At 37.2% G+C, this 105823-nt stretch overlaps 1 protein-coding gene and 1 long non-coding RNA gene across 6 annotated transcripts; one reads left to right on the forward strand and one right to left on the reverse strand.

Annotated features, from left to right (window-relative positions):
• Positions 1–26913: 26913 nt before the first annotated feature.
• LOC125924592 (uncharacterized) lies at positions 26914–47641 on the reverse strand. The gene is made up of 3 exons (XR_007458480.1): positions 47552–47641; positions 32918–33136; positions 26914–27020 (listed from the first exon to the last, which is right to left on the reverse strand). It is a non-coding gene; the product is annotated as an uncharacterized LOC125924592 (long non-coding RNA).
• An 83-nt stretch (positions 47642–47724) lies between these two features.
• On the forward strand, positions 47725–91265 carry SNX16 (sorting nexin 16). Of its 5 annotated transcripts, none has more exons than XM_049633221.1 (8): positions 47725–47912; positions 49649–50123; positions 58581–58667; positions 61868–62016; positions 76624–76693; positions 87458–87594; positions 88343–88462; positions 89164–91265. In XM_049633221.1, exons 2-8 carry the CDS (start codon positions 49749–49751, stop codon positions 89258–89260), a joined length of 1035 nt encoding a protein of 344 aa, XP_049489178.1. In that variant the 5' UTR covers positions 47725–47912; positions 49649–49748; the 3' UTR covers positions 89261–91265. The 5 variants fall into 5 exon arrangements, with proteins under 5 accessions (XP_049489178.1, XP_049489180.1, XP_049489179.1 ...); XM_049633223.1 differs by lacking the exon at positions 47725–47912 and adding an exon at positions 47947–49338; XM_049633222.1 differs by lacking the exon at positions 47725–47912 and adding an exon at positions 47947–48382.
• Positions 91266–105823: the final 14558 nt, after the last annotated feature.

The following is a 105823-nucleotide window of genomic DNA, read 5'->3' on the forward strand; positions in this document are numbered from 1 at the left end:
TTTCTCTGTATGGCTTATTTCACTTAGCATCACACTCTCCAGTTCCAACCACGTTGCTACAAAGGGCCATATTTCATTCTTTCTCCTTGCCACGTAGTACTCCATTGTGTATATAAACCACAATTTCTTTATCCATTCATCAGTTGATGGACATTTAGGCTTTTTCCACAATTTGGCTATTGTTGAGAGTGCTGCTATAAACATTGGGGTACAAGTGCCCCTATGCATCAATACTCCTGTATCCCTTGGGTGAATTCCTAGCAGTGCTACTGCTGGGTCATAGGGTAGGTCTATTTTTAATTTTTTGAGGAACCTCCACACTGTTTTCCAGAGTGGCTGCACCAGTTTGCATTCCCACCAACAGTGCAAAAGTGTTCCCCTTTCTCTGCCTCCCCACCAACACCTGTTGTTAATTGTGTTGTTAATTTTAGTCATTCTGACAGGTGTGAGGTGGTATCTTCTTATGGTTTTGATTTGTAGGAACCTGTATCTTAAGAAGTGAATAGTGAAAGATACTTTTAATATATGTCTACAAAGAAAACTAATAGGACATATGGGCTTAAGAAAGACTGAACAGGGGACTGACTGACAACAGCACTGAAAGGTCCAAATACAAAATTCAAGAGCAGCACTCCACAATACAACTTTCTGAGATGCTGGAAATGTTCAGTATCTGTCTGTTCTGCCCATGATGGTAGCCACCAGCCACAAATGGCCAATAACCATGTGAAATATGGTTAATGCAACTGAAGAATTAAATTTCTGATTTTAATTAATTTAAACCTGAATTTAAATAGCCACTTGTATTGAACAGCATAGGTCTAAAGTATCCCTGGATTTCTCCTGTGCCTCTATTAAAATGTACCCAGGGGTTAAGATGGCTATTACAAGAAAAACAATGCAATTCTTAATTTCCAGTATAGGACTTCTAGTTCCCCAGCCAGAATTTTCTTCTCTCTCAAGTTCTGACAAAATTGAACCCACTGTATGTCAAGATCTAATTTTTTTTTTTTTAATTCCAGTATAGTTAACATACGGTGTTACTTTCAGGTATACAATATAGTGACTCAGAAATCATATACATCAGCCAGTGCTCATCACAAGTGCACTCCTTAATACCCATTGCCTATTTTACCCATCCCCCCATGCACCTCCCTTCTGATAACCATGAGTTTGTCTCTATAATTAAGAGTCTATTTCTTGGTTTTTCATTCTCTCCATTTTTTTTCCTTTGCTCCTTTCTTTTTTTTTAAGTTTATGTATTTATTTTGAGAGAGAGAGAGACAGAGAGAGTGGGGGAGGGGCAGAGAGAGGGAGAGAGAATCGGAAGCAGGCCCTGAGCTGTCAGTGTGGAGCCCGATGCAGGGCTCAAACCCAGGAACCGTGAGAGCACGACCTGAGCTGAAACCGAGAGTCAGACACTTAACTGACTGAGCCACCCAGGTGCCCCATTGTTCGGTTTCTTAAATTCTACATATGAGTGAAATTATATAGTATTTGTCTTTCTCTGACTTATTTCACTTAGCATTATATTCTCTAGCTCCATCCATGTCACTGCAAATGGCAAGATTTCAATTTCTCTCTGGCTGAATAATATTCCATTGTATATATGTATAGCACATCTTCTTTAACCTTCATCAATCAATGGGCACTTGGGCTGTTTCCATAATTTAGCTATTTTAAATAATGCTGCTATAAACACAGGGGTGTCTGTATCCCTTGAATTAGTGTTTTTGTATTTTGGGGGTAAATACCAGCAATGCGATTACTGGATTGTACCAAACTCTAACACTTTTTTTATAAGCTGTAATTCTTAAATAGAGCAAATATGCCACAGACATTGACTAAAGAATTTTAGCAGCCCCTGAAAAATACAGAGAGACCCTATTATATAGAAACACTCAGAACCACTTTTCATTTTTCAAAACTTCTTGGCTGGAAGAAGTCTAACTTTCTTAAAAATAATGTAGTGATAATATTAACTTAAACAGTCATTTTCTCTGTTGTTGTTGTTGTTGTTATTTTCTACCTGTTTTTGTTAGGAGGAGCTGTTTTGGTTTTGGTTTTCTCTGTCAGACTCATTTTTAAATGTCTCCAGTTTATTTGTTTACTGTCTGTGCAACCTCCTTCTCTAGAGATTTAGGCCATATAGATTTTTCCTGATTAGGTTGCTCATCATTATTTTCTGAGCTTCCAATTAAGTATCATCTGGCAATCTGGCAATTTTGTGAAACATTAAAGCAGGCTGTATTTCAATTTTGCCGTTTAACTTTTAACTTTCATTAAAGAGAATCTATTTTGAGGCCACTGCTGAATTGAGACTTCCAAATATTTCATAAGTTTTGACATCATGCCAAACCTATAAAAATCTACAGACTTCTTAAAAGGATCTGTTAAATCAAATTCTATGACAGATCATTTACCAAATTGAGTATCTATAACTAATTTTCTGGCTTCTCTCATTCAAATCCTTAAATTCTGGCCATTTCACAACTTCCCACAAATATTTCATAATTAACACTGTTTTCTTCAGGGAAAGTATGAAGTGAAAGAAAGACCTCATAGAGAGTATTCACAAGGTATCCATCTCTAACTTCACACTGTTCTCACCTGCTTCTTTGCTGAGATGAAAAAGAAGATGCATCTTTAATGCCCAGAGTGGACTAAGCATAAAAACACCTCTGTCATATGGAGGGGCCAAACCTTTACTTTCAAATTATTACGGCTTTCAAGTAACTAGCTAGATGTTGGAAGCCATACAAAGAGAACCTGAGCAAATATTTAACTCTTCAAAACCAAAGAGCCTGAGTTGAATCTTGATTCCATTGGTGAACACTAGACAAGTATTTAATATATATATGTACCTTTATTTCTTCATCTATAAAATGTGGATGATAATACCTATTTCATCATGTTCTGCTAATTAAATAAGTTAATACTTATAAAGCACTAAGAACAGTACCTGGTATACTAGCATAAGTTCATAGAATTCCAATAAAAGATTCTTGAATGGGACTTCAGCTGTTATTCTTTTCTATGTGTATACTTAACACTTGCATGATTTTATAAACACTTTTTACACATACCTTTGGGACTTTAGTATTTAGATTCTAAAAGCAGCAATAAAATGTTAAACATTCATTTACAACTTGATATAAGCAGAATTCACAGAAAAGGGGTTTTTCATGTAATCTGGAAATTGGTAATAGTTCTTGAAAATGTGATAGTTCTGTCACTGATATAGATATGAATGTTTTACTAAAACCTAATGGAAATTATGCCTACAATTCTCATAGAGATAACAGTTACAGGAATTGCTATACCTATGGATGTATGTTATTCATTTTGAGCAGACTTATTCAACCAACCAATATTAATTAATCACCTTTATTTCACCTCTTTTTGTTATTTTATTCACCTCTATTTCTAGGTATGGGCAATAAAATTATAACAAAACACCTTTCACGACATTTATTCTAGTAAAATATAAGGACATTAAATCAAAAGAAATCATACAAATGTGAAAATTCAGCTGATGTACATGAATTTATTTGAGCATATTAACTGAAGAATTTGACCTAGTCAATGAGATCAAGGAGTTTTCCCTGAAGAAGAAAGAATTGGACAGATAGCCAAAGGGTGAGAAAAGGTTAACTAAGTGAACAGAATAAGGTAAATGAGATTCTCAACAGAACAGGAATGGTAGGTAAGGAATAGATCATACAGAGACTATAAAACCATGTTAAGGAGTTTTACTCACATCATACAGAATCCACTGAAAGATTATGACCAGGAGGTGGGGAGGAAACCAACATAATCAGGTTTGCTTTTACACATGATCAATGGGGCTACAATGAGAAGACAGATTGGGGGAGGCAATAGTTAAATAACTTAGTTCAAAGGCTATTTCAGCATATCTTGGTCTATCAGGTGAGCAGTGGAGATGGGAGGAGGCATAAATTCAAAAGATATTTAGGGATCTTGATGATTCAGTGGATATGGGAGGTGAGAAAGAGGGAGGTATCAAAGGTAACTTCTGCATTTCTACGTGTATAACCTGACGAGACTGAGGGAGAGAAGACAAGAAATTTTTAAAAAAATTTTTAATGTTTATTTGTTTTTGAGAGAGAGAGAGAGAGAGAGAGAGAGCACGCGCAAGCAGGGGAGGGGGCAGAGAAACAGAGGGAGATACAGAATCTGAAGCCAGCTCCAGGCTCTGAGCTGTCAGTACAGAGCCCGACGCGGGGCTCGAACTCACAAACCGTGAGATCATGACCTGAGTCGAAGTCGGCAAAATTGGTGCCATCCAGGCACCCCAGTTCTTGGAAAGAGAAGAATTTTTTATGGACATGTTGTATTTAAAATGTCTTTGAGGATGGCTTAGTCGGTTAAGCATCTGACTTCGGATGCTTATTTCTCAAAAATAAATAAACATTAAAAAAATTTTTTTTATTATCTTTGAGGGGCTCGTGGGTGGCTCAGTTGGCTGAGAGTCCACTCTTGATATCAGGTCAAGTCATGAACATGCAGTCATGGAATGAATCCCCACTTCAGGCTCCACACGGAGCACGAGCCTACTTGGGATTCTCTCTCTCCTTCTCCCTCTGCCCCTCTCCCATTCATGCTCTCTATCTCTCTCTCAAAATAAATAAGCCTAAAAAAAATAAAAATTAAAAATAAATAAAATGTCTTTGAAATATTCAAATGAGGATATCAAGTTCACAGTCAGAGAAGGCCTTATTTCAAATATAATAAAGTAACTGGTACTATACTACTCTTCTCATAGCAAATGACTATAAAACTGGACAAAATATATAAAACAATATTTTTGGACCTTAGTCAAAAGATAGCACTTAACTCTGATTTTTGAGAAAGGGGAAACACATAAGGTAAGCCCCATAATAGCCCTAAATTTCTGCCCAGGAAAATTTCTGGACTGCAATGTAGGGGGATAAAGTCAAGCAGAGCACAGCAGTATCACTGAGTTGACAAGGCAGAGATCAAAACCCGGAGCTGCTGAAGGGACTAAAGTTTGTGGAACTGGATACTGTAGACAAGGAAGCCGCACTGAAAAAGATCTCACAAATTTACATAAGTATCGTCTTAACACTTTGGCTAAATTATAAAGCTGTGCATGCACACAGTAAGACTCAAAAGGGAGTGGTAGTAAACTACTTCTAAGAATTTGTAAAATAAAATGGATATTTTGGTGATTGCAAGCTGCTTGAAAAATAGAAATTCTGACCAGACATAATAGACCTCACTGAACTCAGGGACTCAGCTAACACCTCGTAGGAAGGTCGTATCATAATGGATAAAGAAGATATGGTATATATACACAATGGAGTATTACTCGGCGATTAAAAAGAATGAAATGTTGCTATTTGCAACTATGTGGCTGGAACTAGAGGGTATTATGCTAAGCTAAATTAGTCAGTCAGAGAAAAACAAATATCATATGACTTCACTCATATGAGGACTTTAAGATACTAAACAGTGACCATAAGGGAAGGGAAGTAAAAATAATATTAAAAACAGGGAGGGGGACAAAACAGAAGAGACTCATAAATATGGAGAACAAACTGAGGGTTACTGGAGAGGTTGTGGGGGGGGGGTGCGCTAAATGGGTAAAGGGCACTGAGGAATCTACTCCTGAAATCATTGTTGCACTATAAGCTAACTAAATTGGATGTAAATTTTAAAAATAAATAAACATTTAGAAGGAAAGAAAGAAAGAAAGAAAGGTTGTATCATAGGAATAGAGCTACTCTAGCTAAGGTGTGTACTCTAGACCTTTGATAAAGTCAATAACACTTAAAAACAGGCTCCAAAGAATGAAGATGATCCACTAGCAAATCATCTGTCTGCCAGCTCCAAACCCAATATTTCTTACAGGCAAAGTTTTAAAAGTCAGACTTTCAAAAACATTTTAGAACATCTAGTATACCATCAATGATTAGTTGACTGATATGAAAAAAGAAGACCACGGCAGCAGAGAGTACTTCCCAATTCTATAAGAGTTTGGACTCTCTAAGATATCCCAGTGGCTTAACCTAAACCCCAACAGAAATTAAAAGTGACAAAACAACAATACAATGAAGGAAGGCAAAAATAAATACAGGTATACATATATAATCATATAAATGGCAATAAATAGAAAGAAGAAAAAGAAAACAAGGAGAACATCAACACTACTAGATCAGACAAACAGCAACCCAAAATAATAATTAAATCATCTGTGATCACACTATATTAAGAAAAATATTTCTGGACATTAAAAAAAAAAAAAAACCTCAATATTTTTAATTGAAAATTAAATAGTTTAATTGAAGTAAGGAATGGTTCTCACTGAGAACCAAATTAATGTCTTTGAAGATCCAGAGGAAGAAATATCTAAAAAGAAAGAAAAAATATGAAGACAGGGTAATCATGAGGGAAAAGAAAAATGAATGATTTAGGATACCTAATAAATAAATCATGAAATTTCAGAAGAAAAAAAGCAACAAAGGAAAAATTATATAAATTGTAAAGGAATATTTATCTCATTTTGGTAAAGATTTGAATCTACCAATTTAAGGTCCTTACTCAGATTCAAGGAGACTTTAGAAGACACAGCCAGAGGGGCGCCTGGGTGGCTCAGTCGGTTAAGCAGCCGACTTTGGCTCAGGTCATGATCTCGCGGTCCGTGAGTTCGAGCCCCGCGTTGGGCTCTGTGCTGACAGCTCAGAGCCTGCAGCCTATTTCAGATTCTGTGTCTCCCTCTCTCTGATCCTCCCCTGTTCATGTTCTGTCTCTCCCTGTCTCAAAAATAAAGAAAATGTTAAAAAAAAAAGAAAAAAAAAAAGAAGACACAGCCAGGGCGTACCTGGCAATGATGCTAGAATTCCATGGTTTAGTAGGGATAACAGATCCTAATCGCTGAAATCCATGAATGCTGCTTTATGCTAAAGTCTGAAGATGTGATTAGGAGCATGAGATGGTGAGACTACCCTGGATTATTTGGGTAGGCCCTCAATGCCATGGTAAATGTCCTTATAAGAGAGAGGTAGATAATACACACAAATGAAAGAGGACAGAGGCAGAGATTAGAGTGATACAGATTCAGACCAGAAATGCTGGCAGCCTCCAGAAGCTGGAAAACAAGATGTTCTCTAAATGCTCTCCATTACTCATCTATTCTGAAGTTCCTCTAAACAGCTAGAGCAAACATTTGTAGCATATTTAGAAACTGGAAGAGGCAAGAAATGGAATCTCCCCTAGAGTCTCCAGTGGGAGTGTGGGACTGCTGACACCTTGATTTCAGCCCAGTGGTACTTATCTCAGGCTCCTGAACCGTAAAGAATAAATTTCTGTTGTTTGAGCCACACAGTTTGGGGTAATTTGTTACAGCAACCACAGAAAACTAATAAAAAAGGTAAAGAGAAAATTTTATAAGTTCTCATGTGGTAAGAACAAGTTACTACGAAAGGCAAAAGAACCAGACTAACACCAGACTTCTCTTCTACAACTCTGGAAACTAGAAAACAACAGAAAAATATCTATAGACAATTGATAAGTTAGAACTGAAAACCAAGAATCCCAAAGTTAGCCAAGATATCAATTACCTGTCAGAGTGAAAGAAAAGCATTTCAGATATTCAAGGATTCAGACAATATATAACCAACATGACACATCTGAAGAAAATGTTTGAGAAACTAAGCATAGGAGTCAAAACAAATAAAGATAAGGAGGAGGGAAAAAGTGGAAGATATGAGCTTTTCAATACATTATAATTAAATCTAAATGGATAAAGAGAATGTGTAATATAAAGGATATTATTATTTATTTATTTTGAGAGACAGCGAGTGCACCTATGCTCGTGAGTGGGAGAGGGACAGAGAGAGAGGGAGAGGGAGAATTCCAAGCAGGCTCCATGCCGAAGGGATATTTTAAAAAGAAAACTTAATAGCTGCCTTAAAAGTCATAAACTTTTTCAGCAAAATGTAGGTATTATAGGGAGAGAAAAGATAAAAGCATTTCAAATTTATCATTGTACTGGAAAGAAAGCAGTGGTGAAATAAAGCATGGGAGAGAAGATCATTAGTATCCTGTTTTCATATAATAGTAAAGACATACATCTTACTAGAATCATGGAATGGAAATTATGATATAAAACACACAGTAGAATTTCTAAATTAACAAGAGGAAAAGAGGAATTAAATGTAACTTCAACAAGTCTGTAAAAATAAAGAGAAAAAGGAAACAGTATATTTAAAGAAATAGTTATCTTAAATAAGATGGAAAAATTATACAGCAACTTTTACACTAAATGGAAATGAGCTGGATTCTCCTATTATAAACAGCATGGTCAGCAATGTGTTGGGTTTTTTTAAAGAAACAAATTAACTCAAAATGATTAGGAAAAAAATTTTCAAATTTTTTTTAAGGTTTTTTGTTTTGTTTTGTTTTGTTTTTTAAGAGACAGAGAGCACGCTCACGACAGTAGGGGAGAGGCAACAGCACGAGACAGAATCCCAAACAGGCTCCGTGCTGTCAGTGCAGAGCCCGATGCGGGGCTTGAACTCACGAAGCATGAAATCATGACCTGAGCCAAAACCAAGAGTCAGATGTTTAACCAACTGAATCACCCAGATGCCCCAAAAGTTTTCATTTTTCAAATGGGCCATGATACCAAAGACATGCCAAATTCCAGAGTCTAGGAAAGTACACTGCTATCATGGGCTGTTGCAAAGAGTGAAGCAATATGATCTGTCAATCATTTCTTTTTTTTTTTTTTTTTTTAATGTTTCTTTATTTTTGAGATAGAGAGAAAGACAGAGCATGAGCAGGGGAGGGGAAGAGAGAGAGTGAGACACAGAATCTGAAGCAGGCTCCAGGCTCTGAGCTGTCAGCACAGAGCCCGATGCGGGTCTCAAACTCATCAATTGCGAGATCATGACCTGAGGCGAAGTCAGACACTCAACCGACTGAGCCACCCAGACGCCCCTTGGTCAATCATTTCTTAAGGACAGAGAGAAGCTCCAGTTGTGACTCACACCTGCCTATAAAGGTCTGTAAATCACATTTCCAATCCAATAGTTTCTATAAAGGGGGTAATAATATGGGAATTCCACTTCAACACGATTTTATATCTATTCCCAAACTCCTCAAAATTGACAGTAATGAATGAAAAGACACAATTCCACAGGAACAAAGAGAACAGAAGAGTAGAGACAGCAAATAAAGATGTCAACAAATTACTGTAAAGGACATACATTGTCCTTACCATACAGTGGTACAGGGCATACATTGTTCAGCAGTCAAAACATTGTAAACACTGATAGTGAAAACTGAAAACATGATAAAACTACATGGAGAAGCAGTGGGAATGGGAAAACTTAATATAGGTAAGGTAAATTCTTGACTACAGTGACAAAATCCAGTGTGTATCTAAAATCAGTAAATTAAAACCCAGCAGTAGAAGCAGCTTCTTTAGATATGTGAAGGAAGTTAAAGAAGACAGATAAAGAAGGACATGCAGTTCACTTTCCCTCTAAAGGGTAGGATCTAAGGCAGACAGAAGTGGGGTAGAAAAGTAGTGTGTTTTGTCATAAACTTTTTTTTTTTAATTTTTTAACATTTATTTTTGAGACAGAGAGAGACAGAGCATGAACAGGGGAGGGGCAGAGAGAGAGGGAGACACAGAATCTGAAACAGGCTCCAGGCTCTGAGCTGTCAGCACAGAGCCCGACGCGGGGCTCGAACTCACGGACTGTGAGATCATGACCTGAGCTGAAGTCGGACACTTAACCGACCAAGCCACCCAGGCGCCCCTGTCATAAACTTTTTTTTTTTTTTAATTTTTTTTTTCCACGTTTTTATTTATTTTTGGGACAGAGAGAGACAGAGCATGAACGGGGGAGGGGCAGAGAGAGAGGGAGACACAGAATCGGAAACAGGCTCCAGGCTCCGAGCCATCAGCCCAGAGCCTGACGCGGGGCTCGAACTCACGGACCGCGAGATCGTGACCTGGCTGAAGTCGGACGCCCAACCGACTGCGCCACCCAGGCGCCCCTGTCATAAACTTTTAAACTGCTTGATATTTAAGCTTTGTACGTATATTGGATTCATTAAAATTTCAATTATTTTTCTAAAGCTCAATGAGGCACAAAATAAATTCAGTAAATTTATAAGATGTAACTTTTATTTTTTTAAATGTCAGTCTTTATTAAAAGGTGCACCTGGGGCGCCTGGGGGGATCAGTCAGTTGAGCGTCCAACTCTTGATTTCAGCTCAGGTCATGATCTCACAGTTGTAAGACTGAGCCCCACATTGGGCTCTGTGCTAAGCGTGGATGGAGCCTGCTTGTGATACTCTCTCCCTCTCTCAAAATAAATAAATAAACATTAAAAAAAAAAAAAAAGGTGCTCCAGTTTTCTCCAAAGATCAGTATTATCATTTTTGCAACATCGATCTCCTATGTGTACTATTGTTAAAGGTTGGTGTATATTAATGGCTGCCATGTGGCACTAGACAGAACTGTACATTTATCTTTCTTCCATGTCTTACCCACTTTCTAAAAATTCTTTGCACTGTAAACCTCCACTTGGTCACCCTTTGATGTGAATATTTGAAGAAATGTAGTGAACTGGGAAGAGTATGGAATTTGAAGCCAGATAGACCTAACTTTGAATTCTAGTTTTCCAACATTCTAGATTAAGTGTATTTACTAATTGATCTAACCTACATTTTCTCATCTATAAAATGGAGTAGTAATTCCATTTTTACATAAAAGAAACATGTAAAATACCTTTTAGTGTGTATGGCATATAACAGGTATTCAATAAATGATGGATACTCTATTATATAGGTTCCCATGGCATTTTAATCAGGATTTTGTAATCCAAGCGATCATAAATTCACAGGCCTACAAAACAAGGTCATATTTCCTTTCAAAGTTTAAACTATCATGGCATAACTCTCCACAAGCCTAATCACCCAAAAAATGGCACCCCCAAAATGTCCCCAGTTATTTGGGGATATTTCAAAAAGTCCTGACAGTTGTCCAGAAACCAGTTATTCCAAACATCTGCTCAATTTCCTGTTCTGCCCCCTATGTCTCCATGGTTGCTGCCTGTGAGGCACCTTGAGAAGCCTCCTAGACCAACCCCACCACCACCTAGTATGACAACTGAGATCTGAGGAAAGCTGATGCCTGGAGAGGCAACCCAGCCAGAGCGCTGCAGGATAAAAGAGAAAAGCCTCTTTCCTAATTTTGCATTATGCTATAGACAAGAGTTGTTAATGTTTCTGAGGGGAGAATTTAAGTGTAGGAATTGGGACTTAATTTTTTTTTTTCGGTCTATGTATGGAAATTACTGCAGGTAGTTTTTCTGCCCTTGGTAAAAGAGGATACAAACTGATCCTAATGCTCAAGACTCAGGTGGTATGCATGTTCTGATTCAAAAAATTTCATGAATCAAAAAAAACCATGGTACCAGTCAACATCACCCGGCCTGGAGAATACTGTTGATCCTCAGTATTTTGAATTTCGTATTTGTGAATTTGCCTGCTTACTGAAATTTATTTGTAACCCCAAAATTGGTACCTGTGGTGCTTTCATGGAAATTCACAAACATGGACATGCACAGAGTGGTGAAAAACTCCCAGCTGCAGTCAAACAAGGCAACACTCTGCCTTCTTGTTTTATTTCTCATAGTATAAAGAAGTGTCCTAAACAAGTGTCCTTTTCAGTATATTTAGTGCCCTTCTCCACATTTTTGTGTTGTTTTTGGTTTTTTTTTTTTTTTGGTTTTTTTTTTTTTTGGTAATGTAACTGTTTAAATACTCCAAGCATAGAGCTGAAGTACTACTGTCTAGTGTTCCTGAGCACAAGAAGGTTGTGCAGTGTCTTTTGGAGAAAATAAGTGTGTTACATAATCTTCCTCTGGCAGAAGTCATAGTGCTGTTAGATGTTAGTTTAATGTGAATAAGTCATCAATATATATTAGAATTTTTTTTAACAGAAACACAAATAAAACAAGGTTATATATTGACTCGTTGATGAACATGTTGGAGGATCAAAGGCACCTAATCTTGGAATGATGATTCAGTAATTCACTGATTTGCGAATTCAGTGCTCCCCAGAATACCCAGATAATTGCTGTGAATAATGAGCACCTACGTATTCTGATTTGTTAGAGTGGTTGAGGCCCCTCTTCTCTGTCTGGGCACTCGGAAGAAATAAGCCAATGAGACATAAACTTATTGTGACAGGCTTGGGAGACAGGAACCAGTAAGATCTGGTTCTGCTCTGAGAGAAGTTCCTGGAATGCAGTGGAGGAAAAAGATCCAAAGGTCTGAGCTCCACTCACCAAAAGGTTTGCTATAGTTGGTATTACCCATCATCCATCAGAATGGAACCCTTCTTCAACTCTCCCAGGACTGGGAAGAAGGGCATCCATGCCACTCAGCTGTGGTCCAGGGGAAGCCATCCACATTGGAGCTACCCCAAGTAACCTATGCCCAGGAGTAAAATATCCTGTCACTGGGGATCAGCACTGCAGCAGCAGTGGGCGCACTGGGCCTGAAAAGCTACACAATCTTAGATTTTCCTATGTGGGACATGCACCTACTAAATGGGTTTCTTTTGTTTGTTTGTTTAAGTGGCCAGTGTTAAAAGGGTATTGATTTACTTGAACTAGGCAGCTAGACTAGAGTGAAGTGGAATAAGTGATGGTAAATCAATAGAAGTCAGTCTTTGAAAGCTGTTCTGCAACACTTCAAAGTAACTGTTTGCTCTTCACAAAGTCTCACTTGAGAGTTCTCTCAGCTGCTGACCATCACTTGTGCCTGGCATCTCCCAGATTTCTTTTAGAGCACTAGTTCTGTCCATCTTTAAACATGACCATTCAAATCCAGTCCATGGGCCTGACTGAAAACAGATACCACTGGCATCATTCTCAGCTCTTTCTCTTTCGAACACAATACACACAAGACCATATCAATTGGTGCAAATACTAGGAGAGGCATTTTCTCCGTTATTTTTGGAGTTCAGCTCAATGAGCCCAAAATGTATGTAGCATGGAGAAATGAGACAAGAAGAGACAAAAACATTCCCTGCCAACTAACTAATGATAATAGCAAACACAAAGAGTGCTTACTATGTGCCAAGCAAAAAGCATTTTACCCATATTAAATCTTATTCTCACAACTACATGAGGTAGAGATTTTCATAATCCTCATTTAAGATATAGAGAAACTGAAGGATAGAAAAGTAAAGTAACTTGCCCAAGGTTGCACACCGAGTAAGTGATAAAAGAGGGATTTGAATTCAGGCAGTCTGACTCTAGAGTCTGTTCTTAACCATAATACAATACTGCCTCTCAAGCTATTTATAAAGTCATTAAAGTGAGAGACCATGCTTGGTTTCTTTCTAGTGTTTCCTACCACATGAGATTATACCACTGGCTCACAAACAGAAGTGTCAAAATGAGAACTTCTCAGGGGGTTGGGTAATTTCTCTAATATCAAAGTACCTTGAAAGTTTTCAAATAGTGATGTCCACTGTGATATCATTAGCAAGGACAAGATTATTGTTACAGTTAGCTGGTGCTGCTGCTTCTCCCTTTCTAGAAAAACACAAGCTAATCTAAAAAACAACAGGCCTTTGCCCAGTTTCCTACAAGGATAACCCAGTTCTGAGTCAAGGGCATGAAGATATGGGTTGAAAAATACGGTTATGGTTTTGTGGGCTTAGGGACATGATAACTTTTCTTGATTTGCTGACTACTGGAATATGAGATGAGAAAAAGGTAAGGTGAATCTAAGATTATATGCTCAGAGGAGATGCTACAGTGTTTATGACTAAGGGTGACAGAAAACTGAGGAAGAGAGGAAAGCATGTAAATAGTGACAAGTACGTCCGCCTTTGCTATATTGAGACTGCCAACAAAGACATCTGTTAGCCTACTAGCTGTGTGTCCTGTCAGTCAAGAATTTATTGACTGTTTCCCAGGAAGATGCTCAGTGACAAACATTCTACAAAGAAAAACACATTATATAAATGCCATAAAATGTATTGGAGAGATTTCTAGCCACCGCTAACCTCAACTGAGTAAATCTGAACAGTTCATTAACATCCAGAGAAACATTCAGATCTGACACTCCAGTCATTTTAAATCTTTCAAAAGTGAGAAGATTCAATAAAAGTTATCCAAAATAAAATGTTTCCTACTATTTTGATAAATCAGTACCGCTGTGTTTTTCACAAACATGATTCTAGCCAGGATTTTAATGTAAAATCTAAACAAACTTGGTAGCAACACATTATTTCATTTGTTTGAGGATAACCAGTGATTTCTCATATGCAAAGCTCCCTACTCCATTTATTTATTTGTAGGTAATCTGGAACACCATTTTAAACTAAACTACCTTTCTTTCATACGCTACTCTTCTTCAGACATAGAATTTAATATCTATTAATTAGGAAACAACAATTTATTATTTGTGTGTGTGTGTGTGAATACAAGTCCCGCATTGGGCTCCACACTCAGCGTGGAGCCTACTTAAAAAAGAAGAAGGAGAAAGAGAAGGAGAAGGAGAAGGAGAAGAAGAAGAAGAAGAAGAAGAAGAAAAGAAAGAAAAGAAAAAGAAATTTCAGTAAGTAATATTATCTATGTCAAAATCAGTCATGCTGTAAAAAGTTAGTGTTGCCATTCATATACATACAAATTACTTTATACAATAAGGTAGTGATTTTCAAACCACTCTTCTGATGCCGAGGGTTCCAGAGTGTATAATATAAGAAGGCTTGTAGGGTGAAAAAAGGAAGAGAACTAAATGGTCAAGGGAATTGGGCTCAGGGCTCACCAGCACATTCTAATCAATTTTTAAATCTATCATAAATTACAGTTTTACATATGATGTTGTTTGGGGGAAAAATTTCTGGCTAAAAATATACATAAACTACCTCTAATGGAATTCCATTATGCACAAGAAAAATACTGCAAATTCATTCTAGTCTTCACCTTATAAAAATGATTATTATGTTTTTTGTGGGTTCCAAAATAGTATGCTTCAACTGTGCTCAGCTAATGATTTAAGTAATTCAATATTAAATAAAATCTCAAATGCTATCAAATTTTACAAAATATTTAAGTCACAATTTAAGATAAAATCTTCAATCTAAAAAAGTGAAATATTTAGATACTTTTCCTAAAACAAATATATTACCTTTCATGATAATTATAAAAATGAGATAAAGTCTTTTTTTCACACCTATCAGTAACCTTTTTAGTTATCTGTACTTAAACTATTTTCTCTCCGAAGTATTCTACTATATACACTAGTTTATCGTTCTATTCTTCCACATGAATAGAAATGAAGCATTTGTAATATACAATAAAATTAAATTTAGTTCATATGCCTGAAGTTGAAAGATAATTTAATTTAATTTCAGATTTATTCATTTATGGTATTTCTGAATCCATTTGAAGTGCTGTGGTATTCTACAGGATTTTTTTCACCTTTATAATGAAATAAAATATTTGTTATTTCATCAGGATTCTACAAAACCTATGTAAAGCTATATAGAAAAGGAATAGTCAAAACTTCCTAATACAATTCCTTCATAAATGTCACTATATGCCCAAGTGGAAACTAGATATACATGAGAATCATTTTGTTCAAAATTAAACTATAAATTCTTTACTATTCTTCATCACCTCCTTAAACTAAGAGAAACCAATAGATTCATAACACTGGAATAAAACTGAAATTATTTTAGCTAACACATCTTTTCATCATTTAATGTGAAGAAACTAAGACCCAGAAAAGAGAAATAACTTCTTATTTAATAGCAAAATTGTGACCAAATCCTAGTCTTCTAAGGCCCTTTCAACTAAATCATTACGGAATGTGTTGAATCACTATGTTGTATACATGAAACCAATGTAACATTTTGTGTCAACTCCACTTCAATTTTTTTTAAACAGGAAAATAATTAAATTTCCCATCTTTAAAATGTCTCTCAGTTCAGCCAAAATGACTAGAAAGCAAACAGCTTCTTGGCTTCCCTTCCACACTGGCACAAGGAGACAATAACTTTTTCCTGGGGCACTCCTGGCTCTCTCATCTTTCCTAGTGTTTCAGTTGAAAGAATCAGGTCTAACTTTCAAACAATGTGCTCAAATCTGCAACATGGGTGCATTCTCTTTTGAGTACTGACTCCCCACTCCATCCTAAAACCTTAAAAGGAAAAATTTTTTTGCATCATGCCCTCTTCTGGTTACTCCATGATAGCCATGTATTTTCCCAACACGAATAAATATGTGTATGGTTCTGTGTGTTTCTGTTGCTGTGACTGGATATATTTTTTTCAACAAACTGGGGTATGGTTACAAAGTCTAATTTAGTAAATAGGCAAGATAGCATATACAAAATTTACCTGGGATATGAAAACTAATAAGGAAAAACATAATTTTGAAAAGCTAACAAAAATGTTAATCTGAAGAATTTGCTCAGAATTGGAAAAGACATCCTACAGTAGTATTTAAGATGAAGAACTTTTAAACACCTTAAACAATAGGCAATCATTGGGGCACTTGGGTGGTTCAGTCGGTTAAGTGTCCAACTTTGGCTCAGGTCATGGTCTTGTGGTTTGTGGGTTTGAGCTCTGAGTCAGGCTCTGAGCTGTAAACTCAGAGCCTGGAGCCTGCTTTGGATTCTATGTCTCCCTCTCTCTCTGCCCCTCCCCTGCTTGTGTGATCTCTGTCTCTCATTTTTTTTTTTAATAGCAATCATTTGGAGGCACTCAAAACACTGACTATAGATCAAGAGAGAAATATTTGTTCATGGAGATGAAATTGAGATTAGGCACTGGAGATATAGGCTAGCTATTAAAATGTCATGGACAGAGAATATATTGGTTTCAAAATTAAACCCAAATCAATTAGACTAGCATAGTGGGATTATAAAATAAATATCTATTACTACAATATGTGAAAATTAAAACAAATCTAATCTTTTCTATGAACTACACTCTAATGAGTTACAGTGAGATTTAAACTATCCAATTAATATTCTCTGTCACTTAGGGTTTAACCAGTCTCTTTTTAGTGAACAACACTCCCTTTCAAATAAGTATGTTCCATGGATTCTCCCTGTACTCTCCCAAAATTGACAGAACATTATCTTCCACTCCACTCGTTCTTCTGCTATGCAACCTTGCCATTTCCCATCAAGAAATGGGGTCTCGGTCCCTCCCCCTCAAATCTAGATGAACTTGCAATTGTTCCAAATAAAAGACCATGGCCAAAGTAACATTATGTGACTTCCAAAGCTATGTCATAAAAAATAATAAAGCCTCCATCTTGACTACTGGGACACTTGCTGTTAGAACTCTGACCTACCACCTAAGGAGTCCAACTACTCTAAGGCTCTCATGTTTCGAAAACCAGCTCACAAGGCCAGGTCGAGGTATTCTGACTGGCAGTCCCAGATGAGGTCTTAGCCAACAACCAACACTGACTACCAGACATGTACCTCCCAATGATTCCAGCCCCTGTAATCAAATTACTTTCAATCACTGAGTGTTTAGATAAGGCTTTACAGGCTTTACACATCATGTGTTGGAGAGAGTATCCTTGAATTTCTGATTATAAAATCTACGAGCATAATAAAACAGTTGTTTTACACCAGTAAGTGTTAGAATTATTTATTATGTAGCAGTGGGAATTGGAGTATTCTCTCTCCTGGCTCTACCCCTATATGGTGTCTGGGACTATCAGGGGTTCATGGGGTTATGGCAAAAGGTGATACTACATTTCTGCAGTGTCCTCTGGATCCTTTCTAGTTTCTGTTATGTGACTGGTCTGATTTAATTCCCGAATTAAATCAGACCAGTCCTACTATTATGTGATGTGATGAAGCATCATGATGGCATCCATCATGAGAGTTTGTGATCTTAGATCTGTGAATCTGTGGTTCACTGAGACCTCTTTGCTTTAATTTTGGCCCTCTGATGGTCCATTCCCACTATCAGCCCCTCCACATCCTCTCACCAGGAGATAAGGAAATTTCTTAATCCCTTCATACTCTGTGCATACCTTTGGAGACAAGAATGCTGCCTCATGCCATCTATTAGATAATTCCCTTCATCATACTTATGCTTTCATCTTTGCCATATTGGATAAGGTTGAATATAAGATTCTCTGAGTTTTGCAGTCTCTGAGCTTGCTTCCACTAGACCCTATTATATGGATGCTTCTACTGCATACACTAGGTTCTATTCTCTAGAGGTGGAAAATGACCTCTTTGGAAATCTGACCTCTTTGCCACATCTTTCTCTCTTCTCATTTCCCAATCCACATGTTCAGAAAAGAAGGCCATCCCTTCTGCTTCTCTGTTATAGCTTTCTCCTTCCCGGCAGACATTAAACCTCAATTCCTAGTCTCAATAATAGAAGAGGTATCTTCCTTACACTAAAGAATAAATAGTATAATCTGAGCTACCAGGCATGGCTTTTCATCTGAAAGCCAGAAAGTTACTTGGGGAAAAAAATCCATATCAGTTTAATACCATGGAAATATTCCTGTTACACTATGGAATATTACAATTTTCCAATCTTCAAATAGAAAAGTGAGCTAAAGGGCACCTGCTTTATCATTGACGTGTTTATCGCATACCTCTTCGCTTAGTAGAAATATAATATGGCTGCAATGTATTGAGTTCATATTTTTTAAAGTACAGTGGCAGGTTTTCTGATTCTAAAGACCGGTTCTTTGGATATGATCACAGTCTGACAGTGAAAACATCTCTCATGGTATTAACAAATATATACTTAAGGAATTAAAAATAAAAATCACTTATAATATGGATTCAAAATTGTTATCTTCCTCTGAGTATCTTTATGTCATCCTGGCTAATCCCTAAAACTTTTATGGGACAGATTTATTAAGACAGTAAATATTTGCTTATTTCTTTGAACTTGTTATTCATCATCCATTGTCCATTTTAAGTGGGCTAAATAATGCATATTTTAAACCAGTTGTCCCCTCTGCACAACACTTAACGGAATAAAAAAATGTCCTGTCCCCATTACCAAGTCATGCAAGGCCATAGACAATAATGCCAATCTAGAATGTCCTGTCCCCATTACCAAGTCATGCAAGGCCATAGACAATAATGCCAATCTAGAATTGGGTAAGAGTCAGTGTACAAAGTGAAATCTCTATAAGGCACTCAGTTTGGGAATTAAAGTGCTTAAGTCTGACTAACCCCTAGTCTATGTGTGGTCAATACATTGACCAATTTTCTGTTGTTTTAAAGTCAAGAGCCAATTACTACACAAAACAGTGGCAATATGTTTATCGAAATTCAACCATTAAAACTTGTCTTCCGATGACAATTTTTTTTTACCACATAAACATCAGTAAAATGTGCTCCTAAATAAAAAAGCAAAAAGGGGGCGGGGGGGGGGGGGCAAATGTGGATAATGTCTCACTATCCATCTCATTTAATTTATACCATCATGTCATGTTTATGAAACCCTTAAAGGGAAAAAACATTTTAATTCACCTATGTTTAAGTTGCTAAAAGACAAGAACCCTATCCATCTTGCTCATCTTTATATTTCCAACACTAGCATCTGGCACACAGTATTCTGAATAAATGAATGAGCCTATTCCAACCCTTTATTTTACAACCAAGTAAACTGAGACCCAAGAGAGGTCATACATCTTCTCCCCTCTTTCAGTAAAAACAGCTAAGAAGTTGCTAAAATGAATCTGTACTCACTATGAATGTTTCATTAATGTTGCTTACGTATGTCTGTGGTTTATCAGCAACATACACATTTTTAGCATTATGTTCTAGCAATTTTGTTCAAAACTGACAAGTACACTCAACTGCATTTAGGTTATTTTTGTTTTTATTGGTCATTCTCACTTCTGATTAAAAGAGTTGACAATAAAACAAAAATCAGAAAACAAGAAGAAATAATGCATATAAAACATATTCAATCAGTTTGGGACTTATGACTTCACAATAAGCTAAAACTTTTCAACGTTTTTTATTTTTTTTTTTAATTTTAATTTTTTTTTTATTTTTGGGACAGAGAGAGACAGAGCATGAACGGGGGAGGGGCAGAGAGAGAGGGAGACACAGAATCGGAAACAGGCTCCAGGCTCCGAGCCATCAGCCCAGAGCCTGACGCGGGGCTCGAACTCACGGACCGCGAGATCGTGACCTGGCTGAAGTCGGACGCTTAACCGACTGCGCCACCCAGGCGCCCCAAGCTAAAACTTTTCTTTGGAGCTACTGATAGAAGAGACCCTTGAGTCTATAACACAATTTAAGTAATTCTGCATATTACAGCCCTTTTGATAAAGACGAAAATCTTAAAAATGTCACGATATTGAAAATCGGGTTGTACCAAGGCTGTTACTTTAATTTATATTATCTGTTATATGTTGTTTAGAATGTTTCTTATTTGTTGAATAAAAATATATATGTTAAAGGAGAAATACATATTAGTGGTGGTTATTCCTAGACTCCTTTCCTATGCTATCTTTAAATTTTCACTTAAATTCAATAATATTTGTCATATGACAACCATAATTTCTTACTCTATTGGAATTTATAATCAAAAGGAACAAAGGCACACAGAGAAAAAATTAAAATATAATTGAAGAGTGCTTCCTATGTTTTAGGAGCAAATATTAGAAATGATTAACGCTGCCTGGAAAACCTTAGAGGTCCTTTTAGAGGAGACGATTTTCAGCCAGGCTTTAAAGAATATGGAGGAAGTTAACAGATGAAGGAAAGCAGAAAGAAGAAATAGAACACAAATCCTAGAGAAAAACATTCACAATTACACAGATAAGTGAAACAACCAGCAAGTATAAGGTGTGACTAAAACAGATGACAGAAAGAGAGCGAGTTTTACTGGTATGATTCTCAAGACAAGTTGAATTCAGATTATAAAGGACTTTTACTTCATCATAATGAGTTTTAACTTCATCTTATAAGTGATGGAAAGTAATTTCTAAGCAAGAGAGTAATATAATTTGGCTTATAGATTAGAAAAATAATCAATTGGAATAATGAAGAAACTAAAGCCAAAATATTGTAACAAGGCTATTTAAATGGGTCAAATTTGATGACAAGAGCAGTATTAGAAAGAATGGAAAGGAGGGAATAGATACTGAGTATCTTCGAGTAGTACATTCTAAAGCACTTGATGACTGATTAACTATGGACCACAAAGGAAAGAGATCGATCAAAATTTCTAGGCTGGGCAACTGAATAGATGCTGACTGACAATTTTAACAAAATAGAAATGCACTAAAAAGAAAGAATCGGGAGATGATAACATTTGTAAGATACAATAGCAATTACTTGAAATCTGAAATTTAAAAATTGAATAACAGATTTTTTATTCAACTGGTTAAATTAATCAGCTATACTTTCTCACCACAAGGAAAAGCTATATAAAGGCACACCAAGGGCCTGCTCAAAATTTGGTCCCTGGCAACTATTAAGACATATTTTAATGTGGACATATTTGAAGCAGACAAAAGATTGGATATACTCTAATCTCCCAAACTTCTCTTAATAAAACTGTTAGGATTGCAGCTTATTTCCCAATCTTGACATCATATTCCAGGTGGAGGAATATTTATTAGCTTCACACCCTTTTTTAATGTTTATTTTTGAGGAAGGGAGAGTGTCAGTGGGGGAGGGGCAGAAAGAGAGGGAGACAGAGGATCTGAAACAGGCTTTGCCCCGATAGCACTGAGCCAGACGTGGGGGCTCGAGCTCAGGAACTGATGAGATCATGACCTGAACCAAAGTCAGATGCTTAACCAACTGAGCCACCCAGGCATCCCTAGCTTCACACTTTGTCTCTCTTCCCTCTCAGTCAGTCCTAGGGCAGAGGTGTGGAATTACCTAACAACTGGATGAGTTTGGAAGGCGCGTTACTTCAGGTTTTCTGAGAAGCAGATGCAAAATGCAGTTAGACATGCAAGACATATATTAGGGGAAATGCCTTTGAAGGTTGAGGGAAAGGGAGCCAAGGAAGGAGGAAGAGAGTCTTCACACAGATGCAAGTGTGACATCTGCTAAAGAGAACTGGTAAGAAGAGTCTCCGACTGCCGTGTCCTTCCAAGACAGATTTGGCAAGGCCAACAGGACCTCGGGCTAAGGCTGCCCATTAATGGAGTCTGCAGTAATGGGCTGGAACCAGCTCCCAAGCTCTTCTATCACTGACTGGGAGCAGCTTGCAGGTGGCTTCAGAACAACTGCAGTTCGGTTCCAGAAGGGTAAAAACTTGGGCAATTAGTTATGCTCCTTGCTGCAGAAGAGGTTAAGCAGTGCATTTTTATGGTTGCTAAAGAATGAGAAACTGAGCATGGGTCACCTAGCTCCTTAGTCTCTCCTTTCTCTTGGGAGCCAAACTCCCCTCAAAAAGATTATCTCCAGGTCCAGGTCAGGATATAAGATTTACTCCATGGTGGGTAAGGAGGACTGCATTTGTTTTTGAGGGAGGAAATATCTTTGTAACAGAAAGGAGAATTAAAATTTGGGGACTGACATACACCAGGAGTGACAGAGACTGCTGGGGCAGCCAGAACACATAGCTTCAATTTTTTTACTTGACCATATAACTTATAACAGGCTATCTTAAAGTTTACAATTATGCCATTAGACTTGAAGCCTTAAGCCCCATAGCAATTTTTTTTCACTAGGGTGTGACCACATTTTATGGAGGCTCTTCATTTGGGGGCAGTGCCACCAAAGGAATGTGGGGCTGTGGGTTTCACCAAAGAACTGATCTACAGCTGATTCTGGAAAGGTTCAAGATGTGAGATACCACTGCTTGACCCTGAACCACACAGGTGCAACTTCCTAAGAGGTGTGGCTGAGGCAAAATTCAACTACCAGAAGCAGTTGTTTTATACATAGACCTATCAGACAGGAGACAGGACATATGCTTCTATTATTCTGAAAGTAGCACATGTTACACCTGAGTTTCACCGATGCTACACCACACTAGTAAGGTTCTAGATTTAGATTATCAATGTCAGGCACAGATAAACTGTACGAAAAAGAAATGCAAAATGGAGAGGCTGTGAAAATGGGATGGGAAAGAGGGTTTCCTCAAATAAGATTTTCTGTCTGGAGTTTCCATCATTTAAACTTTTTAAACTTTGAAAACCAACAGCAGTTGTCTCAAATGCCACTACATGGATGAGGAGGCAGCACACAGATGTAGATTTTTCCCCATATGTGCACAATGCAACAATGAACCTCTTGCTGATTTCTCCCACTTGTGTTTATGAATTCGGAACCAAGTGGCATAAACTGACTGGCATGATAGCAAGGCTCAATCAAGAATATTTTCTCTGCCTCAACTCCTTCGAAACTCAGATATTACCAAGCCTATACTGTCGTCTTTGGCAAACAATATTGGGTTAGACTAAGCCCTGGGTTCTGATTCTGGGAACATGACTTTGCCTTGTGGAACTATTCTAGGGACTGAGCATTGGCTCATTTGAAATCTGCTGCCTGTGTGCCTAGAGCTGTGATAGTCTGATGTGTCCTATTTATCATTTAGTCCCTTTGAAAGTATAGCTCAGAAAACACTTGACATTAAGCTGATACAACTCCTGAGGCCTTGGAAGATCTACCCCCATTCCAGGACAAGACAGCCCAGCCTGTAGCTTTTAAAATAAAACCCAGGTTTGCCAACCACTGAGAAATTACTCTAGCTGAGACTAAGTAGAACATTAAGTTACAAAGAATGGATTTGGGACTTAAATTTCTTCTGGCATTTTACAACACAAGGGCAACAGAATTTGATTTTGGACTTTATTTCCTTCACACTTCTTCTTAAACTTGAATTTATGAGCTGAATGCCTTCTTCCTGCTCCTCCAGATCACTCTCCACGCTGTGTGCTGCAAATGCTGCACAGGCTCCTTACCCTCTGACTCCCGACTGGATTCTCCCAGTGGAAAGCACCAGGAAGACAGGAGAAAAATTAGGTCAGGGAGTTTATTCCCTTGGCTCCTTCCCTCCTGGATCACTGTGGGTTGGCTGCATCCTCCTATTTAAGGTAGCCCTCTTCATGGAACTACTTTCTGCAGATTCTGAGGATCTGTCTCTCCTTGCCCCTCCGCAGGCCTAGGGTGGTGACAGGTACTCCCTCTCAGTAATCCCCGAATAGTGTCCATCCTTGTTAGTTTCCCCACACCCCATCTGCTCTGATATGAATAGTACCTTTTAATACAGGGTTTGTTTGGGGTCTTTTTTAGTTTCTAATGTTTTACTTTATTATTTTAATTTTAGTTAGCTAACACACTGAGTGCAATATTGGTTTCAGGAGTAGAATTCAGTGATTCGTCACTTACATACAACACCCACTGTTCATCACAAGTGCCCTCCTTAATACCCATCACCCATCTAGCCCATCTCCCACCCACCTCCCTCTCTCCCTCCCTCCCTCCCTCCATTAACCCTAAGTTTGTTCTCTATCATTAAGAATCTCTTGTGGTTTGTTTCCCTTTCTTAAAAAAATGACTTTCTTTTAATAAAATAAAAACTCTTCTCAACCACCCAGTTTGAGTGTGCCATCCACTTCTCCTGCTAGAACTCGACAGCTACAACTTGAAACGGGAATTAAGTTTACAACTTTAGCTTCTTCCTAGGAATTTGATGATAAGAAGGGGATTATATTTTATGAGTTGTCATCTGCTCTCTTTGAAGAACCTCTGATAGGCCCTTTTGGATATGTGGTTGGATACACTTGGGGTATAAAGTAACATACAAGTGAACTTCAGTCTTAAATGCAGAGCTGCCTTGGAGGAGTTAATATAATTGGCTATTGTTATCATTTATTTTTAGCGCCTTTGGGGTGTAAAATCTGTGCTGCCCACTAGTGGTCCGAGTAGGAACTCAATAAAACAGTGACTAGTATTTGCAGAGCAGACTCTAAGTGGGGAAAAGGTCACCATGAGAGACTGCTGCCCTTTTTCCCACTGGTATGACTATAACTTTGGTTGACCAAAGATTTAATAGTTAAACCCAATGGATTAACTCAGATTGTTGAATGCAAAAACCTCAGAAATGTTAGTAGTGACAGATACTGATTGCCCACTCCTACCGTTTCCTTTGATGCAGAGGGAACCACATCACCCCTAACCTCCCTCTACCCCCTCGCTCATGATACCCTAAATGATTTATATGACTGGTGAGTCTGGAAGGAGAAAGTAGACACAAAAGCCCTTTCCTCTAGACTTTCCATTCTCTCAGCAAGGGCCTGCTTACAGTGAGTGGGCAGTCCACTCAGCTCCAGACTCGGATTCCTGCCCTTTGGTTTGTGGTATGTGTACAGGGAGCTGCTTGAATTCAGACACTTATGACTTGGTGAGAAAATTGGCCCAATTCCAGAATTCTGTATTGAGAAACACATATATATGTAGATACAGGCCACATTTTGAAATATTAGCTTTATGTGAAATAAAGATAATATCTGGACTTCCATCTGCCTTGTTCTCGGGGAAGAGAGGCAGTATTTATTTGTCCCCTTCAATGGTCCCCAACAGATACTCAGTTAAAAAATTCTCAGACTAAATTCCATATCTTGCCAAAATAATTCCCTAGAGTTTACGGCACAGTGCATAAAGTAGAAGATAACTACTATCATTAACCTACTACCAAAGACCAACTTGTGATTTTATCTCTTATTTCACAAACCAGGTAGAAAACATAATGCCCATCAAAATGCACAGCATTAAAATTATATGACAGTGACTAAAATAATGAAAATAACAGATCTGCCATTGTTTGGAAGACTTCAATATACTTAGCTAAAATGAGTATGTAATTTTAAAAAACATTCTTAAAACTAAATTATAATAAATGGCAGAATTTTTTACTTAGTGCTACCTTTACTGACTCTTCCATCATTTTCTGTTCAGATGAAGTATCATTTTTTTTCTTCTTCTTTGTCCTCAGTATCTAGAACAAAGGTCAAAATCTGGGAATACATCTCTGTGGTTAACTGTAAGTACTGATGATGGTGTCTGTGAAATAGCTGCTGACACCAGGTCAGCATGAATGATAGAAGAAAACATTGCACTGATAAAAGAGTAAGACCTTTCCTTGTTTTGTGTCATGTTTGATATCCAATGGAGCACACACGAAAATGTTGGTTGACAAAGATATATTATTATGTGAGAACTATTAGAGTTGAAAAGAGGAAAATTTATACTTGAGAGAAATATTTCTGTATTACACAATTGAATAGTTGCCAGAGCAAGCTACTGAAGGTCTGTTCAGAAGAAGATAACGCTGGTGAGGGAACTTCCTAACACAAATCACCAGGAGCCCCGCGTTAATACTGGTGATTTTGTGACTCCTATCTCTGGTAGATCTCATTTCATAACTCTCCTTTCACTCAGGTTTGAGTTCTGTGCTTGATGCTAAGAATATAAGATTAACTTAGCCCAAAAGGAAAGCTATGTTACAGTGTAAGCAGTACGGGCCAGAAAAATGGGTTGAATAGACCAGTACACAACACAGCACTACCAAGAGAACCCAGAGATTCATAGAAAGGTGTTCTACACATAAACTACTGTCCAAAAGGAAGAAACAATACATGAGGAAGGAGTAGGTATTTCATACGTTAGCAGTGTTTTCTATTACCTCTTCACCTCACACTCATTTAACACAAACTTTTCATTGAACACCATTTCTGTGTCTGGAACTTTGCCAGGGAAAGGACACACCTACTCCCAAGGAACACGCAATCTAGTTAAGGCTATAGAATGTATTTATAAAGATACAAGTAGCAAAGTAGCAAATACTATGTAATAGGCAATAATGAATAATGCCAAATATCCCAGTTTTATAGAAATATACCAATGTCAGTCTCTTACAATTGATTACCTTATCAAGAGCATAGAACCAAACCACATCCTTGAGGATCAGGGTGGAGTTTCCCCAGACAGGAGGAGTTTTCCTATCGTCAGTCATCCTAAAAGACATTAAACAAGAGGGCTGGGTTCCGGAGAGTGAGGGGTGAGAAACCTGTGTATAGAGAAACTTGTCTCTTTTTGGGTGGGAGCATTTGATACATGAAAAAGACTATGAATTCTGGAGTGTTTCAAATGGTAGGGTTTGAGCTGTCCCGAGTCAGCGGAGATAGGCTAAAAGCAAGGCAAAGAATGAGCCTCTGAGCAACCAGAATGTGCATAGGTGTAGGCAGTGGTTGTTAGGAATTCTCTGACTTAAATGCCTCTTCTTTCAACCATGATGGATCAATGAAGCCTAAGCAAGAATTATCATAGGTGTCAGTTGTATTGTGGGTTATCAAGAAAGGCTTGGTGCATGCATTTTGGGAAGGAACAATACAAGTGGGAGTAGTTCCTCCTATCCAGAGCCTAGAGAAGGATGAGTGTGGAGATTAAGGAGGGGAAGGTGGGGAGTCAGTGGAGCTGGGCAATGCAAGGACTACCAGGTAGAGTGACTGTCTCATAAGGATCAGTGGTCAGGAAGGCAGAAGAATGAGGATCAAATGAAGACTGAAGAGAAGAGGTATTTGTGCCTAACAGATGAGAAGTAGTACTCTGGGAATGGCCAGAAACAGGTGAGGTTCATTTTGATGAACCTCATTTCCTGACAATTAAGTTAATAGGAGATCTGCCATAACAATTTGCATATAAAGATAAGGTTTGCTTTGATTGGATAATAACAGATTTGATAACTTAAGGCTCTACTATTCAGAGGATAACCATCTGTCCCTTTGCCCAGGTCAGTCAATTTATGCCAGTTGTCCCAGTGTAATTACCAAAAGTACTCATTTTCCTATTAAAAGAGTCCCCACTCGAATAATAATGTGGTCACCCTAACTAAGCACTGCATCAATGACACAGAAAAGACACAGTTTCAGAAGGGAAGGCATCACTGAAGGATGCGAAAGATTACATCTGAAATGTGTTTTGAAGGAAGGGAGGGCTTAAAGACAAAACAGTCAAGATTTTATAGGAAAAACGAATAGTATATGAAAATAAACTCAATGAGGCATATCGCCATTCTTTTCTAATATATACTGAATTCTTTTCACGTGTCATGCACAATTTTCCGGGATTTTATATGTATGAATAGTTTTACTCCTCCTAATAACCTATGAAGTAGATACTACGACCAGTCCTTTTTTAGTGAGACACATTACCCAAACTAAACAGTGAGATGGTGGCAAAGCAAGAAGTAAAACAGCCTAGGGGTGCCTGGGTGGCTCAGTTGGTTAAGCTTCCAACTTCAGCTCAGGTCATGATCTCGCGGTTCATGAGTTCGAGGCCCGCGTCAGGCTCTGTACTGATAGCTTGGAGCCTGCTTCGGATTCTGTGTATCCCTCTTTACCTGCCTCTCCTCCACACTCACTCTCTTTCTCTCTGTCTCTCAAAAATAAATAAACATTTAAAAAAAAATTTTTTTTTTAAAGTAAAACAGCCTGGCCTCTGTACAATACACTATCAGACAGCAATAAGCAGATTTATTTTGCTAAAGTTTCTGGTGAAAGAACAGTTGAAAATAGTGCTGGCAAGATGGATTAAAGGGTCTGCAATGACTTGATACAGCATTTACACGTCATCTCTTACACAGTATAGAGTTAGGGAAGGGTTTTGAGATACTAATTTGAGTGACACTCATTTTTAGAAGGTTTATCTTTGAGAAGAGCATACAGAAAGAATGAGAATTAGACTTAAGAGAAATCACACTGGTTGATAATCTCAAATTTATTTTACTTATTACCCTCACTCTGCATATAGATAGGTCTGCACATAGGTGATAACTCTTAGAATTGTTTGTCACTAAAATCTGAGAGTAAGATTAATAATCAGAGTACAGAAAAAGAAAGTAACCAGAGAGGGATATATACATATATTTGTACATACAAATATTACAAAATATTTCCTGTCTAGAGCCTCAAAGTGGAGTGTAAAAGACTGCAGAAGAGAACTGAGTTGAAGGGAAAAGGGGAAAGGAACCGTAGGATTATGAAATGATCTGAAATTTCAGTTCAAAACAAGAAAGATTTTCAAACAGTTACAACTATTTAAGAGTGAACAGGCTTGATGTGATTCTATGATTATTTGATCCCAAATGCCTCTATTCTAAAAGTTCAACCTATTGAATCTTATACAAAAATTGGAAAGAAAAGAAGTATAACTGACACAGTAATATATATGTGTGTGTGTGTGTGTGTATATGTGTGTGTGTGTATATATATATATATACATATACCCATATAAATAAAAGAAGACAGTACCTATTTAAGAGAAAAAAGAGTAACATGCAGAGTATGTATACTGTAAGTTGGTGACAGATGGACAGATAGGTAAAAATGGATATTGACTAGATATTGACAGGCAGATTAGTATTATCACATTGTTTTACCAAATGTGATAATTTTTCAATTTCCAAAATGTGGAAACCCAAGCAACACAAGACTCCAAGAGTTTTAAGGACTATGCCTCATAATGAATTGCATGGTCCACATATCAGTACAGACTGATATATACAGACTGGCTAGCTCAGTCTGTACAGTGTGTAACTCTTGATCTTGGGGTTGTGAGCTTGAGCCCCACAATGGGGGTTTCCTTTACTTAAAAAGGAAAAAAAAATTAATATATTTATACCTATATAGCATATGTATAGTTTCAGTTCCTTTTTAGGTAGTTTACATCTCATGATAGCAAAAATGAAAATTCCAGAAAGGAATCAGACACCTATCTTCTAATGCTTATACATTATTTTGAAAAACAATGAATTCTGCAGATGAACAATAAAAATATTTTCATTTTTAACTCATTTATTTCAGCAGAAAGACAACCAAAAAGTTTTTTTTTTACGTATATTTTTAGGTTATATAATGAACTCATTATTTCCAGAGAATAATTCTTCTTTCCAATTGCTTGAAACCACTGTCATAATAATTTGATTTAGATTGGAAAGTAACAGTCTTTTCAATTAAGAGACACACTTCATTTTCCAATACCTCCATTCTCTTCATTTCTTCTAAAACTCATTACAAACCAAATAATTTTATTCAGCCCAAGTAACTTCTGGGAACACAATCAAGGGTTACAGTATAATTGTGAAGTTTTGATGTCCTTTATCTTTTTCTTAGGAACATTTGATATTAATAGGTAGAAACTCCAACTTTTAAAAAATATTTCCTTAAGGTATAACATCAGCTCTGAAAATAAAAATAGGAAAACTAGCTTTCCTCCAGGATTAGCATGACACAGCACTACTAAAGCACATATTTTAGGGCACAAATGTGTCAAGAAGCAATGATTATTATTATATAGCCAAAGAGAGCAATTAAAAGAAAGTTTTAAAAAACTACAGTGCCAGGTGTATGGCTTTTTAAAGTCAGCAAAATCAAAATGCATTTTTCCAAGTATATATTTTTTGAAATTTAATCTATAATTTCAGAAGAAATTATATTCTTCTGAAAATTTAGTTATTTAAGCTGGACTTTGTAATAAGATATGTAAGGGCCCAAACAGGACTTATATTTTGAGGTATTAGATTTAAATAAAAATTTGATGAAGGAAAGGAAAAATAATTGAACATTATGTAAGACTTAGCTCGTAGAAGTTCACCACACACTTTACATATGTAGTTGTCTTATTTATTACTCTTTCAACAATCCAGGAAGGTTGCTATCATTGCCTATATTTTATGGATGAAGAAAATGGAGGCTGAAAAAGAACAAGTAATTTAACCCAAGATCATACAACAAGTAAGTAGCAGAGTAAGAATTTCAAACCAGAGGTTAATTCAAAATCCTTCCATTTATTGACATGGGGATTCTTTGACCTAATATACTATAATTTTCCTAGATCAATCACATCAAAGTCGGCATTAAAAACATACAGAGAAATATTGGTAGGAGTATATCCACATAGCCATTTTAGAGAATAATTTGCCAATATCTATCAAAATTTTAAACATTAAAAAGTATATCCTTTCATCCAGTAATTCACTTTCAGGAATCCATCCTCTAGAAATTCCGACTCTGGAGCACCTGGGTGGCTCAGTTGGTTAAGAGTCCGACTCTTGATTCCAGCTCAGGTCAAAATCTCACAGTTTGTGAGTTCGAGCCCCGTGTTGGGCTCTGCAGGGACAGGGTGGAGCCTGCTTGGGATTCTCTCTCTCTCCCTCTCTCTCTGCCCCTCCCCTACTTGTGTGCTCGCTCTCTCTCTGTCTCAAAATAAAATAAACTTAAAAGGAAAAAAGAAATTCTGGCCATCCACTAGTATGTCAATGCAACATTATAATTTCAACAAAACAAAAAAATAGGATCAATGTCCATGAATAGGGAATTGTTTCAATACAGTGTTCCCATACCACAGAACTATGGATAGTAATATAAGACTGTGGTAAATCTATATGTACTTACAAGGAAAGATCTCTAAGACATATTTTTGAGAGTAAAAGCAAAATAAAATATTACAAGTAGCATGATATTAGTTATGAGTTATATTAAAATTATAATAGAGTGACATATTGAGGAGATTTTTCCTACCATGCAATGCTATATTTGTTTTGACCTTGTGACCATGATTTACATTTATTCCTAGAAAACCAACCCATGCCACAGGTTAAAGACCAAAAATTAAACATCTCTATGTTTTCCTCACAGGTCTATCAGAGTTCCAGGACCAAAGCCACCATTACCCTTTTAATCACAAAGCACATTTGACATTTTAAACACTTTCACTTGAATTACCTAATCTGGTCCTCACAATACCCATAATCCAAGTATCCCAGAGCAGTTCAACAATAACAAAGTCACACTATTCTGCTATTTTATGCTAGTATGAACTGCTATTTTTAATTCATTTGCCAAGCATTTATTGAGAGTTTATTGTGAGCCAGCTTCTCATAATAGGTGTTATCAGGGTAGAAAGATGAATCAAATTAGACAAGATCCTACCCTGAATAAAATAAGCAGGGTATTTATGTTGGTGGAGGGAGTAAGTTACAAGACACATGCATAAATAACATCATTAAAGGAAAAAGTGAATAGGTGACATTAGAAAGGTACAAAAAATAGGCACAAACCATTATCTTGGTGATCTGCAAATCTGGAAGCCTGGGGGCCTTCTGAAAGGTTCTAAACTCTGAATTAAAGTTGTTCATATAACTATTTTTGCTTATTTACATATAGTTTATAAGTAGTTCTTTTAAGCATGTATATACATACATGTATACATGTATACATATATACATATATGTATATATACATGTATATATACATGTATACATACATGTATATATACATGTATACACATATGTATACATGTATATATACATGTATACATATATATACATATGTATACATGTATACACATATGTATACATATGTGTATACATGTATACATATGTGTATATATATATGCTTATTTACGTATAGTTCTTTTAAGATCTTAATGATCTGGTAGCATTCTACAATGTGATCAAGTGGCAAGCACAGAAAGTTAGAGACAAGTAAATCTAATCTCCCATTGGAGCTGCTCCATTTACAAGCTGTTTGGGAGACTTATTTAAACTCTCTGAGGCTTTGTGTAGTCAACTGTATTTTCCAAAAGTGGCTACATCGATACTTATGCTTCAGAACCTTGTGTCTCCTCTATCAAGAGAAGTCAATTTCATCGCCTCTTGAAACTGGGCATTCTACATAGTCACACAGTCACTTAAACAGAATATGGCAGAAGTTAACACTGCTATAACGTCCAAGGCTAATCATAGAAGTGATTTCTCTCTCTCCCCTCTCTCAACGCTTACCTTTAAAATCCATCTGCCATGCTCTTAGTAACTGCAAATTAGTCCACATGAAAATAGCACGGAAGTACTTACCATCCACCAGCATCAATGCCTGGACGTGTGAGCAGATGAGTCTTCAGGTGATGACAGACGCAGCCTTCAAGTGCTCCACCTGAGGCCTCAGACATTGTGAAGCGGAGATAAGTCATCCCCGTTTGAATCCCTGATCCACAAATCCATGAGCATAACAAATGTTCATTTTGGCATAATTTGTAGAAAAGACATAGTAATGTGAACACTCAATTTCCTCATCTGGAAAAACAGAATAAGAACAGTATCTGAAGAGTTATTTTGAGGATTAAATAAGACAATATAAAGTAGTTTAGTATAGAGCCAGACACACTGCAGATTCTAAAAAAATGGACGTTACTATTACCACGTTAGTCTCTCTCAAAGACTGCCCCCCTCTACTACATTACACATTATCCGGCCTCCTCTTTTCAACTCTCTGGCAAAAAAAGTTCCCATTCTGAAATTGCACTCCTAGAAATATTCAAGAACTACATCATGAGTTCTTATGAGGAACTAGGTACCTTTTAGCAAGCAGTTTGTATATTCCTAATCCCTTCCAGCAAACTTGAACTCTGAAGGTAGGAATCAGCAGGATGAAAGGAATGGTTGGAATAGCCAAGAGGGGGCAAAGTAAACAAAAACTCCTCTGTGATGAACCTGCTTTCTAATTTTTTCTGTTGTCACTTCAGGCAGTAAGTACTTGTGTAATAACACACACATACACAAATACACATGCAAATTCACCATTTGAAATGAGCACTTCTGTGATAGTGATAGAATTCATGTGATAGAATTCTGTGATAGAATTCATGATAGTTGGTATCCAGAGCATCAATTTAACATTTTATTTTTATATCCATTCATTCACGCATCCATTGGACAGACCTTCACTTAGCAACTTGTACATGCCAGATGCTGTGCAGGTACTAGTAATTCAAGAATATATTCTACATGGCTTCTGCCCTTGAAGATCTATAGTTTAAAGATATACACATAAAAGTTCTTTTTGTTTTTTTGAGTTCTTTCTGCCTCACAAAAAAAACCCTTAATATTTTGCTTATGTAAAAATGTGTTTTAGTGAAAAGAGTAAAAATTTATTTATTTTTTAATATGAAATTTATTGGCAAATTGGTTTCCATACAACACCCAGTGCTCATCCCAACAGGTGCCCTCCTCAATGCCCATCACCCACTTTCCCCTCCCTCCCACCCTCCATCAGCCCTCAGTTTATTCTCAGTTTTTAAGAGTCTCTTATGGTTTGCCTCCTTCCCTCTCTGTAACTTTTTTTCCCCTTCCCCTCCCCCATGGTCTTGTGTTAAGTTTCTCAGGATCCACATAAGAGTGAAAACATACAGTATCTCTCTTTCTCTGTAAGACTTATTACACTTAGCATAACAAGGAGTAAAAATTTAAAACAAATAAGTTATATATTAATGCATTTTCAAGTTATATCGATATTCTCCTCCAGTTTTCACATTATCTTCACTTATCACTGTCTTCATCATTGGGATATACATCAACCAATATATATTTCAAGTATATGTGAACAAAATTAAGTAATCACAGTATTGTCATATGGGTATGGATGTTACAGTGCACATGAAGTTATAAAGAGTATTTATATGTAGTATACTACACGTAAGAGTATGACAAGCAATTCATCCAGTATGTGGACTGAAGACAGAGAAACACAAAATGAGGAATAAGGCTAGAGTGGTAGGCAGGGACCAGATCACAAAGGTTGTTGGGTGCCACTTGCAAGGCTAAAGAGTTTTGCATTTTATCTTCTAAGTGACTGAGCAATAATAAAGGATTTTCAGTAGGTGAATTATAATGCATCCAGATTTGTGTTCCAGAAGGCTCACTCTAGTAGCAAAAGTAGAGAATGAACGTCCTGTGTCAAGGATACCAATCTGGGGCTAATTGCATTGGTCCAAGGCAATATATGTGCATGCCCGAAGGAAGGTATTTGTTTGTAGTGGTAATGGAAGAGAAAACAGTTTTGAAAAGTATTTGGAAAACAAAGGACTGCTTCTGACAGGGTGTAAAGAACAGGATAAGTGGAAATATGGGACAATTCTCAAGTTTTCTGCTTTGGGTGATCTGGTAGGTAAGAATATCATCACCAATGAAAGTAGAGAGAGGAAGAAACATCAAGATGGGAGGAGGAGGGACATTGAAGAAATGGTAGCTTTACAGTGCTGGCGGGACATTCAAGTAGAAATAGTCAGCCAACTTTTAGAAATAAACGTAAGCGGTGTGCCCCATCTTTTTCTGTTCCGCAGAGTATATTTCTTCACTTTTAAGGAAGAGAAAACCTGGGGTGGAGATCAACTTTCTCACATTTCCAGCTGGACTGCTGTCAAGAGGCAGATGTTCCTCATCACTAAACAGCCACAGTGAAGTTGATGCCTCTCCCTCTGATTGGCTAGAGAGGGACATGCACTTCCTGTCTGTATGAGGCACCACCTAACAGAACTCTCCACAATTGAATACAGATCCCAGTGGAAATATAAGCTGATCTTTATTGATACAGAATTCTTCAAAACCATCCCAACCTTTCTCTAAAAGCTATATATCTTTACCTATTAACTGGGACACAATCTAAGTTCTTCGGCCTCTTATCTAGGATTTGCATGTATCTCCATCAATGAACACCCCTCACTGTGTCATTAACTCTCTTTGTAGAAAATACTATTTTTCAGCATTCCTGTTCCATTCTCTCTCCCTAACAGCATCCAGATTTTTCAGATAAACACCCCATCCCTCATCCAATCCATGTACTTGGGGTAAAGATAATTCAAGGTCTACCAGAGGTAGACTTAAGCCAGCAAACAGGTTTCATTCCCCTGGCTGCTGTCACTGATGTATTGTCGATCACGTGACTTAAACAGCCCAATCAGAATAAATCTCAGGACTCTTGCTTAGAACATTTAGATGGAAGTTCTTTTTCCCACAAGAATAAACAAGGAAACATATATACACTTGATTACTATTGGCAGCCATCCTACGTTGTGAGGCTAATTTGCCTAATACCACAGAAGACAAAACAGAATTATTAAGTCATCAGATCACCCTAAACCTAAAATCTGTCCTGCTTCTGGATTTTCTGGTAATTGTGCCAATACATTTTCTTATTAATGTTTCAGCAAGCATAAGCCATATTTTCTACTAGTCCCACAAGTCATATTAACTATACTTGGTATTAAAATGTGAAACGAGCTGAATGAGAGAAGCATGGGTACATGGCATATCCTAAGCTAAGGAGTTGACCATCCTGATAAGGTTGAAAAACTGTTGATGAAACTGTTAGCTTTTGTGATGGGAAAGGAACAGCCTCTCTTCACAAACACCACATTCTCCACACCATCCTCTCTCTTTAGGCCTCTTCTAATACCACCTGAGTGAATCTGATGACTGGACCAATTCTTTGAACTAGCACCACTCAATGAAAATTCTGAAGATTCCTGACTCCAGCTACTTGTGCACGGTACCCTTAGGACATGGAATACTTAGCAACTGGCATCCTCAGCTTTGGGATTTAGCTGCCATAGGTGATAAATCTCATTTATCATTTAGTTACATATCTTCATCTTTATGTATATCTCTATCTACACCCAAAGCCATAACCATCATCACATCTATACCACACACATGCTTATATCTGTATCTATATACATTTATACAGACCTATACCTATGCATTGTCTAAATTTAAGTCAATACATCCACCTGCATACACAACACTATGCTGTTGTAACATTTAGGTTGTAATAGCAGTTAAATGAGTTAACATATGTAGGGGCTCAATGAATATTTACTGAGTGAATGCAAAGTGCCCACAACATGTTAAGTTCTCAATAAAAGCTAGGCATTATTATTTGCATTCATTGTACTAAAGGTAGCAACAACTGAAAATCCCAACTTAAGCTTGTTTATCGATAAGTAAATTTATTATCTCAGAAAACTTTAAGATCAGAAGTAAAACAGGCTCTAGATAAAGTAAAATCAAAGGTTCAGTGATATCATCGAGCTGCTTTACCCCTCTCCATTCTGCCATCCTCATATGGGGATGCATCATCCCAAAGTGATTCCCTTGCAGTTGCAAGATAACTGTGGATGGCAATCGGGACTCTGTGCCTCCTTGTTCATACCCAGTTGAAGAGAAGAAGAGAATATTTTCCCCAAGCACGGGAGTTACGTCTTTCCTTTTTCTCGGCCTTTCTTTTGGCCCTTCTCTTCACTTCCCTATGTGGCAGGCAGCCAAAAGTGGCTTCATCCAATTTAAGAATAAAGAAATTTCAAAGAGAGATTGACAGCTCACAGACCATCCAGGAAGCCTGGGGACAATGCAGCCAAGGAAAAAAAAAAAGCATAAAACTAGTCTTGTGAGGAAGCTGCTACCACTGAGCATTAGACTGTGTACCTTGGACCACCAACATGGAAGGCAGAGGAAAGGATTCATGTGATTAGCAACGCCTAGAGCATGTATCCATACGTTAGGAGCAAGGGAGGCTGAGAAAGCAGCTATCTGGCAGTTTAGCATTTTATAGTGGGAAGTCAACTCTGAACTCTCACTTAGATACATAAAGCAGGCATTCCCAGACACAGAGAGATTCAGATAGCTGGCAACCACTAAGGTCCACTATTGACAAAGCTATATTACAGGAGCACACAGCCACCCACATGGTATGGTTCTCCCTGGGGAAAAGAGACTTTGGGAACAACACTGAAAGGGCTTGCTCACCAAACTCTGTAACACTTCAGGATCCAAGCAAAAGTAAAAGAAGAGTTCTCCATTTCAAATGGCACCCTGCTGCACCGTGGGTCCCCAGTCCAACAGACAGGCAGCATTACTGGAAGACCTCCAGTTTGCATTCGTGGTATGAAGAATTTGACTCAAGAGACACTGAATTAATCTCTTTTAGTGGAAAGGATGGTGTGAGGCTGTCAAGGCAAGCATGACTCAGCCAGTGGCAAAAGCAGTGACAGCAACTCATCCAACAACGGTGACAGGGAGCAATAACCAGAACAGATTCCCTGGAGCACAGAAGGTACCCCTTGAGGACTCTAACGATATGTAGGAAAGAATTCCTTACAACGAAAAGGGAGCTTAAAATAAGCAAGATTTCGGTGCTAATGTTAAAATCCAAGGTCTCAGAGACATGTGGATCACACATGTGATTAAAGAAACAAATGACATCTTATTTCCTGGAATCGGAGCTCTTAGAAGAAGGAAAAGGAAGTAGTTTTGCTAACTGGTTTCCTTTTTCCTCCAACTGATCATGTGAGGCAGCTTTCCTGGAATGCTCTGCCACCCAGTTGGTTCAACGCTGTTTTCTTCTGGACATTCAAATCTCAGCAATCAAGACACGTTCTCAGAGACGTCTGCTTTGATGCCTCAGTGTACAATTGCTGCACTTCTCCCTGGCCCCGGCCCAACCACTCTGATCATATTAGTTTATTTTCTTCAAAGAACATGAACCCAGCTAAATTCTTAAAACTTATTTCTTGTTTTGTTTATTGTCTGTCCCCATATAAACATTCACCAGAATGCGAACTCCAGGAGAAGAGTGGCTTTGCATATTACTGTTACTGACAAATACCTGTATGCGTAGGACAGTACCTGGCACGTACGGTAGGCACTCAACAAATACTTCCTGAATGAGCATGAGTATCTGGCTTCTCAGAGTTGAGGCTATTTGACACCATATAAAAATTAAAACTTCAGGGGCACCTGGGTGGCTCAGTCGGTTAAGCCTCCAACTTCAGCTCAGGTCATGATCTCATGGTTCATCAGTTCGAGCCCCACATCGGGCTCTGTGCTGACAGCTTGGAGCCTGGAGCCTGCTTCAGATTCTGTGTCTCCCTCTCTCTCTGCCCTTCCCCTGCTTGTGCGCTCTCTCTCTCTCTTTCTGTCTCTCTCTCTCTCTCAAAAATAAATAAACATTAAAAAAATTAAAACTTTATGTCTACAAGTCTTTAATTCAATTCAAACAACTTTGTCTCTCATTGTTAAGCAGTCTCTATATAAAATCCTCAACACCTTATCTGCCTGGGATACACCTTTTCCCAACTACATTCCTCACTTCCCCTCCAGACACATACTTCGCATGGTTAACTCCTTCCCAATGCCTCTGGTTTACACAGTCTTTCAATAAGGACTCTGAAAGAAGTGAAACATCAAAATCAATAATGCCAGAGAGTAAATCAGACTAACAACAGAGAAGCTGAGGATAGAACAGGCACAGGAAAACATTGGTTTATCAAGATCAATTATTTTAGGAGTGAAACCTAGGGTGCATACATTATACTAGAACTAGGTAATGGTCAAAGAGAAAAAAGAAATGAAATTATTTAAGCTAGCTACCGTAGTGTGACATGGGATGAAGACCCAAGGAGCTCCTAAAACTAAACCCAAAGACTTTGTTTTCAACCAACGTCTTGCCAAGTGTGGCTCTTTGAGGGTCTGGGATCTACCTGAGGCAATGACAGAGAATGCATGGTATGGTAGAAATCTGAGCATGGGCTTTGAAGACAAATAGAACTAAGCTTGAGTCCTAACCTTGCCAACCAAGACAACCCCTCAGAGAGTAATTGTCCATATAAAAAGGACAAGCTCATCAGCCTTTCGGAGATGCAATCTGTAAAGTATCACTTATAATAGTACCTGTTTTGTGGGATTATTGTGAGGATTAAATAAATTATTGCACATAAAATCAATAGTGCAATTCTCTGCCCACAGTTAACTGCTGTTCATTCATTCAGCAAATATCTGCACACACTATTATTAATATTGTCTATCTTTAAGCTATCTAGTTGACTCAAGAGATAATAATAGTTATTGTTTGCCAGGCACTGGACTAAGCACTTAAGAAGCATGATAATTTTTATTTTCCACAACTATAGGAAATAGGAAAAAATATTATTGTTGCATGTTATGGATTAAAAAAAAGGTAGAAGTAATCCAAACAAAAGACCAGAGGTAACCTAGATGATTTAAGCCCTCCATGAAATGGTAAGAAGCTCACCTACAAGATGAGCAGGAATCCTGGTGCTGATGTAGGAGACTTCCTACTTCTTCCAAGGCTTTATTTTTCCCCTGAAGATGTTATCTTTTTTAGAAGGATCCCTTACACACTAGGATGTTGAAATTTGGCACTGTGACCTCAGAAAACAGAATTCCTTCCCCATATTTATACCAGGAGTTGGAGCATATCTCAAACATAATTAAGATACAGACTTAAATGTACAATAATATCGATTCATTGGTCTATTTAAATTCAGGAGTTTAGCTTTTTTTTTTTTCATTCTATTTTTGCTCAGCCTAATGCCTTTTATAGATCTTAGCACTGTTAACCAGGTTGTGATATTCGTTCAGTTATCTACTTCAGGTTTCAAATGACACACATAAATTTATCAAACATTAGACCTTAAGTGGACCTTAGAAATCATCTAATCCAGCAGTCTACAAATTACTCTGAACAAATGAAGGAATCCTTTCTCTTTAACCAAATGTTTCACTTTGTTTACAGAGCAAGTGTCATTTCTTTGAAATCAAATTCCACTGAGACTATGGATGCATTTGTTTGTTTTACATTAAACCACCAAGCTAATCCAATGAGAAAACTTTGGATTTTCATTCATTTCATTCAGTTTGGCCTCATATATGCCAGAGTTTCTGCCAACCAGTGAAGAAGAAAAGGACACAGTCTCTGCTTCAAGGAGCACATGTTCTACTCAGGGAGGCAGACACACAGGGACAATCATATCCAATAGGAGTAAGGCCACAGCAGAAGCTTGCAGGGGGAAGTGTGAGGCCATGCGTGAGGGGGTTTCACAGAAGCTTCTGGAATGGTGGTCACCTAGAAATGGGACTCAGAAATGGGATGAGAGAAGTAAGATAATTCCCGGGCAAAAGCAACAACAAATGCTAGCAAGAGAGAAAATGAAGAGCTCAGAATGGGAAATAATTGATATGGCTGGACTTTGAGATTCACTGCATGTGATAGGTACTCAATAAATGGCTGGTTTGTTGATTAACTAATTAATTAAACTGGAGGAAATAGGCTATAAAAGTAGATAGAAGTCAGTTCACGAAGGGGCTCATAGGCTGACTCAAAGAATTCGATTTTATTCCCTAAAATAGAAGTTGAAAATGCAAATGTCTGAAGGGATTTTATAGGAAATGTGAATAAGTGGGCCAGGTTTAAAAATGTATATATAGCAATTATGGGGACTATGCATGAAGTAACTGCCTTATTCAGGTACAATATAAAGTACTGTCAGCACACAGATCTAATACATGATCCTGGCCCTTAGGCTGCACATATAAATACATACGCAAAATATAATGTGATGATTACCTCTACAATAGGATACAATAGGATCATTGAGGAGAGGCTTACTTAATTCCATCCGAGGAAATCAGATAGGTTTTACTGATGAGATTCTATTTGAGACAACTTGAGGAATGAATATGAGCTCATCTTTCTACTTTTGGACTTTCAGTCCAATCACGTTGGTCTCCTCCTCACTGTCCCACAACACTCTACACTGCGTTAAGTCCTCTCTCAAGTCTTCGACTCTGTCTGGTGTCCCTTACATTCCTTCTTTACTTAACCAATTCCTGCCAACAGTTAAAGGCCCATCGCAGGCCTTCCTCATGCATAAAATCCAGGAAGACTTCCCAGGCATCAAACGTTAATGGAGAATGTACCAGAGGCAAGAAACTACTGGAGGGCTGAAAGACGTTAGGACCCAACAGAGTGTAGAAGTGTTGAGGAAAGGGTGTCTTATTATTATGTGTGATGAGAAGCTTACCAGTTTGAGACTCCAGGATTCATGGGGTCTGTGATTACAGGCAGATCTTTTAGCATGTTTTCCTCAGTAGTCTTACCTCTAAAATGGAGGCTTATCCCCATTATCTTTATGGTCTCTTTCAGTTCTAAAATTATAAGCGTGATTTTGTGAAGGAATGTGATCTCTTTGTTGTATTTCCAGTAGGACTTCCACATCTGCCTTCAAATTTTTCTTTATATAATATGATGAGTAGAAATCATTAATCAATGGTAGTAGTACTGAAGAGGATCTTCTCTCTGCCATTATAAATGCCATATAATTCCTACCATAGATTTAGGTGATTCCATAAGTCACAGGTTAACCGCAATAAAGTTGGCTATTGTGTTCCCCTGTTACTACTTTGGTCACCACCTATTAATTTAAGAATAGATCACTTGTTAGGGTGCCTGGGAGGCTCAGTCGGTTAAGCGTCCAACTTCAGCTCAGGTCATGATCTCGCAGTCCGTGGATTCAAGCCCCACGTCAGGCTCTGTGCTGACAGCTCAGAGCCTGGAGCCTGCTTCAGATTCTGTGTCTTCCTCTCTTTCTGCCCCTCCCCCACTCACGCTCTGTCTCTCTTTCAGAAATGAATAAACATTAAAAATAAAAAAATAGAATAGGTCACTTGTGGTTCTTTCTCTGGACCCTTACAATTTCATGGCAGTGAGAAAATAGAAAATAGATTACAGATCCTGGATATTAAATCACAGAAACACTGCCTATGAAAAAGAACATTCATGAATTAGGGAAGCCATGAGATTATGCCAAAACAATAACTGAAAAGGAGTTGTTTTTTTATATTATTTTAGTTATTATAAATCTCTGAGAAAGAACTGTTTGCATTTTATCCACTTTTAAAATTCATATTTAGTTTGCCTCATTCCAACTTGCCCTATAAGTTGTACTTTTGGGTATGAGCAGAAGAAGCAACTCTGGCCAGGTGTAAGCAAAAAGCAAATCTATTGAAAGTACACTAGGGTATCTCATGAACTCCAAGTAAAAGTCAAGAATGGGGGGAACCAGCTCAACTCTAGTGACCTCAGCAGTGGGACTTCACTGACCCTCTTACGATAGAATTTCCTTTATCTGACTTCACCTCCTATGACTTTCAGTCTGCATCTTCCTCCTACTTCTTTTAATTGCTAGGAGAAAGCATCCATTGGACACAATTTAGGTCAAATGTCCTCCTCAGACACAATCAACCATGACAACACATTGTAAGACTAACATATTACAAAGATGGCCACCAGGGGCCCAACCTTATAGAAGCAGAGAGTTCCAGAGAAGGGGGAAATGTGAGACTCTAAGAAGCCACCTCAAGAGATGTTTGCCTATTGCACATACTTTTTTCTGCTGTTCCTTTTTGTTTTTGTTTTTGTTGTTACCATTCTTCCCTCTCTCCCTAAACTCACCTCTTGCCCCATCATTACAAATATCTATACGACATTGTATAAAATTGTATCTAGAATGGGCTCAAAATATCCTGCTAGATGTATACATTTTACATAAAATTAAAGAAAGGGAAGGAAAATAGGCTGTTGTTACTCTGCAAACTAAAATGTATAGAAATCAATTTGCTTGTATGTGCTGTATACAGTCATCCAAACTTAACTAAAATATTGCACAGAGACTAACCATTACATATGCACTATGATGATGTGACTTTTACTCTGACAACCACAGGACATTCTTTCATGATTAGTAAAGACATTCAGGAGCCCAGAAATAAAACCATATTTACACAATCAATTAATTTACAACAAAGAAACCAAGAATATACAATGGAGAAACGATAGTCTCTTCAATAAATGGTGTTGGGAAAACTTGACAGCCACATGTAAAAGAATAAAACTGGACCACTATCTTACACCATACACAAAAATTAACTCAAACTGGATTAAAGACTTGAATGTAAAACCCGAAACCATAAAACTACTAAAAAAAAAAAAAAAAACCCAAAAAACAAAAGACAAAAACATAAGTGGTAAGCTCCTTGACATGAATCTTGGCAATGATTTTTTTGTAACCAGCCTCAAAAGCAAAGGCAACAAAAGCAAAAATAAACAAGTGGGCCTGTATCAAACTAAAAACCTTCTGCACGGCAAAGGAAATTATCAATGAAATGAAGAGGCAATTTACTGAGTGGGAGAAAATATTGGCAAATCATGTGGGATTTGTTAAGTGGTTAATATCCAAAATATATAAAGAACTCCTACAACTCAATAACAACAACAACAAATCCAATTAAAAACAGGGCAGAGGATCTGAATAGACATTTTTCCAAATAAGGCATACAGATGGCCAACAGGCATATGCAGAAATACTCAGTTGTCACTAATCCTCATAGAAATGTACTGCAAAATCACAATGAAAGCAGGGGGATGGGGGAATGAGTTAAATAGGTGATGGGGATTAAGGAGTGCACTTGTGATGAGCACTGGGTGTTGTATGGAAGTCATGAATCACTATATTGTATATCTGAAACTAATATTACACTGCATGCTAACTGGAATTTAGATTAAGACCTAAAAATAAAAATAAAAAAAAATTAAAGAAAAACCACAGTGAGATATCACCTCACACTTGCCAGAATGGCTATTATCAAAAACACAAGAAATAAGGGCACCTGGCTGGTTCAGTCAGTAGAGCATGAGACTCTTAAGCTCGAGGCTCTGAGTTCAAGTCCTACACTGGGTATAAAAATTACTTTAAAAAATTAAACTATACTCATGCATTACTGAAAAAAAAAAAAAAAGACAAGAAATGGCAAATGTCAATGAGGATGTGGAGAAAAGGGAACTCTCATGCCCTGTTGGTGGGAATGTAAATTGGTGCAGGCACTGTGGAAAACAGTATGGAGGGTCCCCTGGGTAGCTCAGTTGGTTGAGCGTCTTTTTTCTTTTTTTTTTTTTTAAAGTTTATTTATTTATTTTTGAGAGAGCCAGAGACAGTGTGACTGGGGGAGGGGAAGGAAGAGGGAGAGAATCCCCTCTTAAAGGTGACACAAGTAAGCTGCACACTGACAGCACAGAGCCTGATGTGGGGCTCAAACTCATAAAACCATGAGATCATGACTTGAGCCAAAAACAAGAATCCTACACTTAACCAACTGAGCCACCCAAGTGTCCTGAGCATCTGACTCTTGATTTCAGCTCCGTCATGATCCCAGGATTGTGGGATTGAGCCCCGTGTCAAACTCCGTGTTGAGCATGGAGCCTGCTTGAGATTCTCTCTCTTTCCGTCTGCCCTTCTCTCCCACTCATGCTCTCTCTTAAGAAAAAAAAAAAAAAAAAAAAACATGATAAGGGCACCTAGGTGGCTCAGTTGGTTGAGCATCCAACTTCAGCTCAGGTCACAATCTCATGGTATGTGAGTTCAAGTCCCACATCAGGCCCTCTACTGTCAGCACAGAGCCCACTTTGGATCCTCTCTCCCTTCTCTCTCTGCCCCTCCCCTACTCCTGTGCCAGCTCACGTGTGCATACTCTCTCAAAAATAAATAAATAGGGGCACCTGGGTGGCTCAATCAGTTAAGCAGCCGACTTTTGATTTTGGTTCTGGTCATGATCTCACGGTTTGTAAGTTCAGGCCCGCATTGGGCTCTGCAGTGACAGTGCGAAGCCTGCTTGGGATTCTCTCTCTACTTCTCTCTGCCCCTGTCTTTCCCTGTCTTTCCCTGTCTCTCTCTCTCTCTCTCTCTCAATAAATAAATAAACTTTAAAAAAAAGAAAGTGTCTTTAAATAAACATTTTTAAAAAAATGAAAAAAAAAACAATATGGAGTTTCCTCAAAAAAATTAAAAATAGAATTACCGTACAATCCAGCAAATCCACTTCTGGATATTTATCCAAAGAAAATGAAGATACTAACTCAGTAAGTATGGACTCCCATGTTCACTGCAGCATTATTTACAATAGCCAAGATTTGGAAACAACTAAAATGTCTATCAACAAATAAATGGATAAAGAAGATGCACAGGATACTATGCAGCCATAAAAAAAGAATGAAATCTTGCCATTTGTGACAACATGGATGGACCTAGGAGGCATTATGCTAAGTGAAATAAGTCAAAGAAAGACAAATACCATATGATCTCACTTACATACAGAATACACATGGAATTTAAAAAACAAAACAAACAAAATGCTCATAGATACAGAGAACAGACTGGTGATTGCCAAAGGTGGGAGGGGAGATGAGCAAAATGAGTAAAGGAAGTCAAAAGGTAAGGTATAAATTTCTAGTTACAAAGTAAGTCATGACAATATAATGTACAGTATGGTAACTATGACAACTAATACTGTATTGCATATTTGAAAGTTACTAAGGGGCACCTGGGTGGCTCAGTCGGTTAAGCATCCGACTTCAGCTCAGGTCATGATCTCACGGTTCATGAGTTCCAACCCCACGTCAGGCTCGGTGCTGACAGCTCAGGGCCTGGAACCTGCTTTGAACTCTGCGTCTCTGTGTGTCTCTCTCTCTGTCCCTCCCCCATTCATGCTGTGTCTGTCTCTCTCTCTCAAGAATAAATAAACATTAAAAAAATAAAAAAAAATTAAAAAAAGAAAGTTGCCAAGAAAGTAAATCTTAAAAATCCTCCTCACATGGAAAAAAAAAACTTGGATCTATGTATGGAGATGATTGTAGTGATCATTTTCTCAATATATACAAATGTCAATTAATTATGTTGCACATGTGAAGCTAACATACTATGTAAATTATACCTTCAATTTAAAAAACTATTTCATTTTAGGGGTGCCTGGGTGCCTCAGTCGTTTAAGCATTCAATTTCAGTTCAGGTCATGATCTCACGGCTCGTTCTAGCCCCTCATCGGGCTCTGACCTAACAGCATGGAGCATGCTTCAGATTCTCTCTCTCTCTCTCTCTCTCTCTCTCTCTCTCTGCCCCTCCCCTGCTCATGTGCTTGCTCTTCTCTCAAAAATAAACATTAAAAAAATAATAAAAATAAATTATTTTATATTATAAAAAGATGTTCAGATTGTTTTCTGTAAGTAAAATGTAGACATTTATCAATACCAAATAGATAAAGAACACATGGTATCTATATCCTGTATGCTCCTTTCAATAATCCGTGAAGGAAGTTCTTCCTGGACAGTTTCAATAAACTTTTCTAGATCCTTCCTCCTCTTAACTGTGGTATTTGTACACCTTTGCTTCTTGAAAGTTTAATTTGTCTTGGCTTCCTTGATATTGGACTGTCAGGTTTTTCTCATCGTAAGTAACTTTTGCTACCACCTGCAGACCTATCCACAGGTGAAGGAATTACTCCAAGGTTCATTTTTTTCTTTTCTCTCTATACCCCTATTCACTTACAGAACCCATGAATATAACTGGCACTTCAGGGCCAAGACTGCCAACTCTATCCTGAAAACTACTTCATGTTTTAGTCTACTGTTTCCATACAATTCTCTTTTTATGTCACACTCACACAAGAAGGGAAATATCAACCTAAAACCCTTATTACACCACAAACTATATTATCTTCCTATGGTCATTTTGAAATTACAACTATCAATTTCTCCCAGTCTTGGGAATGTTCCAAAACCTTAGAAATCAAGGGATGATCTTAGCTCCACTAATTTCAGAAAACAATTTATAATCTATTAGTACCAGCCCAAGCTAGTGATGACTACAAGTCCCAGGATGCAAAGCAGGAGCCTGGACCAATGCTGACTGTAGTTCCTCCACGGAACTGAAATCTGATCCCGTGTGCGGCAAACTAGGCGTCTTTGCCTCCATTTCTCAAAGTTAGTTTATAAAAATAAAGCTAGGGAAGAGAAAGTAGAATTCTTACCACAACACTAGGTCCAACCCAGCTGCCAAAGAGCCCTAGCCGCACGCACAATTCGAATTAGTGCCTCCGGGGGTTGGGGGCTGAGGAGGAGGGAGAAAAAAAAAAAAAAAAAAAGCTCTTTGCGTGACGTCACTTCCTGGAGAGGCGGCCCGGATTGGCCCCTCCCTCCACCTCGCAGGGATCCTGGGCTCCGCGGCAGCCGGGTAAAGCCGGGCTGAGGCAGTGAGCGGCTGCTTTGGGGGACGGAAGGTCACGTGAGGCTTCTTGGTCCGGTGGGTGGAGACGAAAAGCTGCGGTTAAGGAGGGTCGGATTTAACCGTCACGGGGAAGCGCGCTCTACGGGATCGCGGAGGGGGCTGAGGTAGGGACGAGGCGGCGGGCGCTTTCCCGGGCGCTCTTTCGAGTGACACCTGCGCCCCCTTGGCTGGCGGGCGTCTGGCGGACTCCACCGGAGGGTGGACGGGCCCCGCAGGAACCTTCGGGCCACCCTCAGGCCACCGCCGACTCTGCCGCGCGTCTGGAGGCGCTGGCCTCGCGCGGGGCGGCGGAGTTGGGACCGTCTTGGGGCCCCTGGGAGCCCCGGAGAGCGGTGGGTCTTCCCACCCAATGAGCCGAAATCCCGTGGCCTGCTCACCCTGACAAGGCACTCCTGAGGTCGAGCTGCCCCTGGGTTCTCCACTTTTCCTCTCGCCACCCACTTCTCTCTCCTACCTCGTTGCTCAGGCTCGGGCCACCTCACCTGCCTAAGGTTTTTCCAGCGTAGGACTAAGATGTCAGGCTTCGGAGCATCTCCATGCCAAGGCAAAAGTGAACACGCTATTAATGAGCCCAGTACGTTTTCTTAAAGTTTGGGTAGCGCTCACTTCTTTGCATGTCAGTGATTGTGTCGATACGCGCGTCCTTCCCCCAGCCCTGTGGCCTCAGGTAGTTAGTTGAGTAGCAAGGGGCAGGGCTATCCCACGGGCTTTGAAAAGGATAAGATTTCAGACTTTTATTTACTTCTTGGGAGTGTGGGGGGAGCATCAGGCAGAACCGAGGAGCAGTGAATCAGCAACTCGAGTTTCTTGAAACTTTGATGATGAGGAAGGTTGCCCAGAGCCACGTGCTGGATTAAAAATCTTACATCAGCATCTTTTCCAAGCCCAAGCAGCTCCATTCCTACCTTTCTCACTAGTAGAGTTGAATAGATGTAGTTAAGATAGGCAGACCCTTTGTTATGTGCCATTTCACAGGTCTGTAGTTATTACAGTTTCTTAGTTTATTATTTAACAACTTAGTGGTAAACCTTTTCTTCATTGTATGAGATTATTCTGAGACAAGATAAATTGGTCCTTTTGACAACAGATTATTGAGTATGAGTTGTAAAGATTTGTTGACTACCCTCAGTTTTTAGCATAGCAGGATTACTGATGATCTGGAGACTGAAGAACATTTTCACTTTCAACCTTTTCATATTTTAGGATATAAGTTTAATGTTCATTGGGTTTTATTTGATTAGTTTAAATTGACCAGGAGTTTTTCCAGTACATTTCATCCTGTATTTAGTAAACTAAAATTTTAAGAGCAGTTGATGTTTGCTTTGTAACATCTAAGCTTCTGGTTCACTGTTATTAGTCAGGGTAATTGTTTAGAGTTTTGCTAATTAAATCAAACGGAATTATGAATAACTCTCCTCCCTCTCTTTTCTTCCCTCCTTCCCTCCTTGTATGTAGAACTGTCAGGACCGTAAGCAGACAATAAAGTTTCAGAAAGGGCTTTACCACTCGTCCTGTTTCCAACTCTTCTATGTAGGTGAAATCACGTTAAAATGAACATTACAGAAATCTATCACAAGGAAATGAAGTAGAGATTAAAAAGAACCTGTAGTATGAAAGTCAAGAAAAAGACTGGAGTAGTTTTACTCTCTTTACCTTGCAAATGAGAGTCCTTAGAGATGATAGTTTGGGATTAAAGAAAGAGGTTTGGGGCATGTTTTCATTCCACATAAAGTAACCGAGTGTCACAAAATCAAAAGAAATGAATGTGAACATTCTGGGGGTTTGGGGGATAACATTCCAAATTAAAGACTAACCTTCAATATGTTCTTCTCATTTTTAGATAGTGAATTCCCAAGAAGAAAATAATGGATTTCATATTAGTTATCCTCTAAATGTTTGGACTCAGCAGCGTATAGGTTTGTTGCAAAAGCTAAAAGAAGATGGCAACTCCTTATGTCCCAGTTCCTATGCCCATAGGGAACTCTGCTTCCACTTTTACAACCAACAGAAACCAAAGAAGTTCTTCTTTTGGGAGTATCTCAACAAGTTCAAACTCTTCCAAAGGCCAGTTAGAGGACTCAAATATGGGTAATTTTAAACAGACAAGTGTACCTGATCAAATGGATAGTACTTCATCTGTCTGTAGCAGTCCCCTCATTAGGACTAAATTTACAGGTGCAGATTCTTCCATTGAGTATTCTACTAGACCAAGAGAAAGTGAGGAACAAAATCCTGAAACAGTGTGTTTGGAAGATAGACCTTCTACACCTACTATATTGGGTTATGAGGTGATGGAAGAAAGAGCTAAATTTACCGTGAGTATTAACTTCTTTTGTACGTCAGTAGAAAGTGAAAAATTGGGTTTAATTGTTATCTATACTTGTAATTTCTTGAACATAAAATTCAAGTGTCAAGTGGTTTTTACAACTCTAAATACTGTCATGCTGTAGTAAACCTTTGTTTTATTTGAATGAATTTTCAGAAACGAGAAATTTCTGTGAAATTAGCACACAGATCAAGAAACAGAACAAGCATCCAAAATGCACCTCCCCCGTGCTCTTTGTCAGTCAATACCCACTCTTCCTGATAGCCTGCATTAATTTTGCCTATTTTTGTACTTTATGTAAATGGAATTGCAGAGTATGTACTCTTTGAAGTGTGGTCTTTTCAATATTGTGTTTGTAAGATTTATCCTTAAACTTGCGTGTAGTTATAGGTAGCTCATTTTTGTTACTGATCGTATTCCTTTTTTGTGAATATACTACAATTTATTAAACCATTCTACTGTTGAAGCATTTGTAGAATTTCCAGTTTGGGGCTGTTACAAATGCTACTGCAATGAACCTTTTGGTACTTGTCCCTCAGTAAACACATGTACACATTTCTGTTTGGTATCTGCCCAGGAGTAAAACTGCTAGATTATATGCCTAGCTTTAGAAGATATTGATGAACAGTGTGCCAGAGTGGTTGTACTAATTTATACTCCTGTAAGCAGGGTATGAGAGTTCTAGTTACACTACATTTTCCCAATGTGTGGTATTTTTCATCTTTTTCATTTTACCTATTCTGGTGGATAGAGTAATATCACATTATGTTCTTAATTTGCATTTTTTAAATGGCTAGTTAAATTGAAGATGTTTTTGGCCATTGGATGGATAGCCAAAACATTCCTGTTGTGAAGTATTTGTTCCAGACCTTTATTCCTTTTTCTTTGGGAAAGTTTTTTCCACTTGAATTATAGTTTTCTCTGCATTTTGCACATAAGTTTTTTCTTACAGCATGCATTGTGTTATCTCTCACTCTGTGGCTTGCCGTTTCACTTTCTTAATGATGCATTAGATAAACAAAAGTACGTAGTAATAAATATGCTTTATTAATTTATTAATATGCTTTATATATACTATACAAATATAAATATCTTAATACTTGTTCTTTTACGGTTAACACTTTTTTTTAACTTTTCTTTTTAATGTGTTTTTAATTTATTTTTGAGAGTGAGAGAGACCGAGCACAGGCATGGGAGGGGCAGAGAGAGAGAGGGAGATACAGAATCTGAAGTAGGCTCCAGGCTCTGAGCCCCACATGGGGCTTGAATTTGTGAACCATGAGATCATAACCTGAGCTGAAGTCAGATGCTTAACCAGCTGAGCCACTCAGGCATCCTAACACTTTTAAAATCTACCTATTCCCAGCTTACAAAGATGTTGGCCTATGTTTTCTTCAAAAACTTTATTGTTGGACTTTTCACATTTAGATCTGTAAAGCATCTGGAATTGATTTTTGTCTGTGGTGTGAGATAAGGGTCAAGACATTTTTTTCCCCTCAATATAGGATAAAGTAATCCGGTTTTTATTGAAAAGACAACTCTGTCTACATTTGCACAGTTGCTTATGTCATAAATCAGGCAATCATGAACATATGGGTTTCTGTGTTCCATTTTTCCTTCATTTACCAATTCCACATTGTCCTTAATTACTAATGCAGTATGAGAGGCCTGGCTACCTGCTGTCTTAAGTAGTCTAGCTTTGTTCTTCAAGACTGTCTTGGTTATCCTTGGCTCTTTGCACTGCAGTTGTATCGAATCTATAGACTGGAGAGAACTGACATCTATACACCACTGAGTCTCTGCATCTATGAGCCTAATCCATACACGGAAGTCATTAACTTCTTTTAATGTTTTGTACTTTTCAGAGCAGAGGTCTTTCATTTTTAAGTTTTTTTTTTTTTTTCTTTTTAAGTAATCTCTATACCCAACGTGGGACTCAAACTCACAACCCCAAGATCAAGAGTCACATACTCTACCAACTGAGCCAGCCAGGTGCCCCTAGTTTTATTTCTGAATACTGAGAAATATGTTGTTTGATGTTCTTGATACCTTGTTTTGGTTTTTTTTTGTTAATTGCTAGTTTATATGTTATGGTCTTGTGTGTCGATGTGTTTCTGTATCTGGAGACCTTGCTGAATATACTTATAATTGAAATAGTTCTTCTTGGATTTTCTTGATACAAAGTTTTTATGTTTACTTCAACATTTCATGCTATAAACCTATGACAGTATAGTAGGACCTCCAAGAAAAAAGTTGTTGTGATAACTTTTTTTTGTTATTAGGGATTTTTGTTGTTAGGGATATGTTTAATTTTTTTTTAAGTTTTTTATCAGTATAGTTGACACACAGTGTTATGTTTGTTTCAGGTGTACAACATAGTGATTCAACTTTTCTACACATTATGCTATGTTCACCATAAGTGTAGCCACCCTTTGTCACCACACAACACTGTTGCAGTGTCATTGACTATTTTCCTTATGCTGTACCTTTTTCCCATGACTTATTCATCCGTAACCGGAGACCTGTATCTCCCTTTACCCATTTTGCACTTTCACCTACCCCTCTTTCCTTCAACAACCATCAATTCTCTATATTTATAGATCTGATTCTGCTTTTTGTTTATTCATTTGTTTTGTTTTTTTAAAATTCCACATAGTGATATCATATGCTATTTGTCTTTCTCAGTCTGACTTATTTTGCTTAGCATAATACCCTCTAGGGTTCATCCATGTTGTCACATACAGCAAGATCTCATCCTTTTTTATGGCTGTGTAATATTCAGTTTTGTATATGTGTCTATTTGTATGTCTATATATGTGTGTGTATGTGTTTATATACACACCACATCTTCTTTATCCATTCATCTATTAGTGGACACTTAGGTTGCTTCCATATCTTGGCTACTATAAATAGTAATGCTGCAGTAAACAAAGGGGTATATCTTTTTGAATTATTGCTTTCATATTCTTTGGGTAAATACCCAGTATTTATGGTAATTCTATTTTTAAATTTTTGAAGAACCTCCATACTGTTTTCCACAATGACTGTACAAATTTACATACCCACCAACAAATGTACAAAGGTTCCTTTTTCTCCACATCTTTGGCAACACTTATTATTTCTTACCATTTTTATTTTAGCCACTCTGATAGATATAAGGTGATATCTCGTTCTGGTTTTGATTTGCATGTCCCTTATAGTTAATGAAGTTGAACATCTTCTATTCATGTGTCTATTTGTCAGCTGTATGTCTTCTTTGAAAAAATATCTATTCAGGTCTTCTGCCCATTTCTTTTTAATGTTTATTATTTATTTTTGAGAGACAGATTACAAGTGGGGGAGGTACAAAGAGAGAGGGAGACACAGAATCCAAAGCAGGCTCCAGGCTCTGAGGTGTCAGCACAGAGCCCGATGCGGGGCTTGAACCCATAAACAGTGAGATCATGACCTGAGCCAGAGTCAGACGCTTAACTGACTAAGCCATCCAGGTGCCCCATAATACCCATTTTTAATTGGATTACTTGTGGGTATTCTTGATGTGGAGTTGTATAAGTTCTTTATATATTTTGGATATTAGCCCCTTATCAGATACATTGTTTGCAAATAATTTCTACCGTTCAGTAGGTTGTCTTTTAGTTTTTTTGATGGTTTCCTTCATTTTGCAAAAGCTTTTTATTTTTATGTAGTCCCAATAGTTTATTTTTTCTTTTGTTTCCCTTGCCTTGGGAGACATATCTAGAAAAATGTTGCTAAGGCTGATGTCAAAAAATTTGTTGCTTGTATTCTCTTTTTTTATTGTTTCAGGTCTCACATTTAGGTCTTCAATCCATTTTGAGTCTATTTTTGTGTAAGGTGTTAAAAAGTGATCCAGGTTCACTTTCCAGTTTTCCCAGCACCATTTATTAAAGAGACTGTCTTTTTCCTATTGTATGTTCTTGCCTCCTTTGTCATAGATTAATTGACTGTATAAGTAAGCATGGGTTTATTTCTGGGCTGTCTATTCTATTCCATTGATCTGTGTATCTATTTTAGTGCCATTACCTTACTGTTTTGATTAGTATAGCTTTGTAGTATATCTTGAAATCTGCGAATATTGATACCTACAGATTTGTTCTTGTTTCTCAAGAGTGCTTTGGCTATGCAGGGTTTTTTGTGGTTCCAATTTTAGGATTATTCTATTTCTATGGAAAATGGCTATTGGTATTTCAATAAGGATTGCATTGAATCTGTAGATTGCTTTGGGTAGGATGGACATTTTAACACCATTCTTCCAGTCCATGAGAATGGAATGTCTTTCCAATTGTTTGTGTTGTCTTCAATTTCTTTTATCCTTGTTTTGTAGTTTTCAGAGTACAGGTCTTTCACCTCTATGGTTAAGTTTATTCTTAGGTATTTTATTCTTTTTGACACAAATGTAAATGGAATTGTGTTCTTAATTTCTCTTTCTGCTACTTTGTTACTAGTATGTAGAAATGCAACCAATTTCTGTGTATATATTTTATATTCTGCAACTTTACATAACTCATTAATTCTGGTAGTTTTTTGGTGGAGTCTAAGATTTTTTGTGTACAGTATCATATCATCTGCAAATAGTGATGGTTTAACTCTTCCTTACAAAAATGGATACCTCTTATTTCTTTTTCTTATCTGATTGCTGTGGCTAGGACTTTCAGTACCATGTTGAATTAAAGTGGCAAGAGTGGGCATCCTTGTCTTGTTCCTGATCTTAGAGGAAAAGCTCTCAGTTTTTCCCCACTAAGTATGATGTTAACTGTGGGCTTTTCATATATGGCCTTTATTATGTTGAGATATCTTTTTTCTAAATGTATTTTCTTGAGAATTTTTTCATGAACAGATGTTGGATTTTGTCAGATGCTTTTTCTGCATCTATTGAAGTGATCATATGATTTTTATCCTTTGTATTGTTGATGTGGTGTATCATGTTGATTGCTTTGTAGATGTTGAGCCATTCTTGCATTCCCAGAATAAGTTCCACTTGATTGTGGTGAATGATCCTTGTAATGTATTGTTGAATGCAGTTCGTTAATATTTTATTGAGGATTTTTGCATCTATGTTCACCAGAGTGTTGAGATAATCTATGAAGAGAGACAATCTTTGGAGTTAAATTTTCATGAGACTGGTGATGTGTTGGGAAATCTGCATGGACCTGAGTTTTTTTGGAAATTAAAGTAAAGTGGTAACTCATTTTCTAGAGGGAAAGAAGTAAGTAACAGTTGTAAAGTCATTTTTATTCATTAATTCATTAATTCAACATTTTGGGGGTACAGCAACCCAAATGAGTGAATGATAGATAAAGTAAACTTTTTTAAATGCTCGTATGTCATATGGTGATAAGTGCTATAGAGGAAAATAAAAGAGTGAAGGAAGTTCCCCCACAACTGGAGTTGCAATTTAAATAACATTGTCAATCATGGCCTCATAGAAAAGATATTAGCACTAAGAGACAGCGAACCATGAGAGTATGTGGGGAAAGAACTTTCCTGACAGGTGAGACAACTACAGAGACCCTGGTGGCTGATAGCAAAGAAGCCATGGGGAGAGATGTAGGAACTGAAATAACAAGTAAAGACAAGGGAGTGTGACACACAGATCAAATAGAGCATGTAGCCATTGTAAGGCCATTAGATTTTACTCTGCACAAGATGAAAATCTTTGAAAATGTTTTAAAGGATTTAAATGTTTAAATTTAAAAAGTTTTAAAGTCACATGATCTGACTTAATTTTTAAAAAAGATTGATCTGGCTGCTGAGTTGAAACTAGATTTTGTGGGGGAATAATGGAAACGGAAGGTATTAGGTTCTTGCAGTAATCCACGGTAGATGACATGATGGTGGCATGGACAGGGTGGTGGGAGAATTTCTAACAAGTGATCAGATTCTGACACATTTTGAAGATAGAACCTTGAGATGTGGGAGAAAAAGAAATCAAAGATGATCCCAAAGTTTTTGGGTAAAAAATGAGAAGAATAGGATTGCCATTTAATTAGATATCAGATTATGAGGGCAAGATCAGGATTTGGTTTTGGACATGCTAGGTTTGGGATACCTAGTAGACATCAAAATGGAGATGTCATGTACCTGTCTGTGTATGTACACGTAGTGTGTAACGCAAGCATGTATTATGTATATGTATATTAATATAAGTTGAATTTAGGGGAGAGGTCTGAGCTGGAAATACAAGCTTGGGAGGAATCTTAGGTTTGTAAGATAATGTTTCCTAGATATATTTCTTTGAATTGATCTCTTAACTAAACAAGTATTAAGAATGACTGGTAAGATCTGGTAAAATAGAGAGCATCAAGTCTTTGAAAATTGTTTAAGAGGAAAAGTGGGTGTGCCTGGGTGGCTCAGTCAGCTAAGCGTCCAACTCTGATCTAGGCTCAGGTCATGATTTCCCAGTTCTTGAGTTAGAGCCCTGCATTGGGCTGTGCACTGACAATGCGGAGCCTGCTTAGAATTCTCTCTCCCCCTCTCTCTGACCCTACGCGATTCATGTGTGTGCTTGCTCTCTCTCTCTCTCTCTCTCTCTCTCTCTCTCTCAGAATAAATAGGAATTTTTTTTTTTTTTTAATTTTAAAAATACAAAGAACAAAAGTGACTAGGAGGAGTGATGAGTCAGATTGGGAAGGATTGGGCTTCTTCAGTTGGTAATGTTTTCTTTCCTGCACTTGGTACTAGTTACCTGAGTGTGTTTGTTTTGTGAAAATTCATCAAGTTGTATACTTATAATTTCTGTGCTTTTCTATGTGTATTTTGTAATTAAGTATATGCTTCTGCATAGTTTACTTACAAAGTAAATATGTACAAAGTTGTATATACTAAATTTCCAGTAAAGAGTAGAAACCATAAATGCTATTAAAACATAGAGGAGGGAATGATCAGTAGTGTCCATATTGTTTTTATTGAAAGCACTACTTAAACAAATAGAAACATGGGAGAGCTTTCTAGAGAAGACAAAGCACAAAAATCTGTACTTTGTCTTTCTTAGAGAAGCAGAAGTGCTCAGGGGCCACTGTGGAGAGCAACTTAGGAGTGTTCATTTTTTAAAACAGGAAAATAAAGACAATATGGATTATGTGTAGATAACACTTATTACCATATGACGTTGACTTTTATTATGCATCAGTTATTCATACTCACAAGTTTGGAAGCTAAGTTATCCCTTTTGTTTTGATTAGTAACTCCTAAAAAATGTTTCTTTAGTATCTCCTTTGCAACTATCTTAGATCAGGACTTTCTGCAGACCTTAAAGGGTATCTGAATAATCTTCGTCATCCTTATATGTTACCTTGAGATGTGGGACAGTTCAACCCTAATCCTTGCTGATTCCTCATTCCCCCCTTAAAAGTTCAAAGAGAAGTCTGGTAAGGGAGAAAATTCAAATGATAAGGATGATCTAGCCCCTAAATAACAAGTCTTCTCTACAGCAACCAGTAGGACTCTGTGAGCCACAGAAGTAAAAAGCAGATGAAATTATATTTAATAATATAGTTTATTTAACCTAAAACCATTTATGAACCTTTTTTTTTCATTCTAAGTCTTTGAAATTTGGTGTTTATTTTACACTCATATCACCTGTCATTTGGGACTTGTCAACATTTCACGTGTTCAGTAGCCACCTGTGGCTAAAGTGCACTTCTAGAGCTCCAGCTGAACGTTATTCCACAGCTGACTTCAGGAAAAAAAGTTACTCATTATTAAGAGGGTTTCACTGGTTCAGCAGATGGGTATTTAGTATTTCACATGTGTCATGTATTTAGTTTAGCCCAAAATACTGTACCAAAACTATCAGGAGACGTTCTCTGAGATTCTCTTATACATAGTACTTCCTCATAAGTTCTAAAATTATACTTACAAAAAATAGAATTGAGTTTGCTTATAATATGCTTTTTTAAATTATTGACTTGCCTCAACCAAGTTTTTTTTGAAGCCTAGATAATTGTGCATAATTATAGAAATGTAAACTTTTATATAATATGGATATTTTTTTACCTGCATTTCAGCCTTGAAGATTGAAACAACATCAAATGTATTTGAAAACTTTGCTTAATAGTTATTGAATTTAGAAGTTAAATTGATTGTATAGGGCAAGAGTGGCTATTTTTCAAGCATGATTAAGTCTTTCATCAATTTTAGAATATTTTATCATAAAACATATTTTGGAACTGAGGAGTTTATTTAGCGTGTGCCAGAAAAGCATTTGTCTCAAATTTGTCACACTCATGTTTCTTAAGACCTGAATCTTGCTTTTGATGCCTGCATTGTAATAATTTGTATATTTGATGGTCCAAGTGACTTCCGATATTTTTTACATACTAATTGTTATCCAGGTTTTCAAATAAAAGTTTTAAAAATATTTGATTTGGAGTTTTAAATATCTTATATACATTTTTTTTTCAGTCTCTCTCTCTCTTTCTCTGCACAGGTATATAAAATACTAGTAAAGAAAACCCCAGAAGAAAGCTGGGTGGTTTTCAGAAGATACACTGACTTCTCTAGGCTTAATGATAAAGTAAGTCCTTAGATAAATCTAAAATGGACTTTTCAGTTTTGCATTATTAACTGTTACAGTTAAATTTGTGGTTTTTCCTCCTCATGAGCTACTTGAGTGAAGTCAAATCTTTGCTAGTTCCTAAGAAAATTAACTATTTCACTTAATTTTAATAGCCTAAAGACCCATCTCTACACACAATTTCTTTATTTTGGAAAAAAAAATTATTTTTAGTATAAAAATGTGAAAACCTTAAAATTGCTAACAGAAATATAAACGATTATATAACCTTGTGAATTTGAAAAAGGTATGTGTATATAAGATCTCCTAAACCATGTGACAATAAGAGAATGAACAAAAAAAGTATTTCTACCATGTTGTATTAGTTTTCTATTGCTGTTTACCAATAGCACAAACTTTATGACCTAAAACATACCTTTTTATTATCTAGTGATGTAGGATCGCTTCTCAGCCTTTTGGCTAAGATCAAGTGTAGTGATTTAGGTGGGCTCAGCTGGGTTTGCCACTTGGGGTCAGACAAGGTCAAAATCAAGCTGTTGCCTAGACTGGGCTCTTATATGGAGGCTCTAAGAAAGTATCAGCTTCCAGCCTCATTCAGGTTGTTAGCCGAGTTCAGTTTCTTACACTTGTAAGACCAAGCTCCCTATTTCCTTGCGGTTGTCAAGCAGAGGTGTTCTGAGCTCATAAAGAGTGCTGTCCAGCCCTTGTACCTGGCCTCTCCACCTTTAAAGTCAGCAATAGCCAGGTCAGGTCCTTTTTGCGCTTTGAATCTCTGACTTTCTCTTCTGCAGTCAACAAGGAATAAAGCTGTACTTTTAGAGGACTCGTATGATAAGATTAGGTTTACCCAGATAATCCCATTTTAAGACCAATTAAAGAGTAACCCTAATTACATCTGCATACAAATCTCTTTTGTGTAACATAACAAAATCACAACACCAGGAGCAAAGGTCATGAGGCCATCTAGAATTCTGCCTACTGCATTTATGAAACAGAATAATAATAAAAACCCTCAATATATTAAAAACTCTTGGGACACCTGGATGGCTCCGGTCGGTTAAGCGTCTGACTTCGGCTCAGGTCAAGATCTTGCGCTCAGAGCCTGGAGCCTGCTTCAAATTCTGGGTCTCCCTCTCTCTCTCTGCCCCTTCCCCACTCACACTCTGTCTCTCAAAAAACGAATAAATATTAAAAATAAAAAATTAAGGGGCGCCCTGGGTGGCTCAGTCGGTTAAGCGTCCGACTTCGGCTCAGGTCATGATCACTCACTCTGTGATCCAGCCCCATATCGGGCTCTGTGCTGACAGCTCGGGAGCCTGGAGCCTGCTTCGGATTCTGTGTCTCTCTCTCTACCCCTCCCCCGCTCATGCTGTGTCTCTCTGTCAAAAATAAATAAACATTAAAAAAATTTTTTTTAATTAAAAAAAACTCTTAAAAATAAAGTAAACCAAAAAGTAGAAAATACTGTAAATGGTGTGAACAAGGCAAGCCACAGAAGAAATATAAAGGACCAATAAAGTTAGAAAACATTTAATATCACAAAGTACTCCAAAGAAAATTAAGGAACTCTTTTGTACCCATCAGGTTGACAGACATTTAAGTGGCGTTATCCGTTGTTGGAAATACGAATCTTCCTAGGGTACATGGCTTCCTAAAGTTGTGCTTAATCACATGTCTGGGATAGGAGAAATCATGGATATGGGCAGGCAATATTTAGTTCAAAGGATACTTTTCACCATGTTTTGTTCATTGTTATTTTCTTCATGTTTTAATTTGTTTTTAATACTTAAAAATTAGAACCAACCTAGATTTCTAGTACGGAATTGATTGAGCAAATGGCAGTAAGAATGTAATAGAGGAAGAAAAGCTGAGCTGTGTCCACAGGGCTAGAGGGAAATTAGAGGAGGTAGATGAGGGTAGTGGTATTTAAAGTATTATTTGTAATGTAGTTCTGCCATTATATATGAATTTTATGTATTGTTCCTGAGTTCTTATATTACTGTAATATAAGAATTATAAAACCTATAATTATAATTTTATAATTTAAAATAATTTAAATTTATAATATAATACACAATATATAACATATTATATATTATTATATATATTATATGTATATTATATATATTGTTATATTATACATAATATATAATATATAATATAAATTTATAACTTATAATATTGTAATTTATAATTATAAAACCTATAATTATAAACCCAGAATTATAAAACCTATAATTTTCTACCTCTGTTGATTTTTTTAAATAATTAAGCAAACAAGAAGATCAAAGTAATTCGTGAAGTTACCAGATACCAAAATGGAATTCTTAGCTTTCTTATGAAATTGTTATAATTTTTGTTCATGAAGACTAATTTCTAACAGTTTCTCTTTAGAGCTATATAATCCTTTACGACTTGCTATTTTTCTTTTCAGGGTTCAACTATTATTTAGTGTTTATTTCTCTTCATCTCTCTAGGTGCATCTTTATATTGCTGTGTTATTTGTTAGGCAAGTTGAGATTTAGATAACTCTTAAGTTTTTAAAGAAAGATTAGTAAGAATTTAAATTAGTAAATATCTCCTTGATATTCCAACGTGGGCACCTAAAATTAATAAGTATCTATGTCAGTGTTCCTAGGTATCAGAAATAGCTCTACCCATCACCTGCTTTTACTTGCAAGAATCAAAAAATGTGTGTAAAAGTCAAGCCACAGCCTGGGAGAAAATATTTGTCATACCTGTATCTGACAAAGGACTTGTATCAGGAATATATAAAGAACTCTTGTAACTTAATAATAAAAGATAAATAATCCAATTTTTTTAAGTGGAGGGGTTAAAAGATTTAACTAGATAATTCACCAAAGATATGCAGATCCAAATAAGCACAGAGAAGATAGTTAACACGATTTGTCAACAGAGGAATGCATATTAAAGCCACAGTAAAGTACTACTATGTACTCACCAGAATGGCTAACATTAAAAGGATGGACAAGGCCTAGTATTAGCAAGGATGTGGAGCAGTTGTAATGCCTATGTACCCACAACTGGTAGAAATTAATAAGTAAAACACTTGAAGTAAGAAAAACTTAGCTGGATTTTATTCTTTATTTAAGTTTATTTCATGTAGTTAACAGGATAGATTTTGTAGAATTGCTATGATTGAGTTGAACACTGTGTTTTCTTTTTTTCTTCTTTTTCAGTTAAAAGAGATGTTTCCAGGCTTTCGATTAGCACTTCCACCAAAACGCTGGTTCAAAGATAATTACAATGCCGACTTTTTAGAAGATAGACAATTAGGATTGCAAGCGTTTCTTCAAAATTTAGTGGCTCACAAGGACATTGCTAACTGGTATGTGACAAACTTAAATAAGAGGTTATAGTTGCATTCCAACAACTTGTTTAAACTGAAGAACAAACACAGACCATAGTTAATTGAAGCACAAAAAAATAGGGTAGGAATATAATTACTTGGCCTCTCCAATACAGCACTATTTGGAATTTTCTTGCTTTTTATTGGTAAGAATTTTACCTGGTGGGACGGACTCAGTTGGTTAAGCATCCAACTCTTTTTTTTTTTTTTTTCCCCAATATATGAAATTTATTGTCAAATTGGTTTCCATACAACACCCAGTGCCCATCCCAAAAGGTGCCCTCCTCAATACCCATCCCCCACCCTCCCCTCCCTCCCACCCCCCATCAACCCTCAGTTTGTTCTCAGTTTTTAACAGTCTCTTATGCTTTGGCTCTCTCCCACTCTAACCTCTTTTTTTTTTTTTTTTCCTTCCCCTCCCCCATGGGTTTCTGTTAAGTTTCTCAGGATCCACATAAGAGTGAAACCATATGGTATCTGTCTTTCTCTGTATGGCTTATTTCACTTAGCATCACACTCTCCAGTTCCATCCACGTTGCTACAAAAGGCCATATTTCATTCTTTCTCATTGCCACGTAGTATTCCATTGTGTATATAAACCACAATTTCTTTATCCATTCATCAGTTGATGGACATTTAGGCTCTTTCCATAATTTGGCTATTGTTGAGAGTGCTGCTATAAACATTGGGGTACAAGTGCCCCTATGCATCAGTACTCCTGTATCCCTTGGGTAAATTCCTAGCAGTGTTATTGCTGGGTCATAGAGTAGGTCTATTTTTAATTTTCTGAGGAACCTCCACACTGCTTTCCAGAGTGGCTGCACCAATTTGCATTCCCACCAACAGTGCAAGCATCCAACTCTTGATTTTGGCTCAGGTCATGATCTGATTGTTCGGGAGATCAAGCTCTGCATTGGGCTCTGTGCTGACAGTACAGAGCCTGCTTGGGATTCTCTCTCTCTTTCTGTGTCCCTTCCCCACTCGCACACACTCTCTCTCTCTCTCAAAATAAATAAATAAACATTAAATTAAAAAAAGAATTTTATTTGGCATTTGATTTGTATTAACACTTGTAAAAAGTCAGCAAAGTTAAAAATTTTTCAATGTAAAAAAATTTTCTAAGTTAAAAATTCAGTGTACCATATACTCAGCCCAACTGTAAACTTGATTTTAGTATTTAGTATTTTAGCAATCATTTAAACAAAGTGGCCCACATATTAGAATTTTGGTTAATATGACACTATATAATTATATTTCTCCAAAGTAGTGCAAAAATATGAAGATTGGGAAGTTGGGTTAATTTATAAGTTATATATATGCAATCATATATGCAATTCCCTCTTGACAAGGATATCTTTCAGATATCTCAAAGTGATCTCAAACTGGGTAAAAGCTTACTCTTTAGACTTTTTTCCCAATGTTCAGCAACATCATTTATCCAGCACCTGGTACTTATCGTTGATACAATCCTCCTACCCTTATCCCTTCCTTTATGTTTTAAATTCCACTCAAATCTGTCTACTTTTCTCCATTTCTACCATCACCACCCTGATCTAAGCAGTTATCTCTCACCTGAATTACTGCAAAAGCTTTCCCTCTGGTTTGCTTGATCCACTCATATTTCTGTAGCCCATTGGAGCCACAGTGCTCTTCAGCTATATTGGTCTTTTAATTTTCCAAAGTCACATTGCTCCTTGGTCCCTTAGGGCCTTCAAATATCGTGTTCCCTGGAAAGACAATGTTTCACACTACTATCCCACCCAGCCATGGCCTAGATAACACCTATATGTCCTTCACATTTCAGTTAAAAACTTCACTTCCTCACATAACTGGTTTTCCTGACCCAATTCCTCATGCACCACCACCACCACCACCAACAAAGACTAGTTTAGTTCTATTTCATAGTACCTGTACCAGTCCCTCACAACTGGTTCTGAAAGTCAAAACCTAATGCCTTAAGTAAGACACACATTGTATCTATGAATTAACTTCTCTAGGCTGGTACTAGTTATGTGCCAGTCTTAAGGGAACTGAGAAAATAGTCAAATCATTGCCTTTAGCATCTAAGTCTCTCCTGAAATCCCAGCTAAGAAAGGCTGGTTGGTACTTGAATTTCATAGCATTTCAGTTTGTGACTATTTATCTGATTATTTGATTTTCACCCACCTGGTTGTAAGGTAAATATGTAATAGTAGGTTACGTGGCTGTTTTACTCACCATTCAGTGTGCAGTGCTTAACACAGTGCTAACACAAAGTCTGTGCTCAATAAGTACTTGTTAAACAAATGGCTGAAATGTTGATAATTGCTACTGTATTATTATTACAAGAAAAATATTTTGGGGGTGCCTGGGTGCCTCAGTTGGTTAGGTGTCCAATTCTTGATTTCGACTCAGGTTATGATCCCAGGGTTGTGGCCTTGAGCCCCACATCAGGCTCCATGCTGAGCTTGGAGCCTGCTTGAGATTCTCTCTCTCAGGGCAATCTGGGTGGCTCACTCTGTTAAGTAGCTGACTCTTGATTTCAGCTCAGGTCATAATCTCACAATTCGTGAGTTCAAGTCCCACATCGGGCTCTGTGCTGACAGTGCAGAGCCTGCTTTGGAGTCTCTCCCTGTCTTCTCTGCCCCTCCCCTGCTCATGCTCACTCTCTCCTCTCTCTCTCTCTCTCTCTCCGTCCCTCCTTCCCTCCTTCCCTCTTTCTCCTTTTGCCCCTCTCTACCACTTGTGTTCTCTCTCAAAAAAAAAAAAGGAAGGAAAAAAAAGAAAAAGTTTGAAGTAAATATAACTCAGTGTGCACTCTAGTAGGAACACGGAGGTCCCTACTTCTCAAAATTTGTACATCTCAAAAGCAAAAAGGAAGTTAGTGTTAATTCAGACACACAGAGAAAGAATAAAAACCAAAAAACTCTCAAATCATAAAGATTTTGAAGAAATCTTTTGAAGAAAATATATTTTATATGATACCATAAAAGAAAATAAGTCAACATATCTTATCCCCTTTTTCTTTTAGTCAGTAAACCTTTATGTCTTAGTATTAAAAATATCATGGTGACTTAAAGTCACATTTATTCTATAAATAACTATACTTTATATAATGAAATATTAAATAAATCATATTAATAAGCTGATTTTGTGGTATCTTGATTTTTTAGTGAAAGTGTATCTTAGTTTTATTGCATTTTTTAAAAATTATTGGTAATAATGGGGCACTGGGTTGGCTCAGTTGTTTCAGTGTCCTATTTTGGCTCAGGTCATGATCTTATGGCTCAGGGGTTCAAGCCCCGCGTCAGGCTTTGTGCTGACAGCATGAAGCCTGCTTCGGATTCTCTGTCACCCTCTCTCTCGGCCTATCCCCTGCTTGTGTGCATGCTCTCTCTGTCTCTGTCTCTCTCTCTCTCAAAAAAAAAAAAAAAAAAAAATTGGGGCACCTGGGTGGCTCAAGTCAGTTAAGCATCCTACTCTTGGTTTCAGCTCAGGTCACAGTCCCACAGTTTGTAAGTTTAAGCCCTGCATTGGGCTCCGTGCCGATGGTGCAGAGCCTGCTTGGGATTCTCTCTCTTGCCCTCTGTCTCTGCCCCTCCCCTGCTTGTGTGCACTCTCTCTCTCAAAAAAAAAATAAACTAAAAAAAAAAAAAAATTCCTAAGAACAACATAGGGGAATGCTTAACTTTGGACCAAAGAAAAATTCACAGTAGGATTTATAATTCTACCATAGAAAGAGAAAAGACATACTTCCTGAAGTTATCCATGGCCAAGATTATTGTCTCATAACCTTCCTCTTAAAAGAAGTAGGAGGTTAGGGGCACTTGGGTGGCTCAGTTGGTTCAGCATCAACTCTTGGTTTGGGTTCAAGTCATGATCTCACAGCTGGTGAGTTCAAGCTATGCATCAGGCTCTGTGCTGATGGCAGGGAGCCTGCTTGGAATTCTGTCCCCCCCCCCCCACCTTTCTGCCCCTCCACTGCTCTTGCTTTCTCTCTCTCAAAAATAAACACTAAAAAATATTTTTTAAAAATCTGTACTTTAAAAAACTGATTGATGATAGATTTTTGTCTCTGAGGTATGCATACATGGGACGTTTGCGATCCTTTTGTTTCTAAACTGTGTACTTTAGTACAGTGGTAGTAGTCTTGCTCAATTCATAAGTAGTTATTTCAGGAAAACAAAGATTTCTTTGCCAAATAATTTGGGAAAGGTTTTACGTGACATTCCTAGAATATTAGAAGTTCTAAGAAGTCTTGCATTAAAAAATGTAGTGTATCAGGTGTTGTCTACTTGATTGTGTCATGTAAATCATCAAACATTTAGGGACTACTGTTAGATAAATTGAACTCAGAATGAAGTATTTATGCCTTATTTATTCTAGAGTACACTCTGTCTTTTTTGTGGGTTATGGGTAGCATTCTTTATTTCACAATTTAACAAGTTTCTTAATAAGTTTTTGTTTAAAGCATGAGTGAAGGGAAGGAAAGACATTCATTATTTATCTGTATTATCTTGAGCATTTGCTCTGTGTCATGCTAGGAAGGTTATGAAGGAAGCTAAGGTTGTAGTCACTGGTCTTAAAATTCATTTGAAGAAATGAGGCTTCAGGATGAACAAAATAAGGGAGTTTATGAAATGCTTCTTGGTATGATACATGTTACCTGTTGATATACTTGTTAGCCTCCTTTTATAGTTGTAATGGGAGCATAGAAAAATTGCTGTCTTTATATGGCCAGATAATTATTTGATATTAATTCTTTATAAATTTATAATTACACTTTTTTTGCTTTCCTTTTTTATATCCTTAGCACTTCACAACACAGTTACTTCTTAACCTTCATGTTGGCTAAGAGCTTTTCATTATACAACAGGCTGGTGGAGGCTTTTAATATTATTACCTCTGTAACTGTAACAAAGCAGAAGTAGAAGAAAGTAAGAACTGAAAGGACACTAAGGACGGTTGATCTGAAAGCTTTAAGATAATATTTTCAGATGCATTTAGAAAATACAAAGGAAACAGATGAAAAAAAGTTAATATTTTCATGATTTCAAAAAATCAAAGGATTTGTTATTGATTTTCTGTGTTCCATAAATATTTATGTAGGTCTTACTGCATATAAGGTATTGTAGTACACAAAGGTGCTTTAGATACTGATCCTTTATTTAAGAAAACTGAATAGGAGGAAGATTCGCCAAAAACAACTATGATGAGTAGAGCTAGATCTCTTTCAGAGGAGAAAGAGAGAGGGAACTTTTGACTAGGAGAATTGCAGGAAGCTTCCTAGAGGGTGACATTTGAGCTGGATTTTAAAGAATTGGTGATATTCAGACCAACAAGAGAAGGTAAAGAAGGACCTTACAAATGAGAGGGAGTATTCTATCAAAATGCAGAAGCAAGACGCAGATCCTGCACCAGCAGCATGTGACTGTCAAGGTGAAGGCCACCGAAAGATGGATGGGGAGGGAAAGTCTTACATTGCACAATTTGTTATAGTTATTTACTACATAGTTATATTATTTATAAATTATTTCTATAAATGATTCAATGTATTTATAAATTGTATGTTATAAATTATATATAAATTATAAATATATTTTATACTATCTTATGCTACTTTGAAATTGTTGCATCATTTAATCAGCACAGCAATTTTTTTACTGTTCTCTTTTTTCATAAGCATTTACACATATATCATAAGTTACCAAATTTTTTCTCTTTTTTAATTCTTTAAAATAGAGGGGTTAAATTATATAGGGTTTTTTTTCATATTACCATCCATCTGTAAGGACTTCAATACCAAAGTTCATGTTTTAAATTCTTTTTCTTTTCATTTTTAAAAAATATTTATTTATTTTTGAGAGACAGAGAGAGACAGAGCATGAGCAGGGGAGGGGCAAGAGAGAGGGAGACCCAGAATTCAAAGCAGGCTCCAGGCTCTGAGCTGTTAGCATAGAGCCCAATACGAGGCTCGAACCCACGAACCATGAGATCATGACCTGAGTTGAGGTCGGATGCTTAACTGACTGAGCCACCCAGGTGCCCCATCATGTTTTAAATTCTATATGTGTTAAAAAAAAAAAAAAAAAAATTCAGGATGGATTTGCATTAACAGCAGTTAATAGTAAACAAAATATAGAAGTATTTACATAAAGGAGGAACTGAACAAAATGATAATATTTACCCTTTAAAAGACAAAAGTCCTTGGTGGGGAGGAGGGGGTGACACCTGGCTGGCTCAGTAGGTTGAGCATCTAACCCTTGATTTCAGCTCAGGTCATGATCTCATAGTCATGAGATCCAGCCCCACATCGGGCTCTGTGCTGGGCATAGAGCCTGCTTGAGATTCTCTCTCCCCCTCCCTCTCCCACCCTTCTGTCTCTCTTTCAAAAATAAAAATACATACACAAAAAATTTTTTTTAATTTAGAAAAACACAAAAGTACTTGGGGGATAACAGAGCCATCTTCACATATTTGAAAGATTATGAGGGGGAGTGGGGCGCCTGGGTGGCTTGGTCGGTTAAGTGTCCGACTTCGGCTCAGGTCATGATCTCATGGTCCGTGAGTTCGAGCCCCACGTCGGGCTCTGTGCTGACGGCTCAGAGCCTGGAGCCTGTTTCAGATTCTGTGTCTCCCTCTCTCTCTGCTCCTCCCCTATTCATGCTCTGTCTCTCTCTGTCTCAAAAATGAATAAACGTTAAAAAAAAAAAAAGAAAAGAAAGATTATAAGGGGGAGAAAGATTAATCAAATAATACTTAACTTTAAAGCAGTGCTTCTTCAACTGTAGTGTATCTTATTAAAGTGCATATCCTGAATCAGCAGGTCTGGAGTGAAGATTCTTCATTTCTAACAAGTTTTTAGGTGATGCTGATACTGCTGATCTAAAGACCTCATTTTTAATAGCAAGACTAACATGTAAAACTAGGAATAGTAGTGAAAAGTTAGAGGAAGACCCTATCAGCTGATATAAGAAAGAGTTACATATCATTTCAGGCTATCTACTGTAAAAATATTCTGGGGTGCCTGGGTGGCTCAGTCTGTTAAGTGTCTGACTTAGGCTCAGGTCACAGTCTCACAGTTCGTGAGTTCGAGCCCTGCGTCAGGCTCTGTGCTGACAGCTCAGAGCCTGGAGCCTGCTTCGGATTCTGTGTCTCCCTCTCTTTCTGCCCCTCCTCTGCTCTCAGTCTCTCTCTTTCTCTCTCTCTCTCTGAAAAATAAACATTAAAAATATATATAATACAAAAAATATTCTGCCTTTTGAGAAAGTGAGTTTCTCTTTACATAAATATTTGAAAAGGCTAGATAACCATTAGTGGTATTGAAAGGGGAATTATTAAGTGGAATATATTGGATTAGGTAGCTCCTTAGGTTTCTTTTAATTGTAAAATTCAGTAATTCCATAATTCTTGAACAAGATACTTAAAACTATTTTTTACACATTTCAGCCTGAACTATCTTCTCACAGTAAATTTTATCTTTAATGTATCTAAGTTGTTTTTATATATTAAGATATCATCAAGAGAAGCTAGATTAGTCTTAGTATTTTTATAAAATGAAAGAATTCAGTTACATATTCAATAGCTCATATAATGCCAGCTTGTGAAAACCAACACATTATTGCTAAGTTTGGTCAAGTGGTTTTCATCACTAATGTTGGTTTGGTAGACATTCAATTAAGGACACTTTTTTAAAATGCAATAAAGCCAAGTATTTTGTATCCAGATCTATGTAAACTCTTACCTAACTAAATTGGGTCTCAGAGGTCTTCTGTAAAATTCAGTTTTCTGGGCTTAATAGTGAAGTAATTTTAGTTATGTGATTTTAATCAGTATCTTCATTTGGAAAATGAGGTATTTGAGCTAAGAGGCCTCTAAAAGTTCTCTTTCAACTCTAAATTTCTTATATCCTATTCTTTTTATTGTGCTTCTTCATGCATCTTGAAGTCAAACCATCAGAAACAACCAGATTCTGACCTTTTAACTAAGACTTTTGGTCTTGTTGCTGTCCAAAGTCTACCTTCTTATGAAAGTAAGATCAACTTACAGGGCAAATTTGCTCTGATAACAAAAAATGCTGAGGGATACTGTCTGAGGTCTCCTTATCTGCATGTTAAGTCAACAACTGATCTCAATTTTAAAGTAGAGTTTTCCCAGGTGCATGGCTGGCTCATTCTGTTAAGCGTCCAACTCTTGGTTTCAGCTCAGGTCGTGATCTCACATGTTCTGCACTGACAGCACGAACCTGCTTGGGATTCTCTTTCTTCCTCTCTCTCTGTTAAGACGTCTGTTAAAACCTAAAATCCTTCTCAAATTAGAGAATTGTAGTATAGTGTTTACCTACAATGGTGGATAGAAATTTGTTCTGATCCTTATAAAAGTCATTAACTTTTTTTTCTAATTGCATAACTCTTACAAATAAAGTCATTATATGTGGGACGCTTATTCTGTGCTGTGCTAATTGGTTTGGATATGGTCTATATAGTCCAGAAATTTGTCATCTACCTTTTGGTGAAACAGTCTGCTTGGTAAACACAATACTAGTAATACAGTATAGTAAGTCCTATGAAAGGATCTCTTCAAGGTGCTGTGGTAATACTGAACCTAACATAGGGTAGGGGAAGAGGGTCTAGTCAGAAAAGACTCCATGAGGAGATAACAGATGAGCCGAGTCATGAAGAATAAATATGAGTTAGCCAGGGAAAGGTGGGAAGGATGGGCCAGGCTAATAGCAGCAAACATGACTAAAGGCATGGAGGCATGAAATAGACATGAGGTGTACCATCTTTGAAGTGTCAGGAAAGACAGAATTGGAATGCAGGCAGATGTTTCATGCCAACACTAAGATCTTGGCTTTGTTCCATCTTGCCAGAGGAAGCATAGATGGGTTTTCAGCTGGGTTTTACCTAAAACACTTAAGTACTCTAGATTAGAGGGTATAAAACTGAACATAGGAACACACCTGGGCTAGTAACTAGGCAAGAGAGCAGCAAGGTCTAAACTAGACCTCCGCTGCCGGGCCTTCACATCTATCATAGGGATGTAAACGTGAACCCTTCAACCTCACACCAAGTCAGCCCATCTCCTCCAGTATGACCCTCACTATCACCAGCCTTGATTCCTGAGTCCTTATCCTTCAGGTTGTATTTAACATCTAGTTTCTGTTACTGTCTTTTAGCCGGTAGAGAACACTGAAGAGAAATACTAACTGATTGAACATTTCTATCCCAAATCCCTCAGTAATGTTTTCATTCAATGACTTTATGTGCTTAATTTGATTTTGGCAGAATTGGTATTTAGTATTTTTAGTACATTTTTCACTTGGTTCTCGATTGACCTTTTAGTGAATTGTAGGCATTAGTTTTAAGGGTTTTTTTTCCTTTTAAAATACACATTTTGAGGGGGGCCTGGTGGCTCAGTCAGTTAAGCATCCAATTTCAGCTCAGGTCATGATCTCATGGTTCAGGAGTTCCAGCCCCGTGTCGGGCTCTGTGCTGACAGTTCAGAGCCTGGAGCCTGCTTCGGATTCTGTGTCTCCCTCTCTCTCTGCCCCTCCCCCCACTTGCGCTCTGTCTCTGTCTCTTAAAAATAAACATTGAAAAAAATTTTAAATAAAATATACATCTTGAGATAAATGGCACATTTAGCTATTAAATTACTAGTTTTTTTAAAAAATTGTGAAGTGTAAACAGATACATAACTATGAAAGAACGTAAAATATAATAGTAAATAGAAGATGAAAGGTCAGCCAATGAAATAATTTTTTTATAAGTTTGAAAATTCAGTAAAACTCTTAAAGCTTTTTTTAGAGTATCGGAGGAAGAGATCAAGTTATAGGGCAAATTTGCTCTAATAAAAAATGCTGAGGGATACTGTCTGTGGTCTCTGTATCTTCATGTTAAGTCAACATCTGATCTCAATTTTAAAATAGGGTTTCCCCAGGTGCATGGTTGGCTCATTCACAAGCATCCAACTCTTGATTTCAGCTCAGGTCATGATCTCACAAAGGAGATTGAGTTCTGCACTGACAGCACGGAACCTGCTTGGGATTCTCTTTCTTCCTCTTTCTCTGCCTCTCCCCCACTCGAGTGCTCTCTCTCTCAAAATATATAAATGGATATTTTAAAAAAATAAAATAGAGTTTTCCCAAACATACCTGAAAGCTATTCTAGATAATAAAGGGAATAGAAAGGTACAGAGTCTTTTTTTTTTAATTTTTATTTTTTTAACGTTTATTGATTATTGGGAGACAGAGAGTGAGCAGGGGAGGGGCAGAGAAAGAGGGAGACAGAATCTGAAGCAGGCTCCAGGCTCTGAGCTGTCCTCACAGAGCCCGACACAGGGCTCAAACTCACAAACTGTGAGATTATGACCTGAGCTGAAGTTGGACGCTTAACCCACTGAGCCACCCAGGCGCTCCTGTACAGAGTCTTTCTTTAGCTTTTAATTCCAGATTGTTGCATTTTTCTTAGTCAAATAGATTTATCTCTCTCTTTTATTTATTTGAGAGAGAGAGAGAGCACAAGTGGGAGAGGAGCAGAGAGAGAGGGAGAGAAAGAGAAACGCAAGCAGGCTCTGCACTGCGCCAGTGCGGGGCTCAAACTCACTAACTGTGAGATCATGACCTGATCTGAGATCAGACAGTTAACTGGCTGAGCCACCCAGGCACCCCCAAATAGGTTTCTCTTTTATCCTAATGTTTGACCTACCTTTATTATCATGGCCAAATGGAAGCAAAAGTAGTAAAGATTGAATACAGATTGGGAGCTGTATTGAACCTATCAGTCAGTGAACAAGGGGGGGAAAAAGTAAAATTTTTTCCTTGAAAACTGACTTCTATTTTATTTATAAGCATGTAATAATATAGACTCTTGGATATTTATGTTTTATTTGAATTCATTTGATTCATTCACAAATCATACATTGATGGGGTGCCTGGGTGGCTCAGTGGGTGGCTCAGGTGGCTTAGAGCCACTCTGGGTGGCTCACTGAGACTTTTGACCTCTCAGTCCCAAGATCAACTTATTTCGGTTGAGCATCCCAACTCTTGATTTCGGATTAGGTCGTGATCCCAGGGTCATGGAATCAAGCCTCATGTGATTCGCTCTCTTGCTCTCTTTTTCTCTTTCTGTCTTTCTGTCTGCCCCTCTCCCCAGCTTGAATACGTTCTCTGTCTCTCTTTCTAAAAAAACAAAGTAATAAAATAAAAATTATACAAAAAACAAATCTTGGTTTATAACATGTAGGAAATCGCTGAGCAGAACCATGACACACATAGGCAGTCAACTATTTATCAAATCTAAATAAAGTTCTCTAGTCAGTGATTCTCAAGCAGGGGTAAGGGTTTCCTTTTCCAGAGGGAAAAGAAAAAGGTATCTGAATGCCTGAGAAGAATTGTTTTCCCAAATACTACCATCTCCCAGAGATTCTTGTGTGTCCCTCGTCCATGCAATAGTGTTTGAGCATATTGACTCCTTCTCCAACACCTGAGTCCCATTGAAACAGAAGAATTGTAGTGAACAACTGAAAAAGTATTTTATAAATCAGAGTCGTAAAGCCAGTTTTAAATTTCATTTTTCTGCTACAGATTAAAGAAAGTAGGGCATAGACTATAACCTTGAACTACACTGAGAAATAACTTAGGGGATCCATTGGATTTCGTTTGAGTAGAACTCTAGAGAGCTAGAGATCATAAAGATTTTTCTCTTTTTACTGAACTGTATGAATGGACATACAATATCCCATTAGTTTCAGGTGTATATCATTGTGATTCAGTATTTTTATACATTGTTAAATGATTCCCACAATAAGTCTAGCTACCATCTGTCGCTACAAAGTTACTGCATTGTTACTGACCATATTCCCTATGCTGTACATTAGGTGAAGGGGATTAAGAGGTACAAATTTTCAGTTATAAAATAAGTCATGGGGATGTACTATAGATCATAAAGATGTTTAGGGAAGGAGAATGAAATAGAATAGCCACTCCAAAAAAGATTTCTACAGCTGGGTACATTGTCAACATCACTGTTGATCTTGGGCTAAATTTCTACTATAAACCAAAGGTATAAAAAGAGATACATATATTCCCTTACCTACTTTTTCTTTCCTAGCAGCAGCATTTCAGTAATTAATTTGTAATGTTACTAAAGAATGAGAAAATCTGGCTATAAGCCTATAAGAAAACAATGTCTCACATTGGGTTATCATATACTTAAAGCATTAAAAAGAAAAAAGACCCTTCTATAAACTTATGTGCACTTTCCTTATCAGTCTTAAAGGCTATTCTCAGGGTTTCATCCAGACTTTTGACCTCTCAGTCCCAAGATCAACTTATTTCCTGTGGCTCATTTTTGCCTAATAGTTGGTTCTCTAATATAAATAATAGGTGGATAGAAGTATAATATCTAAACCAAAAGAATCTATAGTGGTCCTATTCTCTTTTCTGTTAGACCAACTGCAATATTCTAGAGGCCTTGGTTAAAGGATGACAGACAAATTGAATGCGGTCTGAGAGAAGTGACCAGCAAGGGGAAAGAATCCAAATGAACCAAAACATAATAGGAAAGAATTTAAGTGTAGAAAAAAGCACATATATTCACTCAGAAGACAGATTTAAGGTCTTGTGACCTTGTATGAGTCATTTTAACTCTTTGAACTTTGGTATCATTTATAAAATGGAAATGCAATGCCTGTCCTCACCTCAAATGATTATTGTGAAAATTAAACAAAACAGAGTATGAGAGAGCCCTGTGTGTGCAATGTACTTTGAAAGTATTAGGAATGATAACCATGTGGCATGATGGGTATGTTAATTAGCTTGATTGTAGTTCGCAATTCACAATGTGTACTTAAATCGAGTTGTCCACCTTAAATATATACAGTTAGTTGTCAGTTATACCTCAGTAAAATGGAGAAAAAAATGTTGCCTCCATGAATGCAGAGACCATATAGGCTTTAAGTACTCAATAAATTGTGTACAGGTTAAAAGAAAAGAAGATATTAGTGTATTAGTATTATTTTGGAAAAATACAAGGTTAGAGGAAAGATAACATTTTTTACATTCTTTTAGGGTTATCATGTGAAAGAGGACTTAGATTTACCCCGAATGGCTCAAAAGCACAACTGAGATTCATTGAATAGAAGCTGCAGGGAGTAAAACCCCAGCTCAGGGGAAAAAAAATAATTCTCTAATTTTCAGTATTTTTCAAGAATAAGATGGTTTATTCTAAGAGGTGGAATGGTCTCTAAACCTGGAGGTGTTTAGGTATACTCCTGGCTGAACACATGTAAAGGATAGAAAGCATACTATGGATCACATCTTTTAGAAAGCAACTAGATCACATTTAAGATCCTTTCCATCTGTATGATTTCATGATTATGAGTACTCAGCTTTTTTTCTCAGTTTCCCTGAATGTGTGTCCTTTACTACCTATATTGTCAAGATTTTATACTCCACAAATTTACTCCTCTTTGGAGTCTTCTGGATCATTTTCTTAACGCCACTTCTTTATATTAATTCATATTGCTTTTTCTTTTGGAAAGCTTTCACTGTTCCATTTAGCTCTTCATGACCATCCCCTGTCATCAACCTGTCTCACCTGCATGAACCCCAGCATTCCATTCCCTTCTCAGTATATGGGTGACATCTCCTGACATCTCCTTTATGCAGCACATCAAAAAATCATATTTTCCATATTACAGTTGCCTCTTGAGCAACACGGGTTTGAACTACATAGATCCTCTTATATGCAGATTCTTTACAGCATAGTACTATAAATGTATTTTCCTTATGATTTTCTTAATATTTTCCTTTCTCTAGCTTTATTGTAAAAATATAGTATATAATATACAATGTATGTGTCAATTGACCATTTATGTTATTGGTAAAGCTTCCAGTCAACAGTAGGCTATTAGTAGTTAAGTTTTTGGAGAGTCAAAAGATACATGCAGATTTTCATCTGCACAGGGAGTCAGCACCCTTAACCCCTGTATGATTGAAGGGTCAACTGTATTTCATTATTTTGAAATTTATGGTAATTCAAAAATGAGTTCAGAATTTTTTTCTCTTAAACTCTTTAGGGAAAATATTTAACTAAATTAGTGTAGTAAACATGATTGCAACAAAAATCTTTAACTTGTTTTAGAGTAAATACTTTTTAGTTGCTTTAGAAGCATCTCCTGAGGAAGAAACAAAGTATAAATTAGAAATGGTATTGCTTCATAACAAGATCATGACATTTTTAGACTACTTTAAATTGATATTGTTTTGGAAGTAATACTGTTTCTATTCATCATTTAGGTTGGTCTCTTATACCATTATTTTGACTTATATTTTATGTCTTGCAGTTTTTATATAGCATGAATTCATAATCTCTATCTTCATAAGATCTTAGAAAATGACTTAAAGTCTTTGTATCTTTTATAGATTTTATATTTGTATTTGGTTGTTTATGTAAAAACACATAAACCAACTTGCTGCTTTTAGTATATACGCAAAACCGATTTGTTTAAAACACTGTAATGGCTTCAAAGTAACACTTGCTTTTTGCTCTCTTTTGTAAACTTATTTGTACCCCAGCTTATTTTTTTTTCCCCTTTGAAAAGCCTCGCAGTGAGAGAATTTCTTTGTCTGGATGATCCACCAGGTCCATTTGATAGCCTAGAAGAAAGCAGGGTAAGTGGTGTATTACATATCACATGGAAAGAGGAACAAATAATACAGTACAATAACCACATTGTTTCTTGAATGGAATAGCAAATAGCAAAATATTATAATTTCAGACCTTTGTAGTTTTAACACAGAAAGCTTTTAATGTTTGAGTCAAAGGTTTCTTTCATTGAAATACATGAACTAGTTCAGTGAAAAAATAAAAATTCATACATGCCATGCCATCAATGAAGCTCTAAAATTAAACGTTGCATTTTTCTCCTTATTTTTACTATTTCAAAAGAAAAGAAAATCATCCAGAAATTTATTTTACTACATTTAAAAGTACTATTTGTATGCCAAGCTTCTAAATATCAAAAATAAAGAACCTACAACTAAAATCAATTAAAACTTACCTTCAGAAGTAGAAGTTATTCTCTGTTGTCAATTCAACTCAAACTTGATGCTACTCAAATTACTTTAATTCATGTGTTAGCGGCCTATTTCTTGAAGCAATTGGCCAGATACACAAAACAGATTTGGTAATAATAGATTAGGAAGGATATTATGCAAGTTTTTTTCCCCAACTGTTCAATGGCACTTAAATGGAACAGATTTAATTGGTAGATTTGTAATGTTTTTTGGTTAAACTGAGTCTGTTCTTTATATTAGAGTGAATGCCATAGCTTTTTGGAAACAGCTTTATTGAGGTAAAAGTTTCACCCATAAAATTAACTATTTGCTATTCCATTGTAAATGTACAATTTAATAATTTTTAGTACATTTATAGAAGTATGCCACCATCTCCATATCCAATTTCAGAAATTCCCATCTTTTTGACAAAAATTCCCTACAAGCCATTTTGCAATCAGTCCATACTCCCAGCTCCAGACAACTAGTGATCTGATTTCAGTTTCTACAACTTTACCTGTTCTGGATATTTTTTATGTGAATAGAGTCATAGTGTGTGTGTGTGTGTGTGTGTGTGTGTGTGTGTGTGTGTGTGTGTGAGATCAGTATTCAATGTACATAATCTTTTACAAATACAGTATGCATAACATATAGTATAATCTTTACATCTACTTTCTTTCACTAGTGTCGTGTTTTTGAGGGTCAACTATGATATAGCCTCTGTGAATATTTCATTACTTGTTATTGCTGAATGATTTTCCATTGTATGCACATACCACATTTGTTTATCCAGTGACCAGTTTTGGGACATTTAAGTAGTTTCCAGTTTTGTGCTATTTTTTTTTTTTTAATTTTTTTTTTAATGTTTATTTATTTTTGAGACAGAGAGAGAGCATGAACGAGGGAGGGTCAGAGAGAGAAGGAGACACAGAATCTGAAGCAGGCTCCAGGCTCTGAGCTATCAGCACAGAGCCCGACGCGGGGCTCGAACTCATGGACTGTGAGATCATGACCTGAGCTGAAGTCGGTCGCTCAACCGACTGAGCCACCCAGGCGCCCCCAGTTTTGTGCTATTTTGAATAATGGTGCTGTGAACAATCTCATAGAGGCTTTGTGTGCACATTTGTTTCCATTTCTCTTGGATTGATCCCTAGAGGTGGAAGGTTTGCTTATATGGCAAATAAAGTTTAACTTTTTAAAGAAACTCACGGTTTTCTAAAGTAGCTATACCATTTGACATTCCCACCACTAGTATATGAGAACTCCAGTTTATCCATGTCCTTATAAATATTTGATTTATCTGTCTTTTGGAGTGTCTCCATTCTTGTGAGTGTGTAGTGTGGTATTTCACTATAGTTTTAATTCACATTTCCATAATGACATGTTGGTCACTTTTTTAATATATTGATCACTTCTTCATGTGTTTTTTAGCCATTCCTATGTTTTCTTTGATGAATTGTCTATTTACGTCTTTTGCCCATTTTTTTCCAAGTTTGGTTGTTTGTCTTATTGAGTTATAAGTGTTCTTTATTTTGGATATAAGTCCTTTATCAGATATCTGATTTTCCTATATTTTCTCCTGATCTGTATTCATCTTCTTAATGGTGCCTTTTAAAGTACTAATGTTTTTCATTTTAATGAAGTTCATTTTATCACTTTTATTTTTATTTTTTTAATTTTTTTAATGTTTATTTTTGAAAGAGAGAGAGGCAGAGCGCAAACGAGGGAGGGGCAGAGAGAGAGGGAGACACAGAATCTGAAGCAAGCTCCAGGCTCTGAGCTGTCAGCACAGAGTCTGACATGGGGCTCAAACTCCAAACCGTGAGACCATGACCTGAGCTGAAGTCAGATGCTTAACCTACTGAGCCTCCCAGGTGCCCCCATTTTATCACTTTTTTTAAATGGCTCATGCTTTTAGTGTTGTGTCATTTAGAACTCTTTCCCCAGTAGCATCTGGCTGGCTCAGTCAGTAGAGCATCTGACTCTTGATGTCAGGGTTGTGGTTCAAGCCTCACGTTGGGTATGGACCTACTTAAAAAACAAAAAAAAATAAAAAATTCTTTACCTTATACAGGGTCACAAAAGTTTTCTCCCTTTTTTTCTAGGAGTTTTATAGTTTTAGTTCTTACACGTAGGCCTGTAATCCATCCTGACCTGATATTTTTTTAACAAGGTCTGAGGTAAAGGTCTTAAGTTCCTACCGATATCTAATTGTGTCTGTACCTTTATTGAGTTGGCACCTTTATCAAAAGTCAAGTAAACATAAAAGAATGGGTTTGTTTCTGGGATCTTCATACTCTTCCATTGGTCTAGGTACCTATCCTTGTGCTAGTACCACACAGTCTTATTTATTACAGCTCTCTTATGGTTACTGTTTGCCTAGTATATGTCTTTCCATCTTTTTGCTTTCAGTTTGTGTCTTTCAGCCTTAGGTTCTATTTCTTGTATATAGCATGTAGTTATGTCTTGGTCTTTTCTTTAGTCTGACATCTTTACCCTTTACATCTGCCATTTTGCAATTTATTTTCTATCTGTCTCATCTCTTTTGGTCCTCTTTCTCCTTTACTGCTTACTCTTGTGCAAAAGAAGTATTTTTAGTATGCCAGTTTGATTCCTCTGTAGAAATTTTTATGTTTTTTATTTTTCAGTGGTTTCTGTAGTATGCATTATAGTATGCATCTTAACACAGTCCACTTCAGAGTAATACGTAATTCCAGTAAATTATAAACTTGATGTCCATATATCTTTCCCCCCCCTCCTTTGTATTGCTGTTATTACATATTTTTTAAAGTAAGCTCTAGGCCCAATTTGGGGCTCAAACTCATGTTCCTGAGCCAGTCAGACACCCCTATTATTACATATTTTAAATCTATGTTATAACCCCAATAATACAGTGTAATAATTACTTCTATGTATAGTCTTTTCTCTTATAAAGAAATTAGGAAATGGGAAAAATATGTTATAAACTCTTATATTTATCTATTTATTTACTATTAACAGCCCTCTTGATTCCTTCCTGTGAATTGATGTTATCATTGGGCATTACATTCTTTCAGCTTCAACATCTTCCTTTAATATTTTTTGTAAGGCAGGTCTGAGGGCAACAAATTCTCAGTCTCTGTTTATCTGGGAAAGCTCATTTTTGAAGGATGGTTTTATTGACAGGTTTTTTTCTTTCGGTACTTTGTGTCATTCCTGTCTTCTGACCTCCATCATTTCTGATGAAAAGTCAACCTTTAATTACATTGTTCCTGTGAACATGATGAGCTATTCCACCCTTGCTATTTTCAAGACTTTTTTTTTTTTACTTTCCTTTTTTTTATTAACATTTATTTATTTTGAGAGAGACCGTGCACGTGTGAGCTGGGACGGAGGGGCAAAGAGAGAGAGAGAGAGAGGGAGAGAGAGAATCTCAAGCAGGCTCCACGCTGTCAGCTCAGTGTCCGATGTAGGGCTTGATCCCATGAACCATGAGATCATGACCTGAACCAAAATCAAGAGTCAGATGCTTAACCGACTGAGCCACCCAAGTGCCCCTTGACTTTCAGCAGTTTGATTATGATGTGTCAAGGTGTTTATCCTAATTTGGCTTCATTGAGCTTCTTGGATTTGGCAAATTAATGCTTTATGTAACATTTATGAAATTGTTGGCCATTATTTCTTCAACTAATTTTTCAGTCTTGTTCTTTTGCCCTTCTCCTTCTGGCATTACCATTACCCACGTTTGTATACTTCATATTGTACTACATGTTTCTGGATACTGGTTTGGTTTTTTTTGTTATGTCTTTCGTTTTTTGGTTTTTTCCCCAATCATTTTCCCTCAGCTCTTGAGATTAAATAATTTCTATTGGTCTATCTTCTAGCTCACGGACTCATTTTTGTATCATTTCCAATCTGCTATTGAGCCCCTTTTGTTAATTTTTCACTTTGGGTATTGTGCTTTTCCAATTCCAGAGTTTCTATTTTCTTTTATTACTATTATTATTATTCTATCTCTTTATTAAGTCTGTACTGTGTTAATTAATTATTATGGCTTTATAATCTTTGTATCTGGCAAGGCAAGGTTTCCCTTCCTTGTTCTTCAAAATTGACTATTTGTTTTCCCATATGAAATTTAAAATCAACTTGTGAGTTTTATGAAAGATCCTGGTGGTATTTTGTTTTGAATTATAATAAATTTACTGATAAATTTTGAAGATCAGAGTCATTACAGAATTGAATCTTTCTATCAATAGATCTTTGCTTAAAAGTCTTTAATGAAGGTGATTTTTTTTTTCCTTAAACTTGTAGGGAAAGCTATAGAATTCTTTATGGATTTTCTTATCATAATTGGTATTTTTCTTATATTCTAATTTGTTACTGTTATTATTTTCTATATATTTTATGTTACATCTTTGATGAAATCTCTCATTAGTTTGTAGATCCTTTTAGATTTCTATATACGTAATCACATCCTCTGAAATATTAACAGCTATGTTTTTTCTTTTTTAATCCTTAATACCTTTCATTTCATTTTCATATTTTTTGTGTGCTAAGTAGAAACTTTGGAGTTAAATAGGAGCATTTATGGTGAGCATCCTTTTCCTCTCTTCCTAACTTTAAAGGAAATGATTTTGTATTTCACCATTAGTTACATATGGTGTGTCCTACAAGCTGTTGGTAATTGTGGGTTATGTTTGTTTGTCTGTGTTTTTAGGCTAAGGAAGTTCTATTCCTAGTTTGTTGAAAGGTTGTGGTATGTGTATGTTATTAATGCTTTTGCTTACATCTTTCAAGATAATCATATGGGGTTTTTTTTAATCTGTTAGTGTGGTAAATCACATTCTCAGATTCTTAAATGCTAAAACATTATTCATTTATGAAATTAACTCATTCAGCATTTTTTTTTAATTGCTGGATTTGGATCGTAATGATTTTATTTAGAGTTTTTGCAGTATAATTTTCTTCCCTGTTATTGTTGTTGGATCTGGCACCAGGATTATACAGGTCTTACATAGGTTGAGGAATAGTCTCTTTTTCTTTTCTCCAGAATCATTTGAGTAAGATTAGTATTGTTGGTTCCCTGAGTATTCATTAGAACTCACCTATTAAACAACCTGAGTCTGATATTTTCTTTGGTTTGTTCAATAGTTTTATGCATAGATTTTCAACAACTGATTACGTTTCTTTAATGAGTAGAGTTTATTTGACTGTTTCTTTAGGGATCAAGTTTGATGTATTTTTTTAGAAGATTGCCAATTTGTACAGATTTTAAACTACATTGATGTAAGGCTGTTTTCTCATGATTTTTAAAAATATCTTAACATCTTAATTACCAAAAGTAGTATACTTAATTCCCTCATTATGATTTGTTGTTAATTTTTTTCTTTAGAATTCTGTAGTTGAAATATCCCTAGTGAATCATTCCTTTTATTATTAGATAGTGACTGTTTTTGTGCCTGATGTTTTCCACTTGAAATGCATTGCTCTGATATTCATAGAACTATACCTTTTGTGGGGAAGAAAGAGCAGATTTGCCTGTTGCCTTATAAGTATTTTTCTATCTTTGTATTTAAAGTGTGTTTCTTGTCAGCATCATAGAGGTAGATTTTTGGGTTTTGATGTAAACAGAAAAATATGTCATTTGGTGAATTTATGTTATAATATGTCCAGTAATTACCAATATACTTGTATTTATTTCTCTCATTTTATTTTGTGCTTTTTATTTACCCTGCTTCTCCTTCCCTTCCCTTTATATACGTAATGTGTTTTCTTTCTTCCCTTTTTTCCTCTATTCTTGGCTTCTAAGCTCTGTATTCACTGTCTTTTATTTAATGGTCATATGTTGTTCTCATCAGATAATTTAGAACCAGGTTGTTTCCAGCCTTCCCAAAGTGAGCCAGTGCTTCCTTTGATTTACCTGCCACTTTCTTTGCTCACCATTCCAAGTTCTTTCACCTCACTCTTTCCACTGGGGCTCAGTTAACTGCTCCTTGAAATACGTCATTTAATAGTTCTCTTTTAGTGAATGTGTGTTGGTAATGGATAGGTATTTAATGTCTGAAATTTTTAAAATCTTGCTCTTATTCTTGAAGTATGATATAACTGGGCCTAGAATTCTACCTTGATATCATTTTTCTTGGTGCTTCGAGGTCTTTTCCACTGCCTCTGCTGTAGACCGTTGCTGTGAACCATCTATTCTCAGTTCATTGTTGTCCCTTTAGAGTAAACTTTTTCTTTCCTAGTATTTTAGAGATCTTCTCTAAAGATCTAAATGATCTAAATGATTTTGGCATTTGCAATTTTACTATCTTGTGTGTGGGTGGTTTCTATTTTTGGCTTCCTTGGGATGCATTATTCTTCCCAAATCTGAAAGTGCTAGTATTTAATCAGTTGTGAAAATTTTCTGCTGTTTTCCCACGAAGTGTTGCTTCTTCTTATTCTCTCTGTTCTCTTTTTTAGGAACTCTATGTATAAATGTGTGTGTCAGTTTCTTTTTTTTTTCCTTTTCCATCTGTCTTAACCTTTCCTTCATGTTCTCTATCTCCATCTGTCTTTATTCTTCAATTTATAAATTCTGCAATTTTCTTTGTTCTCCCTCCCAGTTTATTGTATTGTCTTCAGACAGGATTATACTACTGTTTGATACTTCCATTAAGATTTTAATAATATTGACTATATTTCTCATGTCTTGACATTCTGTTTGTTTTGTCTCAGTTATACCTGATGTTTTTTTGATAGTGGCTTTTAAAAAATATTTTCAGGGTGCCTGGGTGGCTCAGTTGGTTAAGCGTCGAACTTCGGCTCAGGTCATGATCTCGCGGTTTGTGAGTTCGAGCCCCGCGTCGGGCTCAGTGCTGACAGCTCAGAGCCTGGAGCCTGTTTCAGATTCTGTGTCTCCCTCTCCCTCTGCCCCTCCCCTGCTCACACTCTGACTCTCTCTGTCTTTCAATAATTAACATTAAAAAAAAATAAAAAATAAAATAAAAAATATTTTCAAGTCATTATACTTGTTCATATTTTATGGTCTTTAGTAATATGCTATCTGAAATTTATGGAATCCTAATTTTTCTGTTTTTGGGGTCTGTTCACTTTCTTTTATGTTGGATGATTTCCTAGTGTGTTTTGTAATTTTGGATTATAAATTTACTTTGATTAGAAGTTTGTCTACAGGAAACCTTAACAGCCAAAGTTGAGGGTATATTCTTCCATGGAAATTTGTTTGCTTCTGCTGAGATACCTTGAGTATTGTTGATCCTGGACCATTTTTTATGCTGATTTCTAAGCTTGGGTGTTTCTGGCTAATTGTGATAGTTATAAATTCAGTGCAAAATCCACATGAGGCATTATTAGCTCATGGTTGTAGATTCTTCCAGAAGACTTTAGCTCTCCCACCTAAAAGCCAAGATGAGACAAACAGTCTTCCTTGATGCATTCCTATTTTGATGAGTGATTTTTATTAATGACTTAGATTTTTAAAGTCCTTGTTTTATTCCTGAGTGTCTCATTTTTTGGTCACTAGCCCTTAAAATGTGCCTGACTCCTCATCTCTTGTCCCATCTTGGTGTTTAAGGTTCAAAATGACCAAAAAATAACCTCTCTTCAACCCTCCTCCCACTATCCAAAGACATAGTGTCGGTGCTCGTGGCACTTGTTTTCATTTCTCTTGATTTTTGTTCCCTGAGACTTACCTCTGTTTCTTGCCCACATAGCTATTTTAAAAGTTGGGTTTTTAGCTAGGTATTTTATAGCCAGAGGCCTTATTTTGTTTAGTCACCCCCCGTGCTGTGATCAATGGAAGTTATGTGTGGTTCATTTTTTTTCTTCTTGTCTGTGTTCCTGGTTCTATTTCCATTATAGTTGAAAAGTATTCGGTTTTTTCATAATGTGAATATACCCAAGGTCTTAAATCTGGGAATGTTTATAAGGTTCATCTTATGTCACTAGGTAAAAATGCAAGCCACAGAATGTTAGGTATTATATACTTCCACTTATATAAAGACAAATATTTGAGAAACTGAAAGTAATTCAGTTAGGTGGAACATGGGGTATGAGGAGGACTAGAAGACAGGAAAAGGAAATAGAGCAAAAGCTATGAAGTTGGGGTGAAAGGCATATGTCACATAATACTTCATTTGTCAAGGTAAGATATTTGACCTTATTATTTAGGCAGTAGTGAGTCAGAGGTAGCATTATCAGATCTGTTTTTTAAAAAGCCAGCTTAGGGGCACGTGGCTGGCTCAGTCGGTTCAGTGTCTCACTTTGTTTGGCTCAGGTCATGATCTTGCGTTCCCGAGTATGAGCCCCGCGTTGGGCTCTGTGCTCATGGCTCCTCGGAGCTTGGAGCCTCCTTCAGATTCTGTGTCTCCCTCTTTCTCTGTCCTTCCCCCACTCACGCTGTGTCTCTCTCAAAAAATAAATAACGTTTAAAAAAATTTAAAAAACAACAGAAAAAAAAGAAAGCCAGTTTAGATTAGCAGAGTGCCTAAGTGAACATAGGTAAACCAATTAGTTTACTGGTGGTATAGTTTGGTTAACAATTAAAGACTGTAGAAATGAGAACAAATGACAAAAATACAAGCAGTGTTGATGAGGCAGTGGGGGGTGAGGGGAAGGGAGAGTAGAAAAACTGAGTTATCCTTGGGTCATAGAAAGTAGGTAGGGAAATGGAGTGATCTAAGATGCCTGCCCGGTGGCTTGGAAGATGAGGAGGTAGAATAGATATTCCTTTGTGAACACCATTTGACTTGCCATTGGTACATCTAATTCTTCTGAAGAGGACCAGTAGGTATATGAATGATGTCCATGCACTCAGGAAAGGTGTGGGCTGGAGATTAACAACAGCAACAACAAACCACATTGGAAGTTAGATAGAATAAACATGAGAGCTGACATGTTAACAGTAAGTGCAATTGCCTAGGGATGGCATATAGAGCAAGAGATTATGTAACCAAGGGCAAAACTTTAATGAATGCCCACATGTAAAGAGCAAATAGAAAACTAAGAAGTAACTGTCAAAGTTAAGAGGCCAGCCAGGAAGTTTTATGGAGGCCAGTGAAAGAGGTTTCCATTAATTTTTTTTTTAATTAAGTCACTGGTGAGTGACATTCAGTGTAGTTAATAAAAACAGTACTTTGGATTTTCCAGTTAGAAGGTCATTGTTAGCCTTTGCCTGGGCATGGTTAGTAGAGAAAAAGAGAGCAAAACTTCTCTAATTTCGTGATTTTAGAGGTAAATTGGGGGCTCAATTTGAGTGAGAAGTACTTTTTTTGTGGAAAACTTCTTTGTTTTGAAAGGAAGGAGATTGCGTTAGTAGCTAGAGAGACTCTTGATCAAGTGGGCGGTGGAGATAATTTTTTTTTAATATGGAGAAATTTTTAGGCTTCATCAACTTGAGTCAACTTTATCAAGTAAATGAAGGGTCCAGAGGAAGGGGAAAAGTTGAAAATTTAAGAGAAAGTATGTGATAGAGCATGCTTCCAGAGGAGGTAGGGGTACATAGGATAGAGCATGTTTCCAGAGGAGGTAGGGTACACAAGATGACTTGAGTCATTCAGGGACATTCTTGAGGACAAGCGCAGGATGCTAATGTAGTTGAGAATCGGGGAGTCAGGGATTTGGTTTTTCCTGGTATAGGAATCAGGATCATCTGGGTTTGGAATCAGCAATAGTAACATGTCATAAGTGGACTTGCCAAGAGTGAAGGTTTAAAGTAGTCACAGAGAAGACAGGGAATGATATAGACAACTAGGAATAATTAGAAGCATTGATCAGTTTCACTGAAAGCCTCATCAAGATAAGTGACCCACATTTTTTCATGACATTTTTTATGGTAGTATGATTTTGTTTATTTGTTTTAATCTTTATTTCAGCAGGATTTAGCATCTGGGTATGATGGGTAGAATGTCAGTTTTGAATGAATATGGTAAAAGGAGAAGCAAGAGGAAAGCAATGTTGGGGAAAAATAAATAGGTGCTATTGAGGAGGTTGTTATAATAATATACCTGCTGAGCTAATACAAATGAATAGCCACATTTTTCAAAACGTATTCATCTAGGACCAGGCAAAAATAGATGAAGGAGAGTAGAAACTTTAACAGTGGTTACTGGTTATTTTTTCCCAGTCCTACACTAGAGGGTTATCACATACTCATTTCAAGCACCATGGCCTACTACTTAACAATTCTTAGGAAAAGGGACTTGTAATTATAAGTCCACAAGGTAGGTGAGGATTGAGTGTCAAGATAGCAAAGACCAAAAAAAAAAAAATGCAGGAAGAGAACAAATTGTTTGGGCTGCATACATATTATTTTGATTATGTTCTTTGACTCTTTAGTAATGCTCTTGAGGGAGATACTGCATAAGTAATTAATTTTTTCTTCATTTTTTGTTTGTTTTCAAGGCTTTCTGTGAAACTTTAGAAGAGACAAATTACCGTTTTCAAAAAGAACTACTTGAAAAACAAAAAGAGGTGGAATCATTGAAGAAACTGCTCAATGAAAAGCAACTTCATATAGATACTCTAGAGAACAGAATTAGGTATATTGTGATACTTGCATTTTTGGCCTTACTAATTCAACTCAATACTCTGGGCTAAATGCCCTTTGTGTTTTAATATGATTTAGGAAATTTCTGATTCAAAAAGTCTTAGACTCTTAGTATAATTCCTTGTAGGTTGGAAAAGTTGCCTTTTGATAATTTATTTAGGAGGCTGAACATTTGAAGGATGGGAAACATCAGAAAAATAAGCCTCTAGTTGTTCAACAAGATAAACATTATTCGCTTTACCCTATTTAAGTGGCATCTTTGTTTCAAGGCACTTACACTAATTTTTCACATGTGAAAGTTGTAGTTTGCATTCCCGTCAGCATATATTGAATTGATGTTAAAATCACTTTACATTAATCATAAGTACTAATTTCTCTGTTGACTCCCAGAGTCAGCACTTTATTAGCCATTTTAAGAATAGCTGAAACTGGGGCACCTGGGTGGCTCAGTCAGTTGAGCATCCAACTTTGGCTCAGGTCATGATCTCACTATTCATGGGTTCAAGCCTCCCATCAGGCTCTGTGCTGATAGCTCACAGCCTGAAGCCTGCTTCAGATTCGGTGCCTCCTTCTCTCTCTACCCCTCCCCCGCTCGTGCTCTCTCTGTCTCTCAAAAATAAATGTTAAAAAGAAAAAAGAAAAAAAAAGAATAGCTGAAGACTGCTAAAGCTACATGTATTTACAAAAACAAACCAGTACTTATTTGTAGAAAATAACTTGTTGCTATAATTTACTTTTAGAACATTGTCTTTAGAACCTGAAGAATCACTGCTCATGTGTGGAACGGAAGGTGGACATATCCCAAAGGTGGAGTCCTCTGCACCTGAGGTTGATAGAGATGATTTACATGAAGAATCTAGGTAAATAATATTTGGTTTATTGTAGCCCAATCATCTGAATAACTAGAGGCAATTAGGCACTAATACTCTATAGAGTATTTTTTTATGAACCCAATGTTATTGTATCATAAATCTGAGCAGAGAAAGACTTACAGATATTCTAAGCTGTGCCTAAAAATGAGTGTTTAGAATCCAGGCTGTAAATGTTATTACTTACTTTGAAGATAGATCTAAATTAAGTACTCAGTTAATTTATTAATTTTGTAAAGCTTGACAAATTAATCTCTCTCAGTCTTTTTCCATTCAAAAAGTGGGATACTGTAATAGCAACCAGCCTGCCTACCTACAGGAATGATAAAAAGATAGTATATTTGAAAGCACATAGAATATTTATTACTTATAAATCCAAAGTCATTATTAATACTTTAGTGGTAGCAGGTAAGCTGTAATTATGAGAACAAATTTTATGTTGGTGAAAGTCACTATATTTTATTGATAAATGATAGTTGAAAGAGCTGAAAGAATTAAAAATATATCTCCAAAGGTGTTGTAACAACTTAAAAATGATTAAATTTCTGATCAAATATTTAAATATTCTTTTCCATGAAATATTTCCCATTAGTATTTAAATATTCTTTACATTAGGTAAAATTTGAAAGGTGATAGTGAAGGGAAACAGCATGTATCTAATCCCTTTACTGACATGTTTCTCTTTTTTGCAGAGCTGATGATAAGCCATGCTTAAGTTTGAGTGAACCTGAAAATTCTGTATCAGACATAGAAGTAGCAGAAGTGGCATACAGTGCTGAGGACGACTAACTGCGAGCAGTTCCTTCCATTTCTATGTTTCGGCAAATTTAGAATAGAGTGGGAAATAGTTAAAAATAAAAGACAGACTGAAGCATTTACAGAAAACAAAAAGATTGCACATGTATAAAGTTTACATAAAGAAAAGTTTTTTAAGTTATTGGGATAGGAAATGTATTCATTGCTGCTTTAAACTATCTTTTATCCAACCTTTGTATTTAATACACCAAAAAAAAATCTAGTTAGAATTCTGTTATCAAAACTAAATTCTTAAATAATGTGCATAAATTATTTTGGCTTTTTGCCAATATATTGCTCCAAACTAATGTGTGTATGCGCGCTTGTGTGTGTGTGTGTGTGTGTGTGTGTGTGTGTGCGCGTGTCTGTGTTTGTGTTTAAATTGCCAATTATATCAGTTAAGTGGACATTAAATGCATGTTGCTATCTGGTTGATACATACTTCTTTGTATCTCTGACATGATATATTTTCATTAGTGGTTTAAATCAGTGGTAAAGATGAATTAAGTTTTAAATATTGACATGTTTGCCATCTGTAAATAAAAATTGCCTGTTGCAATGTTATTGCTATTTAAAAAGAAGAAAACTTTCTAATACCAAAGGAAAACTATTTGAAAGAGCTATAGTAACATATAATAACATAGCTAAAGTGATAAAATAGCCTTGATTTTAAAAGCTAACTCATTATCAGAATATTATAAGTGTCCTAGTTTATTATAATATGTTGTACTGATTTTCCACATAATCTTTAATCTCTACCTGTAGAATCAGTGAGTTTGCCTCTTTCAGAATACTACCTCTTCTTGCTAATCAAAATATACTCTTTTGAAAATATTGATTCTAAGCAAATAGGGAGTTATAAAAAAAAAAAAACACAAAATAAAAAGCCATATATACTATAAAGTTCCTAACTATGTTGACTCCTGGGATTGCATTTTTATCTCTGCATATGTGAATATGTTGCTATAATGTATTAAGGCTGATTTTCCTTTTAATATATTTAGCCAAGTGATGCACTTTATGATAATTAAACTCTTTTGTGCCAAGTTTAATTGGTGAATTTCTTTAGTAAGTGGAGTTAGGAAAAACTTATGTAGTGCCTTCACTATTTCACTTTTATACACCAGTCTGCTAGAATCTGTGAGTCAGCTTTATGAAAAAGTGTTTATTTCAGATTTGCTTATAGTTGTTCAAAGTGCCTTGTTTCGTTTTTATAATATGTAGTTACTCATTTATTTTCTATTTCCACTGCTTTGCATATTGCTGTTAATAAGTACTGTGATCATGCTAGCATTCTGAAATTCCACTTGGTTTTTTGAACTGCATGTGCTTTCTAAAAGCTGAGGGAAACTTACTAGGGAAATAGAATAACGATCTCCAGTTTTGTTTTCTTCACTATCTAAAAGTTTATCGGTATCTTGATGTACATATTAAAATGTGGTTGTTTAAAATTCTACTTAAGTAGATAAAAGATCAATTGGCTATTGTCAAATTTTGATCTAAAAAGGGACTGCTTTTTACCAAAGGACCAAAAATTGTAAAAAAAAAAAAAAAAAAAACCTTTTTCCAAATGCGCAGGTATGTTTTCTCTCAAAATATATTCCACAAAGTATACTAGAAATGTGTTTACTATCTTGGGAGATAGAAAGAATGTAATAAACTATTCTATCTGTTCATTTCAAATATTCTAGGCCTAAAAAGGCGTAAAAAGAACAATCATTTAAATTAATATCATTTTTAGTCGAATAAAACAAGATGATCTTTGCTGAATTTTAGATGTTATAGTGCTATATTCAAGTCTGCTTTAAAGTGAACCATACATTTTCAAAATCTAGCCTTTAAGAACATTGTATGTAAAGTTTTGGATGAGTAAAGAAAAACCCTTGTTGATAAGCCACTATTATTTATATTTAGAATTTACTTTTTTTTTTTTTTTTACTTTTGTGATGCATTTTATTCCCAGTATTATATTCATTTAATAAATTATTTTTTCAGTACAGCAGTAGCTATGTTGTTTAGATCTTGAATAGCATTTTCCCCCTTCAATTTCAATGTTCTCTCTATCCCTTACAATTATTGTAAATTTAATTATACTTAACTGCTGCATTTCACAGACATGGAATGGGTTTATGATTTTTTTAAGTTTATACTTCATATTACTGATAATTTTAAGTCTTTGTGAATAGGTGCAGTACACTTCATATGTAACCAATATTAATAAAAAAATTGAACATAATTCAAGCAGAAAATACTTTTGTGGATAATCTTTTAACTTAAGCTTCTAAAAATTAAGTTCATGTATAGGTAGTAAAACCATAAAACTTAGCATTTTAAAATGCATTTTATTTGTCTACTATCCTGAGATAACACATTTAAAGCACATTTATTTAGAAAATCATGTTCCTCAGATAAATTATGTATGTAGTCTACTCTAACCATCTGTGATATCAGAAGGGAACAGTGGCCTTCAGTCTGCAAATAATTTGTCTGGTTTTGAAATGAGTTTTGTTACTTACAGGAATAGAGGAGTTTGGGGATTATGTTAAAAACAAGTCTGTATTCCTAACTAGTAAGGAGAAGAATCTAAATTTTATCCTCTGGAAGATGTTCAAAGAGCCACATAGATTATCCACATTTTACTTCTTCCTAAAGATAATAGAATTATCTTTACTATATTGCACTTTGCTTCTGTGCTGTTGGCTTCTACTAGCAAAATAATCATTAGAACTTGTACAACACAAGTGTTTTTAAGGCTGATGTCTGCTATACTACACAGTGTACCCTTTATAAGGACTCATGGGAGAAAATTCTCTTAGGTCTCAGTAGCAGTAAAGCCTGTTCTTAAAGAATTGGTTTGTTTTTATCCTAAAGACTCTGTTACTGTGTTTCTCTTTTTTGATTTGTTTTTGGAGCAGCCTTAAGCCAAATTGTAGGTCACCTGTAACTACCGTATAGAACCTTAGGAGTTGTGCTTTTGTGTAGTAAACATGATTTTATTTTTTTTTCTTTCTCAACTCCAGTTTTCCTCCCTGTTTAAGGTCTTCAGTTAGGACAGATGTATACATTTCTGTTCTGATAAAGTCTCAGATTTGAATGATATTTTAGGCTACATTAGATAAGAACTTGTCATAGTCTGTGCTAACAAAATTACTGCACCAGTATGGATGGCAGTTCTTAGGGTGCCTGGTGGCTCCGTTGAGCATTAGACTCTGTGCTCACAGTGCAGAGCCTGCTTGGGATTCTCTCTCTCTCTCTTTCTCTCTCTGTCCCTCCCCCACTTACACACATGCACTCTCTCTTGAAATAAACATTTTTTTTAAAGGATGGCAGTAATTACACAAAGCTAAATTATTCTTCCCTTTAAAAGATGTCTTGAAGTAGAACATGTGAATATGGAATGTAAACTTAGACAAGCTAGCCAAGGGCAATCTATGGGTATGTTCGTGGCTAAAGCACAATATTAATTCACTCAGATTATGGTTTTAACCATAACCTTAAATTAGAAGACCCACTTGCCACTTTCTTATTTATCATTGACAGAAAAGTTAGAATAGTGTCATTAGCTTCACACAAAACAATAATAAAAATCAATACAGGTAATATATACTCAATAGCCAAAGGTAGTGTTTTACTGTAATAGATACAGGGTAAGACCTGGTATACGTCTAATGGAATGTTTGCAACCTAGCTAATTGTAATCAAAGAAGTATTAGATGCCGGCTAAAGTGCTTTGCTAAGGTGTGAAATGAAAAGCACACCTTGGAGTGATTAAGCTTATATCTGGAAGATTTCTTAGAATTAGGTCATATGCAGGGGCGCCTGGGTGGCTCAGTCGGTTGAGCCTCCGACTTCGGTTCAGGTCACGATCTCATGGTCTGTGAGTTCAAGCCCCGCATCGGGCTCTGTGCTGACAGCTCAGAGCCTGGAGCCTGCTTGGGATTCTGTATCTCCCCCTCTCTCTGCCCCTCCCCCACTCATGCTCGCTCGCTCTCTCTCTCTCTCTCTCTTTCTCTGTGTCAAAAATAAATTCTAAAAAAAAAAATTTTTTTTAATTAAAAAAAAAAAGAATTAGGTCATATGCCAGTCCTGTCTTCCAGTTCCCTGTATAGCAAATACCATTCATTGACTAACCCGAAAGATTCTTTGCCCCCTCGAAAGTAGGAATGAGATAAACTGAATACTTATTTTCTCAGCTCCCCTTGCAACTAGGTTTGAACTTCTGACCCAATTATGGGCAGTGAGATGGATAGAAGTATGCTGGCAATCCACTTCTGGAAATCACTTGCTTTTCCTGTAAGAAGGTAAGCATGCTGCTGATACAGCCTCTCCTCCCCCACTTCCCCCCCCCCCCCTTGTTTTGATCTCAAGGAATGTCTGGAGGTGCTATGAAAACCATCTTGCAAATACAGTGTAGCAAGTGTGAGTGAAGGGTAAGGGAATCACAGAGAGTCTAGCCACTTGTTAAACCACTAAAAATTGTTTTTTGTTAGTTGTACCATGATAAAACCTATTTTTTTAATTTGAGCTGTAGGTTTAACCACAGAGGATAAAAAGCTTATCAAACAAAAAGGCTTTTCTTCCTGTGAAGATATTGTATATTTTGTTAGTAAAGAAAAAAGATTAAAGGAGAAATTTTTTTTTCTTGAAACCCGAAAGGGAGAGAACCATCTATTAGACATACCAAAGATCGCTTACTTCTGAGGCTCCTTTAGGCAAACCAAATACGAAAGAGAAGGCAGCCTGTTGTTCTACACATGTGGAATAGTCTTCTCAGACTGCTAGAACAAAATAACTGCAGACTGGATGGCTGAAACAGAAATTTGTGTTCTCAAGGTGCCAGCGGAGTGGGTGGTGTCTGCTGAGGACGCTTTCTGGTGTCTCATTAGGACATCAGTCCTGTTGGATCAGGACACTACCCCTGTCTCATTTAACCTTCATCACTTCCTTGGAGACCCCATTTCCAAATACAGCCACACTCGGGGGTTAGAGCTTCAACATAGGAATTTGAGGGGGACACAGACATTCAGTCCATAACAGTATAGGACAGATGTAACATCATTCTGTGGTTACAAAGATACTTTGCGGTTCAAAAGGTTAAAGTACATAGTGTATTCCTTCATTTGTCCATTGGACAAACATTGAGCACCTACTGTGTGTTAGCTCTGGGTTATAAAAATTGTTGAGAAGCACATGATCCCTTCGAGTAGTTCACTGATACAGTTTTTTATACAGGCTGATCTGTATGCTGTACGGCATTGTGGTGAGTGTGCTGATAAACATAGCAGTTGTGATGAATTACAGGGACGAGAGGGCTGGAAAGGAGGACAAGTATTGGCCAGTGTAGAAGTATATAGCTTTAGCTGCTTCTTAAAAGTAGAATAGAAGGGCATGCCAGGCAGAAGAGGGAGTCCACTTCAGGCTGTGCAAGTGGCAAGGATCATTATTATCCATAATTCCTTTTTCCATCCAGCACGTTAATTCTACCTCCAAAGTCGAAGCCACTTACTTACCTGATGTGATAGGTCGAAAAGGGACACACAAACCACACTACATACCTTAAACATTTTATTTTAACTTGATGCACGTATATTCATTGCCAATGTTTAAATAGAGGTGCAAAGCCTTTCTTTGGTATGCTTTTACTAATGAGCACTCTGGTTTTCCCTCTAGCTAAGCCATACCCCTGATGCATTTTCTGATACCTAGCTTTAGTTTCTGTGGAGTGAAGGCATGAGATGTGTATGAAGGAATCTATGACAGAAAGCACATTTTTACCATTTTGTTTGCAGTCCTGTATTGCTATCTTGCCTATACTGTTACAAAGTCTTTCCAAATCATCTCACCTAGTTTTCCCTAGAAATGATCATTAATTGTCATATTTCATTGTTTCATATAATATTAATAACTTTATTTACATTTAATTTTAAATACAGCTGTTATATACAAATTTGGAAGCAAACTGATGCTTGGTAATCACACAATTCTCTTGGGAGGAAACAGTAGTGTGCAGATGTTCTAAGAAGGAACCAACTAGCCACAAGCATTCAGGGTGTCCTGGATGTCAGTGAGCGCATTTTATACAGAAGATGCAGAACTTTGGCAGATCGATTATGAATTCTAGAGTTGGGGTGGAGGGCAAGGGGATGAGTTACCCTATACTTTGAATCTATCCAATTCTCTTTATCTTCACTGCCAGTCACCCTGGTCCAGATCACAAGGATCTCCCCGCTTCCACCTTCACCCCTACAATCCAGTCTCCCAAGGCAGCCATGGTTTTCTTTTTGAGAAACATAAATCACTTAAAAACTTTCAAAGGTTTCCCATTATGTTCAACATTGTAACATTCAGGTATCTATATGACCTACAAACATGATTTCACTCTGCCAGTTACTCTGCCTGATGCCAGCCCACATGGCCCCCTTTCGTTTCCTTGAGTCTTCTGCCTTCTAACCTGGCTGTATCTCCTCTCTAGATTGTTACTCCCAGAATCCTATCAGGCTCTTGTCTTAAATCACAGGTTAAACGTTACCTCCATAGGCAACCTGAAATAGTACCCAAAACAATCACCTCCATCTTAGATTTCTTATTTACTTTTTTATTGTCTGTTTCACCTGCCTACCTCCTCCATGCTTCCCCTAAAAGGCAAGGCGTTGTCTTTTTCTCCCTCTCATCCTTGCTCTCCTCCACCACCACCGAGCTTAGGAAAAGATCTGGCACATAGTAGGTACTCAAAAATATTTATTGAATGATTAAGATAAAGGCCTAAATTACAGAAATATTAGAGAAAATAGAGGTATTTGAAGGAAAAGTAAGTCTTGTAGATTGATAATCTCTGGGTAGATGGATATGCTACTAACTAAGGAAAAGAACAGTGAGAAGCTTTAGGGAGGCAGGGGGTACATTCAGTTTGGGACATGCTGGATTTGAAATACTGTAGGCAATCCCAAGTGGAGATCTCCAGCAGGCAGGTGTATACAATCATCCAAAAACGAGGAGAGGGGTCTGCTTTATAGAACTCAAGTCAGATTAATTAAGATGTATTATATCTCTTGTTCTTCATATCCCTTGCCCATAATTCAATGGTCTAAAACCTATTAGGAACTCCTGTGTTAGGAACTCCAGTAATGCATGACCCCATGTGTACTATGGTGACAAGCGTCATGGAAATATGTCTGATGAGCCCACGTGTCTCATTCAGTTAATTTGTTTTTCATTCCAGAAGTAATTTGTTATTGGAGAAGATCATGTTTTTCTTTTTCCTTTGAGGAGATACAATAATAGCACAATATCACAAAGGTGGTCTTTTTTTCGTTTATTTTAATATTTCACATTTAAAGCAAAGTTTAAGAAAAAGAAGAAATGCAGGTAGACAAAGAATGGAAAAGTTTTATTCCACTAGTAATCAAAGAAATATAGTTGCAATATATACTTTTTTAAAAATAACTTTTCATGTTTATTTATTTTTGAGAGATAGACTGTGAGCAGGGAAGGAACAGAGAAAGAGGGGGACACAGAATCCCATGCAGGCTCCAGGCTCTGAGCTGTCAACACAGAGCCCAACGGGGACTCGAACTCACAACAGTGAGATCATGACCTGAGCCAAAGTTGGACACTCAACCAACTGAGCCACCCAGGCGCCCTGCATTGGTGGTGGGAATGAGAACTGGTTTAAGAATATTTCTGGAGCTGATGTGGCTACATATGTGATGTGTAAAGATTTACTCGAAGGATGTACATCACATTTATCACAGATACTTCAACCAAAGTTTCTAGTGTCAAGGGGATTTATTAAATGGTGTATTAAGAAGTGGACTCTCTTGTATTCAATAAAGTGTGATGTTGCAAACAAGACTTGAGGATATTTATGATATACTACTAATTGCAGAAAGCAACTTATAAAACAGTATTATCTCACTTTTATAAGTGAAAAGTCATGCATTTATGCATTTGTATACAGAAAGAATAAATACAGTAAAATAATAGCCATGGTTGTCTACTTGATGGAATTATCAAGGAATTTTATTTTCACGAATCTGTCGATTTTCTACCACAAGCATATATTACTTTAACTTTTAAAATTATTTTTATTTTTTTAATTTTTTTTTTTAATGTTTATTTTCAAAAGAGAGAGACTGTGAGTTGGGGAGGGACTGAGAGAGAGACACACACACACACAGAATCTGAAGCAAGCTCTAGGCTCTGAGCTGTCAGCACAGAGTTCAATGCGGGGCTCAAGCCCAGGAACTGTGAGATCATGACCTTAGCTAAAGTCAGACGCTTAGCCAACCAAGCCACCCAGGTGCCCCAAAATTATTTTTAAGCTAACAATAACTACTATGTGTATTGCCCCACCATCTGCTCTCTGTTTGACTCACTGCAAATTCCTCAACCTCTCTGTCTCCTGTAAGAGGAAGATAATGCCTTCCAAACTACAATATTTTTGTGGCCTAAATGGAGTATGAAAATGCTAAGCCCAGTCTATCACATAGTAGACATTCATAAATGAGCAGAATCTGACATCCAGCCTCCTGACCTAAATACCATCATCCTTGGCCATTCAGAAACCTGTCTGTAAACCTAAAATACAGTGTAAATCTTTTATTAAAAAATGACTTTGGGGGGCATCTAGGTGGATCAGTCAGTTAAGTGTCTGACTCTTGATTTCGATTCAGGTCATGATCTCACAGTTCACGGGATCACACCCCACATCAGGCTCTGTGCTTACAGCCTGAAGCCTGCTTGGGATTCTCTCTGTCCTGCACTGCTCGCATGCCCGTGCATGCTCTCTCTTGCTCTCTCTATAAATATAAACTTAAAAAAAAAAATGGACTTTGGGGGAGCCTCGGTAACTCGGTTGATCATACAACTTTGGCTCAGATCATGATCTCACAGTTTGTGTTCGAGCCCCACACCAGGCTCGCTGCTGTCAGTGCAGAGCCTGCTTCAGATCCTCTGTCCTCCTCTCTACCCCTCCCCCACTCATGCTGTCTCAAAAATAAATAAACATTTTTAAAAAATGACTTTGGTGGACAGACTGAATTCAGTAACCACGTTATTCCATCATCTACCCTTTATTTTAAATTTCAAAGGCTTGAATAGGCTTTATCCAATTTACAAATGGTTTTTGTTCTAACCATATTTCCAAGTGGTGCATCAAATAAATGGTAGTTTATCAAACTAAACTGAAAATTCCTTTTTAATCCGGGGCGCCTAGGTGGCTCATTCGGTTAAGAGTCTGACTCTTGGTTTCAGCTCATATCATGATCTCACGGTTTGTGGGTTCAAGCCCCATGTCAGGCTCTGTGCTGACGTAAGTGCGGGACCTGCTGGGATTCTCTCTGTCTTAAAAATAAGTAAACTTTTAAAAGTAAAACATTAAAAAAAATTCCTTTTTAATCTATAATACACTAGAAATTTGTAGTATACTACAAATACACTACACTAGAGTACACTACACTAGAAATGTTTGCAATAGGACAAAATGGTTTTGAACTTGTAATGAAACAACATAGTAACCGATATATACCTGGACGCAGGGCTTGAGGGAAGCAATTTAACCAGTGGTGTAAGTGGAGACTTTTGTAAAGAATATAGTCAGAGATTTCAAAGTGAGCCAGGCCAAACACAAAGAGATGATGCAGTTTTGAAGGGTGCTAAAAAATGCCAGCTCTGACCACCTCAACTAAACAAGCCAAAAAGCAGTGCAAAAGATGTATGCCATTAGGATACAAGTGAGCAGGGAGATCGCCTCCCCCAGGCCTCCCCAGTTCCTCATGAAGGCCAGTCTCCCATGAGGTAGTTCATGCACACACATGGGACGATTAAGTGCACCAGGTCACAAGAGCAGAGAAAGCACTGGCTTCCTCCTGGCCTTCTGTGCCACTAGGCTGGAGTGGGACCATGTCAAGCCCTGAAGGCCTAACTAATGCCACGTGAGGAAATTCCTTGCCATTCCGAAATACCTGACAATTCTATTTTTTTTAAGTGTCTTCTTGCATGCGATGGGCCAAGTCCTGACCTACCACAAACAAGCTCGTAAGAAGGTGGCTGGCACTGGATTTTTTTTGTTTGACATTAGTCTGTCAATCATCACCTCTCATCTTATGCTTATGAATCAAAATAAGGTCTGTGTTTTTGCTTAAAACGGTATAATGATTTTCCTGTGGTAACTGGACAGGAATTAGAAGACAGAGGAAGAAATGAGAGTTGGCCCACATTCGGATTAATTAAAGTTTACCTGCTAAAAGAAGATGAAGCAACAACAGCACATGGACTCAAGCCCCTGTAGGTGAAGAAAGGTGACCAGAGGAGTGTGGTGGATGAAGCCGGACCACAGGAAAGCAGCCAGGCAGTCTGGAAGCTCCATTATCCGGTATGTTGCAGACATCTACCCTTCAGATACTCACTCAGTCAATGATTTATTTAATTGGGTCTCAGAGAAATTGGTTTTATAATATGCAAACAACTTTATGTTCAAAATAAGACTTTTACCGTATGTGCTAGAAGAGAAATACATTTAGAAACATCTTTCATTTTTAAGCTAGATAATACATGAATGCCTCACTAAGAGTTGATGTAGCTTACCTGGATATACATTTACAATGCCTTCCTCAAAATAATTTTTAAAAATCTGTTGGGTTTTGCTTTTCTGAGCATTCCACGTCTATAAAACATTTCATAATTTTCTCCAGTGCTAGTTAAGAATATACTTTAAAATTGAACAGACTTAAGTTTTAGTTTTGGTTCTGCTTCTTACCAAGTGGGCGAATTACTTTGCCTCTCTGAGCCTTGGTGCTCATTTAAAAGGGAGATAATGATAGCGTTCACCGATCTGATATGCTGAGAGGAGTACACGCGTAAGCATGTGTCAGGTGCTCAGAAACATTTCAGGCATTGCACTCAATTACCCGACACGTTGTAATGTGTATACATTCAGGCATTAATCAGCAAACATTGTCAGCCATCCACTGCGTGGTAGGGCATGTGCTCGACATGCTGCAATGAACTAGGCTCTCATAACCCAGCTCTTTATGTGACATTCCTCCTGGGGTGCCCAGGAAGTTAGACCCACAGCATCTGGTGCATTCCTCTAGCAGAGTACTCAGTACTTTGGGTTGTACTTTAAGTCCACCCACCACATAGACCCTAAGCAGCCCTTGACTGTCTATGTCATAGTGCTGACATATACACATCAAGGGCTCAATGTATTTGTTGCACAGGAATGCATTGTGACCAACTTTGGATAAAACATTTCAGAATAAGGTATTTGGAACTCTTAGCCCCCAGGCAATTAATACTTTATAAACTACTCATAAGTAATATGGACCCAGGGGATCTATCTATTCTAACTAGAAGTGCTTTAGAAATTAGCTGGTCCGAAGAGCCTCAGGCACAAATCCCCTTCATAGAAAGTCTGCCATGCCCACAGAAGCAACTGGGATTAGGAAAGCTCTCCTGCAGTGGTTGTTGGGTGGCAGTTTGTAGACTGCCTCTACTTACCTAGATACAAATCCTAGAATGTCTATGCCTGCGAGCTCATCAAGTCGTCTGCTCCAAACCTCTCATTTTGCAGACAAAACCTCAAACCAGAAAGATTATATGAATACACTGAGCAAGTGTTGGGGCATCATGGAAAACAAGTCTCTTTGGCTCCCAGTCTAGTGCTTCTCTTTCCTGTGTTTGGTTACATCCACAAAGCCTCCACGAATGATGGATCGTAGCCATTGTCTGTGAATTTTTCTTCTCCACAGCCAGTGAAGGAAGAGTTCTCAATTTTTATCCCTGATCCCAGGTTCCAGCTGTACCTCTTGGGCTTAGGTTGACAAAGGAGGTTAGGGAAGAAGGCTCACGAGTCACACTTTAAAACCAACAGCCACGATGAATGACTTCTGGCATGAGTGTAGCTGCATGCATTATAACAACCTCCCAAAAGTCGTCAAAAATCGCGGCCCATTCCAATGCCTGGAACCTCATAAGTAAAGAGAGACCTGCTTCTTCAAATTAATGGAAATGTGAGCCCCCTCAGTCACTGCTACAATCATGCAGTCTTCCTTTCTGCCAGTGAGCAGTGAAAACACTTCCCTCTGAGGCTGCTTGTTAGACAAGTTACCTCTGTTGTGCATATGGCTGAGCAAGGTTGTTGGGTCCTCTAAATTCCTTGAGTAGACCAAAGCATCTCCTGAGGGCCACCCCAGGCATCATTGCAACCCCAATATTATCCCTGGCAATCCTTGCCTTGCTGGTCCGCAAGACGCACTGGAGTGTGAGAGGAGGCAAGAGCAGGGATTCCAAAGACTGCTTACTTTCAGTTAAACCATATGGCCTATCCTGTTGTCTCATTTATAAGAAACCATTTTCAATTCTAAAGTTTCAATTAATAAAATCCAAACTGCTATCAATTTCCCACAAACGGAGCAGCCTGCGGCAGATTTCAGCAGGCGCCTCGTCTTTGCCTTTCCCATGAGCTTAGAGTGTCGCCTAGTGGGAAGAATGTGAAGTAGCACTTGATAATATTCCCATAGAGGAAAAAACTACTAGGGGAGATGTCAGGAAGGCAACTAACTGAAAATACCAACGGTCTTGGTATTTGGCTGCTGTTTTACCGATTTGTCAGACCTAAAGTAGATACGTTCGAAGCTTTATCTCAACTATCTCATCTAAGAAAGTGTACTACCCGAATGAAGGTATTCATCCCATTAGATGTCAACTAGCATAAATAGGAGTGTATTCCATTTACCGTAGAATTCTTTCATGAATGTTTGTTTAACTTCATAAAATAGGAACATGGAATTGACCCTCGCCTTTCCCATTTTTATATCTGAAATTCTAAAAAGGCATTATCAACTGTTTTTGAATTTCAATAAACTTTTTAATTTATTCATTTCTATTATTTTACCTATTTATCCCTGGTATACCAGCTATACAACACTGAAAGGTTCCTATTTCTTTAAGTTCCCAATAGTTCTGTACCAGAACTACTCTCTACATTACCCTTTTCATTTTCTCACATTCTCTTTATTCCTTCACAAAACCTTTTTCTTGTTCTTTCTTTCTTTCTTTTTTTTTACTTCAGCTAGTTTTCTAAAAGTGGCATGTCTGATTTTTTGCCATCTAATTTTGAAAAAATGAATTTTTTCTCTTACTCCATATCTTCCTTTTGAGGAGTTTGACAATCTGAGAGAAGTGGTTTTATTCAAATAATTAAAAGATGGAAAGTTGCTGCTTGACTGGATAGAAATTGGATATTTTTCCATACTGTCAAAACATATCACAGAAGCCAGAAAACCTCCTAGATTTTCTACTATTTATCCCACTCCTTCCTCAGTTGAATTTCCACTAACTGGAAGTTAGCCTCCCACTTCTCTCCACAGCTGCAATTTTTTGACTCCAAACTCTGATTCTTCTACACATTATCCTTTGTTCTACTGCACTATAATGATGAAGTGGCTCTCAACACCTCAACCTTGATGTCCAAAGCCAAGATGATCCTTTTCTTCCCCAATCCACACCCCACATCTGCTCCTGATATCCCTTATTTCATAGAAAATGGCACAACTCTGTGCCAAGTCACTCAAACAAGCAATCAGGGAGTATCAATGATTCCTTTGTCCCCTTTGACTTCCCTCCACATCTAAACCCCATCACCATGCCCTCAGCTCATGCCAGCCTCTCAGTAGATGTCCCCGTGTTCACTTTGTCCTTCTCCAGTCTGTTCTCTGTTATTTTGATAGATTAAACTTTGTAATATGAAAATTGATAGACATATAAGAATCCTCCATTGCTCCCCAATACTTTCAGCATAAATCCAAAGTCCTACACAAGGGTACTCAAGACCTTCATCATCTGGTTCCTAGCAGCCTCACTATCTTACACCCAATGCTCCAGCCATCCTAGATGCCAGCTTACCCTTTCCTACCTTCCTGCCTTAGCTATACTACTCACTGCCTCCTCAGAGAAGTACTCAGTACTCAACTCAGGGACAGGTTGTCCAGAAGGCCAGAACAGGATGTCCTAAGGCATCCATGCAACACTGAAACACTTATCACATTGCATTGCACTGTCTTTTCATGTGCTGACCCTCCCCAGCTAGACTTCTTGAGGACAGGAACAGTTGTTATCCATTTTTGAAAACCTAATGCCCTACAGAATAATCATTATATTGGAAAAATTGTGAACAAGATAATAATGGGGAAACTTTGTGGCTTCTTACCATGTGCGGCCAGGCATGACGTGGATGTTACATGTACTGTTGTATTTAATCTTCATATTGGCTCCATAAAGATATTTTTTAAATACTTGTTTTACAAATGAAGAAAATGAGGGTCAACAAAGTTAAAAAAAAATTATCTAAGGTCACTGTGTGGAAGGTGCAGTGTACCTTCCAAATCCCCCTTTAGGAAAGGACTTACTCCCTCATTGCTTAAGGAGTTGTCTATGGCACTGCTCCCCCAAGACTATGCAGTCTTTTCAAGGCAACCGCATTTATCGATCCCCATGGGTGATCACCTCCACTCGGGCATCACTTCAGATTGTCTCATGGGGTCAGCGAAGGCCTCCTTTGAGACTGCACTGCAGCTCAACTTCTACTCATTCCTTCTTTCTGTCCCTTCTTTCCTTGGGTGTTGATGCCACAAGCATTCCCAAATTAACCTCTTGTAGTTCATTCTCCATCTCAGAGTCAGCCTCCCAGGGAACCTGGCTGGTACCAGTCACACAAATAGACAATCAGCAGCTGTGCTCTGAACCCACTAGGCCATACCACCTCCTGTGATAAACAAGCCTTACTTACCTTTGTATCCCTGGTACTAAGCGTAGGTACTCAATAAATATTTGTCAGTTCACTTTTTCATCTGACTCTGGGGGGCAGGGTTGGTTAGTGTGGGTCATCTATTTGTAGTTCTTGCCCTCAATAACTTCACAATGTAGTCTACTGCCATGAAGTCTACTTCTCAGTCGGAAGAGCATGCGACTCTTGATCTCAGGGTCATGAGTTCGAGCCCCATGTTGAGTGTAGAGATTACTAAAAGCAAGTGGGCTTAAAAAGTCATCCTGGGTCTACAGGCAGTGTCCATGTCATACATTTAGCTTCCCTGCACTTTAAAATCTACAGTGGGTGACTTCAAGCACTGCAGCCATCAGAAATCTTTGGTTATGGCAGAATGCTCTAGATCCTGCCAACATTTTCAGGAAAGAGACCAGAGTAAAAACAGCTCAAATTCCTTTAAATTTTAGTTTTAAGATAGGATCTTGAACTCTTCAATCTTGACTAAGAGCTAAGCTACAGAAGGGCTAACGTTTCAAATAGGGACTTAGGGGAGCACTCTTTACAAGTATTTGAACTATTATTGGCTTAATCTTTTTCTGGCTGAGGTTTGCTTTCTTTCTCTGCAAAAAAGAGGAATGTTATTTTTTAAAAAACTATCAGAAAAGTAAATAGATAGATTAGATAGATAAATAAAATTTCAGAAAGCTATCTGGCTCACTTTCCTAGGAATTCATTACACAGTTTTAGACCTCTGTGATTTTTTTTTATTGTCTAAATTAAAATAACCTTTTAGGAGAAATACCAGTAGAGAAGAGTCTAATGTTATATTATGAAGTGCTCCCCACTTTCAGTCTGTCTCTTTGCTGCCCTCTACAGCCAAGGAAGGCAAAAAATGGTCCTTTCTTAGGTTCTACTGGCCTGGAACTAATTCCGTAAAGATTTTATGCCTGTGTCATCTTGTGAGGAAAGCACTACTATCAGCAGAGATGTAGGAAAGAGGTTAAGGAGATAGGTATTAAACTAAAGGAAACCTGCATTCAAAAAATTTTTTAAATTTATTTCATGTTTGTTTATTTTTGAGAGACAGAGCATGAGCAGGGGAGGGGCAGAAAAGGAGGAGACAAAGAATGTGAAGTAGGCTCCAGGCTCTGAGCTGTCTGCACAGAGCCCAATGCGCAGCTCAAACTCTCATACCATGAGATCATGACCTGAGCCCAAGTCGGGCACTTAACTGACTGAGCCACCGAGGTGCCCTCCTGCATTCAAATTCTTAATCTTAATTTACCAACTGTATGTGGCCTCACGAAGTTGCTTAATGTCTTTGAGCCACTTTCAATTTTACTATTAATGGCTACTTATATTAATACCTACTATAATACCTATTTCATAGCCATGTTTTATAAACTAAATGAAATATTAAATGAGACCCTTTGCACTTGGTTGGCATATAAATAGCATATGACAGATGGTGATAATTGTTATTTATGTTACCTCAGTTGCTCTGAAAATTGACAAGAGCATGAAGAAAGCATTTATTAAGCATTAACTTTGCACCAAGTACTGCACTAGCTTTACAAACATATTCCCATTTAATTCTCATGACAACCCAATGAGATTAATGATAGTATTCCAATTATATCATTAAAGAATTAAAGAATTTCAACCTCAGAAAGATTAAGAAACTTTCCCAAGGTCACACTGCTAGACTGGGACCTACTTAAGAACAGGATCTGTGTCTTGTTTAAATTCACAATATCTATCAAGTGGTCTGGTGAATGAAAGAAGAACAAATG

This window comes from Panthera uncia, chromosome F2, assembly GCF_023721935.1.
Source record: "Panthera uncia isolate 11264 chromosome F2, Puncia_PCG_1.0, whole genome shotgun sequence".
Lineage (NCBI taxonomy): Eukaryota > Metazoa > Chordata > Mammalia > Carnivora > Felidae > Panthera > Panthera uncia.

Excerpts from the sequence above, each read along its gene's own strand:
- SNX16 (XM_049633221.1), top strand. The coding sequence starts at position 49,749 with ATGGCAACTCCTTATGTCCCAGTTCCTATGCCCATAGGGAACTCTGCT. Across the intron at positions 87,595-88,342 it reads ACTCTAGAGAACAGAATTAG|AACATTGTCTTTAGAACCTG; the intron begins GTATATTGTGAT and ends ATTTACTTTTAG. Across the intron at positions 88,463-89,163 it reads GATTTACATGAAGAATCTAG|AGCTGATGATAAGCCATGCT; the intron begins GTAAATAATATT and ends TCTTTTTTGCAG.